The sequence below is a fragment of the Lontra canadensis genome, unplaced genomic scaffold (assembly GCF_010015895.1).
Source record: "Lontra canadensis isolate GAN:19392208 unplaced genomic scaffold, GSC_riverotter_1.0 scaffold29, whole genome shotgun sequence".
In the NCBI taxonomy this organism is placed as follows: Eukaryota; Metazoa; Chordata; class Mammalia; order Carnivora; family Mustelidae; genus Lontra; species Lontra canadensis.
In genome coordinates this window covers 8,823,077-8,967,255 of record NW_022631023.1, presented here as the reverse complement: position 1 = coordinate 8,967,255, position 144,179 = coordinate 8,823,077, and the positions used below count along the sequence as shown (strand labels likewise).

At 42.1% G+C, this 144,179-nt stretch overlaps 2 protein-coding genes and 2 pseudogenes across 2 annotated transcripts; 2 read left to right on the top strand and 2 right to left on the bottom strand.

Annotated features, from left to right (window-relative positions):
• Window positions 1-53,161: 53,161 nt before the first annotated feature.
• On the bottom strand, window positions 53,162-114,515 carry SETD4 (SET domain containing 4). Its single transcript, XM_032865366.1, has 13 exons — window positions 114,432-114,515; window positions 112,606-112,775; window positions 105,604-105,699; window positions 101,624-101,661; window positions 98,708-98,796; window positions 96,745-97,174; window positions 94,527-94,701; window positions 92,525-92,606; window positions 91,204-91,284; window positions 88,524-88,647; window positions 87,568-87,698; window positions 53,866-53,917; window positions 53,162-53,315 (listed from the first exon to the last, which is right to left on the bottom strand). Exons 2-12 carry the CDS (start codon window positions 112,676-112,678, stop codon window positions 53,902-53,904), a joined length of 1,335 nt encoding a protein of 444 aa, XP_032721257.1. The 5' UTR covers window positions 112,679-112,775; window positions 114,432-114,515; the 3' UTR covers window positions 53,162-53,315; window positions 53,866-53,901.
• LOC116872439 lies at window positions 93,936-94,053 on the bottom strand (annotated as a pseudogene).
• Window positions 114,516-119,954: 5,439 nt separating the features above from the next.
• On the top strand, window positions 119,955-124,166 carry LOC116872252 (carbonyl reductase [NADPH] 1). The gene is made up of 3 exons (XM_032865365.1): window positions 119,955-120,329; window positions 120,909-121,016; window positions 123,487-124,166. The coding sequence occupies exons 1-3, from the start codon at window positions 120,041-120,043 to the stop codon at window positions 123,921-123,923; spliced, it is 834 nt and encodes a 277-aa protein (XP_032721256.1). The 5' UTR covers window positions 119,955-120,040; the 3' UTR covers window positions 123,924-124,166.
• Window positions 124,167-124,545: 379 nt separating this feature from the next.
• On the top strand, window positions 124,546-136,351 carry LOC116872341 (annotated as a pseudogene).
• Window positions 136,352-144,179: the final 7,828 nt, after the last annotated feature.

The window sequence follows — 144,179 nt, the reverse complement described above, 5'->3', positions numbered from 1 at the left end:
GCTCTCTGCCCAGTCCCTAATCAATTCTGGCTAAGCAAGCAGGAATGCAATGCAAAGAGCTCCAGTACATTCCTGCCCAGGCCCCTCCCCATCCCCTGTGTCACCAGACATCCATGAGACATTGTCCAAAAGTGGCAGCAGTTTCTAGAGAGGGGGAAAATGACCTGCTTGCAGAAAGAGCCCAAGGAGGGAGTGGTGCATGTTTTGTGTTGCTTTTCAGGCCTAACCTCTCTGAATCTTTGCCTAACAGAAAAGAAAGAATGAAATTTTCTGGGAAACATCAGCAGGGGAATCATTAACTCATAGGCACAGTGTCCTAGGGACCCACCCTTAAAGCTCTTCAGACAGGAAATAACAATACCATTTCAGTAAATAGCAATGAACTTAATAACTTAACATTTCCTGTAAAGAGGGTAGAGAAAGAGAGAAATGACACGTTAAGCTTGCAAAACCTATGGTGTCCCACATGTGCCAATTCTTACTTATCTGAAGGCTTCAAAAGTCAACCCCAATGGGAATACAGAAACGTCACTGGTTGAGATGAATGTATTTATGAAATATACTTCTGTCACACTGACCCTACCAAATGTCATCCAAGTTTCCTACAAGGATTTTGGAATATGCTGTATAAACCAACAGTGTCATGACAGTAGATATTTTTGTTATGTTGAAGCATTTCTCATTCAGGTAAGGATCAGACAAAAGCCTTAAACAACAACTTTTTTTAAACCTGTCTGCCTTTTTTAGTGGAGGTCTTCGTTTACAAAGCTGAAGTATGCCGTTTTTCATGATGGCTTTGTTGCCACCAACAGAAATTCAAAGTAGAGCTCTGAAGGTGAATCAGGTAGGATTACCTACATGCTGTTCTTGGAATTCAGCTCAGTTTATGGAGGAATTGCCAACTATTTTCATATTCTGGTTCCCAGGAAAACATAGTCTATGTTCAACAGAAGACCATGAAATTCCAAAGCAGCCATTCAACACAAGTAGACCCAGGACGCAGTTACATTTGAGTCAACGTCTTAAAGAAATACATTATCATCATGTAAACAGGAATAATTCCAGAAAGCAGTCTTTTGTATTCCTACCTTGCATTTCACTGAAACCGGGACATGGAGCTCATACTTCCAGACAAAATTCAAATCAGCTTTGACCCTCACTTCTACTAAGCTCAATGATACTCCAGGAAGGCAGAGAGTTGCCTGGACAAAATCAAAGAACCTTCTAGCAACCCCCAAATCCTGCTCCCGATAGTGACCTATGCAAAATGAGCCTGAGAAATGTAATTCGTCTGAGGAATGCACCTGGAAAACAGCAATACTATATCTACCAGGGGAGAAGTATTCCTGGGGATTAGTGTGGGCTCTGAAGCTTGACGCCCCTGGTGCTTTCATAATTGCTATCCCAATTAATGTAACTGCAGATACCATTCTTCTGTTCCCAGGTACAATTGTGCCCTGTTCCTCCAAAGCTCACAAAGCCATTTTCTTCAACACTTGCCTCTGAGTGGCAGTCTCAAGGCTGACAGTCCTTCATATAGACCTATCATATACCTACTGTACAAGTGCGTTTTCTTTGCATTTTAGTCATATCCTTGACCTTGGAGGGGACAGTGTAAAGGGGAATGCCTAATTAACTTTCCATTTATAAACCAATTATTTTAGTATTGGCACCTTCATTCTGAAGTCACTGACAGATAATCTTTTACAAAACAAAATGTAATAAATGAGAAATCGATTGGATTTTTTAAAGTTTGCTTTGAACTCAGCCATTAATAAGAGATGTCTTTTAATAAGAAAGATCTCTGTGTAGAAGTTAGTCCACATCAGAGCCCAGCTGTGCCACCTCTTCTGAGGAAGATGTGGCCACGTACAATCAAGGCATAGAACCTCTTTTTCATTCATTTGTAATTGAATTGACAAGGAAGCTATTTTCCTAACTGAAAAGGAGGAAAGGATACTTTTATGTGGATCTGCACAAACTAAAATCGCACCAAAAGTTCATGCAAGGTCAATGAAGGACATTTTCTGCTCCCATCACAGACTTCCTGCCCTATGATCCTCCCAGGTACTCTTCCCTGAGGGCAGCTCAGATGCCTCCTTTGTCTCCTGCAGGTCTCAATTCAAATGCCACCTTCAGAGTGAGGACTTCCCTAACTGCCTTGTTGATAACTGTAAGGACTCTGCCCCACCACACCCAACCACTTTCTCTATTCAACTTTCCTTCACAGCACTTCTATACTTGACAATCTTTACATTGTGTCTGCTCTTTTATTTTGCTTATTGCATGTTTCCCTCTATAGGAATGGAAGTTCCATGAGGACAGGGAGATAGTAATGACACCTAACCAGAAACCAGCACAGAGCCGTCACTCAGTAAATACAATGATGTAAAATGTTTAAGATGGAAAGTCAAAATAAAATCGTCCACCATGAACAAGTAATCATCACCCTTCTCTCCACTAAGGTAGACAGTATGATGAAGCCACTGTGCAGGTGAACCAAGGACAAAAATAGAAGAAAATTTGCTTATGCCCTTGCACACCAGACACAGAGCCTTGTGCCTTCCATTACACTTTGGAGCCCTGACTCCAGCAACAGCCATCATCTCTGTGCACACCTCCACCTGATAGACTCTAGAGAGAAGAGGGGAAATGTTCCCTCTGGTTTCCAGCTTGCTTATTGAGTCACTGGTCAGTTGTTCCCAGGGACAGATTCATAAGAGTGCCCTCAGAAGGGCTCCCATGTTTGGTTTAATTTTCTGCTGTCAATATCTTATGATTCTGAATAATTCCACCTTTGAACTTGTGTTTTGTAAGTGAAGTCCAATGGGACAGTGGAGAGTACAGTGAACAGAGAAGATTCATGAAATGAAGGGAAAGCTTCATATTTTAGTGCCTTTGAAAACTCTTTTAAGCCTGGTGGTGGGTATTAAGGAGGGCACGTATTGCATGGAGCACTGGGAGTGGTACATAAACAATGAATTTTGGAACACTGACAAAAAAATTAAATTAAATTAAATTAGGGGCACCTAGGTGGCTCAGTGGGTTAAAGCCTCTGCGTTCGGCTCAGGTCATGATTCCAGGGTCCTAGGCTCGAGCCCCATATTGGGCTCTCTGCTCAGCAGGGAGCCTGCTTCCCCCTCTTTCTCTGCCTGCCTCTCTGCCTACTTGTGATCTCTCTCTGTCAAATAAATAAATAAAATCTTTCCCAAAAAAATTAAATTAAAAAAAAATTTAAAAAACCTCTTTTTGTCTACCTTTTTCAATAAGCAGTGCACAAGACCCCAACAGTTATGTAGTTGGCTCTGACTATATCCACGTTATTTCTGGAGGACAACAAAAAATTTCTATTGTGGCAAAATACATTCTATCTTATCATGTGTTTCTCCCAACTTGAAGGAAATATGGTCATCTTTTTGGCTAACAATCACCACCACCACAAAGCTCAGAGTCAAACCAGAAATTAAGGAGAGCAACTGAGGCAATAGGTTACTTTTGAAAGGAGAGGAAAAGTAGAGAAATTTATTTAATAAAAATAACTATTGGAAATGTTAATAATAGCAGCTTGGAAACTATTTGATTGTTTGGAAATTCTTCAAAAAGTTATTTACTTCACAACCTCTCCAACATTTGTTGTTTCTTGCCTTGGCAATTTTTTCCATTCTAACTGGTATAAGGTGGTATCCCAATGTGGTTTTAATTTGAATTTCCCTGATGGCTAATGATGATGAACATTTTTTCATGTGTCTGTTAGCCATTTGTATGTCTTCTTTGGAGAAGTGGCTGTTCATGTCTTCTGCCCATTTTTTGACTTATTTGTTTTTTGGGTGTTGAGTTTTGAGAAGTTCTTTATAGATCTTGGATATCAGGCTTTATCTGTAGTATCATTTCCAAAAATCTTCCCCATTCTGTGGGTTGCCTTTTTGTTTTGTTGACTGTTTCCTTTACTGTGTGGGAACCCTCTTACACTGTTGGTAGGAGTGTAAGTTGGTTCAGCCACTTTGGAAAACAGTGTGGAAGTTCCTCAAAAAGTTAAAAACAGAGCTACTCTGTGACCCAGAAATTGCGCTACTGGGCATTTACTCCAAAGATGCACATGCAGTGAAAAGAAGGGGCACATGCACCCCAATGTTCACAGCAGCAATGCCCACAATAGCCAAACTGTAGAAGGAGCCAAGATGTCCTTAAGAGATGAATAGATAAAGAAGATGTGGTCCATATATACAGTGGAATATTACTCAGTCACCAGAAAGGATGAATACCCAACTTTTGCATCAGATGGATGGGACTGGAGGAGATTATGCTAAGTGAAATAAGTCAAGCAGAGAAAGTAAATTATCATATGGTTTCATTTATTTGTGGAGCATAAGGAATAGCATGGAGGACATAAGGAGAAGGAAGGGGAAAATGAAGGGGGGTGGATATAAGAGGGGTAGACAAACTATGGACTCTGGGAAACAAATTGAGGGTTTTAGAGGAGAGGGGATGGGAGGGTGGGTTGCCCTGGTGATGGATATTTAGGAGGGCACATGTTGCACAGAGCACTGGGTGCTATACACAAACAATGAATCATGGAGCACTACGTCAAAAACTAATGATATACTGTATGGTAACTTACATAACATTAAAAAAGTTATTTACTGGGGCACCTGGGTGGCTCAGTGGGTTAAGCCTCTGCCTTCAGCTCAGGTCATGATCTCGGGGTCCTGGGATCGAGCCCCACATCGGGCTCTCTGCTCAACGGGGAGCCTGCTTCCCCGCCGCCCTGCCTGCCTCTCTGCCTACTTATGATCTCTCTCTCTCTCTGTCAAATAAATAAATAAAACTTTTTTTAAAAGGTTATTTACTGAAATCATAGGACAATATCTACTGCAAGTGTACCAGGTACTAAAAAAAAAAAAAAAAAAAAAAACCTGTTTAATCCACCTCTTCCCCAGGGGAAGAGTGGGAACTAGTAAACATAACCCAAGGCTTCTCAAATACTGAGAGAATTTGGCCATTCAACAATTATGCAAATTAATGAAAGGCAAAGTATATCTTTAATTCCACAACTTTCTAATTTTGAAAAAACTCTATGAACCCACAGGTTAAGTTAAAATAGAAAAAATTTAAATGAGCTGCTGAAAAAAAAGTTAGATGGGTCATTCATAAATTAAGTTATCATGACATCCAGGTTTGGTAACTTCCAAGAAATCAAATAGTTTAACCCCATAATCTGAACAGTATAATATTTTCCTAATTTTCCAGACATCCCCTATTTCTTTAACTCCACTATTCTATATAAGAGGACATAAGATGTGGTATTTAATCCAAAGACATAGATGTAGTGAATAGAAGGGGCACATGCACCCCAGTGTCCATAGCAGCAAGGACCATAACAGCCAAACTGTCAAAGGAGCTGAGATGCCTTCAATAGATGAATAAATAAAGAAGATGTGGTTCATATATACAATGGAATATTACTCAGCCATCAGAAAGGATGAATACTTACCATTTGCATCAACATGGATGGAACTGAAGGGGATTATGCTAAGTGAAATGAGTCAAGCAGACAAACACAATTATCATATGGTTTCACTAATATGTAGAATATAAGGAATAGTGCAGAGGACAATGGGGGAAGGGAGGGAAAATGGAATGGGAAGAGCTCAGAGAGGGAGACAAACCATGAGAGACTCTGGACTCTGGGAAACAAACTGAGGGTTGCAGAAAGGAGAGGAGTGAGGGGATGGGGCAACTAGGTGATGGGTATTAAGGAGGGCATGTGATATGATGAGCACTAAGTGTTACATGTAACTAGTAAATCATTAATATCAAAAACTAATGATGTACCATATGTTGGCTAAATGAACATAATAAATAAATAAGTAAATAAATAAATAAACAAACAAACAAATATGATATAAGACCTGGGAAGTAAAATCAAACACCTCCAGGGGCCAGACACATAACACCTATGTGTGAATTGGGCTGGATACAAGATAGTAGGAAAGGTGGGCAAGTGGAGTTGCATGTCTCTCTTCTGAGGATTTTGTTTTTAAGCAGGGGCTTATATTAGTCTGGGTCTTCTGAAAAGCAAAAACCAAGAGAGGATGACATGTACAGATCATTAGTTAATAGAGCTGCCTTAGGAGAGGATATGGGAATGAGCCACAGGAGGCTAGAGATGCTGGATTATGATGAAGATCTGACCCGAAGAGAGGAAGGAAATTTGAGGGGATACCGTCCGAACTGTAGAGAAATTCTACAGAAGATTTGGCAATGCTACTGGGGAGGGCTGGAGCCACAGTCAGAGGCATCCCATCTCTCCCAGAAATAGAGTTGCCTCTCTATCCCATCTTGCTCAGTCATGGGAAGGATGGCCTCAGTCCCATCCAGTGATAGATTTCAAAGCACAACAGCTGGGACTGTAGGTTAATTTCCAACCTTACCATTGGAGATTTGAAGCCATACCCATGGCTGCCATAGTGCCTACAAGATATACCTGAAGTCCAACAGTTAAAGACTCTGCCTGAGCCTCACTAAAGTGCATTCTTCGTCTTCTTGACATTGCTCCCTTGATGAACCTCTGACATCTTTCTATATGTCTCTACCAATAACATGAGAGTTTGGTCATCCACTACCCCATGCAGAGACACTGAAAAGATTTGTTAGCTGAAAAATGGGGCTTGCATTGCTAGCACATTTTCAAAACAAGCTGTCATAATAGATCTGTCAGATGTCAGTTACTGGAGTTGCCTTCAGGCCACAAAATTTGGCAGATGTTCAGTTTGCTCCATTTCCCCAAAAAGGTCACTGTGCATTTTGCTGAATGTGGTTCTATGGTCAGATAAGTTATGCAGAAATAAACGACATTTTTTTTTAGATTTTTATTCTATTTATTTGACAGAGAGAGACCACAAGTAGGCAGAGAGGCAGGCAGAGAGAGGGGGAAGCAGGCTCCCTGCTGAGGGGAGAGCCTGATGCGGGGCTTGATCTCAGGACCCTGGGATCATGACCCGAGCTGAAGGCAGAGGCTTTAACCCACTGAGCCACCCAGGCGCCCCTAAACGATATTTTTTAACTAATCAGTTGTATATCCATTTCTGGGACATAAATGAATTTCTCACCTTCTCCTTTATATACAGAAAAGTGTTCCCCTTGGGAAAGTCTCAGGGATCCCACTGGTCCTTCCATGAACATCAGAAACAGCATCAGTTTTATATTTTAAAAATTGGGAAGACCAAACTCCCACCACCACCACACTCAAGGCCTGTGAAAACACCAGCAGCAATGTTGCCACACAGCAGGACCAAATGTACAATGGCTGTATTCCCCAAGGTAGACTCAAGTTACCAAAATCATTCTTCTGAAGGCTGAAAGAAAATAAAGAAAAAGGTTACCTGTAAATACAGAACCAGTGATGAGAACAACAGTGACAGGGCATCCTTTTAAAAACACAAATGGAAAATGAAACACAAGGGAAGGTTAACAGCTAAGCCCTTACAGGGGGAACCAGAAGAAAAAAGACAACCTGTTGTTGACTGTCCAAAATACCACCTGAGAAAGCAGACGACAATGGGCTCATCAGGGGGAAGGAAGTCTTCTTCTTCAAGAGGTGGCAGAGATAGGATTTAATAAAACCATGCCCCCCAAAATACATGTATGTGTTTTTTGGAAGAAGATGTGTGGAGAAATACTTTGTCAAGAACTAATGTCATATGTAGAAAAATAAAGAACATCAGACTCATAAATGAGCAACATTTTACTGGTATTGTTAACCAAGTCTGTGGTCCTCTAAAAATGCAATTGTGACATAATGTGTGTACTGCCTTTCCAGATCATTAGTCACTTACCAGGAAGTCCAAGAATCCCCATGTTCAGTGTGTTCCCCAATGAACACCCTACCCTAATGTTTTCTCTCAGGAAATGGCAGCCCATCTATTCAGTTGTAATCACCAGAAACCTATCTATTTGGACAACTTTTCTCCTTCCCCCTTATACAACCCATCATCAAGACACTTGGCCTCATTTTCTCCTGAATCTATTTACTTAACCCTAACTTCCACAATGGTCCAAATGAAGGTCACTCTTTGCCTACTCTCTAGCGATAGCACTCCAACTGCCCAATTTGACTCTTGCTGCATACCCCTATCATTCTCCAAAGAGCAGCCACTGATCTTCTCAAGACACAAATTGGATCATGTTGCTCCACTGTAGTCTCAACCTCTTCAGTGGCTTCCAGTTCTGCTTCAATTACAAAGACCCTCATCCTCAATATGCCCTCCAAGATCCTGCCTGTCTGCACCCCCTCCCTCTCTAACTTGTCCACCCATGTCCTCAGCCCCTGACATAGCAGCAGCACTGCCTCTTCTCTGAGAGGTCACAGCGTAATCTCCTGGGAAAGGGAGGCTGATCTCTGCAGCCTCTGCCAGCCAGGAAGCTTCAGGCCATTGGGATCTAATATTCTCAGTCTCAAAAGGCAAATGTCACCATCCACATTCTCAGGATCTCCTCTTTCTCCATCAGGGAATTTTCTCTGACACTGAGGAGACTTTAAGACTATACAGTCAGTCTTTTGTATTTCCTCCATCCTTCTTATCAGATCCTGACTTTTAGAACATTCTTTCCTGCTCCGTAGGAGATGAGAACCCCCCTTAAAGCTACCACAGGAATTCCCTGGCTTTCAGAGAGAGCTGTAAGATAGCAATTAACTGCCTTCCATCCATTCCTTTCTTTTTGCAAGGCTTCCAGTGCCTTCCAAAGTGATTATCCTACATCATGATTCTTACAATTTTCATTGCCCCAAAGTGGATCGAGTGTCACAGTGAACTGATATCTCAACACTTCACCTCCACCTCCTCCTTGTCCCCATTAACTACAGATAAAAGCTTTGGTAGCTGTGATGCTACCAGATGCCAGGTGTAGTTGCCATGTGCTTGCCACAGCCAAAGCCCACCATAGGGTCTGCTTCCTGGGGTCAGTGCAAGTTCCAAATCTTTTGGCTGGCCCCAGTTCTCTAGACAAGAGACCCTGGAGCATACACTTATGTGCTAACACTTCACTGCAAAGTATGTTCCTAGAGAAGCAGGGTGGGGGGAGCAATGAGGCAGGGGAGAGGGAGCCTAAATGCAGAGGGGCAGGGTACCAAGCTGGCCAAAGCTCCCTAACAGCCTGGCTGGTTGTGTGACCTCATGTGATGTCTTTGGGAAGGTTGTAGGGACTAAGACAACTCAGAATAGTTGCTGGGAACAGCCTCTTCCTATCACCATCCTCCCACTGGGTAAAGTCGGCCCATAGGGTTTTCATTTCTCCACACTTTCAAGTCATAGCCCCCAGCCCCTTCAAGTGCATCAGCCTCTTCTTGCCAGTCAGGGCTGCATGGAGAGTGGCTTGCCCTGAAGCAGTGGTGGTGGCAGCAGCAGTGATCTGACTTTGTGACTTCACCAGCAGTCCAGGCCAGGCTGGGCAGATGTGCAGAGTGCAGTGGGCAGATCTGGGTGGGTCCGTAAGCTGAGTCTGATATAAGACCTAAAAATACTAGCCTTGCATTTGGGTATCAATAAAGTCAATGAGTTGGATGTAAAGAAGAAGATGAGCACAGGCATAAAATACAATGATTTGCAAAATCATGTGAAATCTTTTGTTATTCTTTTTCAAATTCACATCCTTAGTTTTGTTTTTTTGTTTGTTTTTTAAAGAAAGAAAAATGTTCATCATCATTAGTCATCAGGGAAATTCAAATCAAAACCACATTGAGATACCACCTTGCACCAGTTAGAATGGCAATGATTAACAAGACAGGAAACAGTAAGTGTTGGAGAGGATGTAGAGAAAGAGGAACCTCTTACACTGTTGTTGGGAATGCAAGTTGGTGCAGCCACTTTGGAAAACAGTATGGAGATTCCTCAAAAAATTAAAAATAGAGCTTCCCTATGACCCTGCCATTGCGCTACTGGGTATTTACCCCAAGATACAGATGTAGTGAAAAGAAGGGCCATATGCACCCCAATGTTCATAGCAGCAAATGTCCACAGTCACCAAACTGTGGAAAGAACCGAGATGCCCTTCAAAAGACGAAGGGATAAAGAAGATGTGTTTACAATGGAATATTACTCAGCCATCAGAAGGGATGAATACCCAACTTTTGTATCAACATGGACAGGACTGGAGATTATGCTGAGTGAAATAAATCAAGCAGAGAAAGTCAATTATCATGTGGTTTCACTTACTTGTGGAATATAAGGAATAACATGGAGGACATTAGGAGAAGGAAAAGAAGAGTGAATTGGGGGAAATCAGAGGTGGAGAAGAAACAATGAGAGACTGTGGACTCTGAGAAACAAACTGAGGGTTTTAGAGGATTTTACAGGGTTTGGGTGAGCCTGGTGGTGGGTATTAAGAAGGTCACTATTGCATGGAGCACTGGGTGTGGTACATAAACAAGAAATCTTGGAACACAGGAAAAATAAAATCAAATTTTAAAAAAAACAAAGTAAGGAAACTTTACTAAGCTTTAATAAAAAAATTAAAAATAAAATAAAAAAGAAAGAAAAATATATAGCAAGTAAGATATTGATATTATGTTTGTACAGAAATTGAACCTAAGAAAATAACCAGTTTTCAGGGAATTATTCCCGTTTAATGAATAAGGTGAATTCAGAAAACCAGAATTGTTTTAAATTATAAATTCTATCCCATTGGGTACCTTCTTATAGCTCACTGCTACTATTGTATCCTCCCAAGTTTGCTTGAATTAGCTGGACAAATTGCATAAATTCTGCACTTCATTTGTACTTTAAAGCCAATTAAACTCCTTTAGCTTCTTAAAGTCTCACTCACCTTGCAGCTGATGGACACCTCTGACTGCAAAGTAGCTCTGCATATGCACTAGGAGCCGGAATTGACTTGTCTGAGACTACAACTGAGTAAAATGCAAGACAAAAGGATAGAGAGAGTGCTTCCCATTTGCACTTACTAGGAGCCAAATTGGATTTGAGGGACTTGGGATATTTCAGTTGTAAAATATACTATGTCTGACTTCATTATAGATTCTCTTCTTAAAGTGGCATAAAATTTGACTACACCATATTTTATCTGAATTATGAAAATTTGTCTTTAAAGATACTGCATTGAATATTTCATTGCTGTGTTATCTTGTGATATGAATAATCGTAATTTATTTTATCTGCTTTCTATGTTTAAGTCTATCCAAAACCCCTTCAGAAAATCCTTGTATTTCATATATCTGAATTTAGGACTTAATAGCCAAAACATGCTTCACCTTGGTATTAAGCAAATAACAGAAGGCAGTATAATTCAGTACAGGCCAAAAATAAGAGCAAAATGTATTCAATGGCACATTTGCCATGCCTACAAAGTCTCCTGTTACAACCCAAGATAATGTGCACTTATCATGTCATTCTGGGTTTGCATTCAGCAAACCAACATTCCCGTGGCATTTGAATGCCACAACTGGACAAAGTTCAAAAAGGAACCCTTCATTTTAGTTGTAGCCAGCTATCTTTGGAGTACGTGACTTGAGTGCCACCAAGAGCTTACGGAGCAACAAGACTGACAGCTCAGAAGTAGAGACAGCCAACACACTATCAACCCATAATATGAATACGGAGGGAACTTTTCTTCCCAATGAAAATATCCTCTCTTCCAACATGAATCTTTCAGACTGGATTAGAAAGGGGCTTTCTTAGGCATCCAAGCAAACAACTGATGGATGCTTGGTTGACAGCCACGGCGGCACCCACTGCCAGACGTACAAAAGGGTCCCTCACATGCATACTTCGCCCTAGGTTCTTCACTGTTTTCCAAACTATTCACTCTTTGGAGTAAAATGAGAAAAGATATTACACAGATGAGAGAGAGCCATGTACAAAAAAAGAACCTCACATAGCAAAGGTATCCACCAGATAAGTGATGAAAGAATGAAGGAATGCATGAATGACATGACACCCTACGCATTTGTCTGCATTTAAGATCCCATCTAAACAGTCAGAGCTTCGGTAAGACCAACCAAGCAGTGTCTTCTTCATCACTGTTTTAAAGTAACATAAACAATGAATCTTGGAACACTGAAAAAAATAAAATAAAATTTAAAAATAAATAAAATCTTTTTAAAAATTCCAAAAAAAGTAACATAACCAAGTATCATCCTTATTTTGAAAATTATATTAAAATGTGGGAAATAAGAAATGAAGTTCTCCATATCCTATTCTTTAGCTATTACCTCCACTAACAGCTTCCTGTGCATTTTTCCAGGCGGCTTTCCCATGCCTACATGAAACATACATGCATGTTTTTAACAAAATGAGATCCTATATTGCAAACTATCTTATAAGTCACTTTTTTTTTCTTTTTTTCTTTTTTAGGCAGGGAGGAAAAGAGGGAGAGAGAGAGAGAGAGAGAATCTTAAGCAAGCTCCACACCCAGCACGGAGTCTGATGTGGGGCTCGACCTTGCGATCCCGAGATCATGACCTGAGCCGATATCTAGAGTCAGATGCTTAGCCGACTAAGCTATCTAGGTGTCCCTATAAGTCACTGTTTATACCTAAATTTCTATTACAGACTATGTCAGAATACACAGTAAATATCTCACTCCTTTAAACACTGAATAACATTCTAGAAGTCACTTAACCAATCCCCAATAGATGAAGCAGTAGAATTATAAGGTCACAACATAGGCACTTCTTTCTTCTTAATAGATATTGCCACATTTCCTTTAAAATATTAAACCTCCATCAATACTGACTACTATTAATTATCTAAATGCTTGTTATCTGGAGGAAGTGCTTTTTAGTCATTCTAATTTGTATTAATTTGGTTATATGTGAGATTAAGCACCTCTTCTATTTATAAGCTATTTATACTTTTTCTCCTGTGAACTGCTTTTTCATATTCTTTGCTATTTTAAACTGGATTGATCGTTGCTTCTTACTGATTTTTTAGGCACTTAGGCACTTCTTATGTCAATTTTTTATAGCTATATATAGTGAATATTTTCCCCACCTTCATGATTTTTTTTTTCTAATTGGGATTTTATTACTTTTTGCTATATAGGAGAGTTTTCTTTCAATACTATCAAATGTGTCATTCTAAAACAGTATGACTTCCGGGTCACATGTCATTATTTAAAAGGCCTTGCCCACTCCAACATAATGAAAATATTTCCTATATTTTTACTAGTAGTTTAAAGACTCTTCTTATGTTCAGATCTATAATCATTTCAAATTTCTTTTTGTATGTGGTACAAGTAAGGGATATAACTTTTTTAAAAATTTTAACTTCTTAAATCTTCGCTTTATTGTTTTTCAATTTTACCCAATAACAGCCAGTTGTAAAACATAACTTATTCATTAATTCATCCTCTTTTCACTGATGTAAAATGACCCCTTAAGCATATACCAGTGTTCCACATACAGCTAAAGGCTTTGAGAGCCAAGACTGAGGTTTTCAAAAGAAGAAGCAATTCTGCTTCAAGACGGCAAATAGAAACCCCAGCTGAGTTTCCAGCTGGCCTGGCCTGCCTGCGGGATTTGGACTCAAGTGTGCAACATCAACTCTTTATTTTATTCTGCTAATCTCTTGGCTGAATGCTGGCGGGCGTCTCACTCCTTTATTTTTTTTTTTTTTTAAGATTTATTTATTTAGACAGAGAGCATGGTGGGGAGAGGAGCAAAGGGAAACAGAAAGAATCTCAAGCAGAATCCCTGCTGAGCACGGAGCCCGACGTGGGGCTGGATCTTACGAATCATGAGATCATGACCTGAGCCGAAACCAAGAGTCAGACGCTTAACCAACTGCACTACTCAGGTGCCCCACATCTCACTCTCTTAATTACTATGAATTTAAATTCATTTCCACATCAAGGAAAGCACAGATCTCCCCTATTACTCTTTTTAAAAATGTTTCTTGGCTCTTCTAGTGCATTTGCTTTTCCAGATTAACTTTAGAATCAAATTTGCCACAGCATCATCATATATTTTCTGCCTTTTTACAGATCTACAAATTACTTCACTGATAAACACTTTGCTCTACGGAACAGATGTGAGGTTCTTCCAGCATAGGGAACTTTAATCTGTAATTTTCCTCTCCTTCTTCATACTCCCACCTTCTTTTTATTTATTTGCCTCTTTGTCCTTTCAGCCCTGGCCTTTTTCCTGTCTTTCTTCAGTAGTGAGATGGTTCTGGTTGATAACTCAAAGGTGGCCATCTGGCAGCTTACGGCCTCACACAGCATCTTTGCTTCCAGCCCCTCTCTGCCTTCACAGAGAGCAGACAGGCTCCATAGCACTGCTGCTCCTTCAGACAGGGAAACCTGAGTTCAAATCCTACCTGATCTCTTCTTCATATGAACTTTGATAGGTTTCTTAACTTCTCTAAGATGTACTTTTCTGTTCTGCAAAATGAGGATACTAATACTTACTTGAAAGTCTTATGGAGATTATGGAAAATAACAAATATAAAGTTCCCAACACAGAGCATGAATTCCCTAAAAGTCTGTTTCTTTTCTTCTCTTGCCCTTTCTTCTGAGCAAGAAGCCAGCTCCTCTCAGATCTTCACAGTTGAATTCCACATTTATTTATTTAGGCCTTTTCATTGGCAAACCCCATACTGAAGTTTGTGGAAGATACCAATAATCAGACAAACTAGGCAGGGAGGCAAGACGTACTCATGGGGGAAAGTTAACAGGTTATAAATAAAATTTGTAAGCGTCCAGTATTTAATATTAGGCATAAGCCGCAAGGAAATCCACAGAAGAAGCAAGTTGCCTAGGCTCCTGGGATTTAGGCTAACAAAGGACTCGGCACAGGAGGCGAAAACAGAAACTGCTCCTGCTTTCTCAGTGGCCAGGACTCGCATGGCTCAGTCAGGAGCCTTCTCAGGTCCATGTTCATTACCAGATTGCCAACTGTCTCAATGACAACAGATGAAGAGAGATTTTTGGACAGGCTCTGATTACTCACAGTAGATATCTCTTAGATACTACCTGTCTATTGGTTCAGGAAATAAGACAAATATACTTTGGAATGAATGTGCCCACCCAGCAGTTTTGGAAGGTCAGCTCTGGATAAGACACAACAGTAGTTACCCCAAAGGATGTCCTAGACACTGAAGGTGGGACTGTGTCTGGTGCCGCTTTGCTTACCCCAAATCTAACCCCAGCACCGGACACACAAAGGCTATTTACAGAAGGTCAGAAGATTATCCCAGGGCCCTGTAAACATTGCCCATGAATGTTCTTAAACTTCTAACTGGGACAGGCAGGCTCCTCACTGAGATTAACACCTTCAGCCTGTTGAACTGCTCATGTGGCTGTGGCCTGCACACACAGTCTAACAAAGCTCCAGCCACCATTCCCAAAGGAGAACATGAACTTGATGTGATCCTATCACATTAAGTACAAAATAATATGCAAAGTTGCCTGTCAATATAATACATCCACTTGCCTAAGACTCTAGTATCAAATGTCACATTCAAAATCCCTGATAAAAGCAAAACAAGTGAGTAGTGACTAGGTCAACATTTTGCTTCTGGTTCTTTCCAAACGCTCTGGTACGAGGAAATTTACTCTTCGGACTTGGAGGTAAATATGAGCCAATAGTGTGACACAGCTGCCAAAAAAAAACAAAAACCAAGGTCTTAGAATGGGTGAATTAATAGAAGTATAGTGTCATGAACAAAGGAGGCCACAGATTTCCAAATATGAACAACATATACCCCCCTCCTCTACCTGAACTGGGGGATGCCTGCAGAGTGGTATTCCTCCTTTGGGCCAGTGAGGACATTCAGACAGAAGACAATCAGAAGCACAAACACTGTGTCATCTTAAAATGCTGAAAGAACCAGCATGAAGACGGCTAGATTTTACCATATAGTCCCCAAAGCAGGACCCAGACCAAGACAGAAAAGCAACAAAGACACAATTTTCAACCATATGTGAGGGAGACCTTTCAAACGATTAAAGCCATTCAAAAACTGGAACGGTCTCATGAGGTACTGAGCATCCTGTCACTGATAACATTCAAACAAAGGTGTCTTTCCACTTTCTGGGCTGGGTAGAGATTTAGGGGAACAGAGATTCTTCAGGCTTCAAGCCAGGTTTTATGGAAAGCGTCCCACGGGACAGGGAGGTTAGACTAGGTGGCCTCAAATGACCACATCGAATGTAACCAGAAATTCTTGCTCCCTCAGTTATTTTCTCCTATTACAACGGATAAGAATTTCCTGGGTCAGATTTTGATTGGGCACCTAATCACATCATTAACGTTTCCAGTCCTTCTCCCCACCGGCAGGTCCCCTGCTCAGTGGCATCAGGGCGGCTCTTCCCTGCTCCTCCCTGACCCCAAAGTCACACCCACATTCTTGCTGGAAGTGGTGGACGACAAACGTCATCATGTATAATGCAGAAAGGAAATCATTGATTTTGTTCGGATTAGTCATCATAATGCCTTTCTCTTATATGTACTTAATCACAGTGGTTTCTCCAAGAACGGAAAGCTTTCCTTTCTACAGAAGGATCTAAATAGCTCTCTAAACAGACACCAGCTGGGCAAACAGTGCAGAGAATTTCAGCGCAGTGTGATGAGAGCAACCACACCCACGGCCAAGGCCAAGCAGCCTCTCCACACAGCAGCCAAATAATGAAGAGCTGCAGAGGGGAGAGGCTCCTTTTGATCTAACTGTAGGGCACTTCTATGTCTTAAGAGAACGTTCCATCCAGCTCTGTGGCTAGTCACAAAGCCTGAAAATGATTAATGGACTGGAGCACTGGCCAGTGTTTCCCTTCCAGGATGAGAACCGGACGGAACCGAGCAGCACGGGCGCAAGCAGGAAATAATAGGACAGCTGGAGGCCTGGCTGCAGGCCACACTGAAGGGCTTCCTGGTAGACCTCATCACTCTGCATCCTCCCCTTCCCGCCCTGCCCGCTGTGCCTGTCTCTACACGGGGATGATAAGGCCTTCTGTGTCTGTGTCGAGGGATGGATGCTGCCAAAGTGAGCAATCTTAAAACACAGGAAACACAGAAGCCAGCATCCAAGAAAGTGTGCTCTCCTCTGCTCCGAAGGAGAGTTCCCCACAGTTTACATGGTGTGTGTCCCCCCCACCTCCAGGGTTGGCACAGTGAACCCAGAATCTTCTCCCTGGGCACAGGACCACCCGGCTTCTTGCTCTGTTGGAAGAAGCATGAAGCCACATCTTCAATTGGCGTCCCTCATTTAAGTGGAGTCAAGCCCTTTTGTATCCTCAGACTCTGTGGTTGCCTTGACTGGGTAGTTATTGTCTTTACATTGTGAATTTCCAAGTTATTAGGCACAAACTCACTTTCATTTCTTTGCAATCTGTCTGTACACGACATAGAACACACTCGGTTGGAAGCTGAGCCACATTCTGAAAGATTGCGCTGTCCCCATGTTGTGCCCAGCTCAGGCTACCAGACTGGACCACATGAGTAGAGTGGGCTCTGCCTGGTCTGAGTCTCCCCGTTGAATACTGACCAGGCTTTCAAATGAAGGACTTGGTGAAAACAGCAGAACTATTAGACCCTGTGAACTAAAACCTAAATTAGATGTGTGTTCATTCACCTCAGAGTCAACTTGGGCATTAGGTATGTCCACATCTAAGAAGTGTAATCTGCAAGATGCTGACGTCAGTGGGTAAAGCCAGGGCACTCTTGATGCAACAATGTACTCCTCCTCTCTCTCCTTTGAAGCCTAAGCAAGGACAGTGGTCTGGAGAGACATGGGGATGAAGAGAGGGAGGCAGTGGGAGGCTACATTATTGGCACAGAAAACCACATCTGAGCAGAGGGTGTCTGCCTAGAGCATGGATGACTACTGTCCTATGCACAGAGATGATGAGGGCAGATTCAGGAATGAGCTCCTGCTATCGCAGCTTGGACGATGGGCTGGGCCTCACAGAGCCCCCTTCCCTAGCTATTCTCCCCACCCTCTTTCCTGACTTTCTTCTCCAAGAGCTTCCATTGAGAAGCAGCTGTGTGGTGGGGAGGTGGCATACCTCCTGGGGCCTGCTTCCCCACTCCATATACAGGCAGGAGGCTCCTCTCTGCTGTGGGGTCAGAGCAAAGCCGTGAGCACCAGTTTCCACTTGCTCCACCCCAAGAGCAGCCCCGGCACTCCAGGTGGCATCTCTCCTCTTGGACTCTGCCCATCCTCTCCTATGTTATTTCTGTAGGGCCTACCCTGGGAGGTCACTTTCTTCTTTTCAGGCATCTTTCAGTCTCTTCTTATGAACTCCCCCAAGTTCTCTCTACACTGATTACATACCTCCATCAATTGGTTTTTTTGCAGAGCTTGGCTTCCCCTACATTGATAAATGCCCACAGCCATTTTGCTGAAGAACCCAGGTGAAACAGAGAGCTCTCTGGATCCCTCTCTGTCCTCCATGATCTCTGGCAAACACATTCTCCTCCACAGGCTGCTCCCTACATGTCAGAGGTGAGAAACCAGTGACAGGAGGTGTTTCTCATTGGGTCCCAAGCACATGGAATCGTGAACACCATGACAATGCAAGAGGACGAGCCAACAACAGTTGGTAAGGAGATGTGAATTGGGGGGGGGGGGGATTCCTCAATGAATCCTCAGCATTGAACTTGGATGACTGGGTAGATGCCAAATGAGGGGAGAAAGACCAAGCAGAAGAGGCCTGTTTAGATCTTCCCCCCAAAGTAACGGTTATCTGGAATGTTGCTCATCATCCCCTTGCTGTATCATATGTGCAGAGGTGTAATGATAAATGTTTAATAACCACCTCTCCAAAAATCAAATGTGTGTGTGTGCATGTGTGTGTATCCCTATATAAGTTTGTTATACATTTTTGATACAAAGGACACATAGAACACAATTTGCAAATAATGATCAAATACATAAAATCCCATACATCCTGTTTGTAAATCACAGTTAGTTGACTCACGCAGAATTTTTTTGTTCAGTTTTACCACACCTTCATAATTGCAGCCAACCTATGGCTGCAATGGAGAAACCAATGTAGTTCCAAGATAAATGTTGGTTGATATTTTTGTTTGCATTAACGAGTAAAAAGAAAGCAAACTGACCAAAGTATATGGTAGCGAGTCACCTTCTCATCAGTCATGTGAGCAATTTCTTTGTTGAATCAGACAAAAGTTTTCAAATATTGGGAGGCTATTTCCTCAATTCCTGTGCCAGTCACAATGTAACAGCCACAGACATAACCAACTTTTAAATTCAATCTGTTCATCATTATTAACATTTTGTCCACCATTTTGTTATGTCCACATGTGTATATTGATACAGAACAATCAAGCCTGGTTTTTAGCATTAGCTGGTCTCTTTCATGTCAGTTATAAGCTCTCCCCTGGTGGCCTATTTCAAGCTACCAAGGTGATGCCACCGAACACAGAGTTTGAAAGAGATTGTAGTAGCATGCCAGTATATAGGATCTTCACCATACAGATAGAATAGACATAAATAACCTCAAAAGCATAGATAAGAGTAAAATTCAGTAAGATAACTAGGTGATGAGTTTAGCATATTTGTTACCATTGTCTTTAGTATAACATTATAAATTTATATAATTTTATTTTTAATGTTGGCTCTGCTTAACAACTGGCTTGCAAATTTCCTGAAAATTTAATTATTGGCTCTCATAAGCCAGCTCAAATCAGCTCTAACACACCATTGTATAAAAATGGGTGGGATCATGCCATATATAATCTTCAGGGAGCGGTTTCATCACATATCATGTTAGTCTTGTCTTTGGAGCCCCAGCACCATCCCACCCCCTTCTTTGCTCTCAGCTCTGTCACAGGATGTAGAGGCCTAACAACAACTCCCAGAATCCCTTCTGAACAGGGTTTCTATTCTCTTACCAATGAAAGGTGAATAGGAGGACAAAAGTGGATTTCCTCAACCTCAGGCAGCGATGGTGGCAAAATTACATGGGCTTTGCAGTAGCAATAGTGGCTGCCTGTGACTTCTTGATACTCAGGGAGTACCCCCACCCTTGGGTTTTGCCCCTTCCCCAACCCTTCCAATAATTTTGTAGGACCTGATTTCCTGTATTCAACCCTTCCTGCTGAAAATATGTAGAATGGTTTCTGGTTATCTGGTTTAAGACCACGGTTTATCCATGTCCATACATGGAGCCCAGTCCCACCGTTTTCATTGTGGTATAATATTCTACTCCAGGATAGTATCACATAGGATTCCCCATAGTTAGGCTCCATTTCACACCCTGGCTGCCCAGCCTTTGATGCTTTGAATATAGCCAGTGTACCCAGATTATACTCCCATGAGCAATAAGACACTGTTCTGGTGCCTACCCAAATGGCTCTCATGCTTACCCATTAGACTCATCGTTCCTTGCTCTTATCACCTCCACAGTGCCTTCTGTGGGTGATCCAGCAGGCCTCGCTGTCTAGTCCATCAGCCTTGGCCTAACACTCTCCTGTGTTGAAGGAGGGTCTACTGGTAGTAGAGAAACTTGTTCCTATGGGTCAGTTTAAGACCACAGATGCAGCATGAAAAAAAATCATATAATAAAAATGTAGTTCACCTTCTCACAGTAAATTAATGTTAGATGTAAGATGTAACATAATTAGCAACATTCCACATGTGTTCACTAGTTGATCAAACTCAGTCAGAACTTTTCTAGAGTGTCCCCTGTCTTCACACAACCTGTGATAAGATGTACAGGAAAGAAGTTAATTTATTATCAGGAAGAAAAGAGAAGAGTTTTCTCCCTTTGTCTATGGGCCCAAGTCCTATTCACCCTTCAACACCCAGTTCAGATATCTTCTCCATGAAGCCTTCTCAAACATTACCAATCTGAGATATCTTGCTCCATATCCTCTATGCCTTGTATATAATTCTTTATACCCTTGAGGGATAAGATACTGTCTTCCCTCCAAAGAAGAAATTTGCTTACCACTTATTATTAAGAGCATTGGAATGCCCAAGTTCTGTGTTCCTCAGCTGTGCTGTAAACCTACTTCATGCTTAATATCTACCTAGGCACCCTCATGTCGCCCCATAGGACTTAGGGGATAAAGGAAATCCATGTCAACATCATGCTCATTCTACTTGCTATGCCATGAATAACAAGTCCTTTGTCTTTGGCCCAGGAGCCTTGTGTCTTCTGCTGGCATCCATGAAACAGTAACAGGCTAATGTACTAGCTTGTAGGTAGAGCACAACCCCAGACCCTTTACACATAATTGACTGAGCTTGTGTCTTTTCATCTTTAGGAGCTCCAGAATCTAGCAGAGGTCCTAATTAGTATATGCTTGGAGTTTAATCAAGTTGAATTGACTAGACCAAAGACAAGGAAAGTTTCTTCTTCTCAGTACCTTATAGGCCAATGTTTCTCAACCATAGTACTATTGATATTTGGGGCTAGACCATTCTTTGTTGTGGAGGATTGTCCTGCTCAATGTAGGATCTTTAGCAACACTTGCCCCTACCTAGTTGATGCCACTTAACACCCACTCTCCTATTGTGGCAAACATCAGTATTTCCAGATATTGCCAAGTGTTCCCTGGGGAGGCAATATCACTCTCCCCCAAGAAGCGCTGGAGTAGCCTATCCCAAGGATGCAGGAGACAATTGGAAGAGCAAGCAAAGGGGCCTTAACTAAATGATAATTTAGCATAGTCTGAAACTTTAATGCATTGGAGAGAGATATAAAATACTGTATAGTCTATTATATCTCAGCAAAACTGAGGGGGAAATATTGTTTTTAACTGCTTTTTCACAGCCTAACAGTAAACACAACTACTGTAAGCACCATGGCATAGGTGCTATACAGGGGCCATCAGCTAGATCACCACGTTTATACCCTCTAGTAATTCTGTGAAATAAGCATTTCACATTATAGGAAACTGAGAGTTGAATTGGGTAAGTGGCTCACGCAAGTGGAATAGTTTAGACTTGAACACAGAGCTATGAATCTCCAACACTCTTGCCCTTAATTATTAACCTTGTGTTATAATCCCGCAAAGAAAGGGGATGTCAGCCTGGTGGCTGGAAGTCATGAAATGGAAAGTCAAAGTCTATCTTAAGGGAAAAAAAAAATCAAACTCATGTGTCAATACCAGTCTCTTCAGGGTTAAAAATACATAACCCTTTAGATATTTTAAGTGGGCACATTAAGTGCCAAAATCTTTAAAAACACACACATTAATTCCTACATAAAGTGTTCAAATATACGACCTCATGTGCTGCTCTCTTTTCTGCATCCAAAAAAATGCTAACCATCCACTCCAGAAAGGAGAAAAGTGCCAAAACCTGTTCCAACACAGCAAATATGAATCAGAACTTAAGTGGAGTAACTTCTCCATCTGGTGGCAGGTTAAAGAACTGTCCCTAAAACACATTGCAATGAGTGCTCACCTCATTCCCAACTGAATCAGACACTGGTCAATATCAGATTTTGGCCATTTGGAGAACAAAAAAATTACTAGTTACCTATGGAATTACTAAGCTGAGTAACTTCTAAAGAAAAACACTGTTTCAACTTTATTTAAAACTTTTCCTGAGAAGCTAACATACTCAAACACCCTCCTTCCTTAAATAGATTTGGCCCATCCAATGGATGTGGTCCAGAAGGATCTATTCCCTACATCCTAGTGCTCAGAAATACTTTTGATGTACTATAGTGTTTCTTCTTGGAGGCAGAGATAGACAGCAAGAAAGGAAGTGGGAAAGAGAAGGAATGGAAGAGAGGGGAAGTCTTTGCCATATTCTATGGGGAACCAAAAACCAAAATTCTATTAAACATATAGATAGGGAGGCTGCCTGGGTGGCACAGTTAGTTAAGCGTCCAACTCTTGGTTTCTGCTCTGGTCATAATCCCAGGGTTGTGGGATTAAGCCCCTCATCAGGCTCCACGCCCAGTACAGAGTCTGCTTGAGATTCTCTCTCTCTCCCCCTCTCCCTCTGCCCCCCTGCTCTTGCTCTCTCTCTCTCTGTCTCTAAAATATATAAATAAATCTTTAAACACACACACACACACATACATACATACATACATATGGGGGCGCCTGCATGGCTCAGCCATTTAAGCATCCAACTCTTGATTTCCACTCAGGTCATGATCTCAGCATTATGAGATCAAGCCCCATGGCAGACTCCATACTCAATGGGGAGTCTGCTTGAGATTCTCTCTCAACCTCTGCCCCTCCCCACCACATTTCCTCTAAAATAAATAAGTCTGTAAAATATATATGTATATTTGCCAAAGATATAAAACTATGTAAGTCAGTTTCAGGAATCCTGAAAAAACCATCTAGAAAAATGATGACTTCTCAACTAAAATAATAAATTTATTTAAAAGTGAAATTAATGGGGGTACCTGGTGGCTCAATTGGTTAAGGGTCTGACTCTTGGTTTTGGCTCAGGTCATGATCTCATGGGTTGTGAGATTGAGCCCCGACTTGGACTCCCGGCTCAGCAGGGGGACTGCTTGGGGGATTCTCTCCCTCTGCCCCTCCCCCCACTCTCTATCTCTCTCTAAAAAAAATAAGTAAATCATTTTTTAAAGTGAAATTAATAAAAAGAAGCTACTATTTAAAAGTTAAAAGGTGGGGGGAAATAAATAAATAAATAAAAGTGAAATTAGTGCCCAATACTAAGATACACATGGATAACTCATGCTGATAAAAAAATATATATATATCTTTCTCCAATTAGTTTGTTTCCAATATAAATGTCTCATATCACCACTCTCAAATCTTTAAATTTCGCTTTCTCTTCGAAGTAATATCACAGGGAAATCTATAACACATTTTCATTAATCTAACAAATGTTTTATTGAGCACCTACTATGGGCCAGGCATGGGGATATAGAAGGGAACAGATATGTCCTTGCTATGATGGGGCCTACACTCTAACGGGGAATAGATAATCCACGGGCTCTATACCAAGTGTGAGGCACCATCTCATTTCATTTGCACAGCTCTTTGTGGTGGGTCTTATTATCCCCATTTTACACATGAGGAAACTGGGTCCAGAGAGATTGAGTGATTTACCCAAAGACTCAGAGAATAAGTGGCAGGAGCAGGATTCAAAATCATGTATCTTCTCCAATGCCCAGCTCTTAAGCCCTATACCATCCGGCTACTAGCTTTCAACAGTAAAGCAGGCAGCACGCAACAAGCACTAAGAAGAAGGAGGAGGAGGAGGAGAAGGAGAAGGAGAAAGAGGAGAAGAAGAAGAGGAGGAAGAAGGAGAAAAAGAAGAATTGTGTGGGGCACAATGCCAGGCCCTAGGGGATTCAGGGTGATTCGGCCCTGCCCCAGGACCTGGAGCAGCATCTGCCTGCAGGGACAGGGACATGAGGCTTCCAGGCCCAAGATCATACCCATCTGCTCACCAGCATTCATTAACCATAACAAATTCTCCTAAACTTGACTCTAGCACTCTGCGGGGAGAAATCAGTCTTAGAAATTATAACTAAAATGAAATTGAACAAAAAGACTAACACCAGGAGGATCATCAACAGATCCTGAGATTTCCCCACAGCTGGGGTGTAGGGTAGGAGGGTAGTTAGGCTGGGACAATGGATTTCATGGGGCCTTCCCCTCCCCCACTTATTCAGTGACAGAAGCCAATTACTGGAATTTTTAGGTGGCCAAATACAGAGATTGAAGTGGAGGTCTTGCTTCTGTATTAAGGGTGCATTTTGAAAGGCTCAGCGATGCAGAACACAGAATGAGGAATGAAAACTTACAAAAGACAGATGTAAAGTCACCACTTCTGTCTATCACATGCCTCCAATGGTATCCTAAATTTAAGACTTCATCTAACAAAAACCAGAGTTGACATCAGAGAAGAAACCCCACTGCAAACACCACTGTTAAGGCCCATTACTCCTGACCATTTCTGGCAAACCTTTGTTTCCCACTTCTTGTCTAAAGCACACTGTTCGCTTGGCAAGAGCCAGGAGACATGAGAACCTCGTACAGCAAATGTTGACATAGAGAAAATGCCCTAAGTGACCAATGGTGTTTATTCAGGTATTATTTCTGCCACCTGTACCAAGTTTACCAAGTAGGTGGGGTGGGTCACTCTCTTGTGTGCATTCAGTCTGAGTTGCCCAGATACCACTTGTTAGATCTAACAGGGAACACAAATCTAATTGTCCCTCTCTTCACTTAAACCCTAAGGATTCCAAAGTAGGTCCTAGCTGTGAACCATACGAATGATCCCTGTGCGTTTAAACCCTCTGTGTGCCTGGCCAAAGTGGCCCCCTGAAGCCAGAGGCAGCAGGCTTTACCATCAGGACGTTCTGGGGTCTTGTCAAACACAAGCAACATTCCAGAATTTTCGCTGTTGGCAGACGTCCGTTTTGGTGCTCTCACTCCTACTTGCTGACGATACCAACGAGCAGGCCTCTGAGTTCTGATTCCTGTTCTGCAGCCAAATTGCTGACTTCCATTAAAAAACACCCTCATAAAGTGCCATTTGTGGGCACAATTGTCGGTGTCCATTTACTCCGAGACATACTTGGCTTCCACAGACCAGGGAAATAAAAGGAGAAAATGTGACAAAAATAAGCCCAGGAAATGACACAATTATAAATGTACATAGGAGCAAGCTACTCCAGAATCATAGATAAATCTTAAAATAAGATTTCTAAATGGGATGCCTGGGTGGCTCAGTGGGTTAAGCCTCTGCCTTGGGCTCAGGTCATGATCTCAGGGTCCTGGGATCGAGCCCCGCATCGGGCTCTCTACTCAGCGGGGAGCCTGCTTCCCCCTCTCTCTCTCTGCCTGCCTCTCTGCCTACTTGTGATCTCTCTGTGTCAAATAAATAAATAAAATCTTAAAAAAAAAAAAAAAGAAGAAGATTTCTAAACATCATGGAAAATGTTAAGGTTTCTTTCATGAACTCGACTTTTTTTGCTTTAGGCTATATTTTCATGAACTCAACTTTTTTTTTCCTTTGGCTATATTTTCATTTCATAGCACTTACCACAATTGTGATTAGTGAATTAGTGGCAGTTCCTGGGTGGCTCAGTCAGTTAAGTGTCTGCCTTTGGCTCAGGTCATGATCTTGGGGCCCTGGGATCAAGCCCCATATCTGGCTCCCTGCTCAGTGGGGAGCCTGACTCTCCCTCTCCCTATGCCTCATCCCTCTGGTCCCAAATAAATAAATAAATAAATAAATCTCAAATAAATAAATCTTTTTTGATTTATTTGAAACGAATTATCTGCATAATTTCTAATTTAATGTCAGTCTCCCTGGTTATTCTGTAACTCCTCAGGGGAGGACCCAAGACTGATTTGTTTACACTCCAGCTGCCCTGTCCCCTGACTGGCATGTTGCAAGGGTTCAAAAAATTGTCAACACTATCTTTGCAATAGTGCTATGATTTATTTCAATGTGTCTCCTATTTCAGAACCACTATGCTTTTCATTTCCTCATTTTGTCACCATGCTACAGTTATGCAAGATGGTGCAAGAGTGACAGATATGTGGGACTTGCCTGTATATATTTTTTTGCAACTTTCTGTGAATCTATAATTATTCAGAATCTTTTATTTCACCTAAACAGTGGGACTTCCATTTCCCCTCACATGCACACACCACAAAATGCTCTTGGCTTGCTGGATTTCCCCAGTGTCTTCTCTTCCATCAGCTCTACTTCTAACATCTGACATCCTGTAGAAGAGCTAGAAGCTCCTCCTTTTTTCCCTTCCACCCTTGACAGAGCAGATCACTTTGTACAAGAGTGACCCTCCTAACAGCCAACCAAAATGCCAAGTATGAAGGCAATTTCCATACAATGTATCCCTCTGTCATCTCTACAGGGACACCACCAAGAGCTGTCACATGGAAATTTTCAATAAGAACTAGATGGAATACCAAGGGTCAGGGAGAGATGTTACATTGATGAACCAATCATTCCCTCAATCATTCCCTCAAGGTTGGTTGGCAATACAATCCAGAACATGCATGTCAAGGTTCACAGTCAATGAACCACACTCCTGAGTACTATGTGGCCATATCTGTGGCAGCCTCATATTACACAAAGAATCAGGCCAGCACCCAGCTGACCAGAGCCTCAGAAAACTGTACAAAGTTCATTAAAATCAAAATAAAAGCTGCCCATGTCACAATATTTGGATAACTCTCACCTTTCCTCCCCAAAAGCCACCTCCAGCTAAAGTCTGACACTACTGGTTTGAATCTCACAATCAGATTCAAACCTTTAAACAAACCACTGAACAGATATTAACTTCCCTGTAGGCCTGGGAACACAATCCAGCCCTGCTGGATGTAAAGGGAGGTTCAGTAAGTAGGGGCAGAGCCAAATCAGGATTGCAGAGAGTTCTCAGGAAGTGAGTTTACCAGCTGCCCACACTGACCCTGACCTCAGCCCACTCTCTGTGGTTCTTCCTCCTCCTGCTTGATGACCTCCTCCATAGGGGGAAAAAAAAATCCTGCCTTAACATTAATGTCAGTCTCTGTGGGTCAGAAGACAAGAGCTGTTTGGCTTTCTAATACTTTCACAGGCTCCAAGCATTACCCACAGTTGACTCTTGTTGTAAACACAATGGTAAAGCAGAAATTCAAGGGGGAAAACAACTCTGAGAGGCTCTCTAAACAGTGAGGCTGGGTTACCAGGAAAAAGAAAAAGAACTGAAAACTAATCTTCATTACCTCCTGGACGAAAGTGGCAGGGAGGGAAAGAGCCAAGAGGAGGAGAGAGACACGGTCTTCATTTAAAATATTTCAAAATTGGGGCGCCTGGGTAGCTCAGTGGGTTAAAGCCTCTGCCTTCGGCTCAGGTCATGATCCCAGGGTCCTGGGATCGAGCCCCGCATCGGGCTCTCTGCTTGGCAGGGAGCCTGCTTCCTCCTCTCCAATCTCTCTCTGCCTGCCTCTCTACTCACTGCCTACTTGTGATCTCTGTCTGTCAAATAAATAAAATCTTTTAAAAATAAAAAATAAAAATAAAAATAAAATAAAATATTTCAAAATGGCAGCATGTTCAAGACTTATTTCCCCACTGCCAGACAGTGAGTCCAGAAAGGGCCAAATGGCCCATTCGCTCATAGACTCCTCAGCAGAAAAGTAATGTACCTTCATATAGCATTTATAAATCAGTAAAGTATTTTCACATATGGACACCCAAAGTGTCAGCAACCCTGAAATATTATTATACCCACTTTATAGATGATGAAACCAAGACTCACAGAGACATAGTCAGCAGGAAGTAGCAGAACCAGGAATACAGTGGGACCATTTGGCTGCTCAGTAGGGACATGAAAGAAGCAGAGGATAACCATTGTGGTATTCTTTGAGGAAAAGGAAGTAAAGCATAGTCCTAACAGTTTATTTTTGCTTATTTCCCTTGCTGTAGGAGACATATCTAGAAAAATGTTGCCACAGCCAATGTTAGAGAAAATACTGCCTGTGTGATCTTCTAGGATTTTTCTGGTTTCAGGTCTCACATGTAGGTCTTTAATCCATTCTGAGTTATTCTTTTGTGTATAGTGTAAGAAAGTGGTCCGTTTCACTCTTTGCATATTGCTGTCCAGTTTTTCCAGAATCATTTATTGAAGAGACTATCTTTTCCTCCTTGTATATTCTTCCCTCCTTTGCTAAAGATTGGTTGACCATATAAACATTACTTCTGGGCTGTCTGGTTGATTCCATTGGTCTATGGTATCCAGTACCATACTGTTTTGATTAAGACAGCTTTGTAGTATATCATGAAATCTGAAATTGTGATACCTCCAGCTTTGTTGTTTATTCTCAAGATTATTTTGGCTACTTGGGGGTTTTGTGGTACATATAAATTTTAGTATTATTTCTCCTAAGTTCTGTGAAAAATCATAGGGATTGTATTGAATCTGTAGATTGCATTGGATAGTGTGGACATTTTAACAATATTGATTTACGCAATCCACGAGCATGGAATATTTTTCCATTTGTATGTGTCATCTTCAATTTCTTTCATCGGTGTTTTTCAGAGTACAGGTCTTTCACCTCCTTGGTTAGATTTATTCCTAGGCATTTTTTTGGATGCAATTTTAAGTGGATTTTTTTTTTAATTTCTCTTTCTGCTACTTGATTATTGGCAACCAATTTCTGGGTATTAACCTTGCTGTACACCAAAGGAAACCATGAAGAAAACAAAAAGGCAACCTACTGAATGGGAGAAGATATTTGCAAATGATATATCCTGTAAGGGGTTAGTATCCAAAATATATAAGGAGCTCATATAATTCAACACCAAAAACACAATCTGATCAAAAAATGGGCAGAGAAACTGAATAGATATTTTTCCAACAAAGACACATAGATAGCTGAGAGACACTTAGATGTTCAATATCACGAGTCATTAGGGAAATACAAATCAAAACCACAGTGAGATGCTACTTCACACCTGTCAAAATGACTAAAATCCAAAAGACAAGAAATAACAAGTGTTGGCGAGGATATGGAAAAAACATAACCCTGGTACATGGTGCAAACATAAATTGGTGCAGCCGCTGTGAGAAACAGTGTGGCGGTTCCTCAAAATATTAAACATGGAAAATCATAAGATCCAATAATCCACTACTAGGTATTTATGCAAAGAAAACAAAAACACAAATCCAAAATGATCTATGCACCCCTATGTTCATTGCAGCATTATTTACAAGAGCCATAATATGGATGCAACCTATGTATCCAGCAATCAACAAATGGATAGGGAAAATGTGGTGTATATATACGCACAAATATACACATAATGGAATATTACACAGCCATGACAAATGATGGGCTCTTGTCATTTGTGACCATACGGATGGTCCTACAGGGTACTACGCTAAATGAAATAAGTCAGACTGAAAAAGACAAGTACCATATGATTTCACTCATACGTAGAATCTTAAAAAAAAAAATGAATAAACAAACAGAAAGCAGAGTCAAACCTATAAATGCTGAAAACAAACTGATGGTTGTCAGTGGGAAGGGGAATGGAGGGATGGTGAAATGGGTGAAGGGGAGTGGGAGACACAGGCTTCCAGTTATAGAATGACTGTCACAGGGATGAAAGGTACAGCACAGGGAATATAGGTGATGGCATTTTAACCACGTTGCCTGGTGACAGATGGTAACTACACTTGGAGAGAGCACAGCATATACATAGACTTACCAAATCACTATGTTGTACCTTTAAAACTAATGCAACACTGTGTGTCAATAGGCAAATAAAAATTTTTTTCAGTAAAAAATAAAAAACAAAAAGAAAGCATTGTCCTGAGGATATGGGGGTTCATGCCCACCTTTGTGGTGGGCCTAGGAACCTACACTTCAGGGCACTATTTTATTCTTATTCTGACAGTTCAAAGAGAACAGTCCATCAGCTGATAAATTCTCATTTCAAAGGTGATTCATAGAACATTATCTCCAAAAAGAAATCCACCCAGAAATGTGAGATGAGAGCGCTATAAACAAAGGGCTCCAGCTGTTACTTCAATCTGTCGGTGCCTCAAAAGGGACAGCAGCTTAAGCCAAAATATCAAAGGACTTTGAAGGCAAGCAGCTCACCTTGAAGTGACTCTGGAACATGAACCCAGCCGCAGAGGGAGACACTGGATCTCAAAGGCCAGGCCCACTGTGGCAGCAAGAGGTCAGGGCCACGACTCTAACCCAAGACTGCTTCTGACTTGGCCACCAGTAAGGGCAAGCAGAGCCCCACCGTCCGGAGATGCCTGAGCAGCGGCTCTCCCACAGGCTTCGCACAGTCCCCAGGTTTTGAAGACCTGACTTCCGCAGGTGGCCTTGGGGACAGAGTAGCAAAGAGGGGAGGGAACCATGCAGCAGAAGGCCCCACACTCAGTGCTGCCCAGTGCTCTGCCCTCCGAGTGCATCCTTTCCTGTTGCCTCTGGGAATAAAAGGGCTTGGCCAGACTAGTGTGCCAAACCTACCCTAGTCGGCGCCCTGGAATATATAAAGGGAAAAGCTTAGTGCCATGACCCTGGGGGAACTAAGTTTGTGGTGAATTTCAACCTACAGTTGCACTTGGGGCTCTTTCAGGAGGAAACCCTTTGCTTCATCTGTCTGCCCCACCTGGAGCCATGCACTGTCTCTACAGGCCATTCGGGAGCAGGGCACTGGGCTCTGTTCAGTTGTGTTGAACGGGGTTGACATTCACCCCCCGCCACCCCATGCTGTGCCCATGGACTGGGTGTCTCCTCCCATTAGAGAATTTGGAGGCATCTTACCCTGGGGGAATGCTAAGCAGAGCACAGAGTGTGCTCTGCAAGTGTTAGCATCTGAAATAAATCACGAGGCTGGAAAGAAGGGACTGGAGCAAGGTCTATCCCACCAGCCGGGTCCCCAGGAGACCTCACCAAGCTTCCAGCATTTCACTTCTCCCAAAGGCTCTGGGAGAGAGAAAAGAAAGTCCACCTTGTTCAAGGAACGTGAAACACATACACAAGCCTGGGCCCAGGAACTCGGGCCACCCAGTGCACAACCTACTTAGATGAGATTTGAGATGGTATTTCTTCCATTTCAATACACCAGAAATTTGCTCTGCAAGATAACTTAGCCTCCCTCTCTTCTGCCCCTGCTTACTCTGCAGGAGGTTAATTCCAGGTTTCTCTTTCCACTGAAAAAGTTGTACCAGGTTAGACCCATTTTGTTGTCCTTCCAATTTTTTTTTTTAATTGTGGCAAAACACATAACAAAACATTTACCATCTTAACTGTTTGAAGTGTACAACTCAGTGGCATTTGGTATATTCCCACTGTTGTGCAAACATCACCACCATTCATCTTCAGACTTTTTCATCTTCCCAAATTGAAAGTTGTCCCCGTGAAACACTAAGTCCCCATGCATCTCCTGCAGGCCACGGCACCCACCACTCTACTTTCTCTCTGTGGGCTTAAATACTGTAAGGACAGCATATCAGTACAGTCTTACAGTGTCTGTCCTTGGGGTCTGGCTGGTTTGACAGAGCACGATGTCTTTAGGGTTCATCCACGTCACAGCACACCTCAGGATTTCCTTCCTTTTAAGGCTCAGTAATGTTCCATTGCATAGATATATCACACTGTGCTTACCTAGTCAGCCATCAGAGGACACACTGGGCTGCTTCCACTGCTCAGCTGTGAACGCCTCTGCACTTGACAGAGAAAGGTCTACTTATGGTATTGTGATGCCACATCAGAAGCTTGGGTTAGGGGTCAGTCTAAGGATTCTAAAGCCTCCCTTCAAGTTCAGTGACCTCCACCCACAATACCTAGCCCCCACCAAATAGCCCAAGTGATCACAAAACCCTACCCTCACATAACCGAGCCCTCTACCCCAACCACATCGTAACCCTCACACACACTAGTTCTCATACCACAACCCTCACACACCCCAACACTCATACACCCAACTCTTACATGCCCCAACCCTTGCACACCTCAACCCCCACATGCCCCAACCCTCATATACCCAACACTTCCACGACCTAACCCTCACAAGCCTCAACCCCCACATGCCCCAACCCTCATGCACCCTAGCCCTCACATACCCCAGACCCATGAGAGGCCCCCTTTTCTCTAGGGACTTCATGGAATGGCCTCCAGCCTACACACAGGAACTGCAGCTACTTCCCAGCCTTAGGGCATCATTCAGGGAGCCCGAGCATTTCCATTTCTGTCTTCCATCCTCTATTAATGGAACCACATACTTTTGAAAGCAAAATGCCTTCACCTCTGCTGCCTCTGCCACATGAGCAAAGACAGTTCCAGGTCTCCTGGACACAAAGCCCTGCTTTCACCTTGGACACTGGAAACAGAAAAAAAAAAAAAAATCCTGTAAATTATCCTGTGCTATGAAGGTTTTTGTGGGGGGAAAAAAAGTGGCTCAGTCAGTTAAGCATCCGACTCCTGATTTAGGCTCAGATCATGATCTCAGGGTTGTGGGAGAGAGGGCTGAGCATGGAGCCTGCTTAGGATTCTCTCTCTCTGCCCCTTCTCCCTCCCTATCTCTAAAAAAATAAATAAATAAAAAATAAAGGTTTATATGTACTAATTCCAGCCTCTTTGGTTCTATTTTTTATCACATTATGTTCACTTAACCTCCAAAAGGAGGACTTATATAGAAAAACACATTTGAAATATCATAATTTTCCTGATGTCCCTGGGGCATAGATGGTACAGAAAACAGAGAGCTTTTAAGGGAGGAAGTATGTCTGTAAGATGTTCTATGGGTTAGGAGGAAACACGTTGTGCAAGTCTTATTCATGCCTATATCTCCAGTGGAGACTGCAGGTATATAACTGGTGCCTGATCAGTAACTACTGAATGAGCAAGTGAAGGAATATTTAAGGACATAAACAGATAATTCTCTAAAGAAGGCATACAAATGGCTAACAGGCACATGAAAAAATGCCCAACATCACTAGCCATCAGATAAATACAAATCAAAACCATATTGAGATACCACCTTACACCAGTTAGAATGGCAAAAAATTAACAAAACAGGAAACAACAAATGTTGGCGAGGATGCAGAGAAAGAGGAACCCTCTTACACTGTTGGTAGGAATGCAAGCCGGTACAGCTACTCTGGAAAACTGTATGGAGGTTCCTCAAGAAGTTAAGAATAGAGCTATCCTACAACCCAGCAATTGCACTAAGTATTTACCCCAAAGATACAGATGTAGTGAAAGGAAGGGCCACATGAATCCCTGTGTTCATAGCAGCAATGTTCACAATAGCCAAACTGTGGAAGGAGACAAGATGCCCTTCAACAGATGCATGGGTAAAGAAGATGTGGTCCATATATACAATGGAATATTACTCAGTCATCAGAAAGGATGAATAGCCAACTTTTGCATCAAAATGGGTGGGACTGGAGGGGATTATGCTAGTGAAGTAAGTCAAGCAGACAAAGACAATTATCATATGGTTTCATTCATATGTAGAGGACCACATATAACATAACAAGGAGGATCACAGGGGAAGGAGAGAAATCCAAAGGGGGAGAAATCAGAGACGAGACAAACCATGAGAGACTATGGACCCTGGGAAAAAAACTAAGGGTTTCAGAGGGAGAGGGTTTGGGGGAGGGGGTAACAGGGTGATGGTTATTAAGGAGGGCACGTGCTGTGATGAGGATAGGGTGTTATATTTAACTAATGAATCACTGAACACTACATCAAAAACTAATGATGTACTATACAGTGGCTAACTGAACATAATAAAAAATAAATAATCAATAAAAATAAAGTCAGTGGGAGGTAAAGGGAGAGAATGGGTACTCCACTGAATGCTTATCTTCACCTTGAATCAGCCAGAGTAAAAATGCTCCTTAGCAGAGGGAACTTCAGGGAAAACCTGGAGTCGAGTCCAGTGGCTGTTTGCTCCTGGCTTACCATAAGAGGTTGGGGTGAGGTGAAATTCACAGACAGAGGACTCTGGGTGCGCCTGTCTCATTTACAGACCTTACCCAGCATTCTTTGATCCTGTGGCCATAGGAAATACAAGGACAAGAGTAAAGAGAATCACACAGATGCTCATTAGTCAGGAAGGGCAGTCCAGTCTTCCTGGATTCTCTTGACAGTGGGATGACTGCTGGGACAATAGCAGGTAGTTCCTGCAAATGCCAACCTGCTTACTTTCCTGCTTCTGAGTTCCAGCCCTATAAGGGAAGTAGATGTACCACTCACTGCACTGGTAGGTAACCCACCCTACACCTCCAACCTCAGGCAGTTCAAGCATCAGATGGTCAATGTGGGGAAAGGAATATACCTTTTCAGGAAGATTGGGGGGGAATAGTTTTTCTGCTGAGAGCATATGCATACTGACTGAACTTACAGAGCCTGTGGATAGTTACAGCCAAAGATTTGGACAAGATTTGGACACAATACAAAATGACCCACCTCCTGAGATCAAGGCTGCTTCTGAGCAGAGCTCAGAGGAAGGAAATCAGGTAGCAATCCAGTTGCTGATAAAGAAACCTGATCAGATACGGAAGAAAAGACACTCTTGTCTGTCTTTGTCGGATGGGCCCTTTTCTGCAACCAGTCTGCAGTTTTTGTCATTTGAACCAGTGCATTCAATTTTATCTCAAAAGACCCCCGACTCTGGATCCAGCATGCTTAAACTTGATACAGAAAGACTGAAGCCCATCCTACCAAAAACCAAGAGGTAACCTACAAGGAGCACAAAGCTGTTGACCCACCTCGTGTAGAAAGGGTCACTCTCAGTTTATTTAAAACACTAGATCAACTGCAGAAATAATTACATGTAATAAATACACAACTCCTCTGTTCAAGCAACCCCTTCACAGCAACTGAGATCCAGGAAAGTGTATCATGAAGGTTCATAAAGAATAGAAAGTTGTATCAACACTGAGGTTTTGTGGTGAGTGAGATGAAGTCTCCGTAGAGTGTGCTGGTTCTATCTCGCCAAGCTACTTTCTCCCAACATGGCTGTGGTTTGGTCTTCAAACAAGCCGAAAGATAAGCAAAAACATTTCCTCCCAGCTTACATTTGACTGCCCTCAGCATCCAGCCTGTTTCATGAATGCCAACAATATAGTAGAAAGCCACAATTCACCCACACCCCACCACAGAACTCCCATCTAGAATAAACCAGAATTTGGGCAGAGGAACCCATCCAAAGAACAAAATCAAATTTGATTGAAAGGTGATATAGTCAGCCTCTTTTAGCCACTGATCTTTTTGAAGTGGGAAATGTGAGAGTTAGGGAAATCAGCTGGGTAATTCAAACCACTATAAAATCACAAATGATATCTTAGAACCAGAGGCAAAAAACAATGGATTGACAGATAAAATCTGCACTGTCCAATTCAGTATCACTAGGGACATATAGCTATTTACATTTAATTTTCAACTAATTAAAATAAAATAACATTTAAAATTCAGCTCTTCAGTCAAGCTAACCACACATTTCAAGGGCTCAGTGGCCACATGTGGTTAGTGGCTACCATATTCAACAGCACAGATATGAAATACTTCCATAATAGCAAAATGTTCTATTAGACAGAACAGGAGTAAACACTAAGAAGGGAAGAAGGAAAAGGAGTTTAAAAAGAAATAAAAGAGTTCTTTTCACAAAAAAAAAAAAAAATTCAGAAACCTAAGTATTCCTATCTTGATGCTTGCTTCCCAAAGGCATACTCAAACACAATGAACACATCAATGACTTGATACAAGATTCTAGGACTGCATAGATCAATGTTGTTCCATAAGAAGTAGTAATTGTATATGCACCATGGGTAATTATTTTTGTAATTGTCATAAACAAGCTGAGAGCAACCCTTTCAACAAAAGTCTGATTGGTGGCCTCATGTGCATTTTGATAATCTATTCTTCTGATTTCTAGTGGAACAAGTTTCAATCTTTCTGAAATGGAACAGGAAAACATCCTACTTCCCACTTTTAGAACATGTATATTTACTGGCCCTCTTCTTTCCATAAATGCTCATCATAAATTAGGTTGTGTTTTTTCTTTCTGGAATTTTCTTAGCAGAAACCTTTGCTCCAGGACCATACCAACCTTGAATAGTAGCTCTGGAGCAGTAGAGATTGTTTCAGTCAAGGCTCTTTGCTTAACAGTAACAGAAACCAATCTGTGTTACCTTAATGGGAAATTTGTCAGATGGATTCGAGAATACTTCATGGGGTCTGAGGGTAATGAGGCCTCATGAAGGACTTCCACCACCTCTCTGCCTCACATTTCTGCTTCCCTTTGTCCAAATACATAATTTCTCACTCTCTTTAGAACTTTATTCTCTGCTTCTCTTATCACAGGGTGGAAAGGGCCATCCCTCAGCTCTAAAGAACATATGTGGCCACTTCATGACCCTTGGAGTTCACATGTCCCTTGATGCTCAGAATTTTAGAGACTCAACTCCATGTACCCAGAACTGATTGGCCCAGCTTATCTCTCAATGGTCCAAACAATCATGGAGAGAGGGTGGAACCATCTATAGTAAACACATCAGCAACAGCTACGGAGGTGTGGGAGACTAAGAAGCAGACAGCTCTCAGAAAGAGGAAGTCTCAGAGAGAAGGTGCTCTGGGCAGTAATACCAAGGATGTAAAGGGGAAAAAACTGTGAGTTTAAGAAACTAAGCCATCTAATAGATATATCCCAATACTCAAAAATATTATAATGCAGGATGTCCATAAAATCTGAATATATCTAATATTATTCTTATTTTTAACAGATTAAAGATGTCTTTGACAACAAGTATATTCATTCACTTGTGCTTTCAGACATTATGGACAGAGTTTGCATGACACACTGCTTCATCGCTACATTACTCAAAGAAAGCAAATATTTTACAAGGAGATTAAAGTGTTAACAGATAAATTGTTTCCAATATACTTTAAAAGCTAAGATGATTTTTATGTTTAAATTTCTGAACATATATGCTTTCTTTGGAAAGGAAGTATAGACATTTTTTACAGTTTATGTACGGTTTCTATAATAGTCTTTATTTTAAAGATATTCTGTTATGTTGATTTTGTTGCCAATTATCTCCTTACCTATTTTCTCAGAGATACTAAATACTGGTTTTCTTTGAAAGGTACTGAACAAAAAATATATAAAAGCCAAATTATCATCTTTCTATTTTTGCTGCGGAAAAACTTAAAAAAAAAAGAAAGAAAGCTTATAGATCAGCTCAGTTTTTTTGCAAACATTAACACTGTACTTTAATTTTTAATAGTATTTGCCCAAATTTTTCATACTAAAAATTCATTTCTGAAGGAATACCTTTCCCTTGTATTGAAAAAAAGACATTTATTTCCATTTGCATCTTTTTTTTATCAGATGAGTTTTTTTCTCCCTGGAGTTCCCACAATAAAATAAATATCAGGTCATTTTAAATGGAACTCATCAAAACTAATAATGTATTTGATGGTGACTGACATAACACAATAATAAATAAATAAATACATAAATACATAAATAAACAAATAATAAAATAAAATGGAACTCATCATGTAGGCCAGAATGGCCAAGGAAGTAGGTGACAAGCTGAACCTTTGTTTATCCCTTTTGGCTTTTCATGTTTCATGTCCCAGACTTTCAAGATCTCCAGAAACCCACCCAGTTTTCCCTCTGTTCATAGCTAATGGGGTAATAGGAAAATAGGAAAAAATAGGAAAAACGTTTGAAGTCAAATACCATCAATAAATTATATGATTTTGAGATATTACTTATTCACAGAGAGCCTATTTCCTCATCTAAAAGTGAACAATGGAAATCTTACAGGTCTGATATGAAGTTTAAATGAGTCAATGTATGTAAAATACCTAACCTAGTCCTCAGCACACAATGATTCTACCTATATTAGTATTAAAATTATGATTATTGTTGTCTTTCTCTCAATGGCATGGCTTTTAATATGTACTATCTTCCTGAAAGTGAACTTCTTTAGCTTGGTCTTGAAAGTCTCTCCTCTCCCACCCTCAGTTCCAGCCCTGGCATCCAGCTCCATCCAGACACTGAAACAAAGGAACAGTAAGACGAAAGTAAACAAATGACTCTGAAATAAATTTTGGTAAATCTTTGTAAGTCTGATTTAAGAAAAGAGAGAAGGCACAGATAAAAAGGATTCAGAATGAAAAACAGAAATAGAAATATAGATGCACAAATTAAAAAGAGAAAATTATGAACAACTTTTTCCAATAATCTAAGAATTTAATTGAAATAGGTAATGACCTAGAAAAAATATTAGTTGTCAAAAATGACTATAGAAGGGGCACCTGGGTGGCTCAGTGGGTTAAAGCCTCTGCCTTCAGCTCAGGTCATGATCCCAGGGTCCTGGGATCAAGCCCTGCATTGGGCTCTCTGCTCAGCTGGAAGCCTGCTTCCCCCTCTCTCTCTGCCTGCCTCTCTGCCTACTTGTGATCTCTGTCTGTCAAATAAATAAATTAAAAATCTAAAAAAAAAAAAAAAAAAAGAAATGACTACAGAAAATACAGAAAACCTGAATAGTCCTATACTATTTATAAATTTTAACCTCTAATTTAAAATTTTTTCAGCTGAGTATGTGTGGTTTATTATTTTATTCTCTCCATTTTTTATTATGGAAATTTTTAAGTATACGCAAAAGCAAAAATAATAATAAAAATTTCTCATATAGCAATGTTTTTGCAGATAAGCTTTATCAAACATTCAAGGAAGAGGGATTCTAATATCTCATAAATTTTTTCAGATACTAGGAAAAGAGAAAACAGTACAACTTACTTTTTATGCTAATATAATCTTGCTGCCAAAAACAGCATGAGATGAGAAAAGAAACTTTAGGCCAGAGAAACTATACTGGGAAGTGGGGCATGTTGAACTTCATGGTAACTTTGCCTTTCAACTTAAAAAAAAAGCCATATTTTCACATAGAAAGTTTTTATCATCCTTCCCCCTTTATGTTGTGATTTATCTTAATTAAACCCCAATCCTTCCATTAATTCCTGATAAATCCACACACTTGCCGGGTGGTGTTATAGATGAACGTAAAGAATAAAGCCTGTCCTGTATCCACTGTCCCGGCCCCCAGAGACCAGAGAGTAGATGTCAAGCCTCTAGTCCATGTGTCCCAGGAGAGAACCCTAAGCAGAGTGAACAGTGAGCATGTCAGTGACTCCTAATGATTTTGTTGCCCCACTTCTCCAAATGACCATTCAAAGAAATGATTTCATCTGATTTTATGAATCAGCCAGGTGCACCCCACAACTACCCTATGGCCTCAGTTCAGGACAAGCTGATGTTTTTCCCCTGCTTATCTCATTAGAAATGAAGCTCATGACTTGCTGCCCCTGTCCCCAGAGGTGTTACATCAGAAACATTGAAGATTCAAAGCTATCAACTACTTTACTCCTATGGCCCTCCAGCCAACAACGTGGCCTCACTTGAGTCACCAGCCCAACTATACACTACCTTGCTAAATGAAATTAATTTTAGGTGCGCCTGGGTGGCTCAGTAGGTTGAAGCCTCTGCCTTCAGCTCGGGTCATGATCTCAGGGTCCTGGGATCGAGCCCTGCGTCGGGCTCTCTGCTCAGCGGGGAGCCTTCTTCCTCCTCTCTCTCTCTGCCTGCCTCTCTGCCTACTTGTGATCTCTGTCAAGTGAATAATAAAAAAAAAAAAAACTTAATGAAATTAATTTTAGTAACTTCAGAAACTAAGATATTCTTGCACTTGGCAATTACATTTTCCAAGGCTAGATCATTGTTAACAGAACCCATGTAAAACGGAATGGGCATGAAATATTTAAAAGACTGTGAGATTATCTGTCTGATTGATGTTGAGCGTCCATTTGGGGAGTACTGAAAGGTAAATTTGGTTAGACCTAGCTAGACCAAGGTAAAAATGGTGTCACTTGCTTGCATAAATGAGGCAGGAGTGGGGGTTCCAGCATTTTTTAAGCAGCAGTGCAATCTTAATGAAGAAAATTATATACAGGTCTTCAATATATAAAACTGATGAGATCCAAGCTAGTCTTCGTAGAGCAGGAGGATGGAGATTCAGAGATTTCATCCACTTGACTTTCTCTTATCCTCTGAGTCAACCCCTCTAGACCCTAGACCCCTGCCCTTCAACACTTTGGGCCCTGGGCACACAGCTCAAAGTCCACTGCCATGTGACACTAAATTTCCACTTAAAACCATTGCCACAGGGGCACCTGAATGTCTCAGTCAGTTAAGTATCTGCCTTCAACACAGGTCATGATTCCAGGGTCCCGGGATAGAGCCCTGCATAGGGCCCTCTGCTCAGCAGGGAGCCTGCCTCTCCCTCTGCCCCTCCCCCAAGACTGCTCACTCTCTTCCACTCTCTCTTTAATAACTAAAAATCTTTAAAAAAAAAAAAACCTTTGTCACAGAGTCATCCATTATTTAGAGTTGGGAGGTTTATGTAAACCAAATCTTTTATTTTGTCAGTGAGAAAATTGTGGGAAGAAGGGTCTTCCTGACTAGTCCAAACTTCACATCTACCCAATGGCAGACGCAAAAATATTATATATATACCTTGACTCCCACCTCCTCCTATTTCCACCTCACCTCACTGAAGTTTTCACCAATTAAATGGAATTGTGTTACTGAACTTGCACCCATTACTGACTTACGTATTATTAACCATTCCCATATTTCAATGATAAATGTACACACTTCTGCATGGTTCTAAGGACATGTGTAACAAAAGTCCTGGCTAGGGTATGGATGAGGCCTGCAGAGATCGATGGCCCAGACATACACACATGTCATCTACTAAGTATCATGGGGGCCAGAAGCTTCCCAGAAATTACTTGAATATCTGTTGAGCCTGGGGGCAAGTAGAACAGGGCCAAGTAAGGGGAATCAACATAAGGTAGGAATAGGGAGATTGTGGGGGTCCCTGGGAAAGAGTCTCCCGTACTAGATAAAAGGGTTGATCTGATGGGTCAATCTCACCATCTGAACCTAGGGGATGAGGGGAATGGTGATTCCAGGTATGACAAATGCCTCTACCTAGATGCTTCCCCAAACTTGACCACACTGACATTGTGTACATGACTTGGGAAAGAGAAGAGGTGTGGAATACAGACAATTTAAAAAGTTGTTAAGTCCTAGAGGAGCTAGAACCCAGCATCTCCACATCGGGTTCCCCTCCAAAAGAGATTAGAAAGGTGTTTCTCTAAAATCAAGAGTGGGAATAAGCCTCAGTAGGTAGCAGACACTGTCTTCTTCCCCCACTCCTACTCCCCACCCTCAAGCAAGTGTTAGCAGCCTAAAGGAATCACAAAGCTCCCAGAGACATGAGGCTCCAAAAGCAAAGCAAGCCTTCCCTGTGAGTCCCACCCAGAAAACTATAGAAAATCACACTGATTGGCCCTGCTTATGTCACATGACCACTCATGAGACCACTCATCATGGTGGGAAGGACATGGTGCCGTGAATGGCATGCCCAAGTCAGTGCCTATCCCCCAGCCAGCCTCCCTGAACCACCCATGATAGGGGAGGAATGGCAAAACCCTAAAGATGAAAAGAAGTGCTGATATTGAGAGGGAGCGATGCTGAACAGACCAAATAGGAGATATCTACCACAGACGCTCAGCCTGAGAAATTTCTAGACCGTTACCTCAAAACAATCAAAAGTAAAAGGTTTGGGGGTGCCTGGGTAGTTCTGTCAGTTAAGTGTCTGACTCTTGTTTTCAGCTCAGGTCTTGATTTCAGGGTCGTGAGTTCAAGTCCCGTGTTGGGCTCCACACTGGGCATGGAGCCTACTTAAAAGGAAAAAAAAAATGTTTAAAAAGAAAAAAAGAATTAAAGGTTTGAATAAGCTCTCTATCATTTTAGAGAGGAGTATCTGAAAAAGAAGACTCAAAAGAGAATTTAATAAGGTAACCATCATATTCAAGGGCATAATAAAGACAATGTAAGAAGCTAAGACAACCAAAGACAGAAGAACAAGAACACAGAAGATAAAAGGAATAAATTAAAGATCAACAAAAGCTATCACACAGTCATACCTCCCAGCGCTACATCTGTGGTTTCATTTTGTCCTCCTCAATAGCCCTGCCTGACAAATTACCATCCCTGAGTTTCACAAGGTCAAATCAACCAAGGTCATTTAGCTCATTCTGTAGCAGAATGGAAATCAAACCCAGGTCTGAAGGACCTCCAAACCTCTGACCCCTTCCATGTCTCTCTGCTCTCCTGCCTGCCCCCTCAGCCTCCTCCCACACCATACTGTCTTCCATGTTCTGCAGAGTTTTAAAGCCAAATCATGGGGATTTTAGAGCTGGTGTATTTTTGAAACTATAGTAACAGCCATAATTAGAAGTTAGTGTATAAGAAGTCAATAACTAATGGGAGTCTGACCAGAATGGAGAGAAGACAGTTGGAAAACCAGCAAGGTGTAAGGTAGTGCTCCTTGGGTATTAATGCTGAAAGCATCTCTGGGTGCTTGTTAAAACTACACTTTCTAGGGGTGCCCGGCTGGCTCAGTCTGTGGCGCATGAGACTCTCGATCTCAGGGTCATGAGTTCAAGCCCCACATTGGGTGTGGGGTCTACAAAAAATTTTTTTTTTAATTTCTAAAGAAAAAAACTGCGCCTTCTAGGTCCTCCTCCCCAGAGATTTGGGGGTTTTAGGTATGAGGTGAAGCCCAACAATGGCAGCTTCAATAAGCACCAGTGATTCTGAGGTAGGCCACTGGCAGAAGCATTCAGAAACACTGGTGAGAAATCAGGGCAATTAATACTAGCAGAATGTGAGAAGAATAGGAGAAGGGTCAGCTGGGTGGCTCAGTCGGTTTAAGTATCCAACTCTTGGTTTCATCTCAGGTCACGATCTCAGGTTGTGAGATCAAGCCCCATGTCAGGCTCTGCACTCATCGGGGAGTCTGGGATTCTCTCTCTCCATCTTCTTCTGCCCCTTTCCCTCCTTGTGTTCTCTCTCGCTCTCTAAAATAAATCTTTTTTTAAAAAGAAGAATAAAAGAGAAATGTACGTGTTCCCATACTGTGTGTACTAGAGAAGAAGAAAAAGAAACACATCAAAGGCAACCACTTATCTGCTTTTGAAGGTGTTGTCTTTGTCTCGGAAAGAGAATATTCTGGAAAAACCAGGCAACTGGGAAAGGAGGAGGAGGGGGAAGTACCTTCTGCATCACTAAGTGGCAAAGTACCAGACCTAAGCAAGGCTTAAAATAATTATTAATACTTGATCTAAGGTTATAAAAGAGTAAGGAAAGAAAGTAAGAGGAAAGAATGCACTAAGTCAATGTTATTGATTTACACTCTGAAAGAAATGCCAGAACTATTATTTAGATGTCAAAATAACTCCAAGAAGAGTACAAGGCTGTTTTGATCATTTGAAACCAAATACCTGCTTTCTCTGAGATGAGGCTTTCAGACATAGAGCCTCCTTAAATACCACTGCGATGCTCTGAACAGATCACATTTCCCCGTCAAAGGTTATACTATGTTAAATTATGTGCAATTTCAAAAAGAACAAGTCGTTGTCCTACTTTGAGTCCCCTTCTCTTAAAAGCATGTTTTGACTAAGATTAATTTATAGCCCAAGGAGATCTGGGGAAAGGAAAAAAAAAAACTTGAAATTGCAAGTAAAAATAACTAAGAATTCCGGTCGCTTCTTAAATATCAAATGACGTTGTTTTGGAAATAGGACCAGATCTGCCCAGAGCCACAGGTCAATGGACAAATGTTGGGATTTGCAGTATCCAATAGACACTTCAGGGGGAAGAAGGCTAGCTGGAAGCCACAGCTGTGGAGTAGCCATTAACAATGGGCAGTTTGCTCTGCTCGGTCCAGTGGAAAATGGTACAGTAAGGAAAATGAGAGTAGAGACGCTCACTTGCCTCACAGCAGTGTCATGAGGCTAATTAGTGAGGGCTCCTGAAGCACTGAAGAGTGGATCAGCAAGGGGGATAAGCACATTCGACTTCCGGTTTCTGTAAAATGTGTCGCATGGATAACTGCGTCCTGACTCTTCTTATCACAATAACTGCAGACATGCTCATCTCTTTCTGTACTAATAGGACCCTTTACTTACTTAACAAGGTATCTCCATAATGATTTATCATTTGTGTTCCTCTTTTTGTTTTTATTTTTTTAAGCGGGGGAAGGGGCAATGAGAGAGGGAGAGAGAGAATCTTAAGCAGGTGACGCGCCTGATGCCAGGCTCCATCTCACAACCACGAGATCATGACCTGAGCTGAAATCAAGAGTAGGACTACTCAACCAACTGAGCCACCCAGGTGCCCCATCCTCTTTTTAAAACAAACGAGAAAAAAAAAAATTCCTTGGGCTTTTTCATATTTTCTTCACATATGCTAGGAATCTCTTTGTCAGTCACTTATGTAACACTTGCTCTACCAAATCAGGGCAACTCATTAACTGGAGGGGCCCAAGGAAAGCCTATGTGGCAGAAGGTACTAGGGTTCACTCACCCACCTAAGGAAGAAAAACTTCCTTATATATTTCTCAGCTTTTTCCAGCATTTTTTTTTATTATTCAGATGCAAATTACCAGAGGGGAACAGTTTTCAATGGGATAGGGATTACTCATTTTGTGGCTTTGATCTGTTGGAGCATTTCCTGAGTCCTTGGATTGTAAACTGCCCAATACTTAGCTTCCTTAGAAGATTTAGTAGTCTTCTATGACTGCCATGACAAAATACCACTGACTAAGGGGCAACAACAACAGACATTTATTTCTCACCATTCTGGATGCTGGAAGTCCAAGATCAAGGTGTCGACCGGTTTGGTCTCTCCTGAGACCTTGCTCCCTGGCTTGTACATGGATCTTCTCACTGTGTCCTCACATGGCCTTCCGTTTGCGTGCACACATCCCTATGTCTCTACCTCTTCTTGTAAGGAAACCAGTACTCTTGAAGTAGGACCCCAGCCTCAGGACTTCATTGTATTAGTTAGAATTCTCCAGAGAAGGAGACTTATTATAGGAATTGGTTCATGTGGTTGTGGAGGCCAGGAACACCCAGAGTTTGCTGTCTGCAAGCTGGAGAATCAGGAAAGCCAGTAGTATAATAAACAGTTCAAGTTCAAAGGCCTGAAAACAAAGACTGATCATCTAAGTCCCAAAGTGAGTCCAAAAGCCCGAGAACCAAGACTGTCAATGTTGGAGGCTCAGCTCTAGCAGAGGGTAAATTCACCCTCCTCTGCCCATCTGTTCTATTTGGGCCCTCAATGACTAGATGATGACCACCCACACTGGAGAGGGCCATCTGCTTTAGATAGTTCACCAATTCAAATGCTAATGTCTTCCGGAAACACTCTCAAACACAGAAATAATGTTTTACCAACTGTCTGGGCATCTATTAGCCCAGTAAAGTTGACATAAAATTAACCATCACTCTTATTCAACCCTAATTATCTCCTCAAAGGGACTGTCTCCAAATAGAGTCACAATGAAAATTAGAGCTTCAAAATATGAATTTGGAGGAACACAATGCAGGCCTTATTGAGCATACACTAATACACATTTACAGAAAAGCATGTCTTGACTAAGACAAATATAAAAACTCTATGGTATGGTGGAGAAGTTGAAGCTATTACTCTATTTTAACTTGACCCATAACACCATCAGTGTACAAATACCATGAGTTAAATAATCCTTCTGAAATAAACCAACTATCTGTAGAATAAAAGCACTGTTATTATGGGAAGGGATTGGTCCTGCTGCTAATATGATTGAAAGGGGCTTCTACTCAACCAGAAATACTTAGATATTCATTTCTGATCCAAATGATGCAGTATGTCAAAATATATGCCTTGGAAACCATCTGTATCATTCCTAGCTTCTGATGGGAAAAAAAAAAAAAAAGTGTTGTGGATATAGCATTTAATAAATAAGAGAGGACGGCTTTTCACTCAATACCCTTAAGATCTGAAAAACTGCTACTGTTAAATTTAGCAGCCATTACTATTTCAATAAACAGTGAGCCCAACCTAGAAGGCATTTAATCTAAAATGTATAAAATCTATGCAAATCATCAAATGTGACTAGCCAATGGGAGAGTTGAGCCTCTGGTACAAATTTACCACTGGCCCCTCATACGTGTTCTTCTTCTTCATCAAGATCCATGGCTCTACAATTCCCTGAGCCCTGACAGATTTTGTGTTGTGCACACAGCACAGTGTGGCCAAGGAGCAGTTTGTAACATGGGATCATTTAAGGGGGGGTAAGTTCCTGGAAACAGCCCCATCTTATATTAAACAGCATCTTCAAACAGATATAACCAAGATCTACAGATAGATATTTCCAAATCTCAGGAGTATCTAACCTTTCCCAGCAGCTCATGACCTTTCTATCAGCAGCCCCACACCTGACATCATCTATGTGAAAATGGTGTCTTCGTGGCCTAACCAATACTGTTAGCTTAAATTTCCCATTTTTCTTTGCTTTCTCCATCATTTTCTCCTTGTTTTCAACATTGGGTTCTTTTAAGCCCCAAATCCATGCTACTTTAGATGTCTATATCTGTATCCAGTGTGTCTGACCTCGCATGAACGTTTTCTATTTAACTTCAATAATGCTGGAGAATTATGGCAATGAAGACCTACTAATAATTATTACCAAAGCGAGATGATGGCAGGGGGGAGATAGAATTGTGAGGGATACACAAGAACAAATAGCCCATAGAATAGACTTGTCTTTGTAGTAAAAAAAAAAAAAACTGTATGTATATGACATATTTTATCTTTGAGTGTCTGATTCAATACATATATGGCTGGTAGTAGCATCAGAACATGGAGGACATTAGGCCCAATGTGCCCTATATATCACATCAAATCAACCTCCCGCTAAGATCCTCCACTAGCCCATTCCAGCCAGTAGAAGCCCTCCTGCCCTTTGTTTCAATAGCATTGAGTTCAGAGTCCATTCTAGTCTCTCCTCTGCCATTGTAACAGTCTTTAATAAAGTCATCCCTGGCTGTTCAACATTGTCCAGGGCAGTTTTTGCTTTGACAAGAGTTTATCATTCCTTTAATTCTGCTCTTCATGGAGAAAAGGGGAAAACTCCTTTTCCCTTCACTTCAAAGAGTTACTCTCTTCACAATTAGCAAGGGACCCATTATCTCTTCATGGTAAAATATCCATGAGACATCTGCTAGTAACTGCTGACAAGCTGTTTAAGAAGTCCACCAACATTTGTTCATAGGAAACTCTAAAGATACTCCCCATTCTCACCATTCATTCAACAATTATTTATTGCATTTTGACCAAAAACTGTGTTTGGTCCTGCGTAGGCCCTGGCAAGTGTGCAACCCAGTCTCAGCCTGCAAGAAACTTCAGTCCAGCATCAGTGCTATAAGGGTAGCAGTTTATAAAGTATTAATGTGCTTTCCCGCCCCCCACCTTTGTCTTTCTCTTTGCTTTCTCTTTCTCTTTCTCTTTGAGACATCCCTCTGTCTAGGGGGAGAATGAGGATTATAGAAGACAAGCAGAGATAGACTGACATAATGTTCACTTTCGTGCACTCAAAGTGATGACTTTGCAGTGAGAAATGGCCCTTCGGGCTGGGGTGTTGTCCTAACAAAGGGCATCCAGTTTTCCTTACCCCCCAGTAGCGTATCAACAGCCAGGCTTAGAAGACTAAGCCATGGGGTCTTTATACTGGAGGCCTGGAAAGAATCTGCTCCATTTTGGCCCTGAGTGAACTGTGGTGAGAAGAAGGGAGCCCAGAGGCAGGAGAGCAAGATAAGCGCCTTCCTCCACTCTGGCTGTTATAAAAAACACCATAGATTGAGTGGTTTAGACAAAAAACATTTCTCTTTTATAGTTCCGGAGGTTGGGAGATCTGAGATCAGGGTGCCGGCATGGTCAGGTTCTGGTCAGAGCTCTCTTCCTGCTGCGTAGACATCCCTCTTCTTGGTGTGTGTGCTCACATGGCAGAGGGAGACCAGGAGCTCTGGGCTCTTCCTCATCTTATAGGAGCGCTAATCCCAATATGGGGACTATACTCTCATGACCTCATCTAAACTTAACAAGTTCTCAAAGGCCCCAAAACCATCACACCAGGAGTTAAGGTTTCAACATATGAATGAGGGGTGGGGAAGACAGAAACATGAAGTCCATAACTATAAGCCAACAAGTGAACTATTTTTTAAGTGAGGATATCCAGGACAGAGTTCGAGCTATATAAAGGTATAGGAACCAGCTTACAGGCTGTCCCACATTCCAATTCAGGGACTGGATACATCCTGCAAAATTTGGCAGCACCGAAAAGCATGGTCATTCTAGAAGATGCCTTGAAGATCAGCCAGCCTCGGCCACATGGATTCCCGGCCTGCAGTCAGGTTGAGAATCGGGCTCAGAAGCCTGCAGGTAGCAAAGGCCAGTAAGACAGAGTCAGTAGTTGTGTCCCAGAGACGGTGCATGCGACAGGCTGCAAATTCACCAGTTACAGACAGAAGAACCAGCCTGGGGAGGGTAGAACTGTAAACAAAAAAAACCCTCCTCCCACCCAATACCATTTTAGGGAAAGAAACAAGAGAGGCTACTGGACCATGTTTCTCCTCAGGCAATTGCCTAAAGAAGCCATTTAAATTCAATTGAGGTTTTTTTAAATTAAATTGGATGAGATAAAATTTAAACTGGACAGGACTAAAAGCCAGATTTTACCCAGTAACCTGTGGGGCAGGCTGAGTGGGAAATTGGATCATGCAGCCACAATGAAGGCATCACATTTTCTCTGTAGCATAAGTTAAATTGATGCCCCTACACAACAGCCAGCCTTGGTGGCATGCTGAGGTACATTTCATCCTCAACACAGGCCCTGGACATCAGTACTCGGCTCGTCCCCATTTACAGATGAAGAGGAAGAAGCACTGGATGGATGATTGAGAACTTCCCGTGGTTCCAGAACCAGTTAGTGGTGCATCAGGAGCCAAACCCAAGTGAGGCTCCATCTGGAACCCATGCTGGTAACCTATACCCCACACAGCCCCTGGTCAGAAGACAGTTAAGCAGAAGGCCTCAGAAATCAGGACGCCCATTCAAGCAAAGGAAGATACCATACAAAGCTTTCATATCAAAGCAACAAGCAAAAATACCCTACCAGCAAGCAAAGTCATATAACTTCTTAGTATCTTGTGCCTGGTGACACACACTGCCCTCAAAACAGCAGCAGCAGTAATTACAGATGAGATGAGAACAGTTAAGAGAAAGGGAAGTTGGAAGAGGTTCCCTGTAAAAGCTGTATTTTTAGGGAAAGAAAGAGGAGAAGAGTGATTTTTCTTCCCACGACTCTGGATCAAACTGAGGTTTGATTAAAGAATGACCTTGACCCACAGCAGAGAATAATAAAAGACAATTTCCAGTAAGTATGCTTGCTCGAATTAATGATTTACTTTTTATTTTTAAACCGAATTCAGTAGAGATTTACATGCATTAGGTTACAATGATTAACATTTGAAATTTGACCTTGAAATAATCTTTACGTTGTAAATTCTTAATGATCAAAACAATGTTCTCAGTGATTAAAACATATTAGTGATTAATTATTAAAGGAGAATAATTGCAAATACACATTCCTAAAATCTCAAGGCTTTTAAACCATTTGTACAAATGACTGGACATTTTTTAAATTTACTAAAAAAAAAAAAAAAACTCCATCTAATTCACATTTTCACTGTCAACCCAAAAACAAGAGAAAAGGTACTCTAGCAAGCTAGAAAAGCACATGACTACCTGTGATCCCATTAAAGCCAAAGAGAGAAAAGAAAATTATTCTTTATCAACCTGCAACAATAAGAAATAATCCCAAGAACTTCATAGGTAAGGTTAACAAAAAGTCAATAGTTTTGATCATTTTTCTTAAAGAAATCACTTTGTTATCAGTTTAATAACATGGAATCAGGCACGATCTTAATGCTATACCTAAGAACTATGATTAATGCCCAAGCTGAGTACAGGACAAGCAGAGCTACCGAGCAAACCTGAACAATTTTTACTGAGTAAGAAGGTTTCAGGAGCACCTGGGTGGCTCAGTCGGTTAAGCTGCTGCCTTCAGTTTGGGTTATGATCCCAGAGTTCTGGGATCAAGCCCTGTGTCGGTCTCCCTACTCACTGGAGAACCTGCCTCTCCCTCTCCCTCTGCCCCTCTGCCTCCACCTGCTTGTGCTCACACTCTCTCTCTCTCTAATAAATAAATAAAACCTTTAAGGAAAAAAAAGACGGTTTCAAGAAATGACTGTACCTCATGCCAAAGAGAAACAATACTCAACCAGATACTGGCCCTGTGTACTTGAAGCCATCTTTCCCAATGCCATGGTTCTTCTTAACCTGGACGCACTTGCCTGGAGCAGATTTCCTCTGACACAAGGAACCCCAACCCGAGTGTGTACAAGTCAGGGCTGACTATGGCATCTCAGGGCTAAGGCCATCTCAGGGCCAGGAGGAGGGCCTCTCAGGGGCATCAGCCTCCCAACAGCTGAACACACCTGGCCAACTCTTTGGGGCAAGATAGAAAAGCATTCTCTACACCCTCTCCAAAACTGCCTCTTGTCTGTGGGGTCCCCTCAGAAGTGACAACATTTAATAGAAAAAATAATAATAAAAGGCAATTTGCTGGGGAATTGATCTATATGTAATTTTCTGAGTTGTCAAACATTATTACTTTTCACAATTTATTCTACATTGATCATAAACCTAGTTTTTCAAATATAAAGGAATGATACTTGAAATGTTACCTATATTAATTTTCTATTGCTGCATAACAAATTATCACAAACTTAGTGCTTCAAAGAGTACCATTTTATTAATTTCATAGTTTCTGTAGGCTAGGACTCCAGCACATTTTAACCAGGTTCTTTGCTCTCAGTTTGCACTAAATGTTTGTATCACTCCAGATTCATATGTTGAAGCCCTAATCAACAATGTGCTGGAAACTCTGGGAACTAATTAGCCTTGAATGAGGTCATATCAGAAAATGAAGAGCCTGGAGCTTGCTTGCTCACTCTGTCAAGCACGTGAAGACACAGCAAGAATGCAGCCATCTGCAGACCAGGAAGAGGGTCTCACCAGACACACAATCCGCCAGTACGCCGATCTTGGACTTCCAAGGTCTCAGACAGTGAGAAATAAACACCTGTTGGTTAAGCCTCTCAGTCTACGGTATTTTTGTTATAGCAGCCCAAGCAGACTAAGACGGTCTCACAAGGCTGAAAGCAACTTATTAGCCCAGTACATTGCCATTTGGATGCTCAGTGAGGGAAAGATCCACTTCCAAACAACTTCAAGTTGTTGACAGAATTGACTTCCTTGGAGCTTGATGACTGAGGCCCCCATTTTCTTGCTAGTTGTCACCTGGGGACCACTCTCGCTACTAGAGGATGCTCTCAAGCCCTTGCCAGGTAGCCCTCACCAGAGGCCCCCTCATACTTCAAATCTATCTCTTCAGAAGGCGCTCAGTCGCTTTTAAGGGCCCACCTGATTAGGTCAGACCCACTCACGATAACCTGCCTTTTGATTAACTCAAAGTCAACTGATTTGGAACCTTAATATATCTGAAAAGCCCCCACACTTATGTCACATAACATACCCTAATCATTGTGTTTGCAGTCCCATCCACACTTAAGGAAGGGGAATTACATTGGGCATGTGTCCCAGGGGGCAAAAATGTGGGACCAATTCTATTGGCCTGGTGTCTCTGGGGAACCCTGACAAATATACACGGTCATTCTGTGAGTGACAATTCAAGCTCCACTCTGCCTCTCCAAATCCAATCTGTCCTTTTCTTACCCACTTTCATGCAAGGGGCAAAAATTATAAACCCCTAGGGATTTAAGGATTTTTTTAATGTTCAGGGCAGCCTAAAGGGTCTCAACAAAGTTATATTCCATGTAAGCTGGAGGCTGTACTTGGTCTGCTTTACACAGAAGCCAGTGACTGGTCCCTTTGATGCTACTTTTCTGCAGGCACAATCTGTGTTCTCTTAGCCTGATGACCTAGAAAGTGGGAGACACTAAAGAAAACAGGGGGGGCGCCGGGGTGGCTCAGTGGGTTAAGGCCTCTGCCTTCGGCTCAGGTCATGATTCCAGCATCCTGGGATCGAACCCCGCATCGGGCTCTCTGCTCTTCGGAGAGCCTGCTTCCTCCTCTCTCTGCCTACCTCCCTGCCTGCTTGTGATCTCTCTCTGTGTCAAATAAATAAATAAAATCTTTAAAAAAAGAAAAGAAAACAAGGAATATTCCTATTGCACAGGATGCAATAATCACTCTCAGATATTTTCAGCTGCACATAACTGAAAACCTAACAAAACTCTGAGTCCACTCATGGGATGGGTGTTTATATTAGATATACATATGTCTATATAGCTTGGACGTAAATGTCATCCATTATATGTCATACTGTGTTGAATGGAGTTGAAATGAATCAGAACATGTACCCCAGAATATGTCACTGTAGCATAGGGCTTTTTGGGTTACAGACAATTAAGAAATAGTAGATGCAGAAGAACTCTCTGCCCTCTTCCTTTCTGCCTAAAATCAGTATTAAAGACATGAGTTACTTCACATAACAGGAGACCTAGGATGGGGGGTGGGGTGAGAGGGAAAGTGAGAAAGGGGTTGAGGCAGGGAGGAAGGCTCCAGGGTTGATTATTCAGTTGCTCATAAAGAACTTTCTCTCTCTCTTCTTTCCTTCTTTCTACTCCACCATCCTTACGATATTGACTTGGGATGACTCCCCTCATAGTCCCAAAGAGGCTGCCATAGATCCAAACATGATGCTGAGATGACAACACCTAGAAGCACAAGGTTACTATTCCTTCTCACTTACCTCTTTTTACATTACAGAATAGAGATGAAAAAACCTACATTATGCTACAAAATACAGTAAAAAAAAAAAAAAACAATATTTCACAAATTCTTCCAAGGAAAACAAGAGGAAATACTTCCAAACTTATTTCATGAGGTGAGATTATCTAATTACCCTGATATCAAAACCAGACAAAAATATTACAAGAAAACTATAGACCAACATCCTTTATGAATATAGATAGAAAAATCAAAAACGTATTAAGAAACTCAATCCAGCAACATATAAAAAGGATTATGCTCCATGACTGAATGAATGAGATTTGTTCCAGGAATGTAAGGTTGGTTGATATGAAAATCAATCAGTTTAATACACTTTATTAAAAAAAATAAGGACAAAATCACATAATCAGATACAGAAAAAGCATTTAGCAAACTTTGAGACCCTTTTATGATTAAAAAAGAAAACTCAATAAAGTAGAAATGTAGGGAACTTTCTCAACCTGATAAAGGATATCTGCACAACCCATAGCTAACATTATACTGAAAGTGAAAGACCAAAAGTTTTCCCATTACTAGTAGGAGCAAGACAAGAAAAAAGGGTGACTGCACTTACTGAGGTGAGCGCTGAGCAAAGGACAGAATTTCCAAATCACTGTGTCATGCACCTGAAACAAATACAACATTGTATGTAGTACGTGCTTGCTTAATTTTATCTGTGGACTATAGAAGGAAACAAATTCATTACTCCTCTAAGAAATAATTTATTCCTTAAAATATACTTTTAAAATTTTTTCAGTAATTACATCCGCAATATTCATTTTTACCAATAAAATGACTAGTTTTTTGAGATCTTTACATGGCTGCTTCACTTAATATCTGGATAAATATGGTCACCAAGAAGAGCACAGTGTCATTTGTCTTATTTCTCTACAGGATTGCTTATATTTTCTAAAACTCTGAGTCCACTCATGGGATGGGTGTTTATATTAGATATACATATGTCTATACAGCTTGGACGTAAATATCATTCATTATATGTCATACTGTATTGAATGGAGTTGAAATGAATCAGAACATGTACCCCAGAATATGTCACTGTAGCATAGGGCTTTTTGGGTTACAGGCAATTGAGAAACAGTAGATGCAGGAAGAACTCTCTGCCCTCTTCCTTTCTGCCTAAAATCAGGGCATAAATTTCTATTTGTCCCTGTACAAGGAAGAGCAGAACAACTCTTAGTCACCAGGGACTCATATATCATTGGAGATCGCCAACTTCAGTCTGCATAACAACCCTTACTAAATAGCCCTTATTTTCCATTAGTTTCCCTATATATTTACCTTCCCAAAACTGGGCTTCCCAGAAGCCCAAACCCCTTTTCCTTTGCCTAGTCACTTCTCTACATTTATTACCTTTTTAAAAATAGTAAATAAGGTCTTGGGCCTATTTCTTTGGGTTTTGTTTTCTATGCAGCCCCTATGTGCATGTAAAATAAATGTTTCCTCCTATTGATCTGTCTTTTGGCAGTTTAAGACACAGGCCCCTGTCACTGAACTTAAAAGAGTAGAGAAAACTGTTTTCCCTCCCCTACAGTGTCACCTGTCCACCACCAAAAGAAATGTCTAAGTGATAAACCCAACTACCTTTGAATGTAATCTTATTTGGAAATTAAGATTTCTATGGATGTAATTAAGTGAAGGATCTCAAGATGAGCTCATCCTAGAGCAACCCTGTATACCCTAAATCCAATGACAAGTTCTCTTTTTTTTCTTAAGATTTTATTTATTTGAAAGAGAGAGAGAGAGAGACCTTGAGCAGGGGGAGGGGAGGGGCAGAATAAGAGAATCTCAGGTAGATTCCATGCTGAGTGCAGAGCATGAAGCAGGGCCAAATTCCATGACCCCAAGATCACAACTTAAGCTGAAACCAAGAGTCAGACGCTTCTTAAGCATCTGAGCCACACAGGTGCCCTTTCAATGAGAAGTCCTTTTAAAAGAAAAGGAGATACAGCTAAAGAGAGAGACAGAAAACAGGTCATATGACCATGGAGTCAAAGATTGGTATGATGTAGCTATAAGCCAAGGAAGCCCAAAGATTGTTAGCAACCACCAGAAACTAGAGAAAGGTGTGGAACAGATTCCTCCTTAGAGCCTCCAGAAGAAACCAACTCTACTAACACCTGATTTCAGGCTTCTGGCCTCCAAGATTGTGACAGAATAAAATGCTATTCTTTTTGTCATTTTTGTTTTTTTAAGTTATTTATCCATCTATCTATTTATATGAGAGAGCAGCGAGAGGGACAGAGCGGGAGGGAGAGGATCTGAAGCAGACTCTGCACTGAGCATAAGCCTGACATGGGACTCATCTCACGACCCTGAGATCATGACCTGAGCTGAAACCAAGAGTCAGATGCTCAATCAACTGAGCCACCCAGGCATCCCTAAAATGCTACTGTTTTAAGCCACAAGGTTTGTGGTTATTTGTTATAGCGGCCCTAAGAAACGAATACATATGTATTATGGCAGGAAAAAAAAATATCGCCACAGTAGAGATCTCGTACTTCATCATTGTCAGTCAAGCCCCTGGGAGGTAAGTCGATGCATTGGGGCCAAAAGAGTCATTCTATGAATGGAACTGGCTGTGACTGTTTTGTGTCTACCAAACACGAGGTAAATAATTAGGCCTGATTCAAAACCAGTGACCAAGAGAAGTAAACTCTCCAACAGAGCCACCAAATGTAAAACATACGTGTTCTTTAGATCCAGAGCAGCAGTCAGCAAATTCTTTCTGGGAAGGGCCAGAGAGTAAATATTTTCAAGTTTGTGGGCCATATGGTCTCTGTCACAACTGCTCGACTCTGTTATAAGGGGAAACAGCCACAGACAATTGGTAAACAAACAGACATGGCTGTGTTACAATAAAACTTTATTTACACACTTCTGGGTAACACCCAAAGAAACTGAAAACTAAGACTCAAACAGATATTTGTACATCCACATTCATAGCATCATTATTCACAACAGCCAAGAGGTAGAAACATCCCAAGTGTCCACCAACTGATGAATAGATAACAAAATATGTCATAAATACATGGAGATATTATTCAGGAAATTCTGTCACATGCTACAAAATGGATAAAGCTTAAGGATGCGATGCTAAGTGAAATAAGTTAGTCACAAAGGGAGAAATAATGTAGGATTCCACCCCTGGGAGGTATCCAAGGAGAAAAACTCTTAGAAATAAAAAGTAGAATGATAGTCCCCAGGGGCAGAGGGGAGAGGGAAAAGGGGAGGTATTATTCAATGGGTATAGAGCTTCAGTTTTGCAAGATGAAAAAGTCCTAGAGATCTGTCGTACAACAATGTGAATATAGTTGACACTACTAAAGTGTACATTTAAAAATGGTGAAGATGACAAATTTTATATTACATTTATGTTATGGTTATTTTATGTTTTTATCACAAAGGAAAAAAGCAGCAATGCAAGATGAGTAAGTTCTGGAGATCTGATGTACAATGCTGTGGCTATAGTTAATAGTCCTATTTTGTATACCCAAAATTTGCTAAGAGAGTAGATTTTAAGTGCCTTTACCACAAAAAAAAAAAAATTACACAGTAACTATGTGAGGTGATGGATATATTCATTAGCTTAATTGTGGTAATTATTTCATAATGCAAAAATATGTAAAATAAGACGTACACCTTAAATACTTATGATGCTTAACTCTCAATGAAACCTCACCAAAGCCAGAAGGAGCAATGAATCCCTAATACATGCCACATCATGCATGAACCTCAAAAACAGGAGGCTAAGTTAAACAAACCAGACGGAAAGGACACAGAGTATACGATTCCGCCTCTATGAAATATCTGGAACAAGCAAATCATAGGGACAGAAAGTAGATGAGAGGCTACCAGATGCTGGGGCGGGGCAGGGAGTGGAAGGGGGAGTTACTGATTAATGGACACTGAGTTTCCCTCTGGGGTGATGAAGTTTTGGAAACAGACCACGGTGATGCTTACACAACATCGTACTCAATGCCACCAAACTGTAGGCTTAACGATGGTCATGATGGCAAATTTTAAGTTATGCATATTTTACCACAACTTTATAAAGTTTGCATTTAGGAAAAAAAAACAAACTATATTTACAAAAATGGAGAGGGGCTGTAGTTTGGGGACCTGTGATCCAGAGTTTCTGTGACACTGAGAGGACCCTTAGTGTATGTTCTTGCTTCAGAACGACCCCAGAGTAGTAGGTACAAGGTGGTAAGGACTTGCCATGAGCTCTCAGATCCTGTGCCACTTCCTTCTTAGGACATGACCATATTCCATACACATCTGGAATATGGAGGAAGGCGGACTTCGATTAGGTTGTCCACGCTCTGTCACCTAACAGTGCTGTGTGCCCAGGAGAGAAAACACAGGGGTTCCGTCTGGCAGAAGGAGCAGCCCAGCAATTCAGGGCACCCAGCCCTGGTTCCCCACACTGCTGTCAGTCACATCACCTCTGCTCGGGACCTCAATTTGATCCGAGAATTCTAATTTGCTGTATCCGAAAGCATGCCGCTTACAAACAAGACCCAGCGAGAGGGCATTACACATTCGCGGATGGCTGCCAGCATCCTTAGGCATGTTTTCATCCAGAACAGTAAACAGCCTCGTAGAAACAGACATGAAACGCTAGGCTCAAAGTCATAATTCAATGTATAACAACCTGCAAACCAGCACAGGTTTATTAGACGGCTAATAAAAATAAATCATGGAGGTGTTTTTAAAATGACTTCCCATGTGTTGTGGTTACTTTTCGGGCATACTGTAAATTAAATGTGAAGTGCTACTTCCTGCAGGGATTTTTTTTTTCTTCCAAATACAAAGGGGTTATAAGGCTAAAGAATGCAGACACGCATCATGTCTGCAGAAATCATAAAAAAAGATCAAATGTAATATTTTCTTTCAACATGGGCGACTGCTTTGAGATTTTCCATTCAAGCAGCCTTGAACACAGCCTCCAGCGTTTGCCAATTACTCCTGACAAATACCATTTGGGCCTGAGTGATGTTGTAAGTGAAATAAAACAGTGGGAGGGAAAAACCAGAACATGATAAAAGGCATTTTTTTTGGTCTGCTGAGAACTTACTGTAAGTTATACATTGACGAGGAAAGGCCTTGCTTCCTGCCAGTGAAGGACCCCATGTGATTTTGAATTCTAAGGTGACTTTTGTTTGACATTAATAGGAAGGGAAGACAAAACTCAGTTTTCATGTCCCTTAAAAGGGAGTCAGCTCTTTTTACCCTCCTCACAAAGAAAAAAAAAATGTATATAAACAAAAGAAGGGACACCGGGCACTGTTCCCCATCATTCCACATAAATATGAGCTAATGCACGGGAACAATGCCGTGAAATCAGCCTGGCCAGGATGCCTGTGGCTGCCAGAGGCTCCGCCTGGCTCAGTCTGTGAGCTAGAAGCATGTCACAACCCGCTGCGGGGAACCAAAGCCACAAGAAAGGGAAGGCACAGCCAGGATTCAGACTGCAGTTGTCGGCCCCCTTCCTCGCCCCCAGAAACCCATGGACAGCCTAAGGGAAGCAAATAAGAAGGCTGCCCCCATCCCCACTGCCTCATTCTTTAAGATTCCAACCAAACTCATTCCTACTCTTAATGGAAGTATTACAGGAAGTCGGGGGGTGGCCCACAGAAATGACCTGAAAGACGCTGTATGGATATAAAGCCCATTTGGCCTCAAGCAGACTAGGGCTGTGTCCAGCAAGGAAGGGACTTTACCTGGTGACCCACTGAGCTGGGCCTTCTTCAAATATCAGACAGAGAACAGTGCATGGCGAGGATGGAGTCCACTCACGGCCAGCACCCATCTTGCAGCGTGCTGGCCCCTCATAGCTAGGCAGTCCCTGGAAACACTATGGAAACACTGGCCAGTCTGAAAGTCCCTGCACCCTTCCAGTCAAGGCCCACCAGTGTTAATGTATCCACAGCGGCTCACGGACATCAGAACAACACTGCCGCATTAGCGTCTAACCCCCACCCCATGAAGGTGAACCTCAGAAATGTGTGTTAGGGAGACTGGGGTTCCACAGCCAACAGCCCAGCAGCTCCCTGGCATGGAGTGCTGGTGAGGAGTTGGCAGCTTCTGTGGGGCCACCTCACCTGGTACTGTGAGGGGACTGGGAACAGTCATGGCCCAAAGTACAAGGGGCAAAACATGGTAATTGCTCTGATAATCTGGGCTCGCAGCAGAACCCGCAGCCCCGCCCACTCCCTGCAGCTGAGCCGGCTTTAATGGAGCTTCTTGTCAGGGACCAGCTCCCCCACCCAGGCTCTCCAGTTTGCTGATGGTCAGACTGATGGGCCCAGGAGACCAGTACAACTCGACAAAACACAATGCCTGGAGCTAGACACACCCCTGAGATGCAGCTTTTCTACCCTTCCCAGGAACACACATCTTGTGACAGCGCAGACTTTGATTCAGTAGGGGCTGGCTGAGGCTGAGGGACAGTCTGTGGTGGCTGTGGCCTCCCCTATAGACACCTGCCACTAATAAGCCACAAAAGAATGGGTTCTAACGGTTGCCCACCCACTGCTAGTGTTTGGTCCTACTGGTATCAGATACACTGTCTTCTGAATAAAGAAGCAGAGTATTTCATCTTACGCACAATTTCCGCTGACGTCTGTTTCCACATGAGCAGTGGCCCCCAACCTAGACTCTCCTGTGGCTGCCTGCTCTGAATATTGACCCACAACAATCAGATCGAGCTCGTTATCCCAACCTGAAGACGCTTAAGCCAGATTTGTTTCCCGAACAGGCAGCCACCACCAGTAAGGCTACTCCAATCAGACAAACAGTCATTTGCAGTTTCCTCTACTCTTTCAGTTAAGGGGGGAAGAAATCCAACACTGTAGTAAGGGCCTCGTGCAGGTCTTGCCAGCACACTCTAGATGAAATGCCGAAGAGAAGGCAGCATCCACTTAAGGCAAAGCGGAATGCGTATCAATAGCAAGAGCGTAGACGGAGCAGAGAAATCAAAAGGAAAGACATGTGACAGGAGCTCTGTCTTCTGCAAGGTGAGTTAGTCTTGATCTAAGGACAGAGCATGAAGGCACAGAGAGAGTCCAGCAGACCAAAGAGTCATTTTAAATAGGACCGCCAGCCTCAGCAGTGTGTGACCCTGTGCTAGGCCACTTCACATCACCAGCAGTCTGGGGCCGGAGGCTGTCAGCCACCTGTGGACCAGGAAATCCAAGGACACCCTGGTGTTTTTCACTCTACCTAGAAGCTCTGTCTTCAGATCAAACGCACACACGTCTAACAACAGACGCACCAGCCCTACCATCAGTCAGAAGGAACAGCTCCTGGCCAGCTCTCTCCACAAAATGCACCATTTTCTAATTCCAGAAACATCTTGCAGAAGAGAAGTCACAGGATTAGACCCCTTTCTCTGTGGGGGTGGTCAATTCAAACTCCTTTCAAAGCTACCCTTTCTCTGTTGCCTGCGTGTCAGGACCTGAGTCGACATGCTACCAGTGATGTTAGAAATGAAAATCTGCTATCTGGTGCGAGACATTGTTTCTTTCTCAAAAGAAAGTGCTAAATATCAACATTTATTTATGGCTTGTGTGTAGGCAGAACCAGGGCAGTTTCTGCATCTTTTCAAACCCCCTCCCCCACCCCAGCCCCTTCCTCTGAGCTCAACACACCTGGCCCCTTGTCTGGCAGCTGTCGCCTTGAACTAATGTTTATCTGCCTGTGTTCCTCACCCAAGGAGATCCAACACCCCCCAGAGAAAACGAATCTCTGCATTTTGTCCCAGTAGCAACACACAGAGTTGTTTTGCCTTGTCTGAATCCTACTAACACCTGAAAAAAATGATACTCTGTAGCCTCATTTTGACGGAGCCTCAGTGACGGAAGGCAGCAGCCTCAGCCCGATGGTCTTCTTGTGCCATCTAGTGTACGAAATTAGAAGTGTCTCAACTCGTGGCAAAGTCCCACAAAGATTCAGAGATCCACTTTGTATATTTCAGGCATCCAGCCAAACATCTGGGACACTTACAGGTATGACTTGTTTTTAAAAGAGTTGCATGAAAAGACCTAAAATTCAGTGAGCATCTGTTGTGGTTGCACCCATATTTACATCCCCTCACTGAACCAAATGTTAAAGCATTTGAGCTCTGGATTAATCTGTACTCAATATGGATTGGCACCATTTAAAAGACTAATTTAAGCAGCATAAATTTTGTGGTAGTATAGCAATAGGCACTGTGTATCCTGCCTCCCAAACTATCGTTATTGTAGGCACTGGAAAACCAGAGGGTTCCAGCTGGGCTAAAGTAGCTTTTCATATAGAGCAGAGCCTCAGAAAGGGAACTGTGACATACATCAGAGGCACCGGGAGCTTTAGGGCCCCCAGTATCTTGGCACACCCCAGACCAATTAAATCAGAGACTCTGGGTGGGACCTGGGCTCAGTAGTTTATAAAGCTCTGCCTTGTGCAAGGAAGGTACCGTCAGTCAGCAACGGAGGGCTAGGGGATCCCAGGGCACATCATCCCCATTAAAAAACAACAGAAACAGTTCATAAACAACTGCAAATCAATGAAAATAACTCAGGGAAAGCTCTGGGCTACAGTTTTTAAAAAGCAGCAAAAGCCCTGCAGAGCATAAAACCCGAGCATAGTCACACAGTAAAGGACAGGAAGGGTTTTACCCACATCTCCCTTGTCTCAAGTCAAGAGCGGCTTGATGCACCAGGGACCCACTCAGGGGCAGCTGCTCTCATGGGGTAAAGGAGAGGCAGAAGAATCCCAGCAAGCCACACCACTGTGGATGTTTGCAGCCTTTGCTACCGTGGCCTCCCACAGTCTATACCAGTGCTGTTCCCAGCTGATGGAGCTGCCCTGACTTCCCACCACTGAGACCCCTCCTCATGGCTTGAGCTGTCACTGCAATAAGATCTGCCCTCAGGAGCCCTGTCACTGCTGTGCCCAATTCTTTGGGATCAAGACTTCACAGTGCCTCACCATATACAAGATGGGAGCTGCCACTGTCCTGAGCCCTGCCCTTGACTCAGGTTGCAGCTTTACCCCCTTACAGGGGCTATCCTGAGCCCCACCCCCAGGTCCCAGGTCATATCTGTGAACCTTCATTGATGGGGCTGTGCTGACACTGCTCGGAGCCCCAGCCCCCAGATCCCAGCTTACTGTTCTGAACCATCATCGCCAGGCCAAACTGTGACCGCTCTGATCCTGGCCCTGGGTTCCAGGTCAAAGCTCTGAACTGTCATTGCCAGGGCCACTCGCTCCCCAGATCCTAACACAGGCTTTAATAGGCCATCACTAGGGATGTGCTTCTGCTATCCTGAAACTGCCCCTGAGGCCAAAGTTGTGAGTGACCCACCACCATCCACAGGCCCTACTGCTATGGACCCCTGTCCCCTAGGCCCAAGCCACTGCTATTCCTTGCTCTCCCAGGGCCTGTGCCACTGCTGCATTATCTACCTGGCCAGAATCACTGCAAGACCCAGAGACCCTGGTTTCACTAGTTTCTACATAACCACACCTTAGACATCAGTGCTACTGCCACAGCAAGGGAACCGGTGCCCCAGGACCCAGGCACTGTGGTAGTCCCACAGGTATCTGATCCCAGGACTCCTGCTCTCCTATTGCTTGGAGTGCCAACATTCCAGGCTACAGGCTAAGAGGGATCCCCTTGTGCTAGAACTTCCTCCCACAGGCAAAAATAGAACAGAAGATCCAAGCAAACTTCATTTCTGAATATCCCAACAGCCTTCGTCACCATGCCACCCACAGTCTTGGCCACAGAAAACACCCACAAGTCTATGCCCACATGGACCTCAGCTGGCACAACTGCATGGAAACCACACTGCTGTGCCTTCCCAGAACAAAAGATGCTGCATTCCACAGAGCTGCCACCCTTGCAGCCACCTTTAGGTCCAAGTCTTTCCCCACCAAAGCCAGTTCAAATGGCTGGAAGAGGTGAATGCACCCTCAAATGTGCAACGATCAACACAAAGTCATTAGAAACATGACAAAGCAAATGGCACCACCAAAGGAACATGATTTTCCAGTAACCAATCCCAAAGAAATGCAGACCTGTGAGTTACCTGAAAAAGAATTTAAAATAATCATTTTTAAGGAATTTTAAGGAAACTCAGTGAGATTCAAGAAAACACAATTTAATGAACGAAGGAAAACCATACATGAGCAAAATGAGAAGTTTAACAGAGACATAAATCATATGAAAAGAATCTAACCAAGACTTTGAGCTGAAAGAACACAATGAATGAAAATAAAAATACAGTAAAAGCTCCAACATTAGGCTCACTCAGACAGGAAAAAGAATCTGGAAACTTAAAGAAAGGTCAGGTTGAAATCATCCAGTCAGAGAAGAAAAAAGAAATTGGAATAGAAAAGAGAAGAAACCCTATGTGAATTATGGGACATAACCAGTGAAATAATATCTTCACTTATGGGTGTCCCAGAAGAAGAGACAGAGGAAGGGACAGAAAAGTTACTTAAAGAATGGCTGAACACTTCCCAAATCTGGGAAAAGTATGGCCATCCAGGTGCATGGAGCTCAAAGGTCCCCAGATACCACCCAAAGAGGTCTTCACCAAGAGTCAAAACCAAGACGAAAAGAGAACTTTGAAAACACAAGAGAAAAAAAGTTAATCACATACAAGGGGATCCCAATAAGACTATCAGCAGATTTCTCAGCAGAAACCTTGCAGACCAGGAGAGGAGGTAACATATTTAAAGTGCTCAAGGAAAAAAAAAAAACTGTCACCCAAGAACATTGAGGTACACGTGCCCCTTCTTTTCATTACATCTGTATCTTTGGGGTAAATGCCCAGTACTGCAATTCCTGGGTCATAGGGTAGCTCTATTTTTAACTTTTTGAGGAACCTCCACACTGTTTTCCAAAGTAGCTGTGCCAACTTGCATTCCCACCAACAGTGTAAGAGGGTTCCCCTTTCTCCACATCCTCTCCAACATTTGTTGTTTCTTGCCAATTTCTGCCATTCTAACTGAATAAGGCGGTATCTCAGTGTTGTTTTTATTTCAATTTTCCTAATGGTTAATGATGAGGAACATTTTTTCATGTATCTGTTAGCCATTTGTATGTCTTCTTTAAAGAAGTATCTGTTCATGCCTTCTGTCCATTTTTTGACTTTTTTCAGCCAAGAATAGTTTACCCAGCAAAGTTGTCCTTAAGAAGTAAAGGAAAAATAGAATCTTTTGCAAACAAACAAAAGTTGAAGGAATTTATCACCATCATACCTGCCTTACAAGAAATACTAAAAGGAGTTATTGAGGCTGAAACAAACAAACAAACAAACAAACAAAAAACACTAATTAGTAACCTGAAAACAGGTAGAAGCATAAATTCACTAGTAAAGGAAAACATATCACCAAATTCAAAATACTCTCATACTGCAAAGTGATGTATAAGTCACTTTGAATTCCAACATACAGGTTAAGAGACCAAAAAAAGTAAAAATAACTATAGCAACAATATTTTGTTAATGGATAGATAATATAAAAAGATGTAAATTAGGATAACAACAACATAAACTATGTGAGCAAGTAAATGGGTGGAAGATTTTTACGCACCTGAAGTTATCAGCTCAAAATAGTCATAATTAGGCAGGGAGGAGACAAGATGGTGGAGAAGTAGGAGGTGCTGTTTCAACCTGTCCCCTAAAGTGAGCTGATTACCTACCAAAGAACTCTGAAATCAGCCTGATTTCATGAACCCATGAAATCAGCCTGAGATTAGAATTATACACTTCTGGGCCCCTGGGTGGCTCAGTGGGTTAAAGTCTCTGCCTTCAGCTCAGGTCATGATCTCAGGGTCCTGGAATCGAGCCCCACTTCAGCTCTCTGCTCAGCAGGGGGCCTGCTTCCTCCTTTCTCTCTTCCTGCCTCTCTGCCTACTTGTGATCTCTGTCTGTCAAATAAATAAATCAAATCTTTAAAAAAAAAAAGAATTATACACTTCTGGATCTCTACGGGGGCAGAAGACGCCAGTGGACAGGTAAAGCAGAGTGAGAACATTGGACTGATATCAGAAAATGAACAAAAGTGGGAGGGAGCCACCAGAAGCGACCCATTGGAAAGTAATACCCCAATACTAGAGTGCCCTGTAACTGGGGACCGGCATTAACTTGGAGTCTGGTTGACAGCACTCAAAAAGAGCAAAAGATCTTAGGGGGAAATTGGTGGAATTGGGTGGTTAGGGACAGGGACTTAAGCCCACAGACTCAGGATGGCCACTTCTGGCAGGGAACCAGAGAGCGCAGTGAAGAAGCTGGGTCTTGGTCCCTGAGCCACAGGCGCACCTGAGAGCGTCTGGGTGGCAACGCCTGTGAGGGTGAGGGAGACTGCTGTGGACACCATCCAACAGAACCACAGCCTTTTGCACTCTGCACACACACTGTGCGACCGGGGTCTGAGTCGCGCCCCACACCCTCCCCTGAGAGAGATGCCTGCAGGCACCAGCCAGTGCTCTCTCAGACCCGGAGAGTCTAAGCACTCCCAGCCTGGGCCAGCGGGAAAATCTCAACACGCTCTCTCTGCTTGGGACCTTTCTGGTGGTCGGGACCTGCCCAGTCAGCCCAGCTAGTATTTCTCCTGGTTTGGGGTACAAGTGGGAGTTCTTGTGACCCCAGAGACTGTGACTGGGGACATGCTCTTCCAGTGGCCGAGGGGGAATTTATGTGCTCTGGAGCACCCAGAGGGGAACAAACTGAGGCTTCTCTCTGAGAGGGAGGTCTGGGTGCAATTTGTTTTCCTCTAAACCCCCAAAGAACTGCCAAAAGCCAACAAGGGGAGAAAAAACAAATGAACAAACAAATAAAAAAACTTCCAGAGAACAAAAGCCTGAAAAACTGGTTTCCTCAGAGCCCAGCTCCTTGATGGGAGCAGGAGAACTCAACTCTAGCAAGATTCCCTGAAAACCCCCGTGGCAAGGTCCTCCCCCAGAAAGCCAACCAAAAACAAAAATCAAAAAACAAGAGGACAACCACCACTACTTCATAGATATAACTTTTATTTTTAATTTGTTCCCACAATTCTGGTTCTTTTCTTTTTTTTTATATAACTTTTTAACCTATTTACCATCACAATAAGATGTTCAGTACATCAAATTCCATAATAACCTTTTAACCTGAACTTTTTTGATACATATACCTGTGTATTTCTTTTGTTTTTCTATTTTTAAATTTATTTTATTTTATTAATATTCATATAGAGATAAGATTCAAGGTAATCCCCTTTCCCCAATCAATGCTACCCCTATATGTAAACCAGTTTTAATTCCCCTTTATCTTGCAAAAGTTGAGTCCTTTAAAAAAGATATCAAGATATATTGAGGAAGAATCAAAATAACCTTCCTCGCCCACACTGAGAATTTATAACCACCCTCCCATCTTTTTCTTCTGTCAGTGTTTCTGTATATTTGTTTTTGTTCTGGTAGTATATAAATCTTATACTTGGGGTTCATTTTGATGGGGATCTTTTTTTTAATTTATTTATTTTTTTTCTTGTCATCTTATTTTGTTGGTCTTCTTGTTTCTCTGTTTTTGTTTGTATATGTCATAAATCTTACCTTTGGGGCCCATTTGGGCTGGGCCTTCTCTTTTATCTTTCTTATTTTTTATTCCTGTCTCTCTCTCTCTCTCTTTCTTGTTTTCTTTTTTCTTTCCTTTTCGTGGGGACTCCTGATTGCTCAGAAGCATTCCAGGATGGACCTTGCCTGAACCACAATTGATACATTCTGCTACACATCCATTCAGCCATCTCTCACCAAAATGACTAGGAGGAGGAATGCCCAATGAAAGAAAAATTCAGAAACTGGGCCCTCACCATCGGAGTTTTTGGATATGGACATAAACAGTATGTTGGAAAGGGAATTCAAGCTAACTAGGCAATAGCTAGGTTGGAGGAAGCCTTTGATGACAAAATGGAATTGATTAGGGAAGAAGTGAAAGTCACCAGGGATAATGTTAACAATGCTCTCAATGAGTTCCAATCTAATCTAAATTCTCTAAAAGCTAGGGTAACTGAGGCAGAAGATAGAATTAGTGATCTGGAGGACAAACAGAGAAAAAAGATCAGGAGGAAGGCTGGAACAAACAGCTTAGAAGCCATGAAAACAGAATTAGGGAAATAAATGATGCCATGAAACGTTCCAATGTCAGAATTATTGGAATTATACTGAGGGGGAGGAAAAAGAAAGAAGACTAGAAGATATAGTTGAACAAATTCTCCATGAAAATTTTCCCAATCTGGTGAATGGAACCAGTGTTAGTGTACTAGAGGCAAAAAGGTCTGCCCCCAAGATCATAGAATCAAGAAAGACGTCAAGACAACTGATTGTGAAAATGATGAATCATAATTTTAGACAGGAGCTCTTGAAAGCATCTAGGGGGAAGAAATTCCTTACATACAGAGGAAAGCCCATCAGAATAAGGTCAGACCTGTCCACAGAAACCTGACAAGCCAGAAAGGGCTGGCAAGATGTATTCAGGGCACTAAATGAGAAGAACATGCAGCTAAGAATACTTTATCCAGCAAGACTGACCTTCAAAATGGATGGAGACATAAAGAGCTTCCAAGACCGGCAAGGTTTACAAGAGTATGGGACCACCAAGCCGGCACTGCAAGAAATATTAAGGGGGAGGGGAGTTCTACAAAACAGGGAAAAAAAACAAGAATATCATTGAACAGAAATATATGGAGACAATCTATAGAAACAAAGACCTCGCAGGTAACATGATGTCAATAAAAACGTAACTCTCAGTAATCACTCTCAATGTGAATGGCCTAAATGCACCCGTAAAATGACACACGGTTGCAGATTGGATAAAACGATAGGACCCATCCATATGTTGTCTACAAGAGACCCATTTTGAACCTAAGGATACATCCAGACTGAAAGTGAAGGGATGGAGAAGCATCTCTCATGCCAATGGGCCTCAAAAGAAGGCCAGGGTAGCAATTCTCATATCAGATTAATTAGATTTTAAACTAAAGACTGTAGTCAGAGATACAGAAGGACACTACATAATTCTTAAAGGGACTATACACCAAGAAGATCTAACAATTGTAAATATTTATGCCCCCAATATGGGAGCAGCCAATTACACATAAAAACTAGTAATCAAGATAGTCATATTGATATGAATACATTAATAGTAGGAGATCTTACCACACCACTCTCAGTAACAGATCATCCAAGCAGAAAATCAATAAAGAAAAAAGAGCATTGAATGACATATTGGACCAGATGGATCTCACAGATATATACATAACATTCCACCCTAAAACAACAGAATACTCATTCTTCTCGAGTGCACATGGAACTTTCTCCAGAATAGACCATCTACTGGGTCACAAATCAGGGCTCAACCAATACCAAAAGACTGAGATTATTCCCTGCATGTTCTCAAATCACGATGCTTCAAAACTGGAGCTCAACATCAAGTAAAAGTTTGGAAGGAATTCAAACACCCAGAAGCTAAAGACCACCTTGCTTAAGAAAGCTTGGATCAGCCAGGAAATCAAAGAAGAACTTAAACAATTCATGGAAACCAATGAGAATGAAGACACTTTGGTCCAAAACCTGTGGGATACAGCAAAGGTAGTCCTAAGGGGGAAATACATAGCCATCCAAGCCTTCCTCAAAAAAACTGAGAAATCCAGAATACACCAGCTGTCTCTACACCTTAAAGAACTGGATAATCAACAACAAATTAAGCCAACTCCACACACACAAGAGGGGAAATAATCAAGATTAGAGCAGAGATCAATGAGATAGAAACTAGAGATACAGTAGAATGCATCAATGAAACTAGAAGCTGGTTTTTTTAAAGAATCAATAAGATCGATAAACCACTGGCCAAACTAATCCAAAAGAAAAGAAAGAAGGCCCAAGTTAATAAAATTATGAATGAAAAGGAAGAGATCACAACTAACTCCAAGGAAACAGAAACAATTATCAGAAATTATTATCAACAGTTATATGCCAAAAAGTTAAGCAATCTAGATGAAATGGATGCATTCCTAGAAAACTATAAACTTCCAAAATTGAACCAGGAAGAAATTGACAACCTGAATAGACTGATATCTAGTAACGAGATTGAAGCAGTGATCCAAAACCTCCCAAAAACAAGAGCCCAGGACCTGACAGATTCCCTGGGGAATTCTACCAAAATTTCAAAGAAGAAATAACACCTATTCTCCTGAAGCTATTTCAAAAAATTGAAGCAGAAGGAAAACTTCCAGATCCTTTTTATGAAGCCAACATTACCCTGATCCCCAAGCCAGGCAAATACCCCACCAAAAAGGAGAATTTCAGACCAATATCCCTGATGAATATGGATGCTTAGATTCTTAACAAGATCCTAGCTAATAGGATCCAATAGCACATTAAAAAGTTTATCCACCATGACCAGGTGGGATTCATCCCTGGGTTTAAAGGATGGCTCAACATTCACAAATCAATCAATGTGATAGAACAAATCAATAAGAGAAGAGAGAAGAACCACATGGTCCTCTCAATTGATGCAGAAAGAGCATCTGAAAAATCCAGAATCCATTCCTGATTAAAACGCTTCAAAGTATAGGGATAGAGGGAACATTCTTCAACTTCATAAAGTCTATCTATGAAAAATCCACAGCAAATATTATCCTCAATAGGAAAAACCTTCCCTTTGAGATCAGGAACACGACAAGGATGCTCACTCTCACCACTCTTGTTCAACATAGTATTAGAAGTCCTAGCAACAGCAATCATACAACAAACAGAAATAAAAGGTATTCAAATTGGCAATGAAGAAGTCAAACTCTCTCTCTTCGCAGATGACATGATTCTTTATACGGAAAACCCGAAGATTCCACCCTCAAACTACTAGAACTCATACAGCAATTCAGTAATGTGGCAGGATACAAAGTCAATGTACAGAAATCAGTGGCTTTCTTATACAATAACAATGAAAATACAGAAAGGAAAATTAGAGAATTGATTCCATTTATTATAGCACCAAGAACCATAAGACACCTGGGAATAAACCTAACCAAAGAGGTAAAGGATCTGTATTCGAGAAACTACAGAACACTCATGAAAGAAATTGAAGAAGACACATCGGAAAAATAAACATTGTTAAAATGTCTATACTGCCTAGAGCAATCTATACTTTCAATGCCATTCCAATCAAAATTCCACCGGCATTTTTCAAAGAGCTGGAGCAAACAATCCTAAAATTTGTATGGAATCAGAAGAGACCCCAAATTGCGAAGGAAATGTTGAAAAAGAAAAGCAAAACTGGGGGCATCATGTTGCCTGATTTCAAGCTTTACTACAAAGCTGTGATCACCAAGACAGCATGGTATTGGCATAAAAGCAGACACATAGACCAGTGGAACAGAGTAGAGAGCCCAGATATGGACCCTCAACTCTATGGTCAAATAATCTTCAACAAAGCAGGAAAAAATATACAGTGGAAAAAAGGCAGTCTCTTCAATAAATGGTGCTGGGAAAATTGGACAGCTATATGTAGAAGAATGAAACTCGACCATTCTCTTACACCATACACAAAGATAAACTCGAAATGGATAAAAGACCTCAACATGAGGCAGGACTCCATCAGAATCCTAGAGAAGAACATAGGCAGTAACCTCTTCGATATCAACCACAGCAACTTCTTTCAAGATATGTCTCCAAAGGCAAAGGAAACAAAAGCGAAAATGAACTTTTGGGACTTCATTAAGATCAAAAGCTTCTGCACAGCAAAGGAAACAGTCAACAAAACAAAGAGGCAACCCACGGAATGGGAGAAGATATTTGCAAATGACAGTACAGACAAAAGGCTGATATCCAGAACTCCTCAAACTCAACACACACAAAACATATAATCATGTCAAAAAATGAGCAGAAGACATGAACAGACACTTCTCCAATGAAGACATACAAATGGCTATCAGACACATGAAAAAATGTTCATCATCACTAGCCATCAGGGAGATTCAAATCAAAACCACATCAAGAAACCACCTTACACCAGTTAGAATGGCCAAAATTAACAAGACAGTAAACGACGTGTGTTGCAGAGGATGTGGAGAAAGGGGAACCCTCTTACACTGTTGGTGGGAATGCAAGTTGGTGCAGCCACTTTGGAAAGCAGTGTGGAGATTCCTCAAGAAAAATAGAGCTTCCCTATGACCCTGCCATTGCACTATTGGGTATTTACCCCAAAGATACAGATGTAGTGAAAAGAAGGGCCATCTGTACCCCAATGTTCATAGAAGAAATGGCCATGTCGCCATACTGTGGAAAGAACAAGACGCCCTTCACCGGACAAATGGATAAGGAAGATGTGGTCCATATACACTATGGAGTATTATGCCTCCATCAGAAAGGATGAATACCCAACTTTTGTAGCAACATGGACGGGACTGGAAGAGTTTATGCTGAGTGAAATAAGTCAAGCAGAGAGAGTCAATTATCATATGGTTTCACTTATTTGTGGAGCATAAGAAATAATACAGAGGACATGGGGAGATGGAGAGGAGAAGGGAGCTGGGGGAAAGTGGAGGGGGAGACAAACCATGAGAGACTATGGACTCTGAAAAACAATCTGAGGATTTTGAAGGGGCGGGGGGTGGGAGGTTGGGGGAACCAGGTGGTGGGTATTAGAGAGGGCATGGATTGCATGGAGCACTGGGTGTGGTGCAAAAACAATGAATACTGTTACGCTGAAAAGAAATAAAAAATTTAAAAAAAAAAAGAAAAGAAAAAGAAAAAGAAACTAAAAATTTGTATGGAACCACAAAAGACCCCAAATAGCTAAAGTGATCCTCAAAAAAAGGAACAAAGTTGGAGGCATGGTACTTCCTGATTTCAAGCTATATTACAAAGCTAGAACAGTACGGTACTGGCCTAAAAACCATCACATGGAAGAGAATAGAGAGCCCAGACATAAACCCACACATACATGTTCAACTAAATTTTGACAAGGCCACCAAGAACACACAATAGGGTCTCTTCAATAAATGGTGCCAGGGAAACTAGATATCCACATGCAAAACAGTAAAACTGGACCCCTATCTTATACCATTCACAAAAATTAACTCAAAACAGAACAAAGATTCAAATGTAAGACCTGAAACCATAAAACTCCTAGTAGAAAACATAGGAGAAAAGACCCTTGACATGGGTCTTACCAATGATTTCTTGGATAAGACATCAAAAGTACAGGTAACAAAAGCTAAAATATGCAAGTGGGACTCCTTCAAACTAAAGAGATTCTGCACAACAAGGAAACAATCAATGAATTGAAAAAAAAAAAAAAGCCTGTAGGAGAGGTGAAAACATTTGCAAACTGTATGTAAGATAACAGGTTAATATCCAAAATATACAAAGAACTCATACAATTCAATAGCAAGAAAAGCAAATATTATGATTTTAAAATGGGCATAGGACCTGAATAGACATTTTTCAGAAAGAAAAAAAAAAGACATACAAAAGATATACGAAAAGATGCTTAACATCATTAATCATCAGGAAAATACAGATCAAAACCACAATGAGATAACATCTAGTATGATGCCTATTACCAAAAAGACCAGGGATCTTGATGTTGGTGAGGATGTGGAGAAAAAGGACACTTGGATACTGCTGGTGGTAGTATACTGGTATGACCATTATGGAAAGCAATATTAACAGTTCCACAAAAAATTTAAAATTGAATTACCATATGATCGAGCAATCCCACTTCTGGGCATATATCCAAAGGAATTGAAGTCAGTATCTCAAAAAAAGAGATATCTGCACACCCACATTCATTACAGCATTATTCAAAATAGTCAAGATACTGGAACAATGTAAAGTGTGCTTCAACAGATGAATGGGTAAAGAAAATGTGATACATATATACAATGGAATATTATTTAGCCATGAAAAAGGAAATCCTGCCACATGCAACTACTTCAATCAGTCTGGAAGGCATTTTGCTAAGAGAAATAAGCCAGACTAAGAAAGACAAATACTGTATGATATTACCTACGTGGAATATTAAGTCGGGGGGAGCCAGTTTCATACAAATGGAGAACAGAATAGTGGTTGCCAGGGGCTGGAAGGATGGCAAAATGGAGCAGCATTGATCAAAGGGTACAGTTTTTTAGCTGTAAGAAGAGTGAGTTCAGAGGAACTAATGCACAGCATGGTGACTAGTTAATGCCATGGTACTGTTTACTTGAAAGTCACTGAGAGCAAACCATAAGCATTCCCATCACAGAAAGAAAATAAAAGTTAACGATGTTAACTATGTGAGCTGATGAATATGTTCATGATCTTGATCTCGGTAATCATTCTATAATGGGTACGTGTATCAAATCATCATATGTACACTTTAAGTTTTTACAAATATATTTGTTAATTATTCCTCAATAAAGTTTTTAAAAATGCATCACATGCAGTTCCCATGAACAGCTAAGGCTTGGCATGGCTGCTGCCACCCTTACTATCTGAGGCTTGGGAGGACCCCAGAAGCAAAGATCTACACTGCCTGCAACAAACTCACCCTTACACTTGACCCTCATCGTGCGTGACATCCTGAATTCCCTTTTATTGCAAACATTTTGAAGTTTCCCTGTATGACAAGGGCAAACTTAAAACTGGAATTTGTTACTGTCCTAATAACTACTGGGCAGACCCTGCACAGTCCTGTGCAGACTCTAGGCACCAACAGAAGCCTTTTAAATGCCCATCACCAGAGCTGCGTCACCAGACAAGGGCCCCTGAGATCAAAAGGAGAGTCTGCCACCGTCAGGACAAATTCCTCTGAAATGCGAGAAGGCTGCTTTTCCGGATCACTCACCCCTTCTCACTCCTCTGCCCTTAAGGGATGTGGGTGTCACAGTGACAGGGAGAGGGGTTGTAAAACGGAAAACCATGAGGAGAGGGCTTGGCCCCCAGGGATGCCAGGGCAGGACCTCCTCGTCGCACCTGGCTGCTGCTTGTTCCCTTTTGCCAGTCTGCCCAGTGAGATCGAGGAAGCTTCCTATTAGAAGATGAAAATGAAACAAAACAAACTGATGTAAGGGGGTCTATCCCCACTCTACACTGTAGGCTGCCCATTTTGGAAACAGAAATAGGTATAACGGGCAAGTGATAGACTTGAATTCAGGGACTCCTGGGTTTGAATCCCAATTGTGTGATGTGGATGGGTCCCCATGACCCCTCTGTCCCTCAGTTTCTTCATCTCTGGTAAAACATGGAATACTTGCCCCACAGAGCTACTGTGAAACGAGATGGGAAAATCAGATGAGAACGTGAAGGCCAGTGCAGGGAGGGGCTCAGCTCCTGTTACTGTCTCTCCGCCCCTTCTTGGGCTGGGGCTGCCACTTTTCCTTTCTCCTCCAACTCCCTCACTTCCACTGATTCTTCTATAGAAGAATACAGTTTGGGGAATCCATTTGGGGATTCCATTTGGGGAGACCATCTAGGTCTCACACTATGGAAGGAGAATGCAGGCCAGTGTGATGTCTGCTAGAATCACAAAGAAAACGTGGATTCTGATAGACCAAATCCGGGGTCCGGAGCAAGCTCCTCAGCCTTTCAAGGCTTCCACCACAAAATGAGGGGGTCTGAGTGGATTATCTCAAGGCCCTCTGTCACCCCAACCCTCTGGTAAGACCCGTATTCAGAGGCCCAGCCTCGGAGTCACAGAATCTGGGGTGTGCCTAATATTTCACACATTGAGTCATGAGATGACCAACTAAAATCCGGGGACCAGCACCTCAGAGGGCACTTCTCCTCTAGAATCTCTACATCAGTGGTTCGTTCACAAAGGGCACTGATATCACCTGGGGCCTCCGTGAAAATACATATTCCTGGCCCTACCCTCAGAGATTCTGTGGGTTTGGAATGGGCTTGTAGAACCTGGCAGTGTCTGATGCCATGGTCAGGGGTCCACATCCTAACAAGCAATAATAAAAGTTTCAACTTCCTGTGACTCAGGTAGCTCCACTCCCACCCCATATGGCTCTGGGCTCACACTGAATACCCTCGGCCCCAATACTTCCCTTCTCTGAGCCGGTTTGCTCTTCTGGAAAATGTAGCTAGTAACACCCTCTCTCAGGGACTGGGCTATCGTTTTTGAAGATGGGTTCCCTGGGCCATGAGTCTGCTCTTCAACATATTAAAGGGTCTCTTTGCTTATCAAAAGTGCCAGGAGAGGGGCGCCTGGGTGGTTCAGTCGTTATTAAGCGTCTGCCTTCCACTCAGGTCATGATCCCAGGGTCTTGGAATCGAGCCCCGCATTGGGCTCCCTTCTCCCTCTCTCACTCCTCCTGCTTGTGTGTTCCCTCTCTCGCTGTGTCTCTCTCTGCCAAATACATAAAAAATCTTAAAAAAATGAAAAGTGCCAAGAGTATAGATTTAAACAGGCAAGACTGTAGCATTTCAACCCTCCAAATGTTCTTCCAAGAATGATCAACCCAGCTACACAGAGCCCTGATCAGGTGAGATCAGGAGCCTCCGTACACCTGTGTGTGCCTTCCACAAATACAATCTTTGCTGTATGAACATCACAAGCATGGCGTCTGGAGGCGGACAGGTTTGAACCCCAGCTCTGCCCCTCAGCAGCTATGTGACCTCAGCAATAACTTAATATTTATGTTTACAAAAAGCAGGAAAATACTTTCTCATCAGATCATGGTAAGGATGGACAAGATAACAAATGTAATGTGTGGGCATTTACAGACATTGTCAGATTGACAGCCTCTGGCCTTCCTGGAAAAAGTGTTAGCTGCAGGTGAGAAGAGGGGTAGAATCCTAATTAGGCACTAACCTTATTTGTTTAAAAAAATAGGTTTACTGACATCTAGCTCATAGGCCATACCACTGACCCATTTAACGTGTACAATCCAGTGGGCCTCAGAATTCCTGCTGAACCACACGGCCATCACAACTCGAGAGCACTTCTGTCACCCCAGAGAGAAACCCTGCACTCTAGCCCTTGCCACCCAATCCCGGCAGCGCCCCAGCCTACCCCAGGGAACCACTAATCTACTTCCCATTGCTCTAGATTTGCCAGTTCGGCATATTTCTTATAAATGCTATTATATGTGATCTTTTGTGACGGGGTTCTTTCATTTAGCATGTCTTTAAGGCTCATCCGTGTTGTGCCATGTATGGGTATTTTGCTCCTTTCCGTGCCTGAATAATATTCCATTTTATGGAAAAATCTCATTTTCTGTATCCATTCATTCTCAGATGAACCTTTGGATTGGGGCTGTTAGGAACAAGTGCTATACAAACAACTACGAACATTCATGTTCAAGTTTTTGTGTGGATGTTTTCAAGTCTTGGGTATGTATACCTAGGAGGGGAATTGCTGGGTCATAAACTCTGGGCTACACCTTTGGAGGAACTGCCAGACTGTTGTTCAAAGCAGCTGCACCGCTGGACTTCTCCCTCAGCAGTGTAAGAGGGCTCCAATTTCTCTACATCCTCGACAATTTATCTTTTTTACAGCTGTCTTTGTGGGTGTGAAGTGGTAACCTTGCATTTTTATTAAGTTCTACTATACTTTTGTGAGTTTTTAAAGAATTTACTCGCAGCCTCGTGTTAAAACTTAACTATAGAATAGGAGGAAATTAAACATGAAGATATCCCCTCAGGGAAAGGTTACAACAGAATGATAAAGACAGAAAGACGCCCTCTGAAAGGTGAGAGAGAACAGCACCAGAGAGGGTACATGGCATTGTGGTGGGTGGTGGGCTGGCACGTTGCATACTGGCTTTGTTGTATGTGGGACACTGGCAGGGTTAAAGAAAAATGCTTCAGGCCTATTTCTTCCCTCTTACTGTTCCATTCCCTTGAATTCACAAATGACTTTCTGGATCTGTTAAAAAAAAAAAAAAAAAAGTCTTTTTCCAAGTAAACCAGCATGGTCACATGCCCGACAAAGCTCTCAATTCAAATGTCAAATGTCACAAAACCCAAATTCAAAACTGATTTGAGTTTTGTGACACTTTGCTCCGCTGGAGAAAACTTACTGCTCAACATGAACCTATCACACAGAACGCGGCTGCTGTCTGACAACGGAGGATCTAAAATAAATTCCTATTTCTGAACCCTAATGGCTCAGAACAGGGTGGTATCTAGATGCTTCGGTGAAAGCCACTTTCATAGAATGAACAGCTCTGATTTCCTAGGTCATTTACCAGTCTCTACCTTCAGGGTGCCCCAATCTAAGGAGTGCTTCTTCTGTTTTTAGCTTGAAGTATTTGAGGTATGCCTCAAATAGCCCTTAACCCTCAGGCCAAATCAGCCCTTATGGGAGGCTTAGCACCCACAAACTCTGTAATCAGATGGCAACAAGGGGAGGGAGGGTTGCTGTTAGGAACCTCGGCCATGCCCAAAGCACTAGCAAGGAGAAAACAGAAAAGGAGGAAGATGGAAAGGGTGCTGGCGGAGGCAGGGCATGGGACACTAAAGAAGGAAGAAAACAGTGCTGCTGGGAAAAGATCAGCAGCACAGACTGCCCCTCCTGTTTTGAGAGATGGGTTTGCTGGCCCCCATGATGATTTTGCAAGGACAAGCCAAAGGAGGCTGCGCTGTCACTGTCAACAATGGGTTACCCTGCGGGCCAGACTGCCTTCCAAGACCCACAGATTTCTTGCAAGCATTGTCTACAAATGGAAAGGTTTTACTCTTATGTTTTTCAAATATGCATTGATCCAGTATGAATGATGAAACACTTCTCGTTTGTAAATGTGTGATGACTTTAGTCACTGTATTTTTTTCTAAGCACTGGACAACTAAAGCAAAACTATTACCACAACTCTGTGAAGTTTTTCATGTTAACGGGGGGCTTTATTTTCAGAAGGTATAAAGCGCCTTCAAGGAGGAGCTCATGTACTATATATTATATATATATTAAGACAGGTCTAAATGTCCACAAATAAGAGAAAAAATAAACATGGTATAGCACAAGGGTCGGCAAACCATGGCCCATGACCTGTCTCTGTAAATAGTTTGACTGGAACACAGCCATGCAACCTGTTTGTATATTGTCTCCATGTTGTACGATATAGTTGGGACAAAGACCGTATGGCTCAGAAAGCTTAAAGCAATGACTATCTACCCCTTGAAAGTTTGCAGACCCCTGGTATAGCATATCCAGAAACACACTGCAGCTAATTAAAAATAAAGTCAACACCAATTATACATATGAACAGGGAAAGATGTCCAGATACTCTGACTGCCTTCTAAAGGGAGTGGGCCCGTTTATTTGGGTTGTATTCCACAAGGGCAGAAATTCCAATGCTGAGGAAGAATGCAAAATTGGGAGAGAAAACCATACTCTGACTGGGGTAGACCCTGCACTGTATGGCCCAAGTCTGGCCCCAACTTTGGAGAGGCCCAGTGGTCCCTGAAGACACCACCCCCCGCATGACTCATACAGGGATCCCCTCAGGCCAAGGACTGGTGAGGGCTGAGGAGGAAACATCCCTTCTTCCCACCTGGTTCTGAAAATGATAAAGAAGAGTAAGGGGAGGAGCAAGAAGGTAGAGGAGTAGGAGATCGAGATATCATCAGGTCCCAGGACTTCAGCTAGACAGTTATCAACTGTCTAAACACCATTCTGAACACCTACAAACTCAACAGGAGACAGAAGAGAAGAAGAGCGGCAATTCTAGGAACAGTAAATTGACCACTTTCCAGAAGGTAGGACGTTTGGAGAAGTGAATCTGAAGCAATGGGAAGATAGACCTCTGGGGGAGGGTTCGGCTCCCGGCAAGCTGTGGAACAGCAGAGCACAAAATCAGAACTTTTAGAAGTCTGCTCCACTGAGGGACACCGCTCCAGAGGCTAAGCGGGGGTGGAGCCCTCATGGAGACAGTGTGATCTCAGAACCCGCAGGGTCACAGAAAGACTGGGGGTGTCTGAGTATGGCAAAGCTCCCAGGTATTGGAGCAGGGAACTCGGCTGCAGAAACAGAGCCAAGGGGGTGGGGGGGAGTCTCAGCTCAGGGTTACCTTAAACTGTGGTCCAAGGCTCAGGCGGGCCACTGCTCTTCAAGCAGGGACCCCACAAGTGGCAGATCCAGAGAGACCTTCTCCTTCCTCCTCTAAGCATAGTGGCATGGGAGTGAGTGGCAGGAATCTGCTGGATTTGGACACTCCAAACAGGGCTTTGCGCCAGTGATAGAAACGCTCGGTCACAGGCCAGGTAAGCTCTAAGTGCAGCTGGAGACCATGGAGGCAGGAGAGATTGACTGTTTTTCTCTGACAGTGCACTGAGGAGTGGGGCCCTGAGCTCTCAGCTCCTCCAGGCCAGAGTTGGGGAGGCCACCATTTTCATTCCCGTCCTCCAAAGCTGTACGGAAAGCATTTAGGGAACAAAAGCTATCAAGAACAAACCCAAGCAGATTGCTTAGCCCGGCCCCTGGCAAGGGCGGTGCAATTCCACCTTGGGCAAAGATATTTGAGAATCACTGCAACAGGCCCCTCCCCAAGAAGATCAGGAAGAACATCCAGCCAGGACGAAGCTCAACAATCAAGGAGAACAATGGAAATCCAGAGCTGGGGAAAAGTAACACATAGAATTCATGGCTTTTATCCCGTGATCCTTTAATCTTTCAAAGTTAAATTTTTCAAAGTTTTTTATTCTATTTTAGTTTTTCCTCTCTCCTATTATAATGTTTTTTAACTATTTTATCTTATCAATATCTTTTTAAAAATCCTTTTGAACTTTCATTTAGCCATATTTTATCCCTCCATTGTAAATACCCCTATTATTTGTGGCTTTTTATTATAGGGCTTTTTTTTTTTCCTTTAAAATTGTGGCATATAATTTCTTCTAATAGATCAAAATACACCCTGAATCTAGTGCATAGCTTTATTCTAGTCTCCAGCCTCATCACAGTCTTTCCCTTTTTTTCTTTTTTCAACCCACTTCTTATCAATTCCTTTTTTAGAATCCTTTTTAATTTTCATCTTTAGATAGATAGGTAGATATTATATATATACTATATAATATATAATACACACACACACAACACACACACACACACACATTTTTTTTCTTATTTTCCCCCATTTCTTCTCCCCCGACCCAATTTCAGGTCTCTTCTGATTTGATTAGTGGTTATTTTTCTAGGGTTGTTGCTATCCTTTTAGCATTTTGTTCTCATTCATATATTTTATCTGGATAAAATGACAAGGCAGAAAAACTCACCCCAAAAAAAAAAACAAGTGGCAGTACCAACAACTAGGGACCTAATCAATATGGACATTAATAATATGTCAGAACTAGAGTTCAGAATGACGATTACCAAGGTGCTAGCTGGGCTTGGTAAAAGCATGGAAGATATTAGAGAATCCCTTTCTGGAGAAATAAAAGAACTAAAATCTAACTAAACTGAAATCAAAAAAGCTATTAATGAGATGCAATAAAAAATGGAGGCTCTTACTGCTAGGTACATGAGGCAGAAGAGAGAATTAGTGATATAGAAGACCAAATGATAGAGGATAAAGAAGCTGAGCAAAAGAGACACAACTACTGGACCAGGAGGGGAGAATTTAAGAGATAAGTGACACTATAAGCTGAAACAGTATTAGAATAATTGGGATCTCAGAAGAAGAAAGAGAGAGGGAGCAGAAGGTATAATGGAAAAAATTATAGCAGAGAATTTCCCTAATATGGCAAAGGGAACAAGCATCAAAATCCAGAAGGCACAGAGAATCCCCTTCAAACTCAATAAAAATAGTTCCACACCCCATCATCTAATAGTAAAACTTACAAGTCTCAGTGACAAAGAGAAAATCCTGAAAGCAGCTCGGGACAAGAGGTCTGTAACATACAACAGTAGAAATATTAGACGGGCAACAGACCTAACCACAGAGACCTGGCAGGCCAGAAAGGACTGGCATGATATATTCAGAGCACTAAACGAGAAAAATATGCAGCCAATACTATATATATCCAACTAGGTTGTCACTGAAAATAGAAGCAAAGAAAAAGGGCTTCCAGGACAAACAAAAATTAAAAGAATTTGCAACCACCAAGGCAGCCCTACAGGAAATATTAAAAGGGGTCCTTAAAGCAAAGAGAGAGCCTAAAAGTAACAAAGACCAGAAAGAACAGAGACAATATACAGTAACAGTCACCTTACAGGGAATACAGTGGCACTAAATTCATATCTTTCAATAGTTATCCTGAATGTAAATGGGCTAAATGCCCCAATCAAAAGACACAGGGTATCGGAACGGATTTTAACAAAAATACCTATCAATATGCTGTCTACAAGAAACTCATTTTAGACCCAAAGACACCTCCACATTGAAAGTGAGGGGAGGGAAAATGATTTACCATGCTAATGGACATCAAAAGAAAGCTGGCGTGGCAATCCCTTTATCAGACAAATTAGACTTCAAGCCAAAGACTATAATAAGAGATGAGAAAGGACACTATATCCTACTTAAAGGGTCTGTCCAACAAGAAGATCTAAAACTTTTAAATATCTATGCCCCTAACATGGGAGCAGCCGATTATATAAAACAATTAAAAACAAAATTAAAGAAACATGTCAACAATAATACAATAATAGTAAGGGACTTTAAACCACCCCCCCCTCGCTGAAATGGAAAAATCATCTAAGCAAATGATCAACAAGGAAATAAAAGCGTTAAATGACACACTGGACCAGATGGACATCATGTAGATATATTAAGAACATTTCATCCGAAAACAATAGAATACACGTTCTTCTCTAGTACACATGGAACATTCTCCAGAATAGATCACATTCTGGGTCACAAATCAGGTCTCAACTGGTACCAAAAGATTGGGATCATTCCCTGCATATTTTCAGACCACAATGTTCTGAAGCTAAAACTCAATCACAAGAGAAACATTGGAAAGAACTCAAATATATGGAAGCTAAAGAGCATCCTACTAAAGAATGAATGGGTCAACCAGGAAATTAGAGAAGAATTGAAAAAATTCATGGAAACAAGTGAAAAAATTCATGGAAACAACTGTTCAAAATCTGTGAAGCACATCAAAGGCAGTCCTGAGATGAAAGTATATAGCAATATAAGCCTTTCTCAAGAAACAAGAAAGGTCTCAAGTACACAACCTACACCTACACACCTACACAACCCTACACCTAAAGGAGCTGGAGAAGGAACAGCAGAGAAAGCCTAAACCCAGCAGGAGAAGAGAAATAATAAAGATCAGAACAGAAATCAGTGAACTAGAAACCAAAAGAACAGTAGAACAAATCAATGAAACTAGGAGCTGGTTCTTTGAAAGAACTAATAAGATTGATAAACCCCTGGCCAGACTTATCAAAAAGAAAAGAGAAAGGACCCAAATTAATTAAAATCATGAATGAAAGAGGAGAGATCACAACCAACACCAAAGAAATATAAACAATTATAAGAACATATTATGGGCAACTATATGCCAGCAAATTTGACAATCTGGAAGAAATGGATACATTCCTAGAGACATAGAAACTACCAAAACTGAACCAGGGAGAAACAGAAAACCTGAACAGACCCATAACCAGTCTGATTCTGATTGAAGCAGCCATCAAAAATTTCCCAACAAACAAGAGCCCAGGGCCAGACGGCTTCCCAGGGAATTCTACTGAACATTTAAAGAATTAATACCTATTCTCCTGAAACTGTTCCAAAAAGTAGAAATGGAAGGAAAACTTGCAAACTCATTTGATGAGGCCAGCATTACCTTGATCCCAAAACCAGACAAAGACCCCATCAAAAAGGAGAATTACAGGGCGCCTGGGTGGCTCCGAGGGTTAAAGCCTCTGCCTTCAGCTCAGGTCATGATCCCAGGGTCCTGGGATCAAGCCCCACATCGGGCTCTCTGCTCAGCGGGGAGCCTGCTTCCTCCACTCTCTGAATGCCTCTCTGCCTACTTGTAATCTCTGTCAAATAGATAAATAAAATCTTTAAAAAAATAAAAAAAGGAGAATTACAGACCAATATCCTTCATGAACACAGACGCAAAAATTCTCACCAAAATACTAGCCAATAGGATCCAACAGTACATTAAAAGGATTATTCGCTATGACCAAGTGGGACTTCTTCCTGGGCTGCAAGGTTTGGTTCAACATCCGCAAATCAATCGATGTGATACAATACATTAGTAAAAGAAAGAACAAGAACCATATGATACTCTCAATAGATGCAAAAATGTATTTGACAAAGTACAGCATCCTTTCTTGATCAAAACTCTTCACGGTGTAGGCATAGAGGGTACATACCTCAGCATCATCAAAGCCACCTATGAAAAGCCCACAGAGAATATCATTCTCAATGGGGAAAAACTGAAAGCTTTCCCCTAAGATCAGGAACATAGCAGGGATGTCCACTATCACCACTGCTATTCAACACAGTACTAGAAGTCCTAGCCTCAGCAATCAGACAACAAAAAGAAATAAAAGGCATGTGAATTGGCAAAGAAGTCAAACTCTCACTCTTTGCAGATGATTATGATACTTTATGTGGAAAACCCAAAAGACTCCACTCCAAAACTGCTAGAACTCATACAGGAATTCAGTAAAATGTCAGGATATAAAATCAATACACAGAAATAAGTTGCATTTCTATACATAAACACCAAGACAGGAGAAAGAGAAATTAAGGAATCAATCCCATTTACAATTGCACCCAAAACCATAAGATACCTAGGAATAAACCTAACCAAAGAGGCAAAAAATCTATACTCATAAAACTATAAAGTACTCATAAAAGAAATTGAGGAAGACACAAAGAAATGGAAAAACGTTCCATGCTCATGGGCTGGAAGAACAAATATTGTGAAAATGTCTATGCTACCTAAAGCAATCTACACATTTAATGCAATCTGTATCAAAATACCATCAATTTAAAAACAAAAAAATTTTAGGGTCTAATAGTAAATATTCCAAGGGTGAAAAACAAAACAAAACAAAATACCATCAATTTTTTTCAAAGAAATGGAACAAATAATCCTAAAATTCATATGAAAGCAGAAAAGACCCCAAATAGCCAGAGGAATGTTGAAAAAGAAAACCAGTGTTGGCGGCATCAAAATCCCAGCCTTCAGGCTCTATTACAAAGCTGTCATCATCAAGACAGCAGGGTACTGGCACTAAAACAGACACGTAGATCAATGGAACAGACTAGAGAGCCTAGAAATAGACCCTCAACTCTATGGTCAACTAATCTTCAACAAAGCAGGAAGAATGTCCAATGGAAAAAAGACAGTCTCTTCAACAAATGGTGTTGGGAAAATTGGACAGCCACATGCAGAAGAATGAAGCTGGACCATTTCCTTACACCACACACAAAAATAGGCTCAAAATGGATGAAAGACCTCAATGTGAGACAGGAGTTCATCAAAATCCTTAAGGAGAACACAGGCAGCAACCTCTCCGACCTCAGCCACAGCAACTTCTTCCTAGAAATATCACCAAAGGCAAGGAAACAAGGGCAAAAATGAACTATTGGGACTTCATCAAGATCAAAAGCTTTTGCACAGCAAAGGAAACAGTCAACAAAGCCAAAAGACAACTGACAGAATGGGAGAAAATATTTGCAAATGACATATCGAGTAAAGAGCTAGTATCCAAAACCTAAAAAGAACTTAACCAAACTCAACACCCAAGGAACAAATAATCCAATCAAGAAAAGGGCAGAAGACATCCAGATGGCCAACAGACACATGAAAAAGTGCTCAACATCACTTGTCATCAAAGAAATACAAATCAAAAACCACAGTGAGATACCACCTCACACCAGTCAGAATGGCTAAAATTAACAAGTCGGGAAACGACAGATGTTGGTGAGGATGCAGAGAAAGGGGAACCCTCCTACGCTGTTGGTGGGAATGCAAGCTGGTGCAGCCACTCTGGAAAACAGTATGGAGGTTCCTCAAAAAGTTGAAAATAGAGCTACCCTATGACCCAGCAATCGCACTACCAAGTACTAACCCTAAAGATACAAATGTAGTGATCCGAAGGGGCACGTACACACAGATGTTTATAGCAGCAATGTCCACAATAGCCAAACTATGGAAAGAACCTAGATTCCATCAACAGATGAATGGATAAAGAAGATGTGGTATGTATATACAATGGAATACCATGCAGCCATCAAAAGAAATGAAATCCTGCCATTTGCAACAATGTGGATGGAACTAGAGGGTACCATGCTGAGCGAAATAAGTCAATCAAAGACAATCACCATATGATCTCTCTGATATGAGGAATATGAGAGGCAGGGTGAGGGGTTTGCTGGTAGGGAAGGAAAAAATAAAACAAGATGGGATCAGGAGGGAGACAAACCATAAGAGACTCTTGATCTCATAAAACAAACTGAGGGTTGCTGGGGGTGGGGGGTAGGGATAGTGGCTGGGTTATGGACACTGGGGAGGGTATGTACTATGATGAGTGCTGTGAAATGTGTAAGCATGATGATTCACAGACCTATACCCCTGGGGCAAATAATACATGTTAATTAAAAAAAAAAAAAGGCAAGATTAAGGATGGAAGTTCACATATTACCATGGCTTTAAGGCAGTTTACCTACACGGAACCCCAGAATCAAGCACACATCCCCACTGAGGTGGAGCTGTGCCAGGCTCCCCAACTGGTACACTGATGCCCACTGAAATGGAGGTGACAGGCCCATAGGTATAAACCAGATCCCCATGTTAGGACAGCACAGTACACCCTGGACAAGAACACACCCAACCTATGGACCCTGGTCCCTCTGAGAGCAGGGTGTGAGGGCATTTTCACTATAGAACACACTAGACATAGCATCTTAGGCAATTTCTTCAGGATAACTATGAGGCGTAAATAAAACACTGCACACCAAGGCCTGAGCACATTGCCTCACATCCAGCAATGCTAGTATTTAATAAATGTTATTGTCTTATGTTTCAATCGTAGTCCAGTTTTTATGACGGGTACATATTTGCTTCTGTGATATATAATACCGGCTAACTTCCTCACAGTGGTCCTGAATGTTCACTGACAGACATGAGAACACTATGAAAAGTGTAAATACCAAGCCAAGATCTAAAAAGTACTAAATAGTACATGTTTTTATATAAAAACCATTCTTGGAGGGAAGTTGATAGCCTAAAATATTTTTAGGGGGAAAAAAGGGGGGGAGGTAAACACTCTTAATTAAAAATGACCAACTGAGCCCAAAAATTCATCTCCTATTCCTCCCAAACTCCCATTAAAATGACAGAAAAGCAGCAGAATAAAAGAGTTAAACACCCATGAGAAAAAGAATGGATAAGGGACATATCTAATAAGAGATTCAAACACATACTGGAAAATTGCCAACAAAGGGAGGTCTGCTAAGGCAGGCCCCGCTCTCTCCTGTATTTAATGACTGAACTTTCATTCTGTAAAAAATCAGAGACAGACAGTGCCCCAACTGTCCCTCCCACTACCGATTCCCTGGTCCCTAGTAAGTGAGGCCAACAAGGGGAGAGGCAGCACCTCCTGGGGCCTCTGCGGACATGTGTCCCAGCCGCTTATTAGCCTTTCCACTGGGTCGGGGGTCAGAGCTGATACACAGGGCGTCCACTCCCATTCCTGCCCAACAATCTCCTTTCCCGATTGGAAATCAGAACCGAAAAACATGGTGTGGCTTGCTCCAGCTCAGTGCAGCTGGGGGTAAAGCCCCACTGAGACCCCGGCCAGTCCCGCACTCCCCATACTCCCCACTCAAAGCCACCCACCGCCAGCTCATCCCTAAACCTGATGGTATCAGAACATAATAAACATACAACTTCTTGCCCTTTTACAGGTGCTGAGGCAGAGAGGAAGTAGGACACCGAGTGAAAGGCCACACACAGAGTCCCTCACAGCCCCCTCTCTCCTTACAGCGCAGTGCCTTCCTCCTCCTTCTTCCTGCAGGACTGTGGTCCATTTTGAGCACATCAGAGGCGCTGCGAGGACGGCACATCTGTCTCCACTCCATGTACTGCTCCAGAATCCACAGAGCCTGCCCTGCCCCCCCACCCCCTCCACCTCCCCAACCCCACCCCCCCACAGATACCCTTCAAAGCCTGAGGAGCAGCCACTGCTCCACCCCACAAACAAAGAAAGCAAAAGGAGTAGGATTCAGTAAACAATTGTTTAATAGAAACCATTCACTGACTATAAATGATTCTATACAAAATAAATCTTTGTCACACCCACCACAGGAGGTGACCAAATGCATTAGGTGAAGTTACCTAAAAGTCGTTTGCAAACTGTTTAGAATCTCAGCAGAGGCCTGCAGAATCATTAGCTCTTCTGCCCACAATGTTTCTACCAAAGTTAGTTGGTTTATCAAAGCCACTTCTTCATCTTTCATATGAGAAACCTGGAAAGTATTTTAAAATTAATTTTTTACTGTAGTAAAATATAAACAAACATAAAATTTACCATTATGACCACTTTTCCGTGTACAGTTCAATGGCATTAAATACGCTCTAAGTGTTATGTAACTGTCACCATTGAGTGTCCCCAGGATTCCTTCACCGTCTCTAACAGAAACTTTATACCCATTACACACAAACCCCATTCCCCTCACCCCCGGCCCCTGGTAACCTCTACTCTACTTTCTGTCTCTATGAGTTTGCCTATGCTGGACAGTGGAATCATACAACATTCGTCTTCTTGTATTCTGGTTTATTTTACTTAGCATTATGTCTTGAAGGTTCATTAAAATTATTTTTCAATCCCAGTAATGTTTTCATTAAAATGAGCTGGTTTCTCAGGGCACCTGGGTGGCTCAGTTGGTAAAACAACTGCCTGCCTTCAGAGTAGATCATGATCCCAGAGTCCTGGGATCAAGCCCCACTGGGGCTCCCTGCTCAGCAGGGAGTCTGCTTCGCCCTCTGCCCCTCCCTCTGCTCATTCTCTCTATCTCAAATAAATAAAATCTTTAAAAAAAATATTTTTTAAAGTCTTTTAAAATTAAAATAAATTTAAATTTAAAATTAAAATGAAATCTTTTTGAAAAAATATTTCCCATTTAATGAAAACAACTACTAAATAGAAATATTTTTAAAAGTACTTGAAAATTCATGCAATAATTTTACCTACTGAATCTATATGCACAATGTTAACAGTCAAAAAACCCAGAAATTACACCAACATTCATCTATTTAAGGCATCAAAAGAATCCAATATTCTAGAAACATACCTTTTGCAGCATAGCATTGGTTTCCTCTATGAAATAATGACATATTTTCTGGGCTATGACCAAACTTCTCTTCTCATTTGTATCTGAAATGATCTCCCCAAGAAGTATTTTTTTCCAGCATGTACTAAAACCAAATTGTTCAGTAAGATAATGTCAGCAGGCTCTCAAAAGGTAAAGAAGGCTTTTTACACTTCAACCTAACTCTTTTCCTATTTTTCCAGAAGCATAATCAACTCATTCCATTAGCACATTCCCTGAAAGCTCCTACCACATGCAGCTCCTGTTGCAGCAGACAAGGTACAGAAGGAGGAGAAACAACTGATAGTAAGAATCAAGGGGACTGACGCTGTTTGTAGGGAGGGACTCAATCTGATTGATTATCACTGCAATTGTGTCAGGCACGTGAGTGAGTGCTGTCCTGTCCACCAGGCCTGGAAACACAGCTGAAGACAGAAGGTGACTCCCAGACAAAAGGGCTAAGGCTGAGGAGCAAAGACAGTAGAACTTTCCTTCTCTCCAAGTGACAGTCTTTTCTAAACTATGGCAAACTGAAGAGATAAAAGGCTCTGGAGATGGAAAGAGCAATCGACAGCGAAGGCCTTCTGTGCATGGAGGTCATTCCCATTTTACGCTGTGAAAATATGCAAGAAATGCGGTTCCGGGGGCATGGGGAGCCAACTGCCTTCAGGCAGAGGAGCAGAAGTGTTGCAGGGTAAGCAAGAGGGAGCCACAGCAAGACGCCGAGCCAGACGGGGGCAGAGCCAAAACTGCGTGCTGGCAAGAAGCACTACGCAGAGCGGAAGAGGGTGAAGGAATAAATTCTGGATGCCGAGAGTCCAAAGCAGAATGGCTTAGGAGGGGAAAGATAAGGTGAAAACTGCCACATCAGAGTTGAAGTATACAGACGTCACTTAGAAATTCAGGACAGCTCATAAGCCATGGAAAAGTCTTACAAGTCTTCAGCTTCAGAAACAACAACGGAAACCTCAGGAATAGCTAAGTTCTCAGGGAAGAAACGAAGGAAGGAAATCACTATATGCCCAGCACAGGGTTTCATATAAAACAATTATCTAATTAACTCTTCACAATTACCTAGTAAAGAAAGCATTTAGTATTCCCACGTTTGACACAAACTAAGAATTGGGAATGGTAAGGAACTCCCCCTAGGTGACAAAGCTAAGGAGAGGTAGAACCCGCATGCAAACAATATTCGGCCAAATTGCCACCGGTTCTGCCACATCACCCCAGACCGTTAGGAGTAACTCAAAGAGGGAGGAAAAGAGGCCTCGGGGTGTCCTCTCAGGCCTTTTGCCATGAAGGATTTACAGAAGCTTACAAGGGCACACACGAGGTGAAATACAAGGTTAAGATGAATGGACAGTGAAAACAAGACAAAAGGAAAGGTGAAAGGAGGAAGAGTAAAATAAACCAGAATAAACTGCGTGCCTTAAAATCCTGCATGTCTGGATAGGCCACAAATCTGCCACTGAGTTTTCTAGCAAACAACAGAGAAAACTATCAGATACAGAATCCACAGCGGCTATAAGATAAAAACACACCATCTGCTGAGAATAAACACAACTATTTCTGGGGTTGAGATGAGGAAGTAATTTTTTCTCTGAGTCCTTACAGCAGGAGAGGTAAGCATTATCCCGACAGAGTTACTCAATGAGCACCAAATACTTCGAGGCACTGTTCCAAGGGCTAACTCTATGCATTAGCTCCTTTAGTCCTCCCAACTGCTGGAGGATGGGGTCAGTATCCTCAGCAACTCCTCCCTTCCTATGGTTCCTCTCATGTGAGCCTTTGCTAAGCAATGCACCCAGGCTGAAGGAAGTCCCTGCACTGGGCAGTGGACAGTCCTTTCCATGCTGGGGGAGGGACCGGCAGCCTCAAGGTAACATTAAGGAGCCTAACCAAGACGTGTGTCTCCACCCGGGGTTCCCCTCTACCTGCCTTCCCCTCTACCTGCCTTCCCCATGGAAATTTCCAGGCCTCTCCTTTAGCAGGGGGCTGGATCTGCGCACGGGGGCAGAACCAGAGGGGAGGAGCTGTTTGCCCCAAAGAAAAAACTACCTACTCCGGACTTCCCTTTGAACAGTGCCAAGGCTCACATTTTTTAAAATATTTACTCTAGGAAAAGAAATATATATATTTACTCTAGGGTTTCCTGGGGGGGTTCGGTCAGTTGGGCATCTGACTGTTGATTTCAGCTCAGGTCATGCATGATCTCAGCATCCTGAGCTGAAGCTTGTGTCGGGCTCCACGCTGAGCACAGAGCTTGCTTGAGATTCTCTCTCCCCTTCTCCTTCTGCTCCTCCCCCACTCGCATGTCATATGAGCATTCTCCCTCTCAAATAAATAAATAAATAAAATCTTAAAAATAAAAAAAAAATCGACTCTGAACAACTGCAGGTCACCAGGGAAAATAATACCTGAAAATAAAAAGTTCTCAGGGTCATGTACTCTGATTTCAACTCTAAAACCAGATTCCAGAAATGGTGAAAACTTAGAAGTGAAATGCTCAGGCCATGGGCAAGTTCCATAAAGAATAAGCCTCCCGTTATACAATGGCATCCGTTCTCCTCCCAGGCGGGGTATCTGAGTGTAAGCCGAGCGAGGCCCCAAAGTTACATACAGGTTGTAACTACAGCTCAAAACCAACACAGACGACACTTACAATTCTTCGGCCTCCAGACATAACAACTTAAGAGCTGTGAGTAACCTCCAAGATGGTCCATCCCATCCAAACGTTAAATTTCTAAAGCATAAGAACAAATAACAACACACTGGTCACTTCAGTACTTCGTGACACCATGGCAAATGGCTGAAGAACCAAACGCTTTCCGAAGGCTAAACATTATGTAACTTGTGTCTTGGCCACAAAGGCAAAAGAGAAAAATAAGTCTGCAAATCCTTAAGAACAAAGCCAGAGCAGGGGAAAAAAAAAAAAAATCATTTCTGTTTAAAAAGAAAATGTAGGGACACCTGGGTGGCTCAGTGGGTTAAGCCTCTGCCTTAGCCTCGGGTCATGGTCTCAAGGTCCTGGGATCGAGCCCCGCATCGGGATCTCTGCTCGGCGGGGAGCCTACTTTCCCCTCTCTCTCTCTCTGCCTGCTGCTCTGCCTACTTGTGATTTCTCTCTCTGTCAAATAAATAAAATCTTAAAAAAAAAAAATGTAAAAGGGGCGCTGGGGTGGCTCAGGTGATTAAAGGTCTGCCTTCAGCCCAGGTCATGATCCCGGGGAGTCCTGGGATCAAGCCTTACATCGGCGTGCTCCCTGCTTAGTGGAGAGCCTGCCCCTCCCTCTGCTCCCTCTCCCTCTCTCAAATAAGTCTTTAAATTAAAAAAAAGGCTGGGGGGGTTAAAAAACAACTTTCCCACTAATTTCAGTAAGGAGCTAAATCTGGTTGAGGAAGCCAGAGGAAGAGGGCCAGTGCCTCAGGTCCCAGTGAGATGAAAGATGAAGAATCAGAGCTCCCTGGGCATCAAACAAATGGCGGCCACCACAGCCAGAGTGCCCTCACCATGCTGCTGGACCATGTAAAACTTCATTTTATTTAGAGAAGAAAATCTGAGACCGTCTCCACTTGGCATCTCCACCCAGCCAGCAACCCCAGTCCTGCACCCTAAGTGCCTACACCATGTTACTGAGTGACTGACAGAGAGCCAGCCTGGCCTGCAGGAGCCCAATGCCATCCCACTGACCACGTATTGGAGACAAACACCGGGCTACCAATCCATACAAACAGGGCTTTCTTTTAGTACAATAATACTTCAAGTTTGTATCTTATGTCCCCAAGTAAGTTTCTTGAAAAGTATCTTAAACTTTTTGTATGCCCCACATGAAGCACAATTTACTACACATAGTAAATGCTCAATAAATACCTACGTGTCAACTGGTACAGTCAGGAGGTATCTTGTATCTCTAGAAATGCTACCTCAATTTTCTTACCAGTTTCCTGAAGAAATAATTTTAAGAGACAGAGAAAATACTTACTCTATAAAGTCATGATCCTTCAAAATGGAAATCTTCTTGTTCATTTGTTTATCTGTTGATGGCAGATATTTAACAAGTAGATCTACAAAAAGAAAAAAAAAAAAAGGAAACAGAAAAAGAAGGAAATTTAGGGTGTCATCAGACAGAAGTGTGCGCCTTCTACAATTACTTTCCCTTCCATCAACAATCAAGACATGCAATGTGTGTTGTGCATTAACTGATGAATCATTGAAAACTACATCAAAAACTAATGATGTATTACACAGCGGCTAACTGAACATAATTTTAAAAAGAGTAAAATAAAAATTAAAAAAAAAAAAGACGTGTAAACAGTTTTTCCTAATTCACACCAAAAAGCTCCAATCAAGTCCAATTCAAGAAGATCTTTATTAGCCCCTGGAAAGCTACAGAATTTCAGGGCAGGGAGGAAAACATCCATAACCTCAACACACTTTCCCACTAAGCAAATTAATCCACAAAACCTGGTAATTAAGACAGTGGCAGGGGCACCTGGGTAGCTCAGTGGGTTAAGCCTCTGCCTTCGGCTCAGGTCATGATCTCAGGGTCCTGGGATAGAGCCCCACATTGGGCTCCCTGCTCAGCGGAGAGCCTGCTTCCTCCTCTCTCTCTCTGCCTGCCTCTCTGCCTACTTGTGATCTCTCTGTGTCAAATAAATAAATAAAATCTTTAAAAAAAAAAAAAAAGTGCCAGATGCAGGAAGTTAAACCAACTACCCACTACAAACATGAAGAATTATTTATAATGATGTTTCCAAAAGTCAGAATTCGAAACTGGGTATTAGTGATTATACTCATAAGCAATTAAAAGTGAACATGTAAAAAATAACAAAGCTTGTTGAGATAGCAGGGTAATGACTGACTTTTCTGTTTTTAAAATCTCTTTTATATTTCTATGTCTTGGTTTTATAAATGTAAAAATAACTAAAATGTAAATTTTGTCCAAACTTTGCAAATCAGTATTTCATGGTCAACAAGATTAAAATTATTCTGATAACAGGAGGCTAATCTCAAAGCTAGTTGTCTAAGAGACCCAGCAAGGCCCAGTTTTTGGTTTTAATTTCTATTTTGAGAAATAACATTATTATTCTGCCTACAGGATGGAGTAGTTTCACCTTGAACAAGTTTCTACTTCATACAGCTTATATTAAAACTACCCCAAATTATACAGTCAGTAAATCTCTGGCCATATTTCTTGATGGCCTACAAACTACTCCTCTGCTGCTTCAGGAGAAGGGGGAAAGAAACATTTTTCTATATACTGTTATTAATACTATATTTGGAATTTCCACAGCATTAATTTAACAGCTAAATTCTTATTTTTAAAAATAGTAATACTGGTGATGGCTAATTAGTAGGTCACAGAAAAACATAAATGAAATCAATATTTCATCATGGCATTAACCTCCAAGACAATAACTATGTAATATATTTATCCCTGTCATAGCACCTCATACAAACTGATAAGAAGAGATACTACACATGATCTTAGCCAAAAGGCCGAGAAACAATCACACAGTAAATGCTTAAATTTAATTTTTTAAGTTTTTTGTTTCTCTAATCTATCCTGTATTTAGTGACAGTGATAATGTCTCAGAACAAAAGTTACCATTTCTCCCCATCTTTTTAATTATTAAAATATTATATTACTATATTAATTAATTAGTAATATTAATATATTATATATTAAATGTTATATTCATTTCCTCAGTGGTCTTTCTTCTCTCCCATTCCACTGTCTGACCTAATGCAACAACTTTTCTCAGTTCTTCCTTTTCTCAGTAGTGACCAGAGCCTTGCTTTTCACTTCAACATTCAAATTATATGGTCAGTGAGTGTCTTCCCCTACCTAGGGGAAAATAAGTGATACACATTTTAAGGTTTTGCCATTTTTACTAAAACTTAAAAAAATCCACATCCTCAGATGGCGTAAAAAAAAAAAAAAAGAACTGTATCTTCGTAATAAGAACAAAGTTGAATCCAACCTGCTGAGACATAAACACAAGCATGAGGATTCTGGATGGACACAAATCCATATTCCAGGAGCAGCCGCTGGTTATCATGAGGGCCATAGCAGATGAACACCTGTTCATGTTTCCTGCAACCTGAAGCCGTTCTGACTTCATAACAGCGAGTTTTCTCATTAAATGATGCTTTTACCTAGGCAAAAAAATCATTGATTTTTTTTAAAGCCAAGCATAAAACTGAAAATATTAAGTTTGCTGTATTAAAGTCAGATGCAGCTTTCAAACACTCATCACAGTGTGAATTCAACCACATGTGGGAACATGCCGGCCCTGCACTTGGGGCTCCTGGGTGCCTCCACGTCCCCGCTCGGTGAGGGAGGGGGTCCTGCCCAAGGGCTCTCAGGATGGCCAAATGCAGGACACCTGAAAGCAGACAGGTATGCCGGAGAGTGGTTCACTAGTCACATATACAGCCTAGGTGAGGACACCCCAGACACACAGGAGCTACGCTTGGGAACTGTGGGACCTGCTGGAGCCACAGGAAGCAGGCCTGAGAGTAACAGGAAGTCACCCCGTCTCCTGCGGGGAGATGTGAGCGCTCGTGTGAAGAGGCAGGCAGGAAGGAGAAACTATTAGGCTGAGGGCCGGGTGATGGGGCCTTTCCCTCTGGGTGGGGGGCATATCCAGGGAGAGCAGAGGAACTCACAGTCAGACCCCGGGGCCCTGTGACGCCCAAAGATGTCAAGGCAACACATGAATTTCAGGCCTCACAATACACAGCGTCCGGACAGCAGGATACTGACTGACACAATGATATGGATTTTGTGACAATTGTTAGTTAACAGATTGCAGAGGAAAGAACCAAGATGACCCACCTGCCCTCCACACGAGGAGCGGGTACAAGAGTTGAGGTCGCCACACTACACAGTAAACCCCAGTGAGGACAAGGAGGAGGAAGGGGGCTGAAATTCTCAGCTTGCAGCATCAACAGATTAGGGCCACGGTTTCGAGTTACTTGCCAAAAGCCAGGAGTAATGCGCTTTAGACCAAGGGTCAACAATCTTTTTTCCATAAAGGGCCAGCAAGCAAGTATTTTAGGCTCTGCAGGGGCCACTGGGCCACATACCCACAGGCTGTAGTTTGTGGGGCCCCTACAAAGGCTGTCGAATCACTGGCTTGGAGCACAAACGCACTAAGAGCCCAATAAAAATAAAGTCACCCCAGTGAGAACTGACTCAGTCCTGTGTCCAGCACCCTTTTACAGGCATGGCCCCGACATTAATTCATCAACATCAGCCACAGACACAGCCATCAAACCTCCATCTCCTTTGCTGAATATTGTTAGAAATGCATCTTTCTCAACAGTAGCAAGCAGACGGGCAAGGAGATTGCCTCTGCCTGAGAAAGCACAGTACGGGCCTCCCTATGCTCACCTCGCACCAGTACGTGGGCTAGCCAGGGGCCATCCGTCTTTTCCAGGCGGGGTGCAGTACGAAGAGAAGAGCGTGAGCAAGGGCCCAGCCAGTGTACCTCTAAACAGACCCTGAACAGGTTACAGGTGAGCTGACATAGGGACACCTTTGCCCTCAAAGCCAGGCACCTACCTCAGCATGCCTACACATAAATCGTCACCTTTATGTGCGATAGCGGGAAAGAGCTAGAGACGAGATCTATGACTATCTCCCAAAGAGGAACTCTTTAATGTTTCCCAGACGCCTTTTCCCCACAAATATTCATCCATTCAGTAAAGGTTTATCAAGTCTTTACTAGGTGCCTGACCCTCCACTGGGTTACAGCGAGAAAAAGGCACAGTCCCTCCCCATCCTTATACAGCCCAGAGACAGAGACAATAAGTCAATCACTGATCACAGCAAAGATAAATACTGACAGCGATACCACCAGGTGTAAAAAGGAATGGGACAGGAGAGCAGTCAGGACTTTAGTCCCCATACTAGCCAAGAGGAAAGAGAACTTTGCACCAAAGCTGAGGGGTGAGGGGGTGCTGCTGGTTAAGGCTGTATCAGGGGATATAGCTCTGCTGGCCTGGAAAGCAGAGTGGGAAAACAAAAGAACAGGATGCCAGAAAGGAAAAGGGGGCTGGGAGGAAAGACAGAAAAATACCTGGTGGAGGTAGATTTACCTAAAGCCAGCAACACCTCCCTCTATGGTTTCAAAGTCAGGTTCTACATGTCAGAGTCCTTCCTATCAAACAGAACATGTTTGCCTTGTGTCTCACCTGGATGTCTGGGCTGTGATTCAGCAGATCCAAGTACGGGGCGAGCGCGTAGGTGTCCGGCTCTGGAGAAAAGCATTTCCTCTGCTCATGCTTCATGTACACAGCTCTGGTGTTGACCGTGCACCAAGCCCACAGGAGGGCACTGTAGCTAAAAATGTTCTCAACAGCCTCAGAAAACAGAGGCTGCAGGGAAGAGAAAAAGTCTCTGGAGGAAGAAAAGAGCCCCTGCACACGGGCTCTCTGCTCTTCAGCCTTTGCCTTCAAAGGTTCAGGAAAAAGATTCACCACTTTTGGCTCCAAACATACAGGGCAGGTGTAAGCCTTTGGTAAAATGTCCAGGTAAGGCTTCCAGAGAGACTGGTCCCCAGCATGCTTTTCTGAAACTAAAAAGGTGCACAGAGCCAGAAGAGGAGATGGAGGAGGCTGGCACCTTTTAAAAAATACAAGCCGGATTAAAAGAATTACCTTTATTCAAAATATGGAATCAGCTAGAGACACAGGTATCCTAGTGGTTTGTTCTGCTCCCAGAGGGACCGTGGCCAAACTGCCAGCGCACACCGAGCTTACTCCGTGCACCAGGAGAGGGTTTTGCTTCCTCAAGACTTTCCTCTCCAGAGCGCATCCCACCGTAAATGCCCTAAGCAAGTCACACTGATGAGTGACAAGAACTGTCTCACTACCCCAAGTTCCAGCTTTGCTTGCAAGAGAATCCTTTTTGCAAGCAATCTCTTGTTTCCAACCTGGTTCTCCAATTTTAAAGCTTCTGCTCCAAGTTCACTTATTTTGCTTGGATAAAGGTATCAAACTTGGTGGGGGAAAAAACTGGTGGAAAAGAACCTAGACCTGCCCCATCCAATAGCGTAACCACTGACTGGGTACACATAGTTATTTCAGTTTTAGTTATTCAAAATTAAGTAAAATTTAAAATTCAATTCCTCAGTCCTGTAGGTCACTTTTCAAGTGCTCAACAGGCGTATGTGCCTAACGGCCACCAGAGTGGACAACACAGAGTGAAACATTTCTACTGCGAAAGTTCTACTGTGTGACACTAACCTAGACAGAAAACTGAATCACCTCATTATATATTTGCTACAGTTCTAAAGTTTTAATTCCTATATTTACCCACTCTATTAAAATTTACACACTGCAGTATTTTTATTTGTTATCAATAAAAAGATTTCATGTTGCAAGAATCTTTTAGAAAAGTTTTCATTAAACCTTCAAAGTCCAGATTCCCATACTGCGAAAGTAGCCCGCTCAAAATTTCAGAATGACATAGAAAATGTTAATACTAAGAGCATCGCTACTTTTACTCAGGCCAATAAAGATACATTTGCCCTCATAAAAACATGCCAAGGAGATTAAAAGTCCAGAACTTAGATTCTGAGAATAAACAATACAATCTTACAACCCTCATAATTTAGAAACCCCTTCTGCTACGGACCCCATTCACGCTGTCCTCAGAAAGTTCCGCAGAACAAAGGCCCACTATAACAAAAGCCAGAAAATAGTTCTTCTATTTTGGCCTCCTTTCTTCTACACTAAACAAAACTACACTTTCATAACATCAACAGCTCTTGGTAGTGGAGGGAGAGTTCAAGCAAATACAATAAGGGTGAAAATAAGAATAACGTGTGGAGAACAGGCTAGGAGGGCTCAGGGCACTCAGAAAGACGGCCATCTATTCTCTCACTTTCTCTTCATTTCCTAGTAAGTGATAGATGAGGATTCGAACCCACATCCCAGGCAGCCTATTAAAACCCTTAAAAATGCTGCTTAAAATGAATTAAGAACACAACTTCGAGAACAGAGTAAACCTTCTGAATCATTTCAAACATGTATGAGGTATACAAAGGGGCTCATCCTAACAAACTATGCCTTACTTAGAGGACATTATCTGCCAATGCTGCAGACTTTACAAGACAAGCACTTGCACCAGACGAGCATGTGTACGTTCACTTACTTAGCAATGTACGTCCCTAAGTAGCTTCTAATCACTGTGTCCGTAGTGAGCAGGCAACTCTCAGGCAACGAAATAATCATCTGTCCCCCCTTACCAAAAAGAAAGTAAAGTTTAGAACACCTGCGCTTTGAGAAGGACCTGTGTCCTGCAGTCCACGATTATCTACTAAGAACCCAGGATAACCCGACCATAGACACCAAAGAGCCCACCAACCGTCTGGCTCCCAAGCCCGAGTCGGTGGATGCAGGCAGGTCTGCTCCAACAGCAGGTACTACAACCCCAACAAGAATTAAGGGCTCATTATATGACTGACATCCACTAGCAGTCAGCCCTTCACCAGAAAGGAATGTGGAAACACTCTTGACAGATCCTATCACTCCTTCACTTTCTTATACCAGGAAATAGTGTTATAGGAAATAGGCAGAAACAACTCAAAGTAACTCTATCTGGTGAAATCCATGTGTCCAGTGACTCCTCCCAGCAAAGGCCTACTCTCCATAAGACCTGTGCCAAATAGACTAAGGGCAGCCCAGCCAGCACAAGGGTCTCATTTTACAAAGTAGAGTTTTCAGTTCCTCCCACTGAGATAGAAACACAAAGAAAAATTAAGATGTCAAGTCACAGACACCAGAAACAAATAAAGCATTAAGAAGCCTGACGTTGGGGTGCCTGGGTGGCTCAGTGGGTTAGGCCTCTGCCTTCGGTCCTGGGATTGAGCCCCACATTGGGCTCTCTGCTCAGCGGGGAGCCTGCTTCCTCCTCTCTCTCTCTGCCTGCCTATCTGCCTACTTGTGATCTGTCAAATAAATAAATAAAAATTTAAAAAAAAAAAAAGAAGAAGCCTGACGTTAATTAAGATCCCAGCTTCTATTGTAACTGGCATCTAAGTTGGTTAAAAAATCCCAGCCAAAAATCTTCTGGGTTCCATTTCTGGTTTCCTCATGTGTGAATCAAGATCAAGCTGGACAATCACTACAGTCCCTCCCTGCTCCAACATCACACAATTTTCTGATTTTAATAAAGCCACTTAATAAAATGTTCTATATCTTGACTACAGTAAACCTCTTGATCAACACTTACCAAACTGGATGCTTAAAATCTGTGCATTTCACCAGGCGTAAAATATGTCCCAGTTTTCAAAAAGTTTAACCAAAGATCATATTTGAAAGATGTGAAGCAACTGCCAATTTCATAATCTAAACAAAGACTACCTACGTTTACTGCCATATACATGAGAAGTATATCTCCCCTCCCAAAATAGAACACGATTATATGTTTCCTCAAAAAATAAAGATATTGTACAATGTGACTGTACTTAATATTATTGAACTGTACACTCTAAAATGGCTAAGATAGTAAATTTCGTCATGTATGTTTTAAAATTATAAAGTTTTAGGGGCGCCTGGCTGGTTCGGTCGGTTAAGTGGCGGCCCTCATGATTCCAGGGTCCCTGCTTAGCAGAGAGCCTGCTTCCCTCTCTCCTTCGGCTTGCCGCCCTGCTTAGTTGTGCTCTCTGTCAAATTAATAAATAAAATCTTAAAAATAAATAAATAAAGTTTTAAATTAAAAAAGTAGCCTAAGAGAAATGCAACATTAAAAAGTACTATTCTTTAGGCTCAATGTGTAAGTGCATGGCCGGATTTCAAAGTTAAGGAACTAAAGGGGCTCAGTGGGTTAAAGCCTCTGCCTTCAGCTCAGGTCATGGTCCCAGGGTCCTGGGATCGAGCCCCGAATCGGGCTCTCTGCCCAGTAGGGAGCCTGCTTCCCCCTCTCTCTCTGCCTGCTTGTGATGTGCCTGTCAAATAAATAAATAAAATCTTAAAAAAAAAAAAAAAGTTAATGAACTAAAAATAAATTAAGGAATTCTAGCTTCACAGAAAATTTGCATTAGATATCCTTTAAATAGCATAGAAAGAACTAAAATGGACCTTGGAGATCATCTATGTCATTTACCTCCTCGTTTTCCAGGTGAGAAAACAAGCCGAGGGGGTCCCACCACCAGCTGAAGATAATCCTGGGACAGGCTCTGAGGCTCTGCCCACTGCTTACTGAGGCTTAAGCTTACTCAGGCTTGTACTTAGCACACTAAGCACACCCTTTCAGATGAGAGCCGCTCCCTCCCCTGGCTTGCTTAAAATATGGTCTGCTTTAGGACACCCGGGTGACTCAGTGGGTTAAAGCCTCTGCCTTCGGCTTAGGTCATGATCTCGGGGTCCTGGGATTGAGCCCCACATCGGGCTCTCTGCTCAGCGTGGAGCCTGCTTTCCCCACCCCTGCCTGCCTCTCTGCCTAATTGTGATCTCTGTAAAATAAATAAATAAAATCTTTAAAAATATATATATATGGTCTGCTTTATACAATTTGCTGTGGCAGAGGCAGCTAGTTGCCAATCCAACATGCCTTCTCTCCTGCCGTTAGTGCAATCCTATCGGGAGGTCACCGTACAAGGGACCTCTCTCACAGCCAGGGGGACTGTGTACCCAGTCACTGGCAGACGTGATAGGACTAGAACATTCTTAAAAGAAGGAAACCTGCCCTTCCTCACCACCTTGTTCCATCTTGTTGTTCAAGCTCCAGGAGCTACTCCCTGGACCTGAGTGTAAGGGACTTCCTTTAGAATGTGGACAGAGAGCTTGAAGGAGTCTGGGCCTCCCACGGCCATGGGATCACCACACCAGCCCAAGTCTGCCCAGCCAGGCTTGTTTACTTGAGAACAAAATTAAGTTCCACTCTGTTACTTTGGGTTTGTCTCCTCTACGCAGCAAACTTAAAGCTAACTGACAAAATTATATGCAAACCTATCATTAGGTTAAAAAATGGCTGTGTATCTTAAATATTTTTAATTTACTTGATTTGAATCACAAAAACAAAGCAGCAAAATCTACATTGGGTTTCAAGGATTAGAGAAATTCTCACCCGCAGGGATGTTTTGCTCATCAGCCCTCTTCCTGTACCTAAGACACAAAGAAAAAAAAAAAGGTAAAAATCCTACAATGTCCAAACAAAACAAAACAAAACAAAAAAACCTTATAATATCTTCAAGATCTTAAGGATATCATTTTAAATAAAAAATGCAATTGAACAGGGGTGCCTCAGTGGCTCGGTCAGTTAAGCATCTGACTCTTGGTTTTAGCTCAGGAAATGATTTCATGGATCATGGGATTGAGCCCCGCGTCAGGCTCTGAGCTCAATGCGGAGTCTGCTTGAAGATCCTCTCCCTCTGTACTCCCCCATCCTGCTCTGGCTCACTCTCTCTCTCTCTTTCAAATAAGTAAATAAATCGTTTTTAAAAATGCTACTGAACCTCAAAATTACATCAAGCTGAAGACAGACACATGATTTTGGGAAAGAGAAGATCAAAAAGCTGTTCTAAAAATGTCCTGACCTCCTTTTGGGCTTATAACGCCTGAAGAGCCAAGAGCGAAGACCTAGAGATCAGCTTTATACAGACCTGCTACCCGGAGTGTTACCCGGTAGGACTGGGTGTCCTTCAAGCTGGACCCTCTCCCCTGGGGCCAGCCCGCTGGGCTGGGGGCCTACTCCCAATGCCCACCCAACCTGAGAGGCTAAACCCTCAAAACACTTTTACCCACTACCAAAGCCAATTTTCCCAGTGATGATCTTGAGGCCTCTTTGACTGGCTTACCAGTAAATCCACCCAGCTCCCGCAAAGCTGAGTGAACTACGCCCTCCCCTCCCTGACCATGAAAGCCACTAGACTCTCCTTGACTGGGTGAGCTCAACAGGGGAGATCTAAGACCAGCTCGTCCCTGTGAGCCAAGGCCTCGGCCAGAGCAGTCACAGCACATAACTTCACCAGCTACACTGTCAACACCACTACTGCCCAGAAATTTACCCTTCTAAACCCAAGCCTCCTTTCCTATAACAGTCAGTAGCTCTTCTGACAGGCCTAGGTACACTATGACCTATAATTATCATATGGGGTACAGAATATTCACTTTTTCAAATTCACAGTCCTTGATCTTTTTCTTTCTCTCTCAACTAGGAGGGAACATAATTCAATAAAGGTCAAGCCCTGCAGGTCTACTGGGAGCTCCCAGTTCATGGAGGGAACTCCTGCCTTGATCCTGGATCAGGTGTCTGGCAAGTCTGATTTGATGAGTCCTAACTCATCTATCCACCCAGACGAATACTATCTACTCAGACACATGGTTTTGGTTTCAAAAACTTATTTAACTTCTTCCATGTGTCCCATAGCAGAGTTAATCGTTCCTGTGGGCCAGAACCCTTCCTGGAACGAGTTACTAATGGGAGGATTTTATTTCTATGGGGTCATTCTTTAAAAGACTCATGTGCTAAATTAAGCAGAAATTTCTCTTCAAATACTTATATGAACAGAATGTGGCATATGGAATAAGTCTGGAAGATACTTCACCTGTATTTCTACAATACAGCATCCAGTATCAGAAAACAAATCACAGTAACCTACACTTACCAAGGCAAGGAAGGAAGTGGCCATCAGAATCCTATAAAAGGAAAACTTATTATAGACTTTCCTGCACCTGAAAATTTCTATTATCATAAGTCCACCTCGGAGACCCAGATTTGGCCAGTTCTTTTGGTGGCAAAAAGGAATACTGGGGTCAATTCCCAAAGCATAAATCCTGCTTGCAACTTAGAAATCCTGCCTTGCCCCTCCACAAACTAAGATTAATTCCCCAGAATTTTGTACATTTTGAGAGACTCCCATAAACGTTCCCTCCTAACAGATTAAAGCTAAAGGTATATAAAGCATTTAGGGAAGATATGTTGAAATCCCAACCCACCAATGTGATGACATTAGGAGGTAGGGACATTTGGTAAATGTTTAGGTCATAAGGATAGAGCTTCATGAATGGGATTTAGTGCCTACTACAGCAGTAAGAGACCAGAAAGCTTGTCCAGCTCCCAGCTCTGTGTCATGTGAGGACCCAACTTGAAGATGGTAATTTGCAAATCTGTAATCAGTCCTTACCAGACCCTGAACTTGCCCATACCATGATCTTAGCCTTCCCAGCCCCCAACTGTGAGGAAGGAATTGGTCGTCACCCAGTCTATGGTAATTTATTATAGCAGCCAAAACTGAGTAAGACAGAAGGTTCCCTGACCCCAGAACTAGAACTAGTGGGCTATGATTATTACCACACCATTGTATGTTAGCTGCTCTGTGACCATGAATCTGGAGGTGGGCCTGGAAAGAGTTGTTCCATTAAAAATGGTTAAGTCTTGTGCTATGGTGAGTGCTGTGAAATGGGTAAACCTGGCGATTCACAGACCTGTACCCCTGGGGATAAAAATATATTATATGTTTAAAAAAATAATAAAATTTATTTAAAAAAAAAAAGGTTAAGTCTTCATTGCTCCAAATTACAGACAGATTACTTCTTTTCAGGCATTCCACTTAGACATATGTCAGTCCCTGCTTGATAATTTTAATCCCATCCTTCTTAAGTCAAAGTGACACGTGAGGCATAGATCAGCCAAAGGCATAAATCCTCTCCTGACTCTATTTTCTCTAGACCACCTTGTGTAAAACACCATCCAGTAAAATCTAACAGTGTGGCTTTTCCTGTTTTTGTGCTTCCTGACACATAGAAACAGAAAGTCAAACATTCTGTTAGAGGCTGACAAAAATAGTTTACCATTTTAAATAGGAGCAGCTCTAACAAATAATGGCTCGAAGCAAGCGTTTTAGGCCAAAGTCATCATAATGCATACGGAACAACTTTAGACACATCATCTCATTCAACTACTGCCACATGTGGTAAACCATTTATCTTGACGATGTATAAGGAAATTAACCTGCTCAAAGCTAAATTACCTAATGGGTAATTAATCATTTCCGTCTTGAAAAGGAGCAGAGAGGCATACGATTTAATTTTCTATAAAAGATCTGCACCTGCCCTGTGCTGTAGACCTGCTGCACAACTGTCTAAGCTACAGCAGACCCGGAATCCCTTTGAAGGTCCTCCCCATGGTGACCTCAAGCCTACATCTGGACAGAACTGGGTGGTGCTGAATGCAGGCACACAACCAGAGAATGTTCCAAAAGAAAATGCTAACCCAAACTCCAATGATAAGCTCCTCAATTCCAGAGAATTATGTTAATCTACCTCTGCTTAGGTGACTGTTGAAGCTAGGGCCACCCTGAGGGCTCCTCTTCTAATATCTGGGGAGCACACCCACAAAACGGTGGAGGGAGCAGTATCTGCTCAGGCCTCCCTAAGGACATCTGTCCTTCAGCCACACCAGCAGAGAAAAGCACCTCCTTCCCCTGGAAAACAATTTTGACTCACCTGAGCTATGGGATAATCCCATTAGCCTGCATGGCTTGAAAATCCCATGAAATCACTATGAGTATGATGATAAGAGTGTCACATTACAGAAGTGTCTTCCCTATGAAGACCCGATGAAGACATTTCCCTCAGGTCTAAGTTCCAGGAATAGCTGCACTTCTGTTGAGTAAACAACTTAGTTTTGTTTATAGAATACAAAGACTCGGGTAACTGACCATATAAATGGACTCACTATTGGAAAGATAAGTTATAATTTATGGCTGATCTGTGACAAGTATGCAAGATGTTAGAATCATGGCTTTTATGTATTATTCTTATCCCTGCCTTCCTCTTATTTTTCTATTCTCATTTCCCTTTTTTAAATTTTTAATATTATTTTACCATTTTAGAATTTCTCCCCAAAAGCCATTCAATTTATTTTTAGAACAAAGTAAGGTGTAAATCAATATTATAGCTACAAAGGAGGAAGTCTGACACACAACAGAAGATGTGCTCCCAGAGAGAATACCGCCCACCTTCAAGAACTACCCCTGCTTTCTGATCACCTGAGCCCACGTCTCTCACATGAGCAAAGTCCCAAGAGTTGATGCCAGACCTTACCTGGAAAACAAGCAGGTATTAAGTTTGTATCTTCAAATTTCCTGTCTTTCAGCCACTTCTTAAACTCTATAAATTCAGGCTTGTAGCTCTCATTCACTAATCAAGAGAAGAAAGAAAAAAAATGGTGGTTAAAATCACTACATAATCAGAGCACCATTTATAAAAAGTAACAGTCTCAGGGGCACATGGGTGGCTCAGTCAGTTAAGCATCTGTCTCTTGATTTAAGCTCAGTCAGGATCTCAGGGTCATGAGATCAAGCCCCACATCATGCTCCATGCTCGGCATGAAGCCTGCTGAAGATTCTCTCCCCCTCTCCCTCTGCTCCTCCCTATGCCCTGCTTATGCTATCACAAAAAAAAATAAATAAATAATGAATAAAGAAAAGTAACTGTCTCAGACAGATGGTCAAATCATAAAAGAGAATAAGTAACACCCAAATAATGTAAACTAAAAGCGAAAAACCATGCAATCATCTCAAAGCAGCAGGAAACACATCTGACAAAATCTAATATTCATTCCTGATAAATAATGCCAACAAGCAAGGAAAGAAAAGAATTTCCTCAACCTGATAACGACTATCTAACAAAAAATCTACAGCTGACATAATGATGAAAAATTGAGTGCTTTCCCCTTAAGATCAGAAACAAGCCAAGGAACAAGACGCTTCCAGTCAACATTGTACTAGTGGTTCTAGCCAGTATAAATGAAAGAAAAATAAGTAAAAGGCATCAATTATGGATTGAATTTTGTATCCTTAAAATTCCATGCTGAAGTCCTAATCACCAGTACTTCAGAATGTGACTTTAGAGATATAGGGTCTTTATAAAAGAAATCAAGTTAAAATGTAGTCTTTAGGGTGGCCCCTATTACAATATGACTAGTGTCATTATAAAAAGGAAAAATTTGGACACAGGCATCCAAAGAAGGAAGATGATAGAAGAAACACAGGGAAGACACTGTCTACAAGCCAAGGCGAGAGGCCTGGAACAGATGCTTCCCTCACAGCCCTGGAAAGAAACCAATCCTGCTGACACCTTAATTTTGGACTTCTAGCCTTCAGAACTGTGAGACAGGGAAATATATAGCTATAAAGGCTTATATGAAAAAAGAAGACCCAATTAAAAAAACAGGCAAAGAAAAAAAATTAAATTAAAAATAAAAATAATAAAAAACAGGCAAAGGACTTGAAGAAACATTTCCCCAATGATGGTATACAAATGGTGAGTAAATATATTAAAAAAGTTCAACATCATTAATCACTTGGGAAACGCAAATCAAAACTACAATGTGCATCACCCCATATCCAATAGGATGGCTACCACCACAAAAAACAGAAAAAGTGCCGGCAAAGATGTGGAAAACCTGGAACCCTTGAGCACTATTGGTGAGAATGTAAAATGGTATAACTGCTATGGTGACTGCTCAAAAAATTAATAGAAGTGACCCAGCATCCAATTCTGGATATATATTCAAAATAGAAAGCAGGATCTCGAAGAGATATCTGCCCATGTTCATAGCAGCATTATTCAAAAATAGCCAAGAGATAGGAAAAAACAACAAATATCTATCAACAGATAGATGGATAAAGTAAATGTGGCATATATACAATGGAATATTATTCAGCCTTAAAAAGGAAGGAAATTCTGATACATGCTACAACATAGATGAATCTTGAGGGCACTACATTACGTGAAATAAGTCAGTCACGAAAAGACAAATGCTGTATGTTTCCACATACATAAGCTATCTAGAATAAGTTCACTGAAACAAAAAGGTAGAATGGTAGCTGTTAGGGGCCAAGGAAAAGAAGGGAATGAGGAGTTACTATTTAATGGATATACAATCCCAGTTCTGCAAGATGAAAAGAGTTCTAGAGAAAACTAGACAACAATGTCAATGTACTTAACACTACAGGACTACACTTAAAAATAATTAAAATGGTAAATTTTACAGTACGTGTATTTTACCACAATTAAAATAAAAAATTTTTTAAAAGATCTCAAGTCAGGGCGCCTGGGTGGCTCAGTGGGTTAAAGCCTCTGCCTTCGGCGCAGGTCATGATCTCAGGGTCTGGGATCAAGCCCCGCATCAGGCTCTCTGCCCAGCAGGAAGCCTGCTTCCTCCTCTCTCTGCCTGCCTCTCTGCCTACTTGTGATCTCTGTCTGTCAAATAAATAAATAAAATCTTTTTTAAAAAATTAAAAAAATAAAAGATCTCAAGTCAATAACCTTAATAAATGGAGAAACAGACCTTCTTTATGGTTTGGCAAATTCTCCTCAAAGGGAAAAATAAGTTCAATATGATCCAAATAAATTTAAAGTAGGCTTTTTTGTTAAAAAATGACAAAGTGATTCTAAAATCCATATGGAAATGCAAAGGGCTTACAACAGTCAAAACCACCTTGAAATACTGATTTCAAAACTTATTATAAAGCTATAGTAAATAAGATTATGTGACACTGTCATCAAGACTAACAAAGGTGGGCACCTGGCTGTCAGTTGGTTAAGCGACTCCCTTTGGCTCAGGTCATGATCCTAGAGTCCCAGGATAGAGTCCTGCACCAGGCTCCCTGCTTAGCAGTGAGTCTGCTTCTCCCTTTGACCCTCCCCCATCTCATGCACGCTCTCTCTCTCTCTCTCTCTCTCAGATAAATTTTTAAAATCTTAAAAAAAAAAAAAAAGACTAACAAAGAAATCAATGAAATGGAATAGAAAGTCCAAAAACAGACACAGACATATGCGAATAGTTGATTTTTTACAAAAGTGCAGAAGTAATTCAATGGAAAAGGGTTAGTTTTTTCAATAAATGCTGAAACAATTGGACCTACCTAAGGAAAAAAAATAATGATAATAATAATGAACTATTCCTATCTTGTACAATATATAATATTAATTCAAAATTAATCACAGACTTAAATATAAAGCCTTAAACTATCAAACTGCTAGAAGAAAAAATAGTAGAAAGTCTTTGCTACCTTGGGTTATACAAATTTCTCAGGTAAAACACAAAAGGAAGATCCTAAAAAAACAAATTGATAAACAAGATTTTACCAAAATTTCAAATTTCTGTTCCTCAAAAGAAAGACACTGTTAAGGGCATTAAATAAAGCCAAATAATGATTAAAAATACTTGCAAAACACCTATCTGATAAAATATATGTATCCACAATATCTAAAGAACTCTCAGTAGTCAAGAAAAATAAAGGAGTCAAGAAAATAAAATAAGAGGGGCGTCTAGGTGGCTCAATCCTTAAGCATCTGCCTTCTGCTCAGGTCATGATCCCAGGGTCCTGGGATGGAGCCCTGCATCGGGCTCCCTGCTCAGCGGGAAACCTGCTTCTCACTCTCGCACTCCCCCTGCTGCGTTCCCTCTCTCGCTGTGTCCCTCTCTGTCAAAAAAATAAACAAAATCTTAAAAAAAAAAAAAAAAAAAAGACATTTTTCCGAAGAAGGCACACAGATGGCCAATAGACACATGAAAAGATCCTCAACATCAGTCATCATCAAGGAAATGCAAATCAAAACAATGAGCTATTACTTCACACCTGTGAGAATGGCTAAAATCAAAAACACAAGAAACAACAAGTGTTGGAGAGGATGTGGAGAAAAAGAAACGCTTGCACACTGTTGGCAGGAATGCAAAGTGGTACAGCCACTGCGGAAAACAGTTAAGGAGCTTCCTCAAAACATTAAAAATAGAATTATCATATCATCCAGTAATTCCACTACTGGGTATTTACCCAAAGAATACAAACACAGGGCGCGTGGTTGAATCACTCTTTGGGTGTCTGCCTTCAGCTCAAGTCATGATCCCAGGGTCTTGGGATTGAGCCCTGCATTGGGCTCCCTGCTTGGCAGGGAGCCTGCTTCTCCATCTCCCACTCCCCCTACTTGTGTTCCCACTCTCACTGTCTCTGTCAAATAAATAAATAAAATCTTTCAAAAAAAAATTAAGATATGTACACCCCTGTGTTTACTGCAGCATTATTTACAATAGCCAAGATATGAATGCTACCCAAGTGTTCATCGAGAGATGAATGGAAGATTACTCAGCCAAAAAAAGAATGAAATCCTGCCATTTAAAACAATAGGGATGGATCCAGAGGGCATAATACTAACTGAAATAAGTCAGTAAGAGAAAGACAAATACCCTATGATTTCACTCCTATGTGGAATTTAAGAAACAAATGAACAAAGAAAAAAGATAAAATAAAACACAAACCCTCAGGGGCGCCTGGGTGGCTCAGCAGGTTAAAGCCTCCTCTCTCTCTCTGTCTGCCTCTTTGCCTACTTGTGATCTCTGTCTGTCAAATAAATAAATAAAATCTTTAAAAAAAAAAAAAATACCCAAATTCAGAGAGCAAACCATGGTTGCCAGAGGTGATCTGGGTGAGAGGATGGGTGAAAGAGGTGACAGAGATGAACAGTACACTTATCCTGATGAGCACTGAGTAAGGTACAGAATTGTTCAATCGCTATATTGTACACCGGAAACTAGTATAATACTGTACATTAATTATACTGGAATTTTAAAAATTAAATGTCATAAATAAATAAATAAAAATTAGCATTTTCAGCTCAAAAAATAAAAGAATGAAGGTGCAAAAAATATATAGAAGAGAATTTATACTAAGATAGTACAGTAAAAAACCAATGTGCAAAAATCAATAGCCACCACAAGTACAAACAAGAGCCAGTAAGAAGATGCAATGGAAAGTAATGCCTTACTTACCATAAGCACAAAACAAAATTTTAAAAAGGAAAAAAATTAAAAATAAATAAAAAGAAAAAGAAAAAGGAAAAAAAAGGAAGAAAAAGAAAACCAGCTAATAAAAAACATGCGCAAAAGATGGAACTCTCATAAACTGTTGAAAGAAATGTGAAGTTATACAACCACTCTGAAAAACAGCTGGGTAGCTTCTTTAAAAGATAAACCTACACCCACCATATGATCCAGTCTTTCTAGTCCTAGGTATTTACCCAAGAGAAAAGAAGTCATGCATCCATGCAAAGACTTGTATGCAAATGCTCATAACAGCTAAAAATGAAAACAAGCCAAATGTCCATCAACAAAATCATGGAATATATTCAGCAATTAAAAAACAAGGAGCTATTGATACACACAATTATCTCAAAGTAAATATGCTAAGTAAAAGAAGCCAACTACGGTGTTATTATAGTATCATTTGATATACTATATGATCATATAAACTATTTACCATATAAACTATAAAATACAAACAAATAGTGACAGAAACTGATAGTGATCACTAGAGTGATAGTGACAGAAAGCAGATCAGTTGTGGCCTGGATGGGTGGGGTAACAGTTAAAGAGGGACAAAAGGAAAGGATTACAAGGGGAAACAAGGAAACTTCTTGAGATGGATGGGTATGTTCATTATCTTGATTGTGGTGGTAGTTTCCCGTGTGAACATACATGTCAAAATCTATCAAATCATACAACTTAATATTGACATTCATTGTATGTCAATTATACCTCAATAAAACATTTTTAAAAACATGATAAAAAAAATCCAAGATAAAAGCCTTCCAAAATACCGTACCGTAAACTAGAGAATAGATCTTACAGTAACAGCATTTAATCAGTGAGCATTTAATCAGCAACTACTATAGACATAGCACTATGTTAACCACAGTGAGGAATGTTCAACATGTTCTTCAAATACAAAAGCTGACAACTTAGTTGGGAAATAAGACTTCCATAAGAAACAACTACAAAACCATAGGTCCTTAAGAATAACACCCAGTAAGCATTGTAACAAAGGGTGATGTCAGTGAAAACTGAAAATGACATTACCAAAAATGTAAGATCTCACCTCAGTCTTAAAAGTTGGAGAAAAACTGAATAAGCAGGGAGAAGGAAAACTCTAGTCTAGGTGCTCTAGACTAAAGGATTATGAGGAATGGTATGGCAGAGGTAGACATGTGTGGGTTGTGCCCAGGGAGAGGTATGGAGAGAACATACTTCTGGTACAGGAGGGGCAGGATGGAGCCCACAGATACCAAGCAAAAGGGAATGAAAATCCTGGAGGCTTTTAACCCAAAAAAGGCAACATATGAGTAGTTCCTTAGGAAAGTGAGATTCACAGCAATAAATGGATACAAGCAAGGAAGAAAAACAAGGGTGTAAGTAAACCAGCAAAGAGCCACCTCAATTCATCTTCCAGTAGTGAAAGAGAGGGAGAAGTTAACCTAAGAAAAACTAGATGATATTTAGTAGGACCTTGGTCACAGAGAGCAAAGAAGGAAATAGTAAAAAGACTCCTTCAGATGGTGCTGACAGGCTTGGGGTCGACTAGGAGTTTTACTAATTTTTCTGATAGGCTTGGAGTCAATTAGGGGGATTTTTATTAATTTTTATTAAAAATAACTGCATTTATATAGTACTTTCCAGCTCGCCAAGCACTTCCACATGCAATGTCTTGTTCACACTCCGTTACACTGAATCTGAAATGATGAATTTATATCCAAACACTGATATTCTACAGACAGCTGGAGGTCAGAAGAAAGGTCAGGACTAGAAATAGAAACCTGGGAGTCATCCCTAGAGAAGACACAGTTGAAAGCAATGAGAAACATATTCACAGTCCCACTAGGATTTAAAAGTACATAATGGCACTATTAAAAAGAGTATTCTTTAAAGAAATATTCTCTTTGGGGACGCCTGGGTGACTCAGTTGGTTAAGCCGCTGCCTTTGGCTCAGGTCATGATCCCAGGGTCCTGGGATCGAGTCCCGCATCAGGCTCCTTGCTCAGTGGGGAGTGAGCCTGCTTCTCTCTCTGCCTCTGCCTGCCGCTCTGCCTGCTTATGCTCTCTCTCTCTCTCTCTCTCTCTCTGACATAAATAAATAAATAAATAAATAAATAAATAAAAATATTCTCTTTGAACATTGCCCATGTGCCTTTGAGAAAAGCTATGTGTATCTGTCAACACCACTCAACTTTCTTTGCACCACTGGCACCAAAAGATCAAAACTGTACCTCCTCTTGATACGGAACTTCTGAAGAGTTTCTGTCTTCTGATCCGGCTTGTTCTTCCTCTTCCCCTCTTCATCCTAAAATTGCAATTTCTGTTCAGTTGTCCAATCTAAAGCAAAAAGCATCTTCTTTGCCTTCCTTTCCAATTGTATGACAAACCCTCTTCTTTGTACCTACAAGGATTTAAATACACGAACTTATATTATTTGGTAAACCATTTCTCTAAAAAGCGTTTTAGTACACAAACATTTATACTGTCAGCTAAATCATGATTCTTTGTGCAGTAAGGGAATGCCAATTATATCAGTCCTTCCAAAATGGTTTTATCTTGAGGTCCTACTAAATGCTGATTAACCATCGAAATCCTGGAAATTGATTACACAACTGCATGCTTTGGTGACTTACACACCTCCATTCTAATCAATATCTACTGAGCACCAACCCAACACACTTTTTAAAAAACAGTAGCCATGAAGCCCTCATCAGCCAGGAAGTCTTAGGGGGAAAAAATTTTTTTTCTTTAAAAAAAGAAATTCCTCTTGGGGCGCCTGGGTGGCTCAGTGGGTTAAAGCCTCTGCCTTCAGCTCAGGTCATGATCCCAGGGTCCTGGGATTGAGCCCCACATCGGGCTCTCTGCTCAATGGGGAGCCTGCTTCTCCCTCTCTTTCTCTGCCTGCCTCTCTGCCTACTTGTGATCTCTATCTCTCTCTGTCAAATAAATAAATAAAAATCTTTTTTAAAAAAATTCCTCTTTTAATATGAAGGTAATAATGATTTGTTCTTAGAACCAGGACACTGAAATCAATATAAGTAAAGGGGGGTTGCAACAGATTGGGGAGGGAATCGGCGCCATGAAAAGCAGACAGAACAAAGGAATGATCATAAAATCCAAAATTACTATTGTAGTTTCTACATGCTACGTCTTTGGAAGCATAAAAAATTAAATACATTAACCACACCAGAATGATACAGTCAGTGGCGTGGAGTATTATGCAACCATTAATAGGAAAAAGGTATGTGCTAAAGTGTCCGAATGTTCAAAATACAGTAAATGAAAAATAAAGCTGCAGAACATTTAAAGATCCCTTTTGGGTTTGCTTTTGACACATTCAGTATGTTCATAAAACAAGAGAAGTTAAGGAAAGATATTCAAAAACGTGCCCGAGGAGGCAGCTTTTACTATTACTTTTGTATCCTCCCACTCTGTGACTTATCTATACATGAGCACATAAATCACACAACATGAATATTACTTGTGTGCATATATGTGCATTTTAACCACACAACTGGTTTCAAAGTCTACTACTAATAAATACCGGACAGAAATGAGTAACGGGCCCCACTAACATCCCACGGCGGCAGTGGAAGGCTCCCTGATCTACCCAAAGGTTCGAGCTGGGTCCCGGAGCTAACCGCGGCTTGTCCCCTCCGGTGTCCAGAGCCTCGCCAGTACTGGGACGCCCGCTGACAGCAAGGCTAACCCCCCGGCCTCGCTCCCACCAGCCTTGGACTCGCACTTGAGGCTGAGCCTCCGGCCCTGGAGGAACCAACTCCCGGCTGCAGGCTCCTGAGCATCCCCCAGCGCGTCTCAACCGCGGCTTCTGGGGCGACATCCGCTGAAGGACGTGCAGAAGACGGGGGCTGGGCGGGAGGAGGCGGGGATTACGCAGGGCGCAGCAGAACGCCAGGCCTGGTGGGCGTCTGCGAGCTGAGATGCTCTTTTCCCAACAAACAATAAAAACAGAAAGAAAGCTCCAGCACCACCCGCTCCGGGACCCGGGCACCCCGCGTCCCCCAGCTTCCGTCACCCCGCAAGTCCTTCCAGCTCACTCGCGGAGAGGCGGCGGGCCCAGCGCGCGTAGAAACCCAAAGGGGACCCCAGATGAACCCGAGTTAAAGAGCGGGCGCAAGCAGAAGTGGTGGACGTCAAGCGCAGGAACGCCCACCCGCAGTCTTCACCAACCCAAGTCCTCAGTCTCCACCCGGAAGTCACGCTACGCTGTGCCGCCGCCCCCGGGCGTGCGTCTGCGCCTGCGCCTGCGCCTGCGCCTAGTTTCCCGGAAGCGCCGCGGCCGCCCCTCCCAGCTGGAGTCCGGATTAAATAAACCCCAGGGCACCGAGGCGGGGAAAGTGCGCTCTGTAACGTCCGCCTGCGCAGTTTTATTTGTAGAAGAGGAGAGGGTCCTCCGGGGCGCGCAACCTCACAAGGCCAGGCCGGTAAAACAATCGGCTCCGCTCTTTCTCCCTCCGTACTTCGACCTCCGCCTCGCTCTGGGGCTTAACGTCGGGCCATCCCCGGCCGCCTTTGCCTCCGCCCCGCCCTGCCCCTTCCTCGGTCGGCCAGGGCCTGGCGTCGCCCCACGTGAGTTACTTGAGCCTCGCTACCCCAGTCCTAGGCTTAAAGAGTTTCTGGATTTGGAGCTCAATTTCTGCCCACCGCCTCCACACTGTACTTAATGACTTGCTTCCCACGAGTACAGTGTGAAGAGGGAAGAAAGTTAACTCCAGTGGAGAAACCTGGCAGATAGTGCCTTGGTCAGGTGATGAGAATTAACGGTGATAAATCATGTTGAAAGCGTGCTCCCCAAATATAGGAAGGGTACTTCACCTCTATGGCATTCCTCCCCAAAACCCATAACCCCAGTTCTTCTTGAGAAACATATCAGACAAACCCAAAAACGCCCAACCACGTACTTTGACAAAATCATGAAAAACAAGCAAACTCAGACTCTCATAAACAAACAAAAAAATACAAAAACAAAAAACTGAGGAGACATGACAGTTACATGTAATGGTGGTATTCTGGAGGGCGTCCTGGAATAGAAGAAAGATATTAGAGGGAAAGCTAGTAAAATCCAAATAAAGCACGCAACTTAATACTACTGTTGAATGTTGCTTTTCTTACTTGTGACAAATAATAGATGTTAATTATAAGGCGAATTTGATGAGGAATTCTCTGCTACATATGCAACTTTTCAACAAACATATTCTAAAATTAAGTTTATTGAAAAGTAAATGGGGGGATAGGGAGCAGCTGGATGGCTCAGTTAACCATCTGACGCTTGATTTCAGCTCTGGTCATGACATCAGGGTTGTGAGATGGAGCCCTACATTGGGCTCTGTGCTGAGCAGGGAGCCTGCTTAAGATTCTCTCTCTCCTTCTCCCTCTGCCCACCCCCCACCGCTAAAGCACATGCTCTCTCTTGGGAAAAAAAAAAAAATACTAAGGAAAGAAAAATGAAGGGGAAACTAGAAATAGTTGGCTCTAGATTTGGACCTATGATTCAATGCTGTCATCAAGGATCAAGGCTCTAATTTTCCACAATGCCATTCTTAGGAAGTTAGCTACTCGCCTATTAAGTTTTTTCTTCATAGTCTCAAGACAGCGTTGCTGCAGCTCCAAACATCACATCCTCGAACAAATGAATTCAAGACAGGATTAAAAAGATCCAAAGAGACAATATTTCCTTTTATGAGGGAGGAGAATAATGCATATTCCCATTTTCTAGATAGGAATTGGCAAAAATTCTCTCCTTGAGCAAACTCTAGCCAGACTCTTCTGAGCCTCCCTCTGAATTAGACCTATAAAATCTGCAAACGCAGAACATTGATTTCATCCCCTACCCGCCCCACACACACATTAAAATTATATTTTTAAAAAGCAAACACTAACAGTTTCTGAGAGCTCAAAGCTGCATCCCTAAGATGACCCTAGACCTCTTTAACTTACTCAAGGCTGCCAAAAAGAATTTACTATTTGTTTTAGCCAACAACTGATAATAAGCCCTTCACCACCTTTTGTTAGAGCATTTACTTAAAAGGATTTACAATCTGACTCCTACAACTCAGTAGAGTCTTTCTCAAGGACTTAAAAGCCATTCCTTTGAAATATAATCATCAGAAAAGATAGGGCCTCTGTCTCCCAGTCTCTGCATAGCCTACACAGTTGGCTTAACGACATTTGCACTGACCCACTCTATAATTTTTCATTTCTCCCGACTCTACTCAAGCCCCTCCATTTCCCATCCCTACTCCCTTGTTCTCTCTTTAAAACACTCAGCCACCTCTGTACAAATCCAAGTTGAGTTCAGTTCATGCTGGAACCACTTCCCTATTTCAATAGTATATTATTGATGAACTCTGTCCTTACCACCTTAAATAGTATCCAGTGTTGTTTATCTTTGACAAAATTAATTGCTGAGAGTTACATATCTGCTAAGCATCTCAGCTACAGTTTGATTCTGCGAATCAAAACCACGCTCTACCCTTTTAAGAAGGCTTGTTGAACATCCTAAACGCAAAATATGTAGGAAGAAAAGCCGGTGCCAAGTGGAGTGCTACGAGTGTAAATGATCACCGGCAAGGGAAGAGCCTGAGAGCTTAATAACTTGTCATTTAACAGTACTGTTTTCCTACATCTTTTATGTTAACAGACACCAAAGAACTGGGTACTCTTAAGCAAATAAAATGACTGCTTTCAACCAGTGGATGGTAAAGATGTGAGTTTATTCCACAAGTTAAAAGATGTAATAAACATTCCTTCTCCATTGATGATCTCAGAGTTGACTCACAACTAAGCAATATCTTCGAAGCTAGCTCGTGCTACAGAGATCTGGGGCCTCCAACTTTACTCTTGTTTCATTTCTCAAGTTGTTCAGAAGTCAGACAAGGTGCTATGTATGCAAATTGGTAGGGGCTTCACAAACACACCGCCAGGGTCAAGACCCAAATTTGACAGGGAGGAAAAAATTAAAAGTTATCTGCTTAATTCACTGGCTTTAAATTAGCATGCTTTTCAAAAAAAGTTTCAGAATGTTCCCCATGCTTAAATCTGTCCTTTCCTTTGTGATTCTTCCCATGTTCTTATGCTTACAAAGTCCTTTTCCCACAAATGTTAGTTATATTTTCTTTTACCTGTTCTATGGTTTCATTTATATAACTGTAAATTGAAAAAGTAAGAAATCACTTTTTTCTCATTTTAGAAATTAACTGAGGACATTATGCAATTATCACTCCCTTTCCCCCACTACCATTTTTGGAATAATTTTTTGTTACTCCCATAATTGTTAATACCACTTTCATCATGTGCTAAAGTCTTACTTCTCCGTGTTATTTTATGTATTGCATTTTCTTGAGTGTCCTGCCTCATTGACCTGTAAAGTCTTGTGGGATCAGTACTAAAAAAAATAAACAAATCAGGTAGAAGATATAATTCACGGCCCCTTTGGAATTTGCCTTTTGAAACAGCAGGCCCTCACCATGCCCAGTTTCCTGCATATCATATGCTATCTGTGAATGGCTCTCTTAGTGAATTTAATTCCTTCTAACACTGGCTCAACCCAGCTATAGAAGAAAGCAGCATGTAGTTGGAGAGAGGCCAGCAAATGACCCACCAAGTACACACTTAGATAAAAGAAAATCCAAAACAAAGGTCTTAGTTATCCCAAGTTAAAAAAAAAAAAAAAATCCCCAAAGGTTACACTGCACAACGCCATCTATGTAACATTTTTAAAACAATTTTTAAAATGAGGAACAGGGGCACCTGACTGGCTCAGTTGATAGGGCATGTAACTCTCTAACTCAGGGTTGCGAGTTCAAGCCCCACATTGGGCACAGAGCTTACTTAAAAATAAATAAGTAAGTAAAAATTTGGGGTGCCTGGGTGACTCAGTGTGCCTCTGCCTTCGGCTCAGGTCATGATCTCAGACTCCTGGGATTAAGCCCTGAATCTTGCTCTCTGCTCAGCGGGGAGCCTGCTTCCTCCTCTCTCTCTCTCTCTCTCTCTCTCTCTCTCTCTGCCTGCCTCTCTGACTACTTGTGATCTCTGTCTGTCAAATAAATAAATAAAATCTTGAAAAAAGTAAATAAAATAAGGAACAGATTACTGGTTCCCAGGCAATGGAGTGGGAGGGTGGGCAAGAGAGATATGTTTGGCTATAAAAAAGCAACACTGGGGGTCCTTGTATTGATAGAAATGTTTTATATCTGGACTACAGTGATGGACAGACAAACCTACATTGATAAAATTGTACAGATCCAAATACACACACTAGTAAGTACAAGTAACACTGAGGAAATCTGAATATGATTGGTGGGTTGTTTTGCTGTCAGTATCCTCATTAGGATATTGTACTATACTACTGCAAAACCATACCATAGAGGAAAACAGGATAAAGTATAAGGAGTCTCTGTATTCCTTTTTACTACTGCATGTGAATCTGCAATTATCTCAATAGAAATTTAGGTCAAAGAAAGCCAGGGTCTTTCCCAGATTGTTAGTTTTGTTTTGTCAGTTTTGTTTTTTGCAACTGCTTGGAAACCCACCTTGAAATTGCAGCATAATTGGAATCTATCTAAAAGCATTGCTTGTAACTTTCTGTTGTGATGGAAATACTATAGATCTGCACTGTCCAATACAGCGTCCACAACACATGTGACTACTCAGCACTTGAAATATAGTTAAGGCAGCTAAAGACAATTCTAAATTATATTATTTCAATTAAATTTACATTTAAATAGCCACTAGTGGCTGTGACTCCCTTACAGGGACAGTACAAAAATGAGATTTGATTTTTTTTATAGTCCCCTATTCCTCTGGGTAAATAGGAAATAAGAGGAAGAAAAATTATTTCCCACCACTGAACCAATTCTCGAAGTTTCTGGGGATCCATTTCCTCACTTTGAAACTGGAAAAATAAGATGAACCCTGACAAGTTAGAGTGTGAGAAAGGGCTTCAAACCCCCCCCCCCCTCCCACTTATACCCTGCAGGACCTTGTAAGTAATTTGACAAGTAACTTGAGCGTGCAAACAACTAGGGAGGTAATCCTGTGACTTATCAGTGAATGTTCCCCACTATTATGTAAAAACCATACAAGGATTAGCAAGTAGATTTGCTTTCACGTACTTAAGAAAGAAAACAACACACACACGTGATCCCTTGCCATGCTGCTCCTAGCTTATTCCATAACTATAGTTCCAAAGACTTCAAGAGATTTTCTTTAATCAGGAGAAAAAAAAAAAAAAGTCTAGACAAATACGCTATTTCTTCAAGTGCACACGCAAATAGTTTAATGGGAGAATACGAGGGAAAACTCATGGAGAACCAAGAACAAAGCTTCAGTTTAAATCTAAAAAGTGAGTGACTCTGCGAAATAGAAGGATTACCCCCACCGCAGGGCGGGGCAGTCGTCAGACAAGCCCCGGCACCCAACGCCAGTTTTGCAAATCAACCTGGTAGCCCTACCCATTTTCCACCAGCTCCGGGGAGGTCCCGGGAAGCCACGCCCTAAGGGGGCGCGTCCGACCCGGCAGCCCCTAGCAACCTCGGGCTTCGCGCAGGCGCGCCGAAGTCTGCCGGTGAACTCAGGGGCACCGCGCGGAACAAATTCCATTTGACGGCTCTCCCGGCCAGTACTTCGTGCGCCCCCCACACAGCCATGTCGTCAGTCAACCGAGTGGCGCTGGTGACCGGGTCCAACAAGGGCATCGGCTTCGCCATCGTGCGTGACCTGTGCCGGCAGTTTGCGGGGGACGTGGTGCTCACGGCGCGGGACGAGGCGCGGGGTCGCGCGGCCGTGCAGCAGCTCCAGGCCGAGGGCCTGAATCCCCGCTTCCACCTGCTGGACATCGACGACCTGCAGAGCATCCGCGCCCTGCGCGACTTCCTGCGCAAGGAGTACGGGGGCCTGGACGTGCTGGTCAACAACGCGGGCATTGCTTTCAAGAGTAAGGGGATGCAGACTAGGAGGGGAGGTGAACCCCCGGAGCTCCTCCTACCAGGGTGGACTCCATCTGTTGGGGAATCCAGGCGAACTAGCTTTTAATGACTGTGGCATCCAAAATGGCTCCTTAGGGCAGGGGGAGGGATGGAGGGACAGCAGCACTGGGACACGGGCAAAGTCGAACAGAAATTGCCCCTATTATCAGCTGCCCTGCTTATCAGCCCGAGTGACCTTTGTGTTCCTCTGATTACTGGGGAATTTTTCTAAGTTGTCAGAAAGTTTCTGTCAGATCGGACTTTAGGGCAGTTCTCTTATTTTTACTGCATTTTGTAATAAACTAGAAAACTGCACAAATTGCTAAGGCGATCCCACACCTTCACCCAGCCTTCCCCAATGGTGCCGTTTTATACCACTACAGCATTATCAAATGTGAAAATTGTCAGTGGCACGATACTGTTAACTAGATGCCAGCTTTACACAAAATTCAAAACATTTCACATGTACTTTTTTCATATAACATTTTCTGGAATTTTCCCACAAGGCTCCTACTAATGCTGCTTCTCTCCCCCCGCCCCCCCGGAAGCTAATGATCCCACACCGTTTCATATTCAAGCAGAAGTGACCATGAAAACAAACTTCTTTGGTACCCGAGATGTGTGCACAGAACTCCTGCCTCTGATGAAACCCCAAGGTGAGCCTGATGAGGGGCCCAAGCTGTGGTGTTTCGGGAATGATCTGGCCCTGGCCTCTCTGACCTCTTCTACAGGACCCTGGCCCCTCTCCTTGCTCAGCCACACCGGCCTCCTTGCTGTGTCTCCAACTGGACCCTCTGTCTCAAGGCCCTAACACACTTGGCCCGCGGTCAGCAGTGTCCTCTGTCCCGCTAGTCCCTCACAACTGCCTCTGTCTTATCCTTAAAGTCTTCCTTGAGATCTCTCCTCAGAGAGACCTTTTACTCCCTCGGTGCCACTCACAGGGGAAGTTCCCTAAGGATTCCTTCCTGGACCCTTTCTACCCCACAACCCTTTCACCCAGGATTTTACTACAACTAGTGGACTCCTCACTCTCCAAACTTCTCAGGCCCCCCTAACATCGGTCACCTGCCTAGAACATTCCCAGAGCTCCAGACACACATACTTCTCTTCCTGCCTCTCCTTCTCCTCAGGATGCCCTCACAGACCCTGTCCAACCTGGGTGCAAGACCCTTCCCCATGGCCACCAGGAGGCCTGCACACTCACATGTGCAGAGCTAATGATGGCCACAGGCCAGAGGTACATCTCCGTGCAGATGGGGCATCTGTGATACTGGATGTCTCTTGTTGCCTAAACCACTGTTCATGCCTTTATCCTCATTCCTCCCCCTCCCCCCTCCCTCTCCCACCTGATATCCCATCCCCATTCACCTTTCAGAGGGACATCAAGTTCAGCCTCTGTGCTGGTCCTGAATACCGGCAATGGTACTAGTGCAAGGAGTGCCTTCCCTCCAGTGCACTCCCATTCCCATAGGAGAAGGCTGCACAAGTCTAGAATGAGTGGGTTGTATCAGCCACTGCACAATGCAGCTATGTTCACTGTCCCTCCAGTTTTCCCAGATGGGGAAGGCACAATCCACTCCATTATGCCCTTAGGAATTCTGACATAGAAATTTAAAGCTATAGTTACATGGTTTCTTGATTAGAGATTATCCCTGTTTTCCATTCCCATACTTGCACCCCTCGTCCTGGGAACATGGTAAGAGGAGGAAGAAAAGGAAGTCGAGATGATGTGGGGAAGAATGGTGAGGTCAAGTCAGCATCCTCCGCCATACCCTCTCCCCAGAATCCCCAGTGAAGCAGAAGAATCTGTCCAGTGGGGAATGTCCCTTGGCATCCACTGGCCTCATGTTGAGTGTGAGTCCATGTTCATGAATGTGTCTAAGCCCCACATACCTTTATCTCGTGTTGAAGGCAACCAAGGATTCAGATGCCTGTTCCAGTTCTCTGTGGAACCACTTCTCTGCATGTGAAAGTGTATTGCTTGGCCTGCAGAAATGATAACACCTTAGGACAAATTTGTGCAGCATCTTGTTTTCATCCTGCTATACTGCTTACGCATTGGCATCTTCTTCTGGGTTTCTCCAAAGCTTGGTCCAGAAATAGTGCCTTGACTTGTCCGGACCACCTGTTTGGAGCCTCCCAAGCTACTACCTTCAACCTAACTTGCCACTTGTGTGGAAGGCCTTCCCCTTGGGCAATCTCTCCCATAACTATCTCCAGTCTTTGTCTCTTTTGCTGAGAAATGGAAGAGTCCTTGGGTTTTGCCAGGTGGGGGGTGCTCACAGGGTGCAGAATCTATGACAATAGTTACCCCAGCTCTGCGTTTCTGCAACTCTCCCATTTCCACTCCTCTCAGGGACCAGATGGCCATTTCATAAAGGCATACCAGGATATCCACTTCCTGGTTCCACTCCCATTCCAGTCCCAGAAGGGGTTCTTCTGAGGGGCATTGACTTGTCCATCTTTATTCTTCCCCCTAAATTGCCATAGGGACTTCCATAGGCCATGCCCTCTACGGACTTCCTTCATTCCCCCCAGTTTTCTACTGCTTCTCTCCATGACTGTATTCTCAGGCCATAACACACGCCCAAGTTCATAAAAACTCCATCATAGACAAATCACCATGCAAGGCAGGCCACTAAACCAATTTGTTTTTATCATCCTCAAACAGAGTGGCAGCCTTCCAAACCAGATGGAACTGCCCTCCTTACACCAGTCAGCTCCTTATTTGTACAGACCTATTTGAGGCCACTCCCCAAGTGACGATGAGATCTTCAGGTGGTCCCAAAGGTGGCCTTAGGGAGAAAGAGGGAATCCACTCTTGAATGCAAGGAGTGTCTCCTTATATCCTCCTTAACCATGTTCTTCCTTACAGGATTTCCATTTTTCCTATGGAACATAGGCTCAGTGCCCTCCCCTTAGCATTTCTCGGACTTCGTCAGAGACGTTACGGGTATAACAAGTTCCAAGACCGTATCATAGTCTTCACACATACAGGCAGTCTTCATGGATGCTCATAGCAAATTAATAAAGTCTCAAGTGGAAATTTTCTGTACAAAGTCTTGGTGAAATTGGCATTTGTCGTTCTTGAGCCTTTCGATGTAACGTTGTGTATTGTTATTTCAGGCAGAGTGGTGAACGTGTCCAGCATGGTGAGTCTGCGGGCCCTGAAAAATTGCAGCCCTGAGCTGCAGCAGAAGTTCAGAAGTGAGATCATCACAGAGGAGGAGCTGGTGGGGCTCATGAACAAGTTCGTGGAAGACACGAAGAAAGGTGTGCACAGGAAGGAGGGCTGGCCTGATACTGCCTATGGAGTGACAAAAATCGGCGTCACGGTCCTCTCCAGAATCCATGCCAGGAAACTGAGTGAGCAGAGGAAAGGGGACAAGATCCTTCTGAACGCCTGCTGCCCTGGGTGGGTGAGAACAGACATGGCAGGACCTAAAGCCACTAAAAGCCCAGAAGAAGGAGCAGAGACCCCTGTCTACTTGGCCCTTCTGCCCTCAGATGCTGAGGGGCCTCATGGGGCATTTGTTATGGAGAAGAAAGCTGAACAATGGTGAGCTGAATTCACAGCTCTGTCCATGGATCCCTTCAGGATCCCCCTCCTTTGACCAAAAGGACTCTTCCACTGTCAGTAATATCCCTAACCACAGCAAAAAAGGTATAAAATATCCCTGCTGAGTATTCAATTTCAGGAGGCTACTAATTCAGGGAAGGTTCTTTTGATTTCTTCTGTGATACAGGCACAGAATGAAATCAATGAGATAATAGACCGCAGACATGAATAAATGTTCCTCTATAAATGCCGATTTGTGCTCCATGTGCTGAACCAGCTGAGAAGTCGTCTACACTGAATAAGATGAAGAGAAGTTAGAGTTTCACTCAAGGGTAAGCAAACATTATACAAAGAGGCAGATAGTGGTATGTTTAGCTTTGCAGGTGACACACTCCTGTCAGATCTCCTCAGCTCTCCTGCTGTAGCATGAAAGTAACCACAGACAATATACAAACCAACGAGCTTGGTTGGATGTGACATGAAGCCTAGTGTGCCAGCCTCTAGTACAGCATGAAGGGAAGATGTCCCCTGTAGTCTCTGAATATCAAACTCATTGGGGAAAAAACAATTTCCAAGTGTGAAATGACAGAAGGAACTTAGATACATCCATAGAGCGCTCTGAGACAATGGAGAAAATTGAGTATGGTTTGGGTATGGACAATGAGTCCCCGGGAGTGAGGCCCAAGACACCAGTGCGACAAGAAGGTTCTTACTGCCCCGTCCAAGCCTGGCTGCCTGTGGGCCTCACTGAACCTCCACCACATGCCTCCCTTCACAAGAACGTGCATGTTGGAAATGGGCCTCTATTATACTAATTATTTTTCACGCTTCACCAAGGATTTTCAGCCTCACCCAAATGAAAGGTGGGAGACCCTAAAAGCAAGGGTAGGGTCCTTATTTTAAGTTTTTCCCTTCAGATGGGCTGATAATGACCTCCCTATTATTTTCCACTTAAGTGTATAAGAAAGCAACTAATTTCTATGTATTGATTTTGTATCCTGCCACATTACTGAATAATGAGTTCCAATAATCCGGGGATGGGGTCTTTTGGGTTCTCCACATAAAGTATCATGTCATCTGCAAAGAGACAGAGTGTTTGACTTCTTTGCCAATTTGAATGCGTTCTGTTTTTGTTATCTGATGGCTGTTGCTAGGACTTCAAGTACTATGTTGAACAGTAGTGGCCAGAGTGGGCATCCTTGTCATGTTCCTGATCTTAAGGGAAAGGCTCTCAGCTTTTCCCTATTGAGAATAGTATTTGCTATGGGCTTTTCATAGATAGACTTTATGAAATTGAGGAATGTTCCCTCTACCTCTACACTCCGAAGAGTTTTAATCAGGAAACGATGCAGTATTTTGTCAAATGCCTTTTCTGCATCAATTGAGAGGACCATGACGTTCTTTCCTCTTCTCTTATTAATGTGTTCTATCACGTTGGTTGTGATAGAACAAATGTTGAACCACCCTTGCAACTCAGGTAAATCTCACATGGTCATGATGGATCATCCTTTTAATGTACTATTGGATCCTATTAGCTACTATCTTGTTGAGAATCTTGGCATCCATATTTATCAGGGATATTGGTCTCAAATTCTCCTTTTTGATGGGGTCTTTGCCTGGTTTGGGGATCAAGGTAATGGTGGCCTCAGAAAGAGTCTGGAAGTTTCCTTCTGCTTCTATTTTTTGAAACAGCTTCAGGAGAATAGGTATTATTTCTTTTCTGAATTGGTAGAATTCCCCAGTAATCCATCAGGTCCTGGACTCTTGTTTTTTGGAAGGTTTTTGATCACTGCTTCAATCTGATTACTGGTTATTTGTCTACTCAGGTTACCAATTTCTTCGTGCTTCAGTCTTGGAAGTTTATAGGTTTCCGGGAAGGCATCCATTTCTTCTAGGTTGCTTAACTTATTGGCATATAGCCGTTTATAATAATTTCTGATGATTATTTCTATTTCCTTGATGTTGGTCATGGTCTCTCCCCTTTTATTCATAATTTTATTAATTTAGGGCCTTTCTCTTTTCTTTTGGATAGGTCTGCCAGTGGTTTATCAATCTTACTAATTCTTTCAAAGAACCAGCTTCTAGTTTTGTTGATGTATCCTACTGTATTTCTGCTTTCTAATTCATTGATCTCTGCTCTAATCTTAATTATTCCCTTTCTCCTGCATGGCTTAGGCTAATTTGTTGTTGATTCTCCAGTTATTTAAGGTGTAAACATAGTTTGTGTATCCAGGATTTTTCTTTTCTTTCTTTTTTTTTTTTAATTTTTATTTATAATTTTTTTCTTTTTTTTTAATTTTTTATTTCTTTTCAGCATAACAGTATTCATTGTTTTTGCACCACACCCAGTGCTCCATGCAATCCATGCCCTCTCCAATACCCACCACCTGGTTCCCCCAACCTCCCACCCCCCCACCTCTTCAAACCCTTCAGATTGTTTTTCAGAGTCCATAGTGTCTCATGGTTCACCTCCCCTTCCAATTTCCCTCAACTCCCTTCTCCTCTCTAATTCCCCTTGTCCTCCATGCTATTTGTTATGCTCCACAAATAAGTGAAACCATATGATAATTGACTCTCTCTGCTTGACTTATTTCACTCAGCATAATCTCTTCCAGTCCCGTCTATGTTGCTACAAAAGTTGGGTATTCATCCTTTCTGATGGAGGCATCATACTCCATAGTGTATATGGACCACATCTTCCTTATCCATTCATCCGTTGAAGGGCATCTTGGTTCTTTCCACAGTTTGGCGACCGTGGCCATTGCTGCTATGAACATTGGGGTACAGATGGCCCTTCTTTTCACTACATCTGTATCTTTGGAGTAAATACCCAGTAGTGCAATTGCAGGGTCATAGGGAAGCTCTATTTTTAATTTCTTGAGGAATCACCACACTCTTCTCCAAAGTGGCTGCACCAACTTGCATTCCCACCAACAGTGTAAGAGGGTTCCCCTTTCTCCACATCCCCTCCAACACAGGTTGTTTCCTGTCTTGCTAATTTTGGCCATTCTAACTGTGGTTTTAATTTGAATCTCCCTGATGGCTAGTGATGATGAACATTTTTTCATGTGTCTGATAGCCATTTGTATGTCTTCATTGGAGAAGTGTCTGTTCATGTCTTCTGCTCATTTTTTGACATGATTATATGTTTTGTGTGTGTTGAGTTTGAGGAGTTCTGGATATCAGCCTTTTGTCTGTACTGTCATTTGCAAATATCTTCTCCCATTCCGTGGGTTGCCTCTTTGTTTTGTTGACTGTTTCCTTTGCTGTGCAGAAGCTTTTGATCTTGATGAAGTCCCAAAAGTTCATTTTCGCTTTTGTTTCCTTTGCCTTTGGAGACATATCTTGAAAGAAGTTGCTGTGGTTGATATCGAAGAGGTTACTGCCTATGTTCTCCTCTAGGATTCTGATGGATTCCTGCCTCACGTTGAGGTCTTTTATCCATTTCGAGTTTATCTTACTTTGTGTATCTAGGATTTTTTTTTTTTTTTTTGAGTGGAGGCTTGGATGGCTACATATTTCCCCCTTAGGACTGCCTTTGCCATATCCCATAGGTTTTGGACTGACTGTTACCATTCTCATTCATTTCCATAAATTGTTTAATTTCTTCTTTGATTTTCCGGTTGACCCAACCATTCTTGAGCAGGATGATCTTTAGCTTCCAAGTGTTTTAATTTCTTCCAACCTTTTTCTTGTGGTTGAAACTTGCCAGTTTCAAAGCACTGTGGTCCAAGAATATGCAGGGAATAATCTCAATCTTTTGGTATCAGTTGAACCCTGATTTGTAACCAGTATGTGGTCTATTCTGGAGAAAGTTCTATGTGTGCTCAAAAAGAATGAGTATTCTGTTGTTTTAGAGTGGAATGTTCTGTATATATCTATGGGGTCCATCAGGTCCAGTGTGTCATTCAATGCTCTTGTTTCTTTGTTGATTTTCTGCTTGGGTGATCTGTCTATTGCTGAAAGTGGAGAGTTAACATCTCCTACTATTAATGTATTATTATCAATATGTCTCTATTTTGGTTTACAGTTGGCTTATGTAGTTGGCTACAGTCATGTTGGAGGCACAGATATTTACAATTGTTAGATATTCTTATTTGATAGATCCTTTAGGAATGATATAGTGTCCTTCTGTATCTCTGACTACAGTCTTTAGCTTAAAATCTAATTTGTCTTATATGAGAATTGCTACCCCAGCTTTCTTTTGCAGTCCATTGGCATGAAAGATGGTTGTCCATCCCTTAAGTTTCAGTCTGGATGTATGTTTAGGTTCAAAATGAGTCTCTTGTAGACAGCATACAGATGGGTCCTGTCTTTTTATCCAGTCTGCAAACCTGTGCTCTTTTATGGGAGCATTTAGGCCATTCACATTGAGAGTGATTATTGAAAGATACAATTTTATTGTCATCATGTTGCCTGTGAAGTCTTTGTTTCTATAGATTATCTCTGTATTTTTCTGTTCTCTATCACTCTTGGGGCCTTTCTCCATTTATAGAACCGCCCCCCCCCCTTAATATTTCTTACAGGACCAGCTTAGTGGTCACAACTCTTTCAGTATCTGCTGGTCCTGGAAGCTCCTTATCTCTCCATCCATTCTGAATGACACCTTTGCCAGATAAAGAATTCTTGGCTGCATGTTCTTCTTATTTAGTACCCTAAATATGTCTTGCCAGCCCTTTCTGGCTTGCCAGGTCTCTGTGGACAGTTTTCACATTATTCTGATGTTCCTCCTTTTGCACATAAGGAATCTCTTCCCCTGACCTGCCCTTAAGATGATATCCTTGTTTCTAAGGTTAGTGTTTTACTGCTACATGCCTGGGCATTGGTTTATTCTCCTTGATCTTGGGAAGTGTTCTCTCTGACTCTAGGACATGAATGCTTGTTTCATTCCCCAGATTAGGGAAGTTCTCAGCTAGGATTTGCTCAAATATATCTTCTAGTCCTCTCTCTCTCTCCACCCTCTCAGGGATCCCAATAATTCTGATTTTGGAATATTTCATGGCATCATTTATTTCTCTAATTCTGCTTTCATAGATTTTAAGCTGTTGTTCCAGACCTTCTCCTGTTCCTTCCTTAATGTCAGTTTGTCTTCTAGATCACTAATTCATTCTTCTGTCTCATTTACCCTAGCCATCAGAGTATCTAGATTAGATTGGATCTCATTGATAGCATTTTTAAGTTCTGCCAGATCAACTCTCATTTCTACCCTTAGAGAATCTATGTTGTCATTAATGGTTTTCTCCATCCTAGCTATTGTCTGCATAACTGTTACCCTGAAGTCTATTTCCAACATCTTGCTTATGTCCATATCCAATAGTCCTATGGCAGAGGTAACAGTCTCTGAGTGTTTCCTATGTTGGGAGTTGCTCCTCTTAGCCAGTTTGTTGAGGGGCTATTGAGGGAATGTACAGAGTCCAAATTATTGACCACAACCCAAGCAAGATGCACCTGTTTTATAGGGTCCTTAGGGTTGCCGGCTTCTTGTTCTTCCAGCCTGTCCTTTGGGGCAGGGGACTGCCATGCTGTTATTCAGACAACACTGTTTGGGCAGAGATGCCCTGTGCCCTGTGTGGGGGGATAGGCTCAGTGAAAATCAGGTTTTGGGGGCTTTTGTGACTTTCCCTGGAGGCTTTCCACATCTCTTCTAAGAGAGCAGAAATGACCATATCCAAACCTCTGTGTCAAAAGTCTGTTCGAGGGGAGCATGGGTGGCTCAGTGGGTTAAGCCTCTGCTTTCGGCTCAGGTCATGATCTCAGGGTCCTGGGATCGAGCCCCACATTGGGCTCTCTGCTCAGTGGGGAGCCTGCTTCCCCTCTCTCTCTCTCTGCCTGCCTCTCTGCCTACTTGTGATCTCTGTCAAATAAATAAATAATTTTTTTTTTTTAAAGTCTGTTCTACAGAGAGCTCTCCAGGCCACACTGTCTCCATTTCTGTCTTCGCTGCCAAAAACCACAAGGACCTGGGTTGTGCACCCCCACAGCAGTATTTCCAGCTCTTGCTTCCAGGTCCAGGCACATCACTCCCCTTTGTGCTTCTAAAACCACCAGCCATCCCCAGTTCACATTCATTTCCCAAAAACTCCAGGTTTCAGTATTGGGGGTTGGGGGGAGTGTCCTAAAGTAATTTCCCTGCCACTACCAGTCTGCAAGTCTGTGCCCGTTCCCCAGCATGGGAGACTTTTGAGCTCCAACAGCACCGAATCCCAGGGGCTCCCTCCCCCTTCTGTTTATCTTCCCATATCTGCCAGCAGAATCACCGCTCCCTGCATCATACCTCTAGACCAACTGCCTGAGATATTCTGTTTGTAGAGATCCAGATATATCTTCTTACATTACGGGCTGATTTCATAGGTGTACAGAATGGTCTGGTAGGTATCCAGGTCAATTCAGGGTACTGTCTGAAATGGAGTTCCCTACTCCTCTGCCATCTTTGCATCCCCTTATTTGCATTTCTAACCTGACAAATTAAGAATATGAATGTCTACAAGAAGACATAGGATCTCCACTGCAAATTTGCAAAAATACTCTAAGGTCACATAGGTCTTTTTTTCCTTGATATTTTAAAACACCTAATTATATAAAATACTTTTAATTGTGACTTAAACTCAACCAAAAAGTAGGCACTTTAGCCAGATAGGATTATATAACCATTAAATTAATCATACCAATCATACCTTGGTCCATGGTGGCTTCATAAACATCCCCTGCCCACAACCAAGTCTTAGAAAAGTATCAAATTCTCTATTTCTCCCTCTTGAGTCTCTACTAAGAAAGGAAGGGGACCTGTAGCTTCAGAAGCACTTTCCCTATGCCAGATATTTCACTGCATTTTGGAAGAACCCAACCATTCCAATTCTGAAAAGGATGGACTCATTCTCAAGATAATCTATCTACTCCTTTTATTCCTTTTGAGGTTTTCCTGAAATTATTTTACATCAGCCACCGTGAATCTCTAGTCCCTTATGACCATCACCAACCACCTTTCTTTGGCAAGAATTTTTGTCCAACCCCAATCATTGTATACCTCAGAGGAGGGACCCTAAGAGGGTGGGCTGAGAGTGCAGCTGCTGGAGGGACAAACCTAGTATGGTGTTATTAGGAAAATTTCTAAAACATTTGACCCCTTCTGCAATGGGGGGACAGAGGCAGGGCCTTGGACCTACAGTGCTACAACCTAGAATACACTTCTACTGGCATCTCTGACAGTGATAGACCCACAGCAAATTGGCTCACCACACAGGGCACTGCTTGCTCTCCATACAGCCACATCATTGTCCCCGTGAGTGGCACTGGTGACAGGGGCCGACAATGGTAAAAAAAAAGTATTGGCTTTACCATTGTGCAGGACCTGTACCAGCAGTATCAGGGGATGTGGCACTCATGACATGGGATGAGGCACAGGGCTGGGCAGCAGTGAAACAGCTCCAGACCAAGGGCCTGAATCCCCGCTTCCAACTTCTGGACATCAACGACTTGCAGAGCATCCATGCCCTGCGTCACTTCGTGATGCAATGATTGGGGTTGGACTAAAATTCAAGGAGTACAGGGACCTAGATGTGCTGGTCAACAATGCAGGCATCACATTCAAGGGTAAGAACACAGGAGCACTTAGAGCTGGAAACCTCTCTTACGGGACCTTCCAGTGTGGGCTGGATATGGTCTCTGAATGCTACTGGAGGGCTTAAAGCTCCAGTAGGATCTAGAAAGGCCTCCCTGGGGGAAAAATCCAGACTGGAGGCACAGAGAGAGAAGAAACCTCTGGGGGTTGCAATCCTTTAAAGCCAAGAACCATGGCATTGCCACGGATTAATCTCAGGGACTTGACAGAGAATTTTGCAAGCTACATTTGGTTTGGACCAGAGCCATTCAGTGCATGTTTAAGATATTTTGTAATAAACACAAATTGCAAAGAGACATACACAGAAATTCCACTGGGCACACTTCCGTTAGCCTCCTGGAATGATGCCAGCTTACCAAGCTACACAGCATTAACGCAGCAGATACGACACACTGGGAAAATAGAGTTCACTAACGCAGACATTAATGAGAATTCGCCAGATTGCATGTACAAAAAACAAATGTTACTGTCACTCATGGAATGTTCTCAGATCGCTATTATTTATTAATGTGTTCTCCTCTTGCCCTAACAGCTGGTGATCCCACACCCTTTCATATTCAAGCAGAAGTGACCATGAAAACAAACTTCTTTGGTACCCGAGATGTGTGCACAGAACTCCTGCCTCTAATGAAGCCCCAAGGTGAGCCTGATGAGGGCCCCAAGCTGTGGTGTTTCGGGAATGATCTGGCCCCTGCCTCTCTGGCCTCATCTACAGATGCTGGCTCCTCTCCCTGCTCAGCCACACCCTGAGCATGATTACCAAGTCTCAACCTGGACAGTGTACCTCTGCCTCAGGACTCACAGTCAGCAGCGTCCTCTGTCTCACTGGTCCTTCACAGCTGGCTCTGTCTTATCCTTCCAGTCATCATTCAAAACTCCTCAGAGAGATCTTTTACTCCCTTAGTGCCACTCACAAGAGAAGATCCCCGAGGATTCCTTTCTGAACCCTTTCTTCTCCCTCTCCGTCTCTCCTAGGGATTTTATCCAGACTAGCAGACTCCACACTCTCCAAACTTCTCAGGTCCCGCTAATATCTGTCACCTACCTAAAACAATCCCAGAGTTCCAGACACACATAGTTCCCTTCCTGCCTCTCCTTCTCCTCAGGATGCCCTCCACCCCTCCCCAAATCCCACCCCTCCAGCACCCATCCTGCACCGCCATCTAAACATTTACATTTCCAAAACACTTATCATTTCCCACACACAACCTGGTCACAAACCGCATCACACTCTCAGCTGTCATTTCTAGATTATTTCAACCTTCCTAAGACACCCTGCTTCTTCAGTCTTTTCCTCTCTGAGTATTCTCTGTACTCTCTGAGGGCTCACTTACTCCCAAAAGATCTTCAGAAGCAAAGCCCAAGCCTGAGCATCACTTGTAGGCATCTCTGTCACCAGACCTGCCAAACTCCAGGCCCATCGACTCCCCTTCCCCTGGTTCAGTGCTCCGCACAAAACAAACTGCCATAATTCCTTGGTTGTCAACTACCATAATACTTAACCCCATGAGAACGTGATAGGGGGAAGCACAGCCCTTTTACTACACTCATTAAGAGGGAAGCTGACACTTTTAGGAAGATGAATATTCTGGCTTGAATTAAAAACATGCGGGTACAGTTGACTCTCGGTTCTGCCCCCAATTCCTCTTCTGTCCTGGAACGCTCTACTACTTCTTCTAACATTCACTGGCTTCACTGACATCTCAAAGGGCAGCTCTCAGATGTCACCTGACTCCTTTACTCACCACAACACTTGAGTGGGATGGAGTTCCTTGTGCCACCACACATCCTACAGGTATTCCCTTAGAAGGCGAAAATGACTTCTGGCTGAGAAATTCTTCTCACCTACCGAGCAGTGTTGGTGCTTGCTGTGTTGGCCTTGGACCAGAATGAGGAGGGAGTCCTCTTCTGCATTTCTAAGGCAGGCTCTTATCAAACAGGTCTTGCCTCAGGGAAACTGGACTTCATGGACATGGAAATGCAAGCTACATTCTCAGTGTGGAAGCAGGGTTTTCTTGCCTTTGGAGGAGTTCTTCCATTATTTGGGAGGATGCCAGCCACTGCAGCCATGTTACCAGGACTCTACTCTCTTTGGGAACACTATCTGGGAGAAATCCTAGCTAGGATAACCAAAAGCAAATGCTGTCCCTTCTCTCTCATACTTCACAACCTAAGACATGAAGGACAATCTTTTTTTTTCCTTTAAGATTTTATTTATTTTTTATTTATTTGGCAGACAGAGATCATAAGTAGGCAGAGAGGCAGGCAGAGAGAGAGAGAGGAGGAAGCAGGCTCCCCGCTAAGCAGAGAGCCCGATGCGGGGCTCGATCCCAAGACCCTGAGATCATGACCTGAACTGAAGGCAGAGGCTTTAACCCACTGAGCCACCCAGGCGCCCCCATGAAGGACAATCTTGAATGACTTCACCGGTTCTCTATCGGAGCAGAACACACTTCAGAGCCCTGTGTTTGCTCTGTTTTTTTGGCATGGAAGGACAAAATGAAAGAGAATTGTGAGCCTAGGAACTATGAGGGATAGCAGATGTTGATTTTTCTTCTTTTTAAATTCTTTCTTCAAAAAATAAAGTTTTACTAAAAAATTGAGCCACAAAAAAAGAATATACAACAACAAGGTGCCCACCATTGATCGTAACCAGACAATCAATATCTAGGCCATATATATCTCATCTCACATTCCATGGATTTTCCTTCCCTTTCCCCTAAATTCATAATCTTGAAGTTAAAGGATACATTCTCTAAAGTGATAAACTGTTGTCCTTGTATTCCCTTTAAATTATACTATAGATTTATTTTGAAAGAGATATTAAAAATATGTACCCATTTAAATATAAAGACTGTAAACAATTACTCATACATGTCAATATAAGTTCATTTCTATAAATACTAACTATATTTTCAAAAAAGAGTATTTTTCTAAGATTTCATTTATTTATTTGACAGAGAGATCACAAGTAGGCAGAGAGGCAGGCAGAGAGAGAGAGGAGGAAGCAGGCTCCCTGCTCAGCAGAGAGCCTGACGCGGCGCTCGATCCCAGGACCCCGGGATCATGACCTGAGCTGAAGGCAGAGGCTTTAACCCACTGAGCCACCCAGGCACCCAAGAAAGAGTATATTTTCCAAAAAAGGTGAGAACTGTGTCAATGCTTTACACTTTTAACAGCTTTGTTGAGATACAATTCACTTATCCTACACTTCACCCATTACAGGTATCCAGCTGAGCGGATTTTAGTAAGGGGCCGGGTTGTGGAACCATCATTGCTTCAAGATTAGCACATTGTCATCAGCCCAGGGAGATCCTGGGCCCTTAGCTATCAGCCCTCTGTGCCCTCATTCTCCCTACCCCGAAGCAACCATCAATCTATACTCTCTCCCTACATTTCCTTTTCCGGATGGAGAATCACATAATGAGTGGTCTTTTGTGACTGGCTTTTTAATTTTGAATATTGCTGTCAGGGTTCATGCATGTTGTAGCACCAACATCATTTCTTTGATAGTATCCATTTAACAGATTTGTTTTCCATGGCTCTGTTCCATGACCATATTGCCAGGACATTAGTCACTCCTTCTGAGCCAATAAAAACCCCAGGGAGAAAACCTGTATGCAGTTCAGCCCACTGAGGTGACTCATTTTTACCTACCCAGAGCATACCAAACCTAATGCAGTCTGTACACCTTCAAGTGGCCCTCAGTTAAGTGATCAGCTCTTTGTTGTTCAGTAGACACTGATTCATAGAACACTGCCCAAATAACCATAAGATCAGATGGTCAGATGGTCCCAAAGAGGACCAATGAGGAAAAGTTGCTTTCTACTCATGACTACAGAGTGCCTCCTATCACTCTGTTTAGCATGTTCCTCTATAAGGCACATTCTTTTCTCTACGGAACATCTGGGCACTGCTCAGTCCCACTAGATCATTTCTCTGACATCGTCGGAGACATTATGGGTAAAACAAAGCTCAAAACCGAATCATGTCCTTCAGTTACAGAGGCAGTCATCATTAATAGTGATAGCAAACTGATAATTGTCTCCCAAATGGACAAAATACTAGCAATTTTGGATTTCATCATCCTCGTGCATGCCATTCTTTGTGACTCTTTGTGTTCTATTTTAGACAGAGTGGTGAATGTGTCTAGGATAATAAGCCTCATAGCCCTTAAAAAGTGCAACCCAGACCTGCAGCAGAAGTTTATAATTGAGACCATCACAGAGGAGGAGCTGGGGGGGCTCATGAACAAGTTCGTGGAAGACACGAAGAAAGGTGTGCACAGGAAGGAGGGCTGGCCTGATACTGCCTATGGAGTGACAAAAATCGTGTCATGGTCCTCTCCAGAATCCATGCCAGGAAACTGAGTGAGCAGAGGAAAGGGGACAAGATGCTCCTGAAAGCCTGCTGCCCTGGGTGGGTGAGAACAGACATGGCAGGACCTAAAGCCACTAAAAGCCCAGAAGAAGGAGCAGAGACCCCTGTCTACTTGGCCCTTCTGCCCTCAGATGCTGAGGGGCCTCATGAGGCCTTTGTTATAGAGAAGAAAGTTGAACAATGGGGTCCCCTCTATCAGTTACCTTCATGGCTCCCATCTCAAATCCCACCATGACTGACCAAAACAACTGTTATACTGTCAACAATATCCTTGTCAAAAAAACAGAAACAAAAAAATAATCACTATCCCTACAGAGTATTCACATTGAATTGGCTACTAATTCTGTGAAGTTTCTTGTGATTTCTTCTGTGATATGAGAGGGAAAAAAGTAGAATTGATGACAATAATTAATGGACATCACAAATAAACAATTCTAAGTAAAAGTCCATGTCTGCAGAGTGTTTACATGGCAACCATCCCAAAACTCACAACTTAGTACACTAAGTTCAAGGAACAGACCCTGAGGTGGGTCAAGAAAAGGACAGTTTAACTCAGAGCTTGGTAAACATTAGTGAAAGAGCCAGATAGTAAGTATTTTTGCCTTTGCAGGCCAAAGGTCTCTGCAGACCTACTCAAATCTGCTGTTGTAGCTTGAAAGTCAACACAGATGATATATCAACACATGAATGGGACTAGATTTCCCTGGCCAGCATACTTTATCAGCCTCCGCTATGACATGGCAACCCCATGAAGAATAGATATCCTCTGTCTATCCTTCTCATTGATATCCTTAGGTATCCTTAAGATATCCTTAAAAAATCAAACTCACTGAGGGAAAAGCAATTTCAAGGTGTGAAATGGAACTGGGTGCCCACGATATATCCATAAGACAAGCTGAGACAAGGAGGATGAACGTGGATTGGTACCAAGGGATATGAAAGAATGATTATCAAATCTCCTCAAGGTGAATGTGTTCTCGAAGTAGGGATAATGGGTCACCAAGTTTGTAACGTTAACTTGGATCGGCAAAATATCAACAGAAAGTGAACACATAAAGAGAAGAAAATATTCATCATTGTTGAAGCTACTTTGCTGAATCCATGGGTGTCCACAATAATATTCTTTCCACTGTTCTCTTGGAAAGCTGTGAACACAAACATCTGGAAACTAAAAGGTCCTGTCTCTGCCACCTTACTGGGTGACCTTGAGCAAAATGCCACATGTTGCTGTATGTAAATCTCCTCAAGTGTACAATGGGGGACACCTCATAGCACTGCTGTGAGGAGTAAGTGAACTGATACAGATGGACAGGCTGAAAACAATGGCTGTGCAAAGTGTCCACCAAGAGTCCCTGTAGTGGGGTCTGACACATCCATGGCCCTGAGGAGAAGTTCTTACTGCCCTGCACCAAGCCTGGCTCCCCGTGGGCTCACTGAATGCTCACCCACCTCCCTCTCCTCACAGAAGGATTCATGTGCTACAGACTCCTCTCCTCTCATGATTATTTTTCACTCTTTACAAGGGCTTTTACAAGGTGATGGAAATGAAAACTGAGGGCCCATGCAAGCAGGAGTTAGTTTTTTTATTTTGAAAGTGAGGTTTCCTTTGGGGCACCCAGCTGGCTCAAATGGTTTATCATGGGACTCTTCATCTCAGGGTTGTGATTTTGAGCACAAGTTGGGTGCAGAGATTACTTAAAAATAAAATCTTTTTTAAAAAATAACATAAAATAGGGGCACCTGGGAGGCTCAGTGGGTTAAGCCTCTGCCTTCGGCTCAGGTCATGATCTCAGGGTCCTGGGATCAATCCCCGCATTGGGCTCTCTGCTCAGCAGGGAGCCTGCTTCCCCCCTCTCTCTCTGCCTGCCTCTCTGCCTATTTGTGATCTCTGCCTACTTGTGATCTTCCTCTCTCTCTGTCAAATAAATAAATAAAAAATCTTTTTAAAAAATAACATAAAATAGTGGGGAGGAGCAAGATGGCAGAGGAGTAGGAGACCTAAATTTCATCTGGTGCCAGGAATTCAGCTAGTTATCAAACCATCTGAACACCTATAAACTCAACAGAGAATCAAAGCAAAGAAGAGCCACCTTTCTATGAACAGAAAAGCAACTACTTTCTAGAAGTTAGGATGTGTGGAGACATGAATCCAAGGTGATATATGGGAAGACAGACTGCAGGGGAGGAAGGAGCCTTCATCAGACAGCTCCTGGCAAGTGATAGAGTAGTGGAGCACAAAATCAAAACTTTAGAAGTCTGCTCTAATGAGGGACATTGCTCCAATGGCTAAGAGGAGGGTGGAACCCTTGCTGGGACAGTGTGGTCCCAGGACCCTCAGGGTCACAGAAAGCCTGGGGGTGCTGGAGTGTGGCAGAGTATGGCAGGTATTGGAGCAGGGAAGCCAGCTGCAGAGATAGAGCCAAGGAGTGGGCTCTCAGCTCAGGGTTACCTTAAACTGTGATCCAAGGCAAAATCAGACCACTGCTGTTCAAGCAGGGACCCCACAAGTGGCGGATCTGGGGAGACCCCCTTCTTCCTCCACTGGAAGGAGCAGCACAGGAGCATGCTGCAGGAACCTTTTGGGTTTAGAGACTCCAAATGGGGCCGTGCACCAGAGATAGAAATTCTCGGTCATAGGCCAGGTGAGCCCGGAGTGCAGCCAGACACCAGAAAGACAGAAGTGATTGACTGCTTTTCTCTGAGGGCTCAGTGAGGAGGGGGGGCCCAAGCTCTCAGCTCCTCCGGGACAGAGATTGGGAGGCCACCATTTTCATTCTCATCCTCCAAAGCTGTAGGGGAAGCTTTCAGGGAACAAAAGCTCCCGGGAGCAAACTCAAGCAGATGATTTAGCCTGGCCCCTGGCAAGGGAGGTGCAGTTCCACCTGGAGCAAAGACAGTTGAGAATCACTGCAACAGGCCCCTCCCCCAGAAGATCAGCAAGAGCATCCAGTCAAGACCAAGTTTACCAATCAATGAGAATGCAAAACTCCAGCACTAGGGGAATACAGCACATAGAATTCATGGCTTTTTCCCCATGATATTTTAGTCTTTCAAAGTTAATTTTTTTTTAATTTTCTTTATTTTTTTCTTTTTCTATTTTTTTTTAATTTTTTTAAATTTTTCCTCTTTCCTATTTTAACCAACATCTTATCAATACCTTTTCAAAACTCATTTTTACTTTTCATTTTTATAGTCATAAAGACTATATTCTATTCTATCCCTTCATTGTAATTACCCTTATTTTTTGTATACATATAAGTTTTTCCTTCTTTAAAATTATGGGATAAGTTTCTTCTAACAAACCAAAATGTACCCTAAATCTAGTCTATGGCTTTGCTCTACTCTTCCACCTGACCACATTCTCTCCTTTTTACTTTTAATTTTTTCTTTCTTCTCTTAACCAACTTCTTATCTTATCAATTCCTTTTTTAAAATTGCTTTTCATTTCATCTTTACAATCATATAACATCCCTTCATCAGATTTACCCTTATTTCTTTCTTCAAAATTTTGGGAGGAAGCTTCTTCCAACAGTCCAAAATATACCCAAAATCAAGTGTGTGGCTCTGTTATGTTCACCAGCCTGATCATATATTTTCTCTTTCCTTTCTCATCTTCCCCAGTTTCAGGTCTCTTCTGATTTGGTTAGTGCATATTTTTCTGGGGTCGTTGTTACCCTTTTAGAATTTTGTTCTCTCATTCATATATTCTTATCTGGATGAAATGACAAAACAGATAAACTCACCTCAAAAAAATAAAAAGAACAAGAGGAAGTACCGACTGCTAGAGACCTAATCAATACAGACATTAGTAAGATGGCAGGACTAGAATTCAGAATGACAATTATAAAGATACTAGCTGGGCTTGAAAAAAGCATAGGACATACTAGAGAATCCCTTTCAGGAGAAATAAAAGAACTAAAATCTAACCAAGCTAAAATTTAAAAAGCTATTAATGAGATGCCATCAAAAATGGAGGCTCTTACTGCTAGGATACATGAGGCAGAAGAGAGAATTAGTGAAATAGAAGACTAAATGATGGAGAATAAAGAAGTTGAGAAAAGAGAGATAAACAACTACTGGACCACGAGGGAAGAATTTGAGAGAAAAGTGATACCATAAGATGAGACAATCTTAGAATAATTGGGATCCAGAAGAAGAAAGGAAGAGAGGGGCAGAAGGTATACTGGAGCAAATTATAGTGGAGAACTTCCCTAATTTGAGGAAGGAAACATGCATCAAAATCCAGAAGACACAGAGAACCCTCCCAAAATCAATAAAAATAGGTCCATCATACCCCACCATCTAATAGTAAAACTTACAAGTCTCAGAGACAAAGAGAAAATCCTGAAAGTAGCTTGGGACAAGAGGTCTGTAACACAATGGTAGAAATATAAGACTGGCAGCAGACCTATCTACAGAGATCTGGCTGGCCAGAAAAGACTGGCATGATATATTCAGAGCACTAACTGAGAAAAATATGCAACCAAGAATATTATATCCAGCCAGGCTGTCATTGAAAATAGAAGGAGAAATAAAAAGCTTCCAGGACAAACAAGAATTAAAAGCATTTCCAACCATGAAGCCACCCCTACAGGAAATATTGAAAGGGGTCCTTAAAGCAAAGAGAGAGCCTAAAAGTAACATAGACCAGAAAGAACAGAGACAATATACAGTAACAGTACCTTACAGGGAATACAGTGGCACTAAATTCATATCTTTCAATAGTTACCCTGAATGTAAATGGGCTAAATGCCCCAATCAAAAGACACAGGGTATCGGAACGGATTTTAACAAAAATACCTATCAATATGCTGTCTACAAGAAACTCACTTTAGACCCAAAGACACCTCCACATTGAAAGTGAGGGGAGGGAAAATGATTTACCATGCTAATGGACATCAAAAGAAAGCTGGCGTGGCAATCCCTTTATCAGACAAATTAGACTTCAAGCCAAAGACTATAATAAGAGATGAGAAAGGACACTATATCCTACTTAAAGGGTCTGTCCAACAAGAAGATCTAAAACTTTTAAATACCTATGCCCCTAACATGGGAGCAGCCGATTATATAAAACAATTAATAACAAAATTAAAGAAACACGTCGACAATAATACAATAATAGTAAGGGACTTTAAACCACCCCCCCTCACTGAAATGGAAAAATCATCTAAGCAAATGATCAACAAGGAAATAAAAGCGTTAAATGACACACTGGACCAGATGGACATCATGTAGATATATTAAGAACATTTCATCCGAAAACAATAGAATACACGTTCTTCTCTAGTGCACATGGAACATTCTCCAGAATAGATCACATTCTGGGTCACAAATCAGGTCTCAACTGGTACCAAAAGATTGGGATCATTCCCTGCATATTTTCAGACCACAATGCTCTGAAGCTAGATCTCAATCACAAGAGAAACATTGGAAAGAACTCAAATATATGGAATCTAAAGAGCATCTTACTAAAGAATGAAGGGGTCAACCAGGAAATTAAAGAAGAACTTAAAAAATTCATGGAAACAAATGAAAATGAACACACAACTGTTCAAAATCTCCTGGATGCAGCAAAGGCATTCTTATAAAGGAAGTATATCACTATACAAGCTTTACTCTTATTCTCAAGAAATAAGAAAGATCTCACATATACAACCTAACCCTACACCTAAAGTAGTTGGTGAAAGAACAGCAAAGAAAGCCTAAACCCAGCAGAAGAAGAGAAATAATAAAGATCCGAGCGGGAATCAATGAAATAGAAACCAAAAGAACAGTAGAACAAAATCAATGAAACCAGGAGCTGGTTCTTTGAAAGAGTTAATAAGATTGATAAACCCCTGACCAGACTTATCAAAAAGAAAAGAGAAAGGACCCAAATTAATTAAAATCATGAATGAAAGAGGAGAGATCACAACCAACACCAAAGAAATATAAATAATTATAGGAACATATTACGAGGAACTATACACCAGCAAATGTGACAATCTGGAAGAAATGAATGCATTCCTAGAGACATAGAAACTACCAAAACTGAGCCAGGAAGAAATAGAAAACCTGAACAGACCCATAACCAGTAAGGAGATTGAAGCAGTCATCAAAAATCTCCCAAAAAACAAGAGCCCAGGGCCAGAGAGCTTCCTAGGGAATTCTACTGAACACTTAAATAAGAATTAATACCTATTCTCCTGAAACTGTTTCAAAAAATAGAAATGGAAGGAAAACTTGCAAACTCATTTGATGAGGCCAGCATTACCTTGATCCCAAAACCAGACAAAGACCCCATCAAAAAGGAGAATTACAGACCAATATCCTTCATGAATATGGATGGAAAAATTCTCACCAAAATACTAGCCAATAGGATCCAACAGTACATTAAAGGGATTATTCACCATGACTAAGTGGAATCTCTTTCTGGGCTGCAAGTTTGGTTCAACAACCGCAAATCAATCTATGTGATAAAAATACATTAATAAAAGAAAGAACAAGAACATATGATACTCTCAATAGATGCTAAAAAGCATTTGACACAGTGCAGCATCCCTTCTTGATCAAAACTCTTCACAGGGTAGGCATAGAGGGTACATACCTCAGTGTCATCAAAGCCATCTATAAAAAACTCACAGCGAGTATCACTCTCAGTGGGGAAAAAATGAGAGCTTTCCCCTAAGATCAGGAACATGGCAGGGATGTCCACTATCACCACTGCTATTCAACATAGTACTAGAAGTCCTAGCCTCAGCAATCAGACAACAAAAAGAAATAAAAGGCATCTGATTTGGAATAGAAGAAGTCAAACTCTCACTCTTTGTCGATGATATGATACTTTATGTGGAAAACCCAAAAGACTCCACTCCAAAACTGCTAGAACTCATACAGGAATTCAGTAAAGTGTCAGGATATAAAATCAATGCACAGAAATCAGTTGCATTTCTATACAGCAACAACAAGACAGAAGAAAGAGAAATTAGGGAGTCGATCCCATTTACAATTGCACCTATAAGATACCTAGGAATAAACCTAACCAAAGAGGAAAATCTGTACTCTGAAAACTATGAGGTACTCATAAAAGATATTGAGGAAGATATAAAGAAATGGAAAAATGTTCCATGCTTATGGATTGGAAGTAAAAATATTGTGAAAATGTCTGTGCTATCTAAAGCAATCCCTATCAAAATACCATCAATTTTTTTCAAAGAAATGGAACAAATTTTTAAATTTATATGGAACCAGAAAAGACTCCAAATAGCCAGAGGAATGTTGAAAAAGAAAGCCAAAGTTGGCAACATCACAATTCCAGACTTCAAGCTCTATTACAAAGCTGTAATCATCAAGACAGTATGGTACTGCCACAAAAACTGACACAAAGATCAGTGGAACAGAATAAAGAGCCCAGAAATAGATCCTCAACTCTATGGTTAATTAATCTTCAACAAAGCAGGAAAGAATGTCCAATGGAAAAAAGACAGTCTCTTCAACAAATGGTGTTGAGAAAATTGGACAGCCACATGCAGAAGAATGAAGCTGGACCATTTCCTTACACCACACACAAAAATGGGCTCAAATGGATGAAGAACCTCAATATGAGAAAGGAATCCATCAAAATCCTTGAGGAGAACATAGGCAGCAACCTCTTCGACCTCAGCCGCAGCAACTTCTTCCTAGGAACATCGCCAAAGGCAAGGGAAGCAAGGGCAAAAATGAACTATTGGGATTTCATCAAGATCAAAATCTTTTGCACAGCAAAGGAAACAGTTAACAAAACCAAAAGGCAACTGACAGAATGGGAGAAGATATTTGCAAACGACATATCAAATAAAGGGCTAGTATCCAAAATCTATAAAGAGCTTAACAAACTCAACACCCAAAGAACAAATAATCCAATCGGGAAATGGGCAGAAGACATGAACAGACATTTCTGTAAAGAAGACATCCAGATGGCCAACAGACATATGAAAAAATGTTCCACATCACTCGGCATCAGGGAAATACAAATCAAAACCACAACGAGATGTCACCTCACACCAGTCAGAATGGCTAAAATTAACAAGTCAGGAAATGACAGATGTTGGCGAGGATGTGGAGAAAGGGGAACCCTCCTACACTGTTGGTGGGAATGCAAGCTGGTGCAACCACTCTGAAAAACAGTATGAATGTTCCTCAAAAAGTTTAAAATAGAGTTACTCTACGACTCCGCAATTGCCCTACTGGGTATTTATCCTAATGATACAAATGTAGTGATCTGAAGGGGCACATGCACCCAAG

What these genes read in the sequence shown, in the direction of transcription:
- SETD4 (XM_032865366.1), bottom strand. Translation starts at nt 112,678, where the DNA reads ATGAAGAGGGGAAGAGGAAGAACAAGCCGGATCAGAAGACAGAAACTC. An exon ending in AAGTTCCGTATCAAGAGGAG is followed by an intron (nt 105,700 to 112,605) that starts GTACAGTTTTGA and finishes TCTCTTGATTAG; the next exon opens with TGAATGAGAGCTACAAGCCT. An exon ending in ATCACAGCCCAGACATCCAG is followed by an intron (nt 94,702 to 96,744) that starts GTGAGACACAAG and finishes TTTTTTGCCTAG; the next exon opens with GTAAAAGCATCATTTAATGA.
- LOC116872252 (XM_032865365.1), top strand. Translation starts at nt 120,041, where the DNA reads ATGTCGTCAGTCAACCGAGTGGCGCTGGTGACCGGGTCCAACAAGGGC. An exon ending in CGCGGGCATTGCTTTCAAGA is followed by an intron (nt 120,330 to 120,908) that starts GTAAGGGGATGC and finishes CCCCCCCGGAAG; the next exon opens with CTAATGATCCCACACCGTTT. An exon ending in GCCTCTGATGAAACCCCAAG is followed by an intron (nt 121,017 to 123,486) that starts GTGAGCCTGATG and finishes TTGTTATTTCAG; the next exon opens with GCAGAGTGGTGAACGTGTCC.